Genomic DNA, 144,179 nt, shown 5'->3' with positions numbered 1-144,179 from the left:
TAGAGATCCTCTCTGTAGTACCCTGTCCAGCTGTATCTGATGTTGACTGTCCCCATAGAGATCTTAAAATGATTAGATATAGTGATTCTATATGTAATTCTATGGTTGTCTGTCACTCTCCCCGGTAGTACCCTGTCCAGCTGTATCTGATGTTGTCTGTCTCCCTCCCCGGTAATACCCTGTCCAGCTGTATCTGATGTTGACTGTCCCCATAGAGATCTTAAAATGATTAGATATAGTGATTCTATATGTAATTCTATGGTTGTCTGTCTCCCTCCCCGGTAGTACCCTGTCCAGCTGTAGAGATCTTAAAATGATTGTTGTCTGTAATTCTATGGTTGTCTGTCTCCCCCGGTAGTACCCTGTCCAGCTGTATCTGATGTTGACTGTCCCCATAGAGATCTTAAAATGATTAGATATAGTGATTCTATATGTAATTCTATGGTTGTCTGTCTCTGTCTCCCCCGGTAGTACCCTGTCCAGCTGTATCCATGTTGCTGTATCTTAAAATGATTAGATATAGTGTTGTCTGTCTGTCTCCTCCCCCGGTAGTACCCTGTCCAGCTGTATCTGATGTTGACTGTCCCCATAGAGATCTTAAAAATGATTAGATATAGTGATTCTATATGTAATTTTATGGTTGTCTGTCTCCTCCCCGGTAGTACCCTGTCCAGCTGTATCTGATGTTGACTGTCCCCATAGAGATCTTAAAAATGATTAGATATAGTGATTCTGTATCTATGTAATAGAGATCTTAAAATGATTAGATATTGATTCTGTCTCCTCCCCGGTAGTACCCTGTCCAGCTGTATCTGATGTTGACTGTCCCCATAGAGATCTTAAAATGATTAGATATAGTGATTCTATATGTAATTCTATGGTTGTCTGTCTCCCTCCCCGGTAGTACCCTGTCCAGCTGTATCTGATGTTGACTGTCCCCATAGAGATCTTAAAATGATTAGATATAGTGATTCTATATGTAATTCTATGGTTGTCTGTCTCCCTCTCTGCAGTACCCTGTCCAGCTGTATCTGATGTTGACTGTCCCCATAGAGATCTTAAAATGATTAGATATAGTGATTCTATATGTAATTCTATGGTTGTCTGTCTCCCTCTCTGCAGTACCCTGTCCAGCTGTATATGATGTTGACTGTCCCCATAGAGATCTTAAAATGATTAGATATAGTGATTCTATATGTAATTCTATGGTTGTCTGTCTCCCTCTCTGCAGTACCCTGTCCAGCTGTATGCACGCGGTGGTGGCTCTGCTCTATCCCTTCTCCTGGCAGCACACCTTCATCCCCGTCCTGCCTGCCTCCATGGTGGACATCGTCTGCTGCCCCACGCCCTTCCTGGTGGGGCTCCTGTCCAGCTCACTGCCCAAACTCAAAGACCTGCCTGTGGAAGAGGTTGGTACTTCATTTTCTCCATCTCTCTCTCTCAGGCTTTTCATCTTTATCTCCCACTGTCTTGCTTTTCTTAGACCAGGTTTAATGTATTGGCTCTATTAATTTCCTCCTCATTCTGCACCTCTGATTTTGTTAGCTTGAGGCTACAGATTAGAGGCTATTCCACTGTCACATTCCATCTCTCTGTTAGACACTGGGCTAGGGAGTGGCCTTCCTGTTACTGGTCAGCAGTATAACGCCCACAACAACCTACAGTATATTACACAGTCAATTACCCTGCTTGTTTTCATTAAACATTTACCCAATGAGGGACTTATATTTCTGAAGAGAATTGCGTAGGTATGTTGATCCTCTTGGCTGATTGGTGCAGCCATGGGACAGATTCAGAAGCATCCGGATATACAGTAACTGGGACATCTCACGAGACAGCTATCATGGTGCTCCTCCCAACCTCCCTCAGAGACCCAGGACCACCCCTGGGTCCAGGATGAAACCACACTCTCTGGATGACTGTCACAGGCTTCTTTGAAAGAATGCTGGACCTTCCAGTGATTCAGAGCAATTTTACCCTCAAACGTTTTTTTTAACGTTTATTCATTTAAGCATTCATACCAGAAATCGTTCTAAATCAGCCTCATGTTAAATTCACAGTCACATATTGAGCAATAGCATTCTGTTTTTGAAAGATCGGGTCAGACTTGAATTCTCTCAGAGCGCTGAGTGTAATATGACCCGTTTCCTCTGTTTTGCTGCCATGGACACTGTAGGCTCCCAGTATTCAGTATTGGAATTCAAGCCATGAGCTTCCTAGTATTGAGCTGTCAGAGTCCACACACAGTGTGAGGCCTGCTATAGCTATAATTGCCTGTTCAGTGCTGTCCAGCAGTCTCGCTGTGGTCAAAGCCTGACAGGACGTTGACCTGCAGCAGTTTTGTCACCAATTACAGAGGGAGGAGGGAAAGAAGACGTGTCTGCTTCTCTGCTCTCCCAGCTGGACAGTTCTGCTCTGTTCTGCGGCATTCTTGGAACGGAGCGCTGATTTGCCAAGGCAGTGTGGAAAGAGGGGTAAATCACTTGAATCCGTCCTTGTTAAAGTAGCAACAACTCCTCCAGCCTCAACGTGCTGTAGTGTGGCTGACCCTGACCTAAACCCCCCAGTGAATGTGGCCTTGGCAGTTGGCAGCTGCTGCAGCCTGCAGGGCCCATGCCAGGGCAGCCTCAGCCCTCAGCTCTGGGGTCCTGGCCCCAGTAGGGAGGGAGAGAGGGAGGTTCTGGCTCTCAATAAAAGCCTGGCAGGAGAAGCCATCAGGCCTCGTAAAGTCCAGCTCTCTGCTATAACACAGTTAGTCCGAGTCAGCAGCATCTGCCCTCAGCCCATGGTATGAGTGAAAAGACCATCTTACCCTGTCTGTCATATTTAACACAAGGCTTTTAATGGCCTGGCAACAGTATCTGTTGTCTGTTTACATTTGTCTTGATGTTGCTGATCGACTCAATTCAAATTCCCTAAGTATCTTTCGCTGCTTTTAAAGATCTCGTTTTAACACTGGTATAACACTTCCAACTTCTGGAAGAGCTCGTCTTTCTCTTGATGGAGAGTTTGATTTATTTGTAGAGGGCATTGGTATTCACTTTAAGCCACTGTATGCACATGGAAGAAGCCTGGATTTGATTGAAGATTCCTAAATGTGATTGACCACCTTGATTCTGTCTAATGTAGCAACATTTTAAATAGTTTTCTTTTTTTTACATTGGATAAAGGTAGAGCCTCTGCGGTAGAAAATGGTATATCATACACTGCAGTTGTGGAACAATGGGAAAGTAATTCTGCTTTGAAAGTTGATAAACTTGTAACCCCACTTTTGAGAAAATGGCCCTTGAATGTTTTGGTACACCTACTGGAGAGCTCTCCTTTGTCTATACCCATTCAGCATTGTTCACACCCTCTTCTTAATCCTTAACCGCACTCATCTCTTTAAGGATTCACATGTGAGACCATGTGCTAAACAGAGTGACTAGGTTAGTGAACAACCAAAGATTTCATGACTAAAAGTGATAAAAGTAGTAGCCTACACACAAAAATGACTTCCAGGTAAAAATACACTTTATGTAGTCCTTGGCCTATATCCTAATCTGACTTTGGTGCAGGTCATGTTGTTCTTCTGGTAAACACACACATGTACAGGATACAGAAAGTGTAAACGATTCAGTGAAATGGTTACTTGCATAGTAGCAATATCAAAAACAGAGAGTGTCCAGATAAAAATATTTTAGAATTATTAGATGACACTTACCCGACACACTTGTCTAAATTGATGGGTCATGTGAAGGAAATGCTATAACCACCCCCCAGCCACATCTAGCTAAGTGGATGGGTCACTATTGTCTAGAAATACAATAGATGGCCGCAATCACCCCCAGACACACCTGGCTAGCTTGATGGGTCATGTAATCATCTGGTGAAGTTTGTTTGTTTGTTTGTTTAGACATGTAGCTATCTAGCTCAACAATGAACCGGAATAATCCCAACTCATACTACTACCAATACAAACATTCTCATAGCCTTAGTATGAATCTGCAGCTAGCTTAAGTTAACCAACTAGGTTCAATGTTAGCTAGCTAACATTAGGCTATAACTAATAATGCAAATGGTTTTGTGATTCAAATAATATTACTATACCTATCATACATGTAACGTTAGATAGCGAGCCAGCAAGCTAACTCTCGCTAGCTAGCGAACAGTATGCTTTAACTTGCAATGAAAACTAATTTATGACAAAATTAGAAATGTATAATATCTGAAGATGTAGCTATACTCTTACCTGTATACATGGATGAACGCTTCACGTCAGACTGGAACCATTTAACTCTGTTTTGTTTGTAGGTACATATTGTTTGGCCAGTATTGTGTCAAGTCACTCCGGTTGACACGGTGAACTACTTTCGGCCTGTGTAGAAAGTAGCCCATCACTTTTCCCAACTGATCTGTTGATAGCTCCCGCTAAATTCAGTGCATCAATGTTGTTGAGAAAAGTAGCATAACTTTTGCAGTTCTCGATGGCTAACCTTATATATTTCAAAAACGGTGAGGTAGAAAGGACTATCAACACATGCTGAACAGCTCAAGTTATAGACAGAAGCATGCTACACGTCAGACCAAACCAAACTCATCTCTCGGCATAGACTGTAAACTCTCCTTCCAGACTCATATCAAACATCTCCAATCGAAAATCAAATCAAGAGTCGGCTTTCTATTTCGCAACAAAGCCTCCTTCACTCACGCCGCCAAACTTACCCTAGTAAAACTGACTATCCTACCGATCCTCGACTTCGGCGATGTCATCTACAAAATTGCTTCCAACACTCTACTCAGCAAACTGGATGCAGTTTATCACAGTGCCATCCATTTTGTCACTAAAGCACCTTATACCACCCACCACTGCGACTTGTATGCTCTAGTCGGCTGACCCTCGCTACATATTCGTCGCCAGACCCACTGTCTCCAGGTCATCTACAAGTCCATGCTAGGTAAAGCTCCGCCTTATCTCAGTTCACTGGTCACGATAGCAACACCCATCCGTAGCACGCGCTCCAGCAGGTGTATCTCACTGATCATCCCTAAAGCCAACACCTCATTTCGCCGCCTTTCGTTCCAGTTCTCTGCTGCCTGTGACTGGAACGAATTGCAAAAATCGCTGAAGTTGGAGACTTTTATCTCCCTCACCAACTTCAAACATCTGCTATCTGAGCAGCTAACCGATCGCTGCAGCTGTACATAGTCTATCGGTAAATAGCCCACCCATTTTTACCTACCTCATCCCCATACTGTTTTTATTTATTTACTTTTCTGCTCTTTTGCACACCAATATCTCTACCTGTACATGACCATCTGATCATTTATCACTCCAGTGTTAATCTGCAAAATTGTAATTATTCGCCTACCTCCTCATGCCTTTTGCACACAATGTATATAGACTCCCCTTTTTTTTCTACTGTGTTATTGACTTGTTAATTGTTTACTCCATGTGTAACTCTGTGTTGTCTGTTCACACTGCTATGCTTTATCTTGGCCAGGTCGCAGTTGCAAATGAGAACTTGTTCTCAACTAGCCTACCTGGTTAAATAAAGGTGAAATAAAACAAATAAATAAATAAAATAAATGTACAGCCCATCCATTATCTCAGCCAATCATGGCTAGCAGGATGGCTCCTGTCTTTTTCCGTGGCTAAACCAACTAGGCTTGTAATTTAACCATTTTATTTGTATTTACATATGGAATACAAGTTTGTTATGAAGGCACATGAAAGTGCACATGTTCCAGAAGGCATTTCTGACAATAAACTAATTTTGATAAATAATGAATGTTTATGTTCAAATGCCTCTCCTGTCAAGTAGTGACGTGCGACATACGTTTCCTGAAATGTTTATTTTGCAGGCTTTGATGGTGGACCTGGGAACTGACCGCTTCCTCAGACAGGTTGGTCTCAAATCTCCAGTACCTCACCGTAACAAAGACCAGAACGTTTATTGTAATATAACATGGACTAATCTTTTGATATTCTTGTTTATTGTCGCTAATTTAATTGTTATTCGTGTGTATAGATGGATGATGAGGCCTCGCTGTTGCCACGGAAACTCCAGTCTGCTCTTGAGCTAACTCTGGAGCAGAGGAACGACATCATCAATCAAGACTCTGACAGCGAGTCAGACGAAGGTGAACGAGGGACACATCATCACTCTCTACTAAACCAGATGTTACGAGTGTAAATTAGGACAACAGAGCACTGGCCATGTTTCAACCCTGTGAACAAGAACATGTACAGCACATGTCTGGGAGAAATATACTGTCTGTGGAGTGATGAGAACTCCTGGAATGGGTGATTCACCTCACTGAATTGGTTACTTGTGTTCAGAATGTTGTGTTTGTTTAATGTTACGTATAAATACACAATATCAGATAACTCTTGTGTCATTCCCACAAATGTTATAGGCCCTACTTGATTTTCAAGCACAATTCTCAAGCATGTAGTTTGTATTGCTTCTTTCTAGATGTATTGAACATGTATTAAGTGTGTTTCAGTTTCAGCATCATAATACTAACCTATCCTGTTTCGTCTGTTTCTGTAGAGTGTAACTCCTTGAACAGCCTGGTGTCGGAGGCCTTCATCCGTTTCTTTCTGGAAACCATCGGCCACTACTCCCTGTTCCTCACCCAGAGCGAGCGAGGAGAACGCAGTTTCCAGCGCGAGGCCTTCCGCAAGTCTGTGGCCTCCAAGAGCATCCGTCGCTTCCTGGGGGTCTTCATGGAGTCCCAGATGTTTGCTGGGTTCATCCAAGACCGGGAGCTGCGGAAATGCCGGGCCAAAGGTGGAGCAAACCTACAATGACCCTGTTAATCCACCCTACACAACAATCTGTAATATTATGGTCCTGTCTACTTGTTAAGAGATAATAACGTTATGTGTGTCCTGTCCTCTTAAAATGGATTCATTGTAGTTTATCATAATACAAATAATATGTAAACTGTAAATGCTCTTTAGAGGTAGGCTCTGCCACCCCTCACTTTTCTGCCAAAGTAGTCCAAAATCCCTAAAGGGATCTTCTCAAACCTGTGCTGGTACGGCCCTCTGGTTGACTGCGGTTCCAGCTGGGTATTTAGTGCCATCTCCTGGCCACATAGTGAAGGGTATTTCACCCCATACCAAAACATGCTTTCTCTGATATACTGCACTGTAACATTACCCCACAATATAACATTAATAATGTTAATAATTATCAGTGGTGGAAAAAGTACCCAATTGTCATACTTGAGTAAAAGTATAGATACCTTAATAGAAAGTTACTCAAGTAAAAGTAAAAGTCACCCAGTAAAATACTACTTGAGTAAAAGTCTAAAAGTATTTGGTTCAAATGTAAATGTATCAAAAGTAAATGTAATTGCTAAAATATACTTAAGTATCAAAAGTAAAAGTATAAATCATTTTAAATTCCTTCTATTAAGCAAAGCAGGCGGCACCATTTTCTTGTTTTTAAAATGTATGGATAGCCCTGGGCACACTCAGACATAATTGACAAAAGATGCATTTGTGCTTAGTGAGTCCGCCAGATCAGATGCAGAAGGGATGACCATGTGTTGTCTTGATAAGTGTGTGAATTTGACTATGTTCCTGTCCTGCTGCTAAGCATTCAAAATGTAACAAGTACTTTTGGATGTCAGGTAAAATGTATGGATTAAAAAGTACATTATTTTCTTTAGGAATGTAATGAAGTATAGGTAGTCAAAAATATAAATAGTAAAGTACAGATACCCCAAAAAACTACGTAAGTGGTACTGTAAAGTATTTTTACTTAAGTACTTTACACCACTAGTAATTACCTCATGTTATTCTGTCATTGTGTTGTGTTTCTGTCAGGACTCTTTGAGCAGAGGGTGGAGCAGTACCTGGAAGAGCTACCAGACACAGAGCAGAGTGGAGTGAACAAGTTCCTCAAAGGGCTAGGTGAGTTCTCAAATCAAATAGAATCTGCACTTAAAACAAATATTTCCCCTCAACAGACCTTATCTGTCCACTTTACCACTGGGACAAATTGTAACCTGACTTAAAATGTAGGATGATACAAAGTTTTGTTCTAAAAGAAGCCTATTCACATTTGACCATGATGTAGTAATGAGCACCAAGTTGTCCAGGGTTCCCCAACTGGTGGAATTTGAAATTTTTAGATTTTTAATTGTTGGACATAAAAGACTGTAAAAACACCAGCAAATCAGCTACAAGTGATTTTAATTTTGGAAATATATTCCAAAGTATTCCCATGCATAATAAAGAGATATATGTTATCGTATACAAATGTATGCAAGGTTCAAAATGATTATGTTTTAGTCAAATATTATATATGTTTGGGCTTTTTGCGGTCAATTTGCAGTCTACAAATGATTTGTAATTATGTTCCGGCCACCTAACCACCCGCTCAAGAAAAAATCAGCCGCAGCTGAATGTAGTTGATGATCCCTGATGTAGTCTAAAACCGCGATTCCATCTGAGGCACTACATCATTTCCCTGACAATCACAGAGATCACATTCACAGTAAACACTGCAGATGTCAGCTCAATTGGAAAATGTCACTGAAGTGTGTTAAAGGTTTACATGACGTGAACAGTTTTTACTTGCATTTTGTTTGTGTCTTTTAGGAAGTAAAATGAAGTTTCTTCACAAAAAGAACTGAGGAAACCTGCTACTTAATAACCAAATACCCGAGCATGAAAGCTTGTTCTACTGCAAACAGAAGATCTGATACACCCAAAACCCTGTATTTTATTGACTTATTCACTTGTTTGTCTATCAAAAACATCAATGACATGTCAATATGTTGTACATATTTCACTGTAAACTGGCTGTGATACCCTCCAATGTAGCTTGATTGTTAGGTGTCTGGTACCTTAATTATGAGGCTAGTTACAGTAGGACGGTACAGAGTGAATGTGCCTTTGTTTCTGATTAACCACTGACATTAAAGTGTAAGTGAGAAGAACATGATCAGACTGAGTGAATGCAAGCTGATGTATGGTGGATGTACAGTTACTATGTTTTGTTTCGTAGTTTAGATCATCGTTGTCCTGTCTTTTTGCTGAATGAGAGCTGTAAATTCCACACCTGGTTGGGAGGATTTGTACATGCATTAACACATGAAGAAAATGATTGTAAATGTTTAAAACATGCATTGCTTTGTAAAATTCAGTAATTAAACACAAAAGACTTCAAATGATTGGATTCTTTGAACTTTTTTTATGTGTTACTGTTCTGAAGAAACAGAACTTCATCAGCACTTATAGGAAGTGAGGTCGGTGAACAAGGTCATTGTTCCTCTTTAGGTGGAAACCGGGTGGCTCTGTACAGACAGGGAGGTTGGATCACACATTTTAAAGAAGTCAAACACTAAAAACAGATTTGATTGCTGCAAGATGACAGTAAGCTTCCAAGTCAGCAGAGCTGATAAAAGCATGGCAGTGACAGCCACTGGAGTGATGTGTGAGGACATAATTAGGTTATTGGCAGCATGTGGTAGCTATGTGTGCCTTTTGGGATTCCAACCCACCAACTACACAGTTGGGATGCTGGGGGGGACTTGTCATTGAGTTGTCAGACATGACATCTAGTGATTTTAGACATTTTGGCAATGAATGGAACAACAATCTGGAATTGAATAATGTGTGTAACTTGTCAATTTCGGGTGCCTATAAATGCATTGCTGGGTCATATTTATAATGAGAGTAATATTATATTAGTCAATACTAGCCCAGAACATGTGTACAGAGATGAAACTGTCACTGAGTGTGTATTTGGGTAATTGACTGGTGTACAGGAAGGCCATTCAGTGAATAAGATCATGTTTATGTTCTAGATCTATCCGACCAAGACAACCGGGGAACAGAGGGTGTCAGGATGAGACAATAGTCTCAGGACTAACAGGTTAGGTATACAGTACATTCGGTAAGTTTTCAGACCCCATTACTTTTTCCACAATTTGTTATGTTAAAACCTTCCCAAAATGTATCAAATATATATTTTCCTCATCAATCTACACACAATACCCCATAATGACAAAGCAACAAAAAGATTTTAGACATTTTTGAAAATATATTAAAAATTAAAAACAAAAATACCGTATTCAGACCCTTTGCTATGAGACTTGAAATTGAGCCTCAGGTGCATCTTGTTTCCATTGGTCATCTTTGAAATGTTTCTACAACTTGATTGGAGTCCACTTGTGGTAAATTCAATTGATTGGACATGATTTGGAAAGGCACACGCCTGTCTCTGTAAGGTCCCACAGTTTACAGTGCATGTCAGAGCAAAAACTAAGCCATGAGGTCGAAGGTATTGTTCGTAGAGCTACAAGACAGGATTGTGTCGAGGCACAGATCTGGGGAAGGGTACCAAAACATTTCTGCAGCTTTGAAGGTTCCCAAGAACACAGTGGCCTCCATTATTCTTAGCTGGTCGCCCGTCAGAGAGGTGACCAAGAACCCAATGTTCACTCTGACAGAGCTCTAGAGTTCCTCTGTGTAGATGGTAGAACCTTCCAGAAGAACAACCATCTCTGCAACACTCCACCAATCAGGCCTTTACGGTAGAGTGGCCAGATGGAAGCCACTCCTCAGTAAAAGGCACATGACAACCCGCTTGGAGTTTGCCAAAAGGCACCTAAAGCCCCCCCAAACCATGAGAAAAAAGATTATTCGGTCAGATGAAACCAAGACTGAACTCTTTGGCCTGAATGTCAAGTGTCACGTCTGGAGGAAACCTGGCACCATCCCTACGGTGATGCATGGTGGTGGCAGCATCATGCTGTGGGGATGTTTTTCAGCGGCAGGGACTGGGAGACTAGTCAGGATCAACGCAAAGATGAACAGAGCAAAGTACAGAGATATCCTTGATGAAAACCTGCTCCAGAGCGCTCAGGGACTCAGAATGGGGCAAAGGTTCACCTTCCAAAAGGACAATGACCCTATGCACACAACCAAGACAATGCAGGAGTGGCTTCGGGACAAGTTTCTGAATGTCCTTGAGTGGCCTAGCCAGAGCCTGAACTTGAACCCGATTGAACATCTCTGGAGAGACATGAAAATAGCTGTGCAGCCCATCCAACCTAACAGAGCACAACTGTATTTTTGTAGAGTCAAACCCAAGGAGGCTGTAATCGCTGATAAAGGTGCTTCAACAAAGTACTGAGTAAAGGGTCTGAATACTTTTTAAAATCTTTAATACATTTGCAAAAAATTTCAAAAACTGTTTTTCCTTTGTCATTATGTGGTATTGTGTGAATATTGATCAGGGGGGAAAAAACAATTTAATTCATTTTAGAATAGGCTGTAACGTAACAAAATGTGGAAAAAGTCAAGGGGTCTGAATACTTTCCAAATGCACTATACACTATCTAAACCAGTGGTTATTAAAATCCATCTGGGTTAGTGTGATACACTAGTGTGATACACTAACAGTCAGACAAGAACGGGGGAAGTATACACATACTTTCATTGGCTTCTGCATTAAAAGGTATTGCATCACCATTGGATCTGTGATGGTGCATATAATCTGTCAGATGTTCTGTGTTGAGCTGTGGGATGGCAGAGCAAAGACGGTCATCTGAAAAATACCAGAAAAAACGATTGGGATGCAGTTATACATTAGACCAAAATAAGGGTATCCCTCACCATACGCCCATGCCCGTGGCTGACGTGCCCGATGCCTTCTAGTTTCGGTATTTTTGGTGGGCTAGGATGAATAACGGGTTGGGTAAGTTAAATATTATTAAAACAATAGCTTACCTGTACTGTCCTATCGTGATACTGTCCTGCATTGGTATTATGCTTGCACTAAGTTACCAGGTATGCACAACTGGCTTTTACGGTGGAACATTAAACATATCGACAGCATATTTTAAGCTTGAATAGATAGGAGAAATAGGCTAGTCATAATGTTACCGCAATAAAATGAATGTGAAATGTATGTGTTTGGGAAGATATTTTTTCAAAAATGCATTATGACAATAAGATTCACCGAAGATCAAATGTGTTCATTTGATTTCAGATGGGAAGTACCGTATTTCCCGAAGAAATAAACGCGTGTAAGTCTCACGATCAAACACGAGACTTTGTAACTCCAAAATATTTGAGCTGGACAAACGAGCGACAGCCAATGGATCGAGAGGGGACAGCCTGCCGTATACGGTGATGATCAGGTTAAGGTCAAATCCACAAGCTTTGGTCATACTTGACTTGTGACAGCCCTTCACTATCGTAGGGTAGGCTTAGGTGAGCATATTCTGTATCGCAGTGAATATACCAGTAGCCTACAGTCCAATTCAAATTCGTAAACATGGTCATAATAATAATGTAGCCCGTCCTAGTACACTACGTGCGTACTGACACTGAAAGCAATTGTCATCACATAACGGTAGTTAATATTGTCTGACTGAACCTTGTGGACGCACTGCCAAAGCGAAAGTTATTGCGTTTGAGGTATGTTATGAGCAACTATTGTGTTTTGTATCTTAAAAACGATATTGTAATGCATGATCTATTGGACAGCAATACATGCGTAAATAATCGAATGGATTTAGGTGCGGCTCTGTTGACTATTGAGTAGCTCAAATTATGCGCATCCTCTGATACTGTATGTGAGCCAAGATTTCAGCAATGTCATTTAAACAACAAATCGATACCAGTTAGGTTACCATTCTATTTTGATTACGACAGGGAATGCGTCAGTATAATTAGACTAGATTATGTTACACAATCTATCTGTCTAATTTTAAAGTAATTGATTCACCTGCTCCTTGTCTGTCATGATGAAAATCAGATATTTGCACGTATCCTACTGTAATGATAGCCCAGCCATGTATCATAACTTGTTTTACTTTTAACAACTTGATATTTTATGGCTGAAACAACAGAAACCACGTTTGCATTCATTGATCAGGCTCAGTACACATTTGATATACATCATGACAATGACAGGTTATCAGTGAGTGACATTAACCTCTGTTAAGTGTCAGTGTGGCCGATCTGTATAAAATAGAGCAATAATACAATAATTTCCCTACACATTGATTCCATATTGGGAGGTTTAAAAGATAAGTATGCAATTTCATAAAAAGAGAAATGCCTTGCCATTCATACCTGCAAATCCACATATTATAGCTCTTATTGCCATCAGAAACATGAACAAGCTGGGAAGTGTGTAGTCCCCCGAGCATACAGTGCCTCCCGAATGGCACAGAGGTCTAAGGTACTGCATCGCAGTGCAAGAGGCACCACAACAGACCCGCGTTCGATCTCGGGCTGTATTACAACCGGCCGTGATCGGGTGTCCCATAGGGCGGCGCACAATTGGCCCAGCGCTGTCCGGGTTAGGGGAGAGTTTAGACCGGGGGAGGCTTTAAAAGTAGGCCGTCATTGTAAATAAGAATTTGGTCTTAACTGACTTGCCTAGTTAAATAAAGGTTAAATAAAACAAAAATAATAATAATTCCAGGGAGGTGTTAGTGAAACACAGGGAGGTGTTGCACTGCTATAAAGCTGTTATTGACAGACAGCCAGGGAGTGGTGCTCACATTCCTTCTCTTCAGGAAACATAGCAGCTCTCAGAGAGCCCCCTCAGCACTCATCATCACTCAATAGAAAAGACCCAATACATGGATGGTGCATCAGGATTAGGGGTCATAATGTAAAGAAAAGTAGCCTAAACACATTCAGATACATACAGTGCCTTCAGAAAGTGTTTACACTCCTTGACTTTTTCCTAATTGTTTTGTGTTACAGCCTGAATTGAAAATTGATTATATTTAGATTTGTTTGTCAGTAGCCTACACATAATACCCTATAATGTCAAAGTGGAATTATGGTTTTAGACATTTTTACAAATTAATAAAAAATGAAAAGATGAAATGCATTGAGTCAATAAGTATTCAAACCCTTTGTTATGGCAAACCTAAATAGGTTCAGGAGAAAAGATGTGTTTAATAAGTCACATAATAAGTTGCATGATTTCTTAATGACTACCTCATCTTTGTACCCCAATACATACAATTATCTGTAAGGTCCCTCAGTCGAGCAGTGAATTTCAAACACAGATTCAACCACAAAGACCAGGGAGGTTTTCCAATGCCTCGCAAAAAGGGCACCTATTGGAAGATGGGTATTAAAACTAAACAGACATTAAATATCCCTTTGAGCATGGTGAAGATATGAATTACACTTTGGATGGTGTATCAACACACTTAGTCACTACAATAATACAGGCGTCCTTAATAACTCAGTTGCTGGAGAGGAAGGAAACCGCTCAGGGATTTCACCATGATGTCAATGGTGACTTTAAAACAGTTACAGAGTTTAATGGCTACGATAAGAGAAAACTGAGGATGGATCAACAACATTGATTCAGGACATAAAGTTAATTGCATTCCCAAATGTTTTGCAGTATTACTTTAGTGCCTTGTTGCAAACAGGATGCATGTTTTTGAATATTATTATTCTGTAAAGGCTTCCTTCGTTTCACTCTGTAATTTAGGTTAGTATTGTGGAGTAACTACAAAATGTTATGTTTGGGGCAAATCCAATATAACACATTACTGAGTACCACTGTCCATATTTCAAGCATAGTGGTGGCTGCATAACGTTACAGGTATGCTTGTAATTGTTAAGGACTGGGGATACAAAAGAAATAGACCAAAAGGCAAAATCCTAGAGGAAAACCTGGTTCAATCTGCTTTACACCAGACACTGGGAGATTACTTCACCTTTCAGCAGGATAATAACCTAAAACACAAGGCTACACTGGAGTTGCTTACCAAGAAGACAGTGAATGTTCTTAAGTGGCCAAGTTACAGTTTTGACTGAAATCTACTTGAAAGTCTTTGGCAACACCTGAAAATGGTTGTCTGGCAATGATCAACAACCAGTTTGACAGAGCTTAAATAATTTTTAAAAGAGTAATGGGAAAATATTGCCCAATCCAGTTGTGGAAAACTCTTAGAGACTTACCCAGAAAGTCTCACAGCTGTAATCACTGCTAAATGTGCTTCTACAAAGTATTGACTCAGGGGTGTGAATACTTATGTAAATGAGACATTTATGTATTTCATTTTCAATACATTTGCAAAAAAATCTAAAAACATGTTTTCACTTTGTCATTATGGGGTGTTGTGTGTAGATGGATGAGAGAAAAAAATCTATTTAATCCATTTTGAATTCAGACAGTAACACAACAAAATGTGAAATAAGTCAAGGGGTATGAATACTCTCTGAAGGCACTGTTTCACTGTGTACATGGATTCACTATGCCTGATTTTGAACAGAGGACCACAAGAGTACCTTCAGTGAGGAGAGTGCTCAAATGATTTCAATTATGCATATATTTTATGATTTTTTTATAAGCTATTATCATTAATTCAATACGGATACATCTGTACCACAAGGCAGATTCCAAGGAAGAGTATTGAACACATTTTTCTCCTGTAGGCCATGTAATGAGTTATGGACTTAAATACACTTTAAATGGGTTGCTGTGAATTTGACAGTAGCGTACAGGCAGCTCAGAGGCAAGTAAAGTTCTGTATTTCATATAACAGTATTATACTGTAATATACAGAATCATAGCAAGTAATGTGTAATGACACACAGTACAATACCGTAAAATCTACTGTAAAAAGAATACTGTAAAAAAGTAAATGCTACCGTAATCGAAAAATAATGAATGAATGGATGAATGAAATGAATTGAGGGAGGGGTTTGTATTTCACAGTATTATACAGTAATTACAAGAGATTGCAAACAGGTTGGCTGCTAGGTAAAGTGTTTACACATTACATTATATTCATGACTATTTTGTGTTTTATATCACTTACACTTCTAGAGGCCTTAACAAAGGCTTCCAAACTGGCAGCGACTACAGGGCCAAACAGACCAAAAGGACATGGCAAAATGCTCAACCATTTAAGGTTTTGGACTTGCTGCCACTCCAATCTGTCCTCTATACAAATTGATGGGGCACTATAAGGAGTTAAATTAGTACCCTTCTCACTCATGGTTGCAACCAATATAGCCTATGACAAGGCATGCCTCAAAATACATTACAACACCAAAAGTATGTGGACGGAGGGCGAACAATAATAATTTGATGAATCCATTTAACTGATGTGAATGCATAATTTTGATATCAGTGATGATGATGCAGTATTCATCTCTCAGTGTTCATATGAAAGCCTATTGTTAGTACATAATGAGAAGGTATTTATCTACAGTTGAAGTCAGAAGTTTACATACACCTTAGGCAAATATATTTAAGCTCAGTTTTTCACAATTCCTGACATTTAATCTTAGTAAAAATTCTCTGTCTTAGGTCAGTTAGGATCACCACTTTATTTTAAGAATGTGAAATGTCAGAATAATACTAGAGAGAATTATTTATTTCAGTCTTTATTTCTTTCATCACATTCCCAGTGGGTCAGAAGTTTACATACACTCAATTATTATTTGGTAGCATTACCTTTTAAATTGTTTAACTTGGGTCAAACGTATCGGGTAGCCTTCCACAAGCTTCCCACAATAAATTGGGCGAATTGTGGCCCATTCCTCCTGACAGAGCTGGTGTAAGTGAGTCAGGTTTGTAGGCCTCCTTGCTCGCATATGCTTTTTCAGTTCTGCCCACACATTTTCTATAGGATTGAGGTCAGGGCTTTATGATGGCCACTCCAATACCTTGACTTTGTTGTCCTTAAGCCATTTTGCCACAACTTTGGAAGAATGCTTGGGGCCATTGTCCATTTGGAAGACCCATTTGCGAGCAAGCTATAACTTCCCGACTGATGTCTTGAGATGTTGCTTCAATATATCCACATAATTTTCCTCCTCATGATGCCATCTATTTTGTGAAGTGCACCAGTCCCTCCTGCAGCAAAGCACTTCCACACCATGATGCTGCCATCCCTGTGCTTCACGGTTCGGCTTGCAAGCTTCCCCAGTTTTCCTCCAAACATAATGATGGTCATTATAGCCATACAGTTCAAAAAAAATGTAAAGTTTTTTTTTTTTTTTACCCCTTTTTCTCCCCAATTTCGTGGTATCCAATTGTTAGTAGCTACTATCTTGTCTCATCGCTACAACTGCCGTACGGGCTCGGGAGAGACGAAGGTCGAAAGTCATGCGTCCTCCGATACACAACCCAGCCAAACAGTTCTATTTTTGTTTCATCAGACCAGAGGACACTTCTCCAAAAAGTATGATCTTTGTCCCCATGTGCAGTTGCAAACTGTAGTCTGGCTTTTTATGGTGGTTTTGGAGCAGTGGCTTCTTCCTTGCTGAGCAGCCTTTCAGGTTATGTCGATATAGGACTCGTTTTTCTGTGAATATAGATACTTTTGTACCTGTTTCCTCCACATCTTCACAAGGTCCTTTGCTATTCTGGGATTGATTTGCACTTTTCGCACCAACGTACGTTCATCTCTGGGAGACAGAACGTGTCTCCTTCCATGAGCCGTATGATGGCTGCGTGGTCCCATGGTGTTTAAACTTGCGTACTATTGTTTGTACAGATGAACGTGGTACCTTCAGACTTTTTGAAATTGCTCCCAAGGATGATCTAGACTTGTGGAGGTCTACAATGTTTTTTTCTGAGGTCTCGTCTGATTTCTTATGATTTATTTTGATTTTCCCATGATGTCAAGCAAAGAGGCACTGAGTTTGAAGGTAGGCCTTGAAATACATCCACATGGACACCTCCAATTGACTCAAATGATGTCAATTAGCCTATCATATGCTTCTAAAGCCATGACGTACTTTTCTGGAATTTTTCAAGCTGTTTAAAGGCACAGTCAACTTAGTGTATGTAAACTTCTGACCTACTGGAATTGTGATACAGTGAGTTATAAGTGAAATAGTCTGTAAATTGTTGGAAAAATTACTTGTGTCATGCACAAGGTAGATGTCCTAACCGACTTGCCAAAACTATAGTTTGTTAACAAGAAATTTGTGGAGTGGTTAAAAAACGAGTTTGAATGACTCCAACCTAAGTGAATGTAAACTTCTGACTTCAACGGTATATATACCTTGTACCACAGCAGGCTGGTGGCGCCTTAATTGTGGACGACAGGCTCATGGATTAAGTGGAATGGTATCAAATACATCAAACACATGTTTTCCATGTGTTTGATGCCATTACATTCACTCCGTTCCAGCCATCATTATGAGCCGTCCTCCCCTCATCCGCCTCCATTGATATATACACTACATGACCAAAAGTATATGGACACCTGCTCGTCGAACATCTCATTCCAAAATCATGGGCATTAATATGGAGTTGGTCCACCCTTTTCTGCTATAACTGCCTCCACTCTTCTGGGAAGGCTTTACACTAGATGTTGGAAAATTGCTGTGGGGTCTTGCTTCCATTCAGCCACAAGAGCCTTAGTGAGGTCAAGCATTGATGTTGGGTGATTAGGCCTGGCTCGCATTCAGCATTCCAATTCATCCCAAAGGTGTTCGATAGTCAAGTTTTTCCACACCGATCCAGACAAACCATTTCTGTATGGACCTCACTTTGTGCACAGGGGCATTGTCATGCTTAAACAAGAAAGGGCCTTCCCAAACTGTTGCCACAAAGTTGGAAGCAAAGAATCGTCTAGAACCTCATTGTATGCTGTAGCGTTAAGATTTCCTTTTCCTGGAAATAAGGGGCCTAGCCCGAACCATAAAAAACAGCCCCAGACACTCCTCCTCCACCAAACTTTACATTTGGCACTATGCATTCAGGCAGGTAGCGTTCTCCTGGCATCCGCCAAACCCGGACTGCCAGATGGTGAATCGTGATTCATCACTTCAGAGAATGCGTTTCCACTGCTCCAGAGTCCAATTGTGTCGAGCTTTACACCACTCCAGCCGGCATTGCGCATGTTGATCTTAGGCTTGTGTGTGGCTGCTTGTCCATGGAAACCCATTTCATGAAGCTCCCTACAAACAGTTATTATGCTGACATTGCTTCCAGAGGCAGTTTGTAACTCGGTAGTGAGTGTTGCAATCGAGGACAGATGATTTTTATGCGCTGCTCGCTTCAGCATCAGCTGTCCCGTTCTGTGAGCTTATGTGGCCTACCACTTCGCGGCTGTGCCATTGTTGCTCCTAGACCTTTCCAATTCACAAAAACAGCCCTTACAGTTGACCGGGGCAGCTCTAACAGGGCAGAAATTTGACGAACTGACTTGTTGGAAAGGTGGCATCCTATGACAGTGCCACGTTTGAAGTCACTGAGCTCTTCAGTAAGGCCATTCTACTGCCAATGTTTGTCTATGGAGATTGCATGGCGGTGTGCTCAATTTTATACACCTCACAGCAAAGTGTGTGGCTGAAATAGCCAAATCCACTAATTTGAAGGGGAGTCCACATACTTTTGTATATATAGTGTATGTTAATGAGCCAGAAACAACAATACCATTCACCCACTAGTGGTCAAAAGGTTTTTGGTGCTCCAAAGATATGGTGCTGTTTTCTGTGGGGTGCAATTACAGTACCATTAGAAATACAGCAGTTCTTTCCCCGCCCACAACATATTCCCACAATGCACCATAATTTACAGTATGCTGCAGTAAAATGTTTCAGAGTATTGATAATACCCAAAATGACCTTATAATTTACAGTTTTCCATTACAGTGTACAGTACAGGGAGTGGTTGATGAGTTTGGCAGAGAAGTTATGAATATTTACAGTCACTATGTAGATAATTGTCTGATCAGGGAATTGACATTGGAGTGGTTATTCACTTGGATCCTATCACCTCAGTGTTAATGGATGTTACATAGGTGTGCTTTCAGGGGAGACATCACCAGTGAAGTTTCTATTATTGTGACATCTCTAGAGATGTCATGCTTTCAGGCTGCCTTTTATCCAGTACCAACCTCACTTAGCAGGGCAGGAGAGCTGTCCCTCACAGAGAGGTATAGTGCTAACACCTTTCTGGTTTAAAAGCAAAATGGGGAGTATGAAAGGGAAGGAGGGGGGTTTAAAAAGCAGGAGAGCTGAGTGAACAAGAGGCGGGGTCCGCTAGGTTTGACTAATTGTGTTTTAAAGTGGGTCTTTGAGCACACAATGGGGAATGGGATGGGGTTTTTAGCTCCCCTGTGAAGCACCAGAGGATGAGAAAGTTGTCAGATTTATAGGTCAGACTGCAGGGGTTGGTGTTATGCAGACTCAGAGCAGCAGCAATGATGGTGTTTTGATCTTGATTTCACATAGTGAGGGTGTCTTATTACTCTTTGCCACAACTCTTTCAGCATTACAGCAATGGGAGGAGTCATATTCCCCTTCTAATAGTGTCACGTTTTGCTGATACATTTTAAGACAGTTACAACATGATCCTCCTCTCTAGTGCTGTATATGGATTGTCTTTCCAGCCATGAAGTTAGTTTTGTTTCCTTGCAGTGTGCCATTCCTTCTCTTCTGCAATACTGTGATAAAGATAAAGCAGGAGTGTTTCCTACTCCCGTCTGGTGCTCATCAGAGCCTGACCCGGTTATGGTGTGCTACGTGAGCATGTGTAGCTCCAGAGGGACCTGTCCCCTCCTTGTGCTGATACAGGGATGTAGAAGGAGGTCACCAGCAGCCCACCACAACCCAGCCCACCACAGCCCATCCCATCCCAGGCTGCTCCACTCCCGTTTGCAGTGCTTACTATTCCCTCTAACATTGTAGGTCATTCGGCCTCTCCTTCCATTTTGGGAAGGGCTTCCGGGGATATTTCGTCCTAGAAAAAAAATAATTATCGTATCTCCCTAATTCCCAATTATTATGCACAGGCTTATTTAAGAAAAAGGATTATGTTTTTTTGTGTGATAGAGAGGATGGATTTGAATTTGACACTCCTCCCCTTCTGTTCTGTTAGGAGTCCTACACACAGATGAACCAGGCGAGGAGAGGAGAGGAGAGCTCAGCACGCAGGCTGTCATGTAAGCCGTATTCTCTGGGGCCACCTCTCGGTGCACGCTGCTTCCTGCCGCAGGTAAAAGCGTCAGTGTGAGTGCTGCTGTGCTGTGTGTGAGCGTCAGACTGTGCTGTCCTCTCCCTCCCACAGCGAGAGCAGCTCTGCTGGGTACCAGCTCCACCGTTCACCAGAGGACACATTACCCCACTGCTGACATGGAGAAGGTAAGGCGTTCAACGTTCTATTAACATTCCTATGACACGGCTGACATTACCTCAACTCTCTTTTTTCCCCACAAGCAGATTTTCTATTCTACTATTGTTTGTGCCTCTGTGTGTAGAGGCAATTGCAGAAATAGAATGAATGTATATGCGTGGACGTATTATTTGCTGTCTTAGCCCGAGGGTATTCAGACTCTCTCAAGTCTTTGATGTGCTTCAGTGTATTTCTAACGAAGTGAATATGAATATTTTTCCAAATAACTCTGAGGAGATAATGTTAACTGTTAACTGTAATGTGATGAGGAGGAAGAGATACACAACACGTTTTAAAAGAAGAAAGGATCATCCTGTGGAATTGGCATGACTTCAGTATGACCTGTTTTGTTATATTGTTGCAGCTGTATTTTGATATGGGATTTCAGTACATTTGATTTGAATGTGCACTTCATTCTGTGCTACTAGTTGTCTTTAAGCTGCATTAAAAGGGAAATGAATCAGCTGGTTGAGCAGCTTGTGTCTGTGACTCTCAACATGGCTTCATTTTGAGGAACTTGATCGAATGCATCTGACATTCTCTGGGAATAGCTCAGAATGTGTGAGCATCGACACAAGTAACCGCTCTGAGGAGTGTGATTTAGCCCAAAGTACAGAGGGAGGTAACACTAATACTTCTGACATATGTCACCCCATCTTTATATCAGACGACCTTGTTGTTGTGTGTGTGTGCTTGTCTGCGTGCGTGCTTGGTGTGTGTCAATATATGACTGGTCTTCTCTTGTCTGTGGCAGCGTTGCGCAGAGTGCCCAGAGCCCAGGCTAGCCCAGAGCCTGTGTACATTCTGCAACAAGTGGCTGTGCTACCAGTGTACAGACATGCACCAGCACCAGAAAGCCACCCCTCAGTGCTCAGAACTGCACCAACACCAGAAGCCCACTACCCAATGTGTCGACCTGCACCAGAGGGACCAGATGGCCCCCAGCTCCCTGCCTCCACCCGAACCAGGCAAGCATTTCTCTGTCCCAGACAGGTTCCCCCATCCCTCACGGCCTCTCCAGTCTCCACATCCGAGTGTCTCTGGCCGGTTGGGTGGAGATGGGCTTCGTTTCCCCGGGGTCGTCATCAGACCTCTTTGTGTTTCTTTGTTTCAACTTTTCCCATGTCTGTTTGTTAATCATGTCTCAGTAGGAATGATTGTGATGAATTATTGCATGCAGCCTGTAATGGTTGGTGGTACAGTAATGGTTCCTGCAGACCCTTATGTATTACAATTCCTTTTATCACGTGGCCCACATTCAGAAAGTGAACTCTGAGAATGATACTATTTTTGTAGCAACAGTGTTATATATTTTGTGGATGCTGAAAAGTATGTTTCTAGGGCTCTACTCTTGGATGCTAAAAGGCGAAGTCATACTGTAACTCTGTGATCACATCTCACCTCTATTGCCACCTCTAAGTGTTGCTGTCTTAGTGTGTCAGTGTTTTGTTTTTGTGTTTTGGTGAGAACATCAGTTTGAAGTGTTGCGGGTGAGAAAGCGTAGCTCTGCAGGCAGGATGTGGTCACTCAGCACTTAGCACCGGGGCTGTGCTATGCAGTGTACAGTAGGCCTTGTGGAGAGCATTGTGCAAAAGGCACTGCTCATTGGAGTGGTGTGTCCAGCAGAGTGCAGTAGGGTTGTGTTCAGCGGATAGCTATGTTCAGCTGAGACTTTAGTCAGGCTCTCTGGGCCTGTGTGCAGCAGTTTGCAGTATGAACTGTGATGTGATTGTTATGTTATAGGGTTGAGTTGAGCGCTTTACTGTTCTGTTGAGTCAGTGTTTAGTTGACTGTACTAACTAGGGCCATGCTTAGCTGTGTGTGTGTGTGTGTGTGTGTGTGTGTGTGTGTGTGTGTGTGTGTGTGTGTGTGTGTGTGTGTGTGTGTGTGTGTGTGTGTGTGTGTGTGTGTGTGTGTGTGTGTGTGTAGCAGCAGTTCTGTGTATTGTTGGGGGCTGTGTTTACTCATCGTGACACTGTGGTCTCTATCATGTTGTGATCTGTTTCCTGCCCCTTCTGGTGTGTGCGTTTGTGTGTGTGTGCGTTTGTGTGTGTGTGTGTGTTTGTGTGTGTGTACGCGTGTGTGTCTGTGACTGTGGGAAAACCTTCTGCATCACCCCAGAGTATAGACATAGGACCAACTTTAATGTGTACAGTGGATAGCCATCTGAACATCATGTTAACCCCTCATAACAATGCTTAGGCCTGCTCCGAGTGCAGTGCACACAGTTTCATGACACAATCATTACCCAAGAGGGGAAATCAACACCAGCATCAGGATACAACAATTTGTTGTTATTGTTCTCAAAAGTCAATTAAAGGCTTCAGCCAATTTGGGTCCAGTTTGGAAGTAAATAAACTAATGCCACTTGGTGATTGCTTGGACTCTGTTCCAAATGATATCCTATTATTACAATAGTGCACTACTTTTGGCCAGAGCCCTATAGGGAACAGGTGCTAATTGGGATACAACCTTAGTGTGAGGAAGTGATAACTTTGGGCAGGAAGTCTCATATATACTGCATAAGAATCAGATTTCCAGCTATTTATACAGATAATTTGCATATAGTAGAAACTCTCATTACATTGCAAATCAAATGACTAATGCTGCATTTATTTTGAAAACATGGCCGTTTATGCTTGCACACATGAAAGTCATTTGTTCTCTAGCAGCATTTGTTACTGTCTACATCCTGCGGTGTGAAGGTTTTGTTTGATTCTTCAAAAGCCAACCGAACTAAGTTATTAATCTAGATTGGCACTGGTCTTTAATTTCTCCGATCAAAGACCTTCTCTCTCTGCCCTATTTTCCATCTGTCTACCCATTATATTTAAGCCCAGAAATATTTACTAGATTTAAAGGATGCCATATTTTCCTAACCTAAAATAGTTTTGGAATGATGATGATAGTGAATGACTCATGTAATGCATGTTAACTTGAGGCCAATATCAGATTCAATATATTTTCCAACTCTAAAATAGAGTAGAGTGAGATTGCAGATAACATTTGAAACTAAATTAAACAAAACACAACAGGAAACATTCAGCAAAATAGTAGTTTGTCTTGTAGATTGATTTAAAAATAGAATAAAACGTCGATGCACATAAACTGTGTGCTGCCAGACATGAATGTTATGCAGTTGCCCTTTAGTAGGCCGCGTTTGTTTACATGATGTGTCCTTGAACATTTGTTTGCATGATATATCTTTGTGCATTTAGCGAATAAATGTACAGCACCAATTCCTCCCAATACCTTTAGCTGTATGTGTGAATTGCTTGTTTAGTCCTTCTCTGTGGTAATGCTATGCTTCTCTCCCCCCTCCCCCTCTCTGCCCGGCAGGCCCTGGCTCGTGTGGCCGCCCCCTCCTCATGTGCCACTCTCACAGGCAAGAGCCCTTGGAGCTTTTCTGCGAGTCCTGTGACCTCATGTGCTGCAGCAGCTGTCACCTGTCCGCCCACAAGAACCACAGGTCAGTCCTTAGACACGGCACAAGGGCATTACAGTGAGGGGCTAACAGCAGGTTAAAAACCTCCTGCATTGTGTCTGGTGCATATCTTCAACCTACCTAATTCTAATTCAGTCCATATGATACATTGCCCTGTTGCCTGTGATTTTGCAGCGCATTAGTGGTCCCAATAGTCCCTAACGTCATACAGTAACTATCCCTCAAGGAGATGCTTGAAATGAAAGGGTGTAAAGTGGTGAGGTTAAGTGGTGTTTCTATTGTATTATTTGACCCACTGTGATATCTGTTTGTCCTCAGGCTGGTGCACATTGGAAAGGCCCTGCAGGACCAACAGTGGCAGTTTGAGAGCCTGATGGCTCAGGTTGAGGAGAGGAGGTCTGCAGTGGAGAGCACAGCCAAACAGATAGAGGACAGGTAAGCTCCACTTGTACAATACATTACTGACAGATGTGTAGAATGATCAGGAGTATACACTGATCTCATAAAGCAAGTGTAAAGCCAACAGCTGGTGGTCTCAGAAACCTGGCTCAAATTTACCAGAGCAATGTTGACGACATGCATATGTCCTCTCAAAGATCATATACAATACACTCTCCAACTCTGAATGAAATACCCATCTAACATATGTAAAGCATCCAAGTGCAATAAAGCACGTATACACCACAATCCATCAACTGTTTTGGTTTCTCTGTCAGTAATCAGAATGTCACTTTCTCTGTGTTCCTCTCAGGCTGCACGGTGTAAAGGTCACGCAGAGGAAGGCTGAGAACCAGATTAAAATGGCAAAGATGATTATGATGAATGAGCTGAACAAACGGGCCAACCTATTAATAGAGCAACTGGAGGTAATGACTCTCTCTCTCCCCTCAGTCTCAATGTTTCCAGGGGCATTCATCTCCAGTGTCTAGCTGACCATGAAGTACATGTTCCTAATCAGGAGCGCTCCCAACATGATCTATTCAGTTCTGACCGCTCGCAATGGAGAGGCAATAATGATCTGTCAAAAAAGCAGGGATCTTAGGAATGACATCCGGCGAAAAACAAGCCATTGATTAGCCCCTCTCTTTCCATCTGTAATTCACTCTCTCCGTGCCAGCAATTACACGTGAGCATGTTTCTGTCTGCCTCTGTGTGTGTGTGTGTGTGTGTGTGTGTGTGTGTGTGTGTGTGTGTGTGTGTGTGTAGAAGATCTCGGAGGACTTCCAGCGGCGTCTGGAGGACCAGCTGCAGGGGGCGATAGAGATGTGCAGCCAGCTGGACCACGTGCAGAACTTCATCAGCTGGGCAACGGCCCACCACCTCAAGAACCCACTGCTCCTCAGCAGGGAGCTGGTAGGTCTGAAGGGACAGAAGAGTGGGCTTGCGGGTCAAACACAAGGCCATTTTTTTTGCCGCTTGTAAAATGCAAGGCCATTTTCTAGTCTCATTTACAAACAGAGAAATACATTTTCTTTGGAGTTGATTATGGAAAAAGTTAATTTGGGCTTTTACATTACACCTGTCCTCCTTTAGATTTCTCTCCAGATGCAGCGCCTGCTTGAACCCCCACTACACTCAGACGCCTGGCTCCCTGTGAAGATCAAGTTCAACTGGGATGCCAGCTACTGGACTAAGCAGATCTCAACCTTGGGTAAACTAAGGCTTAAAGGACTTGGCTGCAGTAGCTTGGCTGCAGTGGTTGTAAACTAGTTGTATGTAATTATTGAAAGTGTTGCATTTAATGCCGTCCTACTGGAGACCTGGCCTTATTCCTAAACTACAAGTATCTCTGTTGTTCTAGGTCAGCTCACTGCCGAGGGGGGAAATCGCTCCTACTCTGAGGGCGTGGCCTTCCCCAGCATCCTGAGGCCCCAGCCTATCACCTGCTTGTCCCTGCCATCTGTGTGCCATGGAGGGCGGGAGCAGAGCTGTGCCTTCCAGGCCTGCTGTCAGTCCCAGATGTGCTGCCTCCACTGCATACACCCACAGCCAGCTGTGCAGCTGGACAAGACCCAGCGGGAACCCAACTCCTACTCCGCCAGGTGTGCCCAGTCCACCCTCAGCTCTCCCTCCCTGGCCCTGCACCAGAGTCAGCTGCTGAGGTGCTGGGGCCCTGACAGTCCTCCAGGTCCACCAGCTGTGGTGCCCTCCTCCATGCAGTGTCCCCAACAGCAAGAGCATCTCGCAGCTGCTGACCCAGGCTTGCTCAGCTCCAGCTCCAACAGTAGAGGTCTTGGACTCCAGCTCCCAGCCACAGCCCTCTACCAGCCTCAGATTCAGCCACTTCCTGAAACTCATGCACAGCCAGCCACAGATGGGGCCAGGGAAGGCCAGGGCCAGCAGGCCAGCAGAGAGAGAGAGCAGACTCCTGGGCAGCCAGCTGTGAACAGAGAGGTGTTGACAGAGCAGATCCAGGAGGGGAGCAGGGAGAAGACACATGTACAGACAGGGGTGGACAGAGAGGTGCTGACAGACGGGATCCAGCAGGAACTGCAGCAGCAACAGCAGCAGCTCCTGTCTCCCCTAGTGGCCGAACTGACAGTGGAGCAGCAGGAGGAAGAGCAGCAGGAGGCCAGGACTACACATCCATCCAGAGACTGCAGAGATGGCAGGGTGAGTTGACCAAAACAACCATATCAACATAGTAAAGCTGTCCATGTTTGCTCAGCGATAGTGCACTTTTGGCCCACGTTGGAGTTCCCCCATTGTTGTCTGTTGACCAGAGAGTTATATAGGTCCCACAGCCTAATTTGTCTTTCACTCTGTTAACTCCCCAGTTGTCACACTTGTCCCTCCTCATTCTCTATGGCCTTATAGACCTCACCACACACTCTGAGCTGAGAGGTGTCAAAACACACGGTCTTGCTCACAAACACCTCTCAGACTAACAGTAGCACACATGCCTCAGCCCTGCCTCGCTTCTGGCCAAGCACACATACACGCACACACAAACCACAGGTCACACACCTGTCCTGAGGAGAATAGTGCAAGGTACAGCCATTGTTTCACTTCGGTTGTGCATTATGGCAGAATAAAAAGCCAATGGGTTGAGGGAAGGCTGGATACAGTAAATTAGTTTCATGGTGTTATAATTGAAGCTCAAAGTACATTGTACCGCAGGGAGCTTCGCATTATTGCAAGTCTTAAACCCAGGCTGACAGCAGTATTTCCTGTCTCAATATCTACATACAGCGGATATTGAAAAAATTCTGGCAATAACTTTGTTTACACCAAATTATCAGTCACAATGGTTGACAGCTGCCCTGAAAACAGATGGTGCTACAGAAACCTGACTGGCTTCCATTTGAAGAAGGGACTATGCTTAAGAAAGAGGCACACTAAACACAATCAAAGCACCAGCTATGCTGAAATATATAAAAATACTTAAGTGCAGCATTGCAGTAAAGCTAAAAAAAGATTCTACTGTTTATTATTAGTACCCTTGGTACCAGGGATTGAGCAACCGAATGATCACCGATCAAAAATGTTCCTCCTGCATGATTACAACAACAGAGGCACATGATTTCCGCCTTGCCAAGACACAGTGAGTGAAAGTGAGAAGAAAAAGCGCTTGGGCACAGCCACATACGTACTTAACCTGGTAATAATGAGACACTTGGGGAATTGGTGGAGCTGGGAGGTTGATTTCAGTTCTGGGTACACTTCTCTCAGATACATCCCTGTCTTCTGTCTCGCTCCCTCTTCCTCTAGAAGAGGATTATAGCTTTTTTCTCCACATTTAGACTCCTTCACACCTCTCCTCGGGGCGCGGATCAGGTAAGTGTTTTAACCGAGTGGTAATTATGAGCACATGCTCTGTGTCAGCTGGTCTAAATCTCCATGGTGTGTGGCGCGCTGTGAGAAATAAGACAGAGAAAAAAAGGGAGGGAAGGAGAGGTGAGAGGAAGAGGAGGGGTGAGAGGAAGAGGAGGGGTGCTGAGACACAGGCTGGTGCTCGAGCTTTGTCAGGCGTATGGCTGCATTAGCACAGGGACACAGTTGCTGGGAGCTTTTTGGAAAACTCACATTAGTGAAATGATGATGAGAGGGGGAGACCAATGGAGGAGAGACAGAAAGAGAGTCTAATCTGTGATGTGCTAATGCTGCCTATTCAAAGGAGCCTAGCTAACGCTCTTCTGATGGTGGATTTACATACGATAATTGGTGTTGTAACTAAGCCCTTCATTATCAGTAGAATAACGGTGTTGTGAGCAGTTGTGTGGGCCATCTCTCGCTGAAATGAATGGGCTTTGCAGCGATTGCCTTATTTTTAATCAGACAGGCAGAGCACACAGAATGGATTCTGAGTGGCGTCCTTCGTGCGTGTGATACTGAAGGTTGTTCTGCCACACACCTCCCACCACCGCACTGTCTCTCTGTTGCTATGACATGAATAGATGCACCTGTGTTGTATGATGCTCAGTCAGCAACAGTAGAGTGTGCTGATGCGGTCTGCCTTCGTGTTTCTGTGTTCTGACAGAGATCCACTTCACTGGAGATGTCTGTGACGACCCATGGGTTCAGTGTTGATGCTCAGAGCAGCAGGCCCAGCACACTGTGTGGGAGGAAGAGTCGATCCCAGAGCATCCCACCAGAACTGGCAGGCCCCTCCAGCAGCCCCTCCACAGACAGGCCCCCGGGGGCCACCCACAGCCTAGCAACAGCAGCCGTGGAACGGGGACGCATGGCAGACCAGGTAACCTATTAATAAACAGAGACCTGCAGCCATAGAGATCCTATAATTAATGTAATTCTATACAAAGAAAAGAACATTGTAAAAGAAAACAATATTCCAAATACTGTATCTATTACAATGTGTCAGTTATTTTAAGGCGCAGTCTCAGCAGTTTTGGATTTGATTTTAAACGGATACATATGAATGTGGTAGAAAGGTTTGGCTCTCAGACTTAAAACCTTGTTCTTGTTTCACACATGACAATGTCAATTCTTTGCAGAGGGTAAAAGACATTACCAAAAAAACAGAACTGATGCAGCAATGAGTCCATTTGCTTTTTTTTTGCAAACAAATTGGACAAAGTTGCTAGTGTTGCTGTTTAAAGGTACATTTATCTGATGACAGATGTATTCTTTTAATTGCATTCCAACCAAATTTACTTTTTGGGTCAATCAGATTCCAGGTTTACGCGGCAAAGCCTTGTCTTGTTTTTGTCTCTGCAGTTGACTTTGTAGCATGATATAGTACAATACCCATAATGTTTTGTAACGATATTTGGTTTATCTTACTAAACACATTCTTAAAGCTAACACTAAGGTGTCCCTCCTCCTTATTCTTACAGACTTTGGATGTAAAATATGGTTGGTGTCATTGCTTGATATAGTAGTTGATGTTGATTATGACTGATTCCCCCCCTCATTAGGGTTTCATGGATCTCAGGCGGAGGAGGCTGTCTTCTGATGGAGTGATACGATCTGTGGCCTCCTTGGAGAGATCCTTAGCCACTCCTCCCTCCAGAGGCCAGCCCAACCTACGCCTATCGCCTTTGACCATCTACAAGACAGAGCCTGGTACTGAGCCACTTAACTTCCAAATATTATACATTTATCATTTATTTATTATTATACAATATACATTTCTCAGAGGATTTATTTATTTATGTATACACTGTACACTGCAATTCAGATCTTGCTGGCAATATTGTACACCATGGCAATAATAAACATCTCTCTCTCTCTAGCTCTATATATATATAGATATAGATATATAGATATAGATATATAGATATATAGATATATATATTTATAACTGTCGATAAATATGTTCTGATTATGTAGTAACAATATGCTCTCATATGAACACATGCCCACTGAGAGATGTATACAGTATCATCATCACTATTATCCAAATTCTGCTTTCACATTAGTTAAATGGATTCATCAAATGATTATTATTTCTCCTGTTTACCAGAATATGTTTATGCATATGATGAGACTGGGCATGACGTCAAAGGAAAATGCAGAATACCAAGAAAGACTCCAGACAACAGGTACGTTCTATTAAAGCATCATTAAAAAATGGTCAAAAATGGAAAAGCTACAGTTATGTTGCTTCACCACTTCCCTCTTCATACATCAGTGACAGAGAGGTTCAGAAGGAACCTGGGAGTTCCAGTTCCAAGGTTCCAGTGGTGTGTTTGGAAAGGCTGAAGATCCTGGTGTCTCGGATCCCACCACAGGGGCGGCGACAGAGTGACCCTCTGCCAGACACTGCAACAGAAAGGACCGGTCCTGTTCCACAGAGAGGATGGAAGGACAAGATGACTGAGGTAGGCTCCACTAAAACACTGTGAACTCTCTTCTCTTCCAGAAAGCCTATGATGTCAGATTATATTAATTTCATAACCACAATAAACATTATGTCTGAACTAGTTTTGTCCACCAGCTGGTTCTTATAAGCGGCAGCAATTAGCCCGGAGAAGAGGCTAGGTCTGAACTAAATTGCAATGTGTTTCAGATTAGGGTATAATACTACTGGCATGTTCTAAATGTCAAACTCTGTACTTTCTCTACAGGGAATATCAAAAGAAGCCAAGGTCGCAACGGTCAGCCCGTCTCTGGATAAACAATACTCAGAGAGACACATTATCAATCAATCTCTCCCACCTCCAGTAATGAATGATTGGCCTGAGCATGGAAGACACAGTCCTCACAAAGAGCTCACACTGCAAGTACCCGCCACTGATCTTGTATCACCTCCACCTTTCTCTGCACCTGACCTTGACTCTGACTCAGATCCCAGGTCAATCTCAGAAATAGTTTCTGACCCGGAACTGGACTCGGACCCACAACCAGAATCAGATCCCCAGCAAGAGTCTGATCCACCAGCTGAGTCTGCATCAGAGGCTGATCTGGAATCAGTTGCTGATGAGGAATCTCCTGATGAGGCTGCTACAGAATCAGAACCTAGTGTGGAATCAGAACCTAGAGTGGAATCAGAAGGTAGTGAAGAATCAGAGAATGGTTTAGAATCAGAGAATGGTGAAGACCTGGATGCTGATGCGGAATCAGAGGCTCATATGGAATCAGACCTCCAACCTGACCCTGGTTCAGACCCCCGTTTTCCATCTGAAACACGTCCGGGATTAGATTCAGACCTGGAATCAGACAATGCACAACCCCCTGAATCACAAGGGTCTGTAGAATCTGGACCAGATCTCGAATCGGAGCCAGACTCAGCCACTGACCCAGCCTCTATCACTCCTGACCCAGCCTCTCTAAGTCCTGAACCAGGAGTGGAGTCCCCTCCAGCCCAGAGGTCCCTGCATGCAGACCCTGGCCCACAGATGCATTGTGAAGGAGATGAGCAGGTCCTGCCTGGGGCAGTGACCATGGAGATGCAGATGCATTGTGAAGGAGCCGAGCAGGTCCTGCCTGGGGCAGAGACCATGGAGATAGAGAGTGAAGACTTCTGTGCCGTGTGTCTGATCGGAGGAGACCTTCTATGCTGTGACCGCTGTCCCAAAGTCTTCCACCTGTCCTGCCATGTGCCTGCTCTCCTCAGCTTCCCCACGTAAGTCATCTAATCACCATAAGCCATAGACTGTGTCCCAAATGGCATCCGATTCCCTATATAATGCATTACTTTTGACCAGGGCTCATAGGGCTCATTGGGCTCATAGGGCTCTGGTCAAAAGTAATGCACTATACAGAGAATAGGGGGCCATTTGGGACACCTCACTTCTCTCATCCATCAGTCTTGTCTACACTACTGCTCTGTGGTTGAGGATAACCAATGTCTGCCTCTGTGTCCTCTCCTACTTCAGGGGTGACTGGGTGTGTACCTTCTGCAGAGATATCCAACAGCCAGAGGTGGAGTATGACTGTGAGAACCAGAAGCTGGCTACAGAATGTTCAGGAAAGCCATTGCCTCATGGGCTCTCTACTTGTGACCAGAGAGTAAGTATTATTCTTCATTATGAAAATTTGAATCAACTTACACTGGACAACATTTACTGGTAATGACCCGTCAGTAGTGTCAAGGAGGGCCCAATGTCTTCTGTAAGTGGGGTTTCACACCTACTAGTTACAGTAAATTTTATTTATCGTAAGAAATCAATGTTGTCCCCCCTCTGTAGAAATGTGAGAGGTTGACTCTGTTGATCTGCAGCAACATGCTAAGTGCTCCCTTCCATGAGCCGGTCAGTCCACTGGTAAGTGATCCCAATCTTATTCTTAATCAGCATGTTAGTATTCACAATACCCCGCAAAAACACAGTGATCTGGTTTCATAAAACATGTTTTGAAACCTAGGCTCGCCACTACTACCAGATAATCAAAAGGCCCATGGATCTGTCTGTGATCAGGGCCAAACTCAGCAAGAGGAGCACTCACCCCTACTATTCACCTGAGGAGTTTGTGGCTGATGTCTCCCTCATGTTCAGGAACTGTGCAAAGTTCAATTATGTAAGTGATATAGATTAATAATAATATTTTAGTGATAGAGGTTAAACTGTATATATTGACCACTGTTTCAGTGCTATATTGCAAATGCATATTTTATTGTATCATTTACATGATTAAATGTCTCACAATGCAATTGTAAGTACTGGTCTGGGTCACAGTAGTAAAACCTGAGATGAGCTGTGTTTCATTTCTGGTTTCTCTGTCTGTCTTCCAGCCGGACTCAGAGGTGGCCCAGGCAGGTCGCAGCCTGGAGATGTTTTTCAGCTCCAGACTCAGGGAGGTGTTCCCAGACAGGGCCTTCCCTGCAGCCGAGGATGACTCCGACAGCGATGAGTATGATGAGGTGTACAGAGCAGCTGAGGGAGGCTTCCCCTGGCCAGAGAAGAGAGAGCAGTGCCACAGGAAGAGGAAGAGGAGGCACTCTCTCAGCTGGAGGAAGCATAACTTCTAGTTGTAGGCAGTGGAGCAGAGCATATCACTGGCTATTTTGAAGGACAGTATGACATGATATTGCACTGGACGTTTCCATCCAAGAGAGGAAGCTGAGTTTTTATGAAGGGATTGTATGTACATATTTACATTTTGAGAATTGTACTTCTTCATTATAAAGGTTATCTGCTCTTAATTTGGCCTGGTATTTGTGTCAAATATTATTGTATAACTATAATCTGACATACATCTTTATACTTATTATGCCTTTATAAACTGCGTTTCTGGTATTTGTTTTTGTTTCAGATATATTTGGAGATTCTACCTATATATGTAGATTCTCCATCATATATACAGCAAAACATATAAGGTCAGTATTAATAAATGGTAAACATATTTATAAATGTTAAACTCTACATTATCTTGTTTTATATATTAATATTGAGTGTTTTTAGTGGCTAAATGATTGCAGGCAATTAGTAAATATAGACTATTAATGTTAATATTTCTGTCTTGCATTTTATATTTATATATATGTATCTCTGTCCTCTCTGTCCGTTCTATACTGTACTTAAAGTACAGTATAGAACGTTATATACACCTACCTTTTTATACTGTAATGATTTGAGTGACTGACAGAGGGCGCCCTTTCTTCAGCAGCAATGACTGAGCACAAAGGAAAAGGTTAAGTTCATATTGAACCAAGGGGGTATTCAAAGAAGATTAAGATAAATATAAAAATGAACATACCTTTAGTTGAAATTGCCACAATAGTATTGCAAGGCACGTATGCTTTAGATTTGCATTTCTAAATCGTAATGAAATTATACTTCATTAGTATAATGCCAGTATTAGTAATGATTATTTCTCAGGCTTAATGGGAGTGGGAGGTATTTGATCCAGTGTGAATAAGTAGAAAGACCTAGCGAAGTTAAGAGTGACTTAAGAGGAATGTTATGTTATTTCAACTTTCTGTAGTTTCTATGTAGAATGTACATGTTAGTTTTTCATTTATGTAAAATGGCTGCTGCAATACGGTAGAGCTGGCTGTATTTTTTTTAAGGTTGCTGCAAAATAATAGCTTAAATTAACTGTCGGATCAAGCTAAGTTTGCAATTTGAATAAACAAACGGACTTAAAACAATTGTAGGTATTTTTTCTCGGTAGTATTTCATTTGGACTTTTCAATATGGAAGATCTCCGCTTCCATCTCTAATATTGAATCCTAAAAGCTACAAAGACCCTCTTAGAGTTAGCTGGTATCAAGAAATGTCCATTTAATAAAGAATAGTTGAAAAGAAAAGTGCTCTATTTGAAACGGTCCTTGCTATTCTTCTACGTTTCCTTTTGATTCCTCATTTCTATTCTGTCTGAAGTTATTTTATGGGGTTATGGAAATAATAAATGTCTATCTTTAAAAGGCATGTTTGGTATCAACATAGTCTTCTTGCTAGTTACTACCTAAAATATATGTAATAAGCTTAAAGGTATGCTGAGTTATTTCTGGAGTTTCTGGGGGATTTGACAGAATGGGGTTGTGATTAGTTGCCGACAGTCAAGTGTCAGTCAAGTGTCCCACCTCTTCTCCATATGGGTGGTGTTGCTGTGGACTTGACAAGATGCAGGATGCGTTGCCAGAGCATCAGTGGGTATTAGTGCAGAAGACTTCTCAGGATTGTGAGTTTGTTCAAATATTTAATTTACATGAAGACATGAAGGAAAAGAATCTCCTAAAATAAGCACATTTATGTTGATGTAAGCTATTTCACAACTTCTTTCATCTTCCTTTATCTACAGCAGCTTGTCATATCCAAGAAAGATAAACCTTCCTTACTAAATATTTCATGGAGATAAAAAGTGTTTAAAAGTTGCTGTGTCAGCCTACCATGCAAACTTTCCTCAAAGCCCTGATTCTCTGTTTGTCCAAGACTTTTCCTACCTAAAAGTATTTTCTCTTAATGAGTTAGAACATTATGCGTTGCCTGAAACCCTTCAAATCATTCACTTTGAGTGTAATCTTCCATTAAAGGTGATTCACAGGGTCCTTTTGGTTGCTTATGGTTGAGGGCAGTGAATGATGTATGATAAATCCCGTCTCCCTTTGAAAACCACCGGCTAGCCCCGACCAATTCTCTAATTCAATTATCCTCGAAAGTCTTGATTGAAACATCATGCAGACATTAAAGCATTCCACACTGAAATGTTTCACTAAAGGCACAAGAATAACAGAGCAGCCTGGTGTATTTGTAGTGGATGCAGGGCCAGCTCTAGCCTTTTGGGGGTCCTAAGCAAAATATGGTTGGTTTTACAACAAATTTCCTGAAATTCTACACATTTTGCCATGACTTAAACCATGTTAATATGATATCTGAGTGAGAGTGACTAACAAAATCAATTGAGGCCCCCTGGGCATGTGCCATGTGTGCCCTGTCGGTAATTCGACCATGATTATGATAAGATATACTAAATTAGTCCATGCAAGATGAAAATGAGTCTTCTGCTTTTATCCAACCTGAAATTACAAGAGAAAAACAGCTGATGCACAACCAAATTCTGAAATTGCACCTAATGTTTTCTACTATTCTAACTCTCAACAGTAAGTTGAAACCCCGACTGAGTTCCTATAATTATTTATATTTTATTTCAAATATGTGGATTGGGGGTCCCCTAGCGGTCGTGGGGCCTTAAGCGGTTGCTTATGTCGCTAGTTATGCTTATATCTAGTGCCGGCCCTGGCTGGACTGTAATGAGTCTGATTCTGTGAGTGGTGAGCAGTGAGAAGCGATGCTGTCTTGACTGTGGGCTAGCTAGCAGCAGACTGGTGGGTCTTCGCATCACAGAGAGGGGAGTGGTCTTTTGGACAGCTCAGACATTTCCATCATTGACCGTAACTCATTGCAATCATGGCAGCCTATTAATAATGATAGGATCATCTTCATGTGGGAGAGTCTGGAAAATACTTTAGCAGAGTTGTGAGCCATGGATGTCACAAGAAGAAACGAGATGATAAAACACACTGTAGTCTTGGCAAAACAATATCATATTATATTAACCACCATCATTAAGTATTAACTAAAGAATACGATCTATGCTCCTTTCATACTCTCTCTAACCATACGTTTGATTTTTTTAATCAAGGAAAAGCATGATGGATTTATTGGATTTGCATGTACAATGAAATACCTTTTTGTTGGACAGTCAATCCATGTAGTTAGGCCAAAGAGGCGTCTTTCAAAAGTTAAGAAATCCTAAGCCCCAAATTCGAATGAAAAATGCAAACTAGAAATTGAATTTCAGCAAGGTACAAACTGAGGAGCATTTAAAATGTGCCAACTTTAGCACCTAGAGGCAGACCACCAGCAGAGATGAATTTGTATCAAAAGACCTCTCACATATATTCCTGTGAAAAGATTTACTGGATCAAGAGTGAATTCCTTGCCCCTCCAAGCAGTTACAGTTCTCCTTTGATGAAAGGAACCAAGCTGGGTTACTTGTTCCATCCCAAGAGATGATATCATCTTTCCTTCCTGAGAGAAACACACATTTGCTCTTAGTAAATCTTATTATTCTAGTGAATCCTGCCCCATCACCCCACGGATGCGTTCCAAATGGCATCCTATTTCCTACATAGTGTACTACTTTTGACCAGAGCCATACGAGCCATGGTCAAAAGAAGTGCATTATACAGGGAATTGGGTGCCATTTGGGATGCACACTCTCATTCCAATAGACTCATTCTGGTTCATCTCTACAGACAGTATCCTGATGAGTCTTCAATCAGATCAGAGTGCTGTCTGGGAGAATTCCCTCAATACCTGCAGGATTAAGACGCTGATTGTCTGCCTGCTGTCCTGACAATGCTGGAGGGAGATGCTGCTCCCAGGAGGTTCTCATGAAGACAGACATGATGTAATCACTCTGCCTGCAGCGTGTAAACCTCTCTTTATTCTGGAAATGCTGCTCTGCTGCTGGCCCCTGTCTCATGTCAAGAGCACACCACTTCTTTCCTAACATTACCAATAAAGGATAACATTTTTGTGGGTAAATATAATGTGATTACTACTCAACTTTAGGGGAATGGTGTTGTTCATAAAAGTTCCAATCCTATATGAACTACTTCCTTACTTTATTTGGTATTGTGATGCCTGTTTTTGATTAGCCACACATATGGGAGCATGGATTTATTTTAATAGGAAAATTGTCAATCAGTGGTAAGTGTTTTGTATGTAGTGAAGTCAAATGTTATTGTTGAATAACAATAGTTCGACCGATGCATTCGGGGTATTAGTCCAAAGTGGCAGTTTGAGATCAGTTCATGGCTGTTTCTTGAGAGAAGATGGTATGAACAGCGATTGTCTGTCTGACAACATGAGGGATTTCTGGCTGTAGGTTAAAAATCTCCTATGACTGTGGGTTGATACACTTCCACAAGTCCAGAGCCATTAGGGTATGGTAGGGCCCAAACTGCAGTCTAGGCACTGGATCTGAAAGACAGAAATAATACACTAAATACTGTTTTTGAGGGACTGTCGTCTTCATTTGCGTGTTTTCAAGAGTACCACTCTCTGGTTGTTATCTCATGAGAGCTCTTACAGTATATAGAAACATGGCCTACTAAGTGACAAGGGCATTGTTGTTACCTGTTTTTACTCCATCCACCATTACAGCCGTTTTGTTCTGTCTTGTATTCTACCTGATTCTACCTGATCCTCCTCTAATAAAGGTAGTTGCGTAACACAGCATCTTCCAGTCTAGCTGTTTATTGTCACTCTCACACCATAAAGTGCTGGCTTCATTGATTGTCATAATGTGATGTAGTCTGCATTGAATTTGCCCAATGTGTCTTTTTTCTGTACAGTGTTCAGTCTTGTCTCCCTGCTGTGCTTCCCTCAGTGAAGCTTATTGATTTGATTCTACTCATGGAACAATCAGGCAACAATGTGCTGCATCATTTTTGGTCCTGGGCACATTTTAAGCCTTTTATTCCTGGGGTCTGCGACCTTTCAGGTAACAGACGTAAAATGAAACATAACAGGGTAATTATGCGACACCCCTGTGAACTTTAGTCAACAATGACAGTGGTAGACATGGGGAAAAACAGCCAGTGTAAAAAAATACAAAGAAATGAAAGGACTTTTTGACTAGTGAAGCAGTCCATGAAATTGAAGTTTGAAGAATTGAATGACTTTCTTTGTTCTTTTTGAACTGTGGGGGGGAAAAGGGAAAGTGGATTGTTGTACCTCCCTTTCAAAGGTACTGAACCCGGCAATCAAACCATGCCTCATACGTTGGACATATGTTGGCATTTAATGCTTAGCTTATGTGTTAGCCATGGTAATTGGGAGGTATCAGCGGCATTAACTGTTTCTGGTCTCCCTAAAGCCCTGTCTATCCCCACAGCACTGCAGATGTTCAGCAGCTTACATAGTGTGTACCCAGAGGCCAAGGACAAACCCTAGATAGGTGGGACTATAGACTGGTACAGTGAATGTGAAAGAGCCATTTAGAAAGCATCAAGGTTTTGTCTTTTTAGATATATATAAATATATTACCATTATCTGCCATGTCCTGAGGGGGGAAAACAATAAATGAAAGAAAGTAATCAAATTATCTAGAAAACATTAACTTTGTTAAGTTATATTGAGTGCCATTTCTCCCCCTGGCTACTATTAATGTTTTAACTGGAAAGGAGCAAGAGAGATTCTTAAGGTATTCAGTGTTGTGGTGACCTCTGTGTAATCCAACTTGGCACTCTCCTCATTGGGTGGGAGGGGACATGAAACACTATGTATGTTTTCCTTTTTTCCACAGGCATCTGTTGTGGCTGAGCAGTTCTTACAAGCACAGTTGTAATCCTGATACTGCCTAGCATACATGACAGCAGAAAGAAAGAGAGCTTAACTAGTCTTTCTCAGCAGCTCACCTCCAGTCTGCAGACATGAATGACATCAAGTTGGCTCTGCTGGGCAGCGAGGGAGCAGGGAAATCAGGTAAATGCCTGAATGAATAATGTATGTGTTTGCATCATTAAGTATTTCTTTAACTGTCTGGTTTCTTGTGTTTGACTGTAGAGGCTTGCAAGGTCTCCCAGACGAACAGAACAATTGAACTGCTTATTTCTATGCTTTGCATACGAACGTGTAATTTCCCTCACTGTAAACAGTGTAACATTCTACAGTGTAGCCGTGACCAGAGGGAAATGATCACCTAGACAGATCGATAGAGATCGCTGCATGAGCTCCAAGCACAATGTTTTTAGATCATAACTCTAGAAGAGGAATGAAGTTGCTAGATTTACGTAAGGTTTTGGAGAGAGGAAATTTAGATTGATGGTTGGAACATGCATCTAATTGATGAGGAATACTTTTTCTTGTAAGGCAGGGGAAAGTGCGATCCCTCAGGCTAACTGGAACATGTTCAACCAAGGTCTCTTGAGAGAGAGAGAAATGATACTGTGGTAGAAACTAATAAAAGTAGATGCAGGAGAAAGCCCACTGCACATGGAGGGGAGAGTGGAGGAGAAGTGCAGAATAGGAAAACAACATGACTGAACAGCCATGTTTTAGCTTACCAAACAACTATTCAGGGTTCCACTACCAAGACCAAAGTATACAAGCCTAAATTCAACTATTTGTTGTTTATGTTCTTGTTTCCTGTATATTAATACGCCTGTCTTACCCATGTCACATTTCTCCCTCTCCAGCTGTTCTGGTAAGGTTCCTGACTAAACGTTTCATTGGAGAGTATGCCTCCAACGCCAGTGAGTACACAGATTTCTCACCCATATTTAAAGTAGGGTAGTAATGTTTTTACAATGTCATATAGATATGCTCTCATGACATTAAAATGCAATCTGTTGTATTCACAGTTACAGTCTGTTGCTACTGGCTGTTCACCAATGTCATCAACTTAGGAAGTAAACCGTTGTATTACTTTATTACCCCTGGGAGTCTGACATGAATTGAAACACACATATTGCACAGTACAAGATCCACCAGGAAGTTCAGTAAAGTTCACACAGGCATTTTAATTGTGAGTGAATTTTAAGTAATCATTTACTGATTTGACTATTCAAATGATTCTTCAAGTTCACATATAGTATGTGTTAACGCATGTTTTGGTTTAATGTGATATGCTTGGCCGAGGGTAACTTATAATTTCTGAATGAAGTCATTGGCATGTTGACATGTTCCCATTAGTCATCGCTTGTTTAACATGCTGGAAGATGGCTGCATTTGATGTTACAGTTTACACAGGGGTATATGACTTCAGACCTTTCCCTAAAATGAATGAACTCAGTCTACTTCACCAGAACAATCATGGCCTGGATGTTTGAGGCTTACAGTAATCATTATTTCATAGGAGAAGTCTGTACATTACTATTTACATCAGATTTGAACTATTGCAGGTTTCCTATTACAATAAGTATGCTTTGAACTTGTGTTACAGACTCCTTATACCGTAAAAGACTCTCCATCGAAGGAAGACTGTTACACTTGGAAGTATTTGATCTGTGTTCACAGGTATCTGATCTGTTCCCTGCATATATTCATGTGTTTTTAGCTAATGCCTAACATAGTAGTATTTAATGGTATGGGAAATAGATTGTATGTTGTGTTCTGATGTGATTTATGATATTCCCCTGTAGCTCAGAACACACTGTACACAATGATCAGCCCTTGGAAAGCAGAGATAGGCAGCACTAGAACATGTTGACTGCTTATGCAGCCGCATACGGTACCCGTTATTCCCAAATGTTGGGTTTTATTATGACCCCCCCCCCCCCACCCTGCATGCACGTGCCGCGTCTATTTCTATGGGCACAAGCACTGTTCATGACAAACTGTTCACACCTCTAATATTGGTGGAGAGAATGTTGCAGGTTTAAAGCTTATTTCCAACCACTCCACACATTTTGTCATGGGGTGCAAAGAAAATTAAACAGTTTTAAAGCAAATTTTCTTGCAATTCTATACAATTTGCCATGTCTAATGTGTATTCGTGATATTTGAATGAGAAAACAATTACAACAATATCTATGGGTTAAAAAAACCAAATAAAATAATGTTAGCTGACATGGGCTAGTTGATCTGGACATTTCTGACAAGTTATAAATATCTCTCTAAGGTATGCAATGACTGACATGACAAGAGGAACTGATGATGCACTACCCAATATCGAAATGGCACCTTGTGCAGTCTACTATTACAACTTTCAAGAGTAAGTTTAGAGCCGGACTGAGTTCCCCCTGCCGACCCGGGGCGCGCCCCACAGTTTGGGAACTACTGCTGTACAGTACATGCCTTTCTCTGGTCTATTTCCTGTATTATGGAACAAAAAAAGTCATGCACTGTCGACATGCCTTTGACTTGCCCCCAATCCCTCTTTCCCCAAAACATGTGTACTGTAAATATTGTATTATAAATTGTGCCTTCCTTTATAATACATATGTTCAGATGTTTATTCTGTTCTACTGAACCATTTATTTTATGTTCGTATTCTTATCTTTTGTTTCTCATTGTTGAGAAGGAACCTGTAAGTAAGCATTTCGTTGGATGGTGTATACCATTTGTATCCCGTACATACGACTAATACAACTTGAAACTATAATTTCCAAGTGTCAGTGTTATCCAGGCTCCTTTGGACATCCCTACCCTAAACCCTAACCTTAACCCCTACCCATAACCATAACCTTTACAAATGTCAACTTCAATGGTGTAGGGGATGTCAGATATCATGGACCAATTTGTAAGCTCCTGTGGCAAGTCTTGTTCAAGTTGACAAGATGGCGCCGACAGACACGGTTGCCCCGTTTTTAGGTCAAAGACAACTTTGTATAAGCATTTCACCGCACCTGCCATAACACCTGCAAGTCTGTGTACGTGACCAATAAACGTTGATATGATTTAAACACAAGCTTGTACTCAACAGCTTCATCTCCCACTACTTGTCTCATATTCCATAGTTCTCTGAGGGGTGAGGCTACCTAATAAAATGGACCTCTATTAAATAGTTTAATGGTTTTGCACAGTTACCCTATTTCCTGTAAAGACCAACGCTGGAGATGAGAAGCAGGTACAGGGAGACAACATTTAATCAGGAACAGACAGGTAACACAACAGGACCAGCGTCAGCACACGGGTAAACAACGACAAACGACAATTAATGCTGAAGCCGGGAACAGAGCGGGGAACCAGACAGATATAGGGGAGGTAATGACGGAGGTGATTGAGTCCAGGTGAGTCCAATAATCGCTGATGCGCGTGATGGGGGGGAAGGCAGGTGTGCGTAATGCTGGGGAGCCTTTTCCCATGTAAAATAGGCTTTGAGTGACCAAAAGATCATTCATAATATTTTTTCCATTAGTTTTCATAAGTCAGGTAAGATTTGTGAGGATGTGTTTGTGATCTGTTGTCCACCCCCTGTCCCCTGCCCTGTCAGAGTGGAGAGAGCAAATGTATCCTGGAAGAGCCGGTGGAGTGGGCCGATGGATTTATCGTGGTGTACAACATCAGCGACGGAATGTCCTTCCTCAACGCCCAAAATATCCTATGTTAGATCAAAGAAGCCCGTGGAGAGAGCTGCAAGGGGTGAGTGACTGTGACCTGCGACCCAGGGCCTGATGCCTACCGGAGGGAAGGGATTGGGCTTTGATGAATTAATGATTCCTATTCCTGGACAGACATTTATGCTAACAGGGGGGCACACACCAGTTAAAGTGGCAGATTCCAACATGATTTTAACATTGTTGTACCATAGAGAGAATAGAAGTCGAAGTGAACACAAAAGGCAGCTGTCTGTGATAGAAGTGTAGGCTTTTCCTTCTTGATAAACATGTTTTCTAGGATTTACAACCTCATTGCTCGACTTAGTTAATTATATGAGTAAATTATTTCTCATGTTCAATTGAATTTGCCCAGAATGGCTTGTATCCAATTTTCTCAGAGGCGTTAATTAAAACATGATTAAATACTAGAGAAACTATTGGGATTCCACTGGACATTTGTTACAGGACTTTAAGTGAAAGTAGGTTGCAGCCAGTCGACGGACACTGTGTGGAAGAGTGAGCTGGGACAGCTTGAGATGATAAAGACTCACATATGGCTCACAAAATTACATGGGTGGTCAGGCCTAATTTGTGTAGTGGGATTTTACTTCAGCTGGGTCCTGATGGTTTGACACTCCATGAAATAGATGTGAAGCAGAAGTCACCCTCACTGTATATCAAAAGAGCACTTTGGGTGAGGGTCTGTCTGCATTATATAAACTCTCTGAAACTTCACTGAAGCCACCACTTGACCTACTTGTTTCGTTTTCCTTTGATACTGTGGGCTGCTTCAATAAACATTTCAATAGTTTATACAGCCTTACTAATTCAGATGAATGTGATGAACGTCAGATGAAATTCATGATGAGTCAGAAGAAACACATATTTTGATTAAGTTTATGATCATTTTAAGGAGGGAGGTTTTTTGACCCTGGTGTGCCTGTTTTGGACAGAGATGGACAAGATGGACATCCCAATCTGCCTGGTGGGGAACAAGCAGGACCTGTGCCACGCCCGTCAGGTGTTTGAGGAGGAGGGCCGTGCCTTGGCTCAGGAGCAGAGGACTACCTGGAGATATCCAACCTCTTCACCAAGCTCATCCGCCACGTCATGGATCACCTGAAGTACCGGGCCGAGCTCCACCGCTACAGTGGCTCTAAGTCCATAGCCAAGCTCATCAACAATGTCTTCGGCAAGAGGAGGAAATCTGTCTGAAGGTGGGGGTGCTCATGTGGACGTTGATGGGATGTTTGATTGGGATGACTTGTGTTTATATATTGTGGACGCCTGGGTTGTTGATTCTGATGAACACTTATTGTGATAGGGACAGCGACAGCTCTGGAAGTTTGAATGACATACGTCATAGTCCAGACTTTACAGTGGTGGAAAAAGTACTCAAATGTCATACTTGAGTAGAAGTGCAGATGTCTTAATAGAAAAGTAAAAGTGAAAGTCACCCAGTAAAATACTACTTGAGTAAAAGTCTAAAAGTATTTGGTTTTAAACATACTTAAGTATCAAAAGTAAAAGTATTAATAATTAAAAATGCCTTATATTATGCAAACCAGATGGCACAATTGGTATACTTTTATTTATTTACGGATAGCCAGAGGCACACTCCAACACTCAGACATTAATTTACAAATGAAGCATTTGTGTTTAGTTGGTCCGCCAGATCAGAGGCAGTAGAGATGACAAGGATGTACTCTTGATAAGTGTGTGAATTGGACCATTTTCCTGTCAAAATGTGACAAGTACTTTTGGGTATCAGAGAAAATGTATGAAGTAAAAAGTACATTATTTTCTTTAGGAATGTAGTAAATGTAAAGGAAAAAGTTGTGAAAAATATAAATAGTGAAGTGCAGATACCCACAAAAACTACTTAAGTAGTACTTTAAAGTATTTTTACTTAAGTACTTTACACCATTGAGACTTTATCTGTAGCCCCTGTTTACTGTTGATTGTGTAACATCTACGCATTTAGCAATGACTGACCCTATTTAGTGTCATGTTTGTCATGTAATCAAATAATTGTTCTCTTTTTTCAAGAAGTCACTTTGCCATTCTGATCTTCTTACATTTGTATTTTTCCCTCTTGATATTCTAAATCCCATGTTGCCAGTAGAGTATCTTTGAACGCTCAAGTTCCTTTCCTAATTCCAAACTATTTCAAGGAAAATTACTTCCCAAAAGTAGTTTTATGGATCAAAGAGCACAACATATTTGAGTTTGCATCAAGGAATGTGCGCCAATGTCTTAACGTACATTCCACCTCTCTGAGGGGGCAGTAATAAGGTGAGAATTATGGGTAAAGTGGCTCACTAACAACATCTTATGGCATATGACTTCACATAAATCCTATTGAATTTCTGCTGTGGCAGTATTACATGGGCTGTTTCTAATTTTAAGCTGTAACAATGGGTAAAATTGCTTTTCCGTGGACAGGAACGTAAGCAGCTAGTATATTCATTCCCTACATAGTAGTAAAGGAATGTGCAGCTATTTGTTTTGCATGTACATATTCTGTTGATTTCCTGTATTCAATGTGTTTGCTGATGTATTACAACTTTGGATAGTACAAGCAAATGTCTGTGATTGTGTTTTGCATAAAAACAAACGTTCTGGCCTGCTCGCCCCCTACCACTGAGGAAGTACAGTTCCCGCTCAGCCCAGTCAAAACTGTTCGCTGCTCTGGCCCCCCAATGGTGGAACAAACTCCCTCACGACGCCAGGACAGCGGAGTCAATCACCACCTTCCGGAGACACCTGAAACCCCACCTCTTTAAGGAATACCTAGGATAGGATAAAGTAATCCTTCTCACCCCCCTTAAAAGATTTAGATGCACTATTGTAAAGTGGCTGCTCCACTGGATGTCATAAGGTGAATGCACCAATTTGTAAGTCGCTCTGGATAAGAGCGTCTGCTAAATGACTTAAATGTAAATGTAATGTAAATGTTCCCTCTCATTCTTGATTCTAGTTGAAAATTACCCACTGGGCACAGATGTCAATTCAACGTTTATTCCACGTTGGTTCAACGTGATTCAACCAGTGTGTACCCAGTGGGTGATTATGCCTGGTGTGGACCAACTTGCAATAAAAGAGCTATTTTGGGGTATGAGTATTGTGTGAATTATTCAATTAACTAAATAATGTCCCATTTGTATTATGTGGTTTAAAGTTAATGATTCAGCTACACTCCAATAGTTTGTTCTGGTGAAACACCTTGCTTTTTTTCATCCAATAATTTTGTTGAATAGTGCTTTGAATGTGAATCGAATGCAAAACAACCCACAATTAGCATACCAGTCATTGCTTTGGAATCTCATTAGAACTATGTGCCGATTGTTGGTAGGATAATGTGTATACAACCCAGCTCAGACCTGCAAGGCTTAATTGCTGTGCTTGGATTTCAGGGTACTGTTTGCGTGTGATCAGCTATCTCATCTAGTGATTATTATCTTTCCAAAAAGAAGAAACATTGATTTAACTCAGCTTGTAATGTCTTTAAATGTCGGTCTTTAGCATGTCTGTCCAAAATGTTATCCCTCAGTTTGACATGCTTTTTTAGTTTGGCTCAGTTCTTAATAAGGAATTTAATATCACAATAATGTTTTGTCTTTTCCATTCTGTTGTATTTAGAAAATGTGGTCATACGTTGAGAGACAATACAATTGCAAAAGTATATTATACAAGCATCACTCTTTCAAATGTGCAACCATAATTAATGTTTACAATGGACAGTCCCAGAACTGGCAAGATGTCCAAATAGTGGAAGCTATTAAAGTGGGGGACTCAAAGGAGCTCTGGAATCTAGTAACACTTACAATGTGTTTGATGATCTTGCCTTTACTTTTAAGATTCATTAAAAGTTGTTGTCATGCTACAGTAACAGGGATTGCATTTAGTCAAAAATAATGTTGCTGTCATGCTCATAAACTGCCAACTTGGCAGTTAGGTAGGTCTAAAAATGTGTACTAAAAGGAGATCCAAATACCACTGCTTATCACATTTAAACTGTATTGTTCCCTCCTATTTTGATAATTGGAAATATGAATTTTTGAATTTTACAGAAATGGAATTGTAACATTAGGCACAAAATGATAAGAAACATATTGACGGCAATCATTTTTTATATCACTTTTCTCCACTAGATGGAGACTAATCACCATGCAGGCAGATAGGCCACCCTGTGAAGTTTGCATACGTAAACAATAGTGCTATTCAGTTTGACTTACCATAGTCAGACTTATTCTTATCTTCATGAAATGTGTGAAAATAAATAGGTTTACTATTCAAAACGTTCCAATGTATGACAATTTGTATACCGTAACAGCAATACATGAATTATCTTTTTTCTATAAGAATATACATTTCCTTTAGTAGAGCATTCAAATTAAGTGTTGCTGTTGGTAGAGAATATTATATGACGCCAGATTTTCACTGCGCTTTTTTGTCCCTGTTTAGTATCCGTAGTACACTACCTTTCGCATCGCACAAGAAAAGTTAAGGAAAGTGGCTCTTGCGATGTCACTTGATTCCTGGTTGCTAAAGAGACTGTAACGTTGGATGAATACAATAACGGATCTCACCGTTACCCCCAACAAACAAATATAAGGTAAAGGCATGTGAATAGATTAATAGGATTTAAATGAGTTAGTTATGTTTCAATGAAAAGTAGGTCGTTTGCATACTTTTCGCTGTTGCCATGGCAACACACGCAAAAGCAGCAGTGTGTTTTGTTTTGACTAGCCTCTGCAGTTTTTTCGCTAATGACTAACATTAGGTAATCTTCATTAATAATGTGTAATTATGTAGCTATATATTACGTTTTGTGGCGGTGGCTACATATAATTTAATTAATTCGAGATTAACGTTAATCTAGTTCAGGGATGGGCAACTCCAGTCCTTGGGGACCGGAGTGTCGGTGTCACACTTTTTCCTAGCAAATAGAGCTGATTAGACTAATTACATTCTAAACTGAAGATCATGATTAGTTAATTATTGGAGTCAGGTGTGTTAGCAGGTGCTGGGACGAATGTGTGACACCAATCCGTCCCCCGAGGACTGGATTTGCTGATGTAGTTAATGATTATTTTGAGGAGTCCTGTAAATTAGCTTGCTTATTACTAACGTTAGCTCTATTTCTTCAGTGAACTAACTGTATGTGGAAAAAAAGTTACCTAACTAATAGGCCTAAAACTATTTTCCCAACATATTATATTGTAGGTAAGTAGTCTTTGGTGTAAAGTATTTAAGTAAAAATACTTTAAAATACTACTTATCGTTTTTTGTTATCTGTACTTTACTATTTATATTTTTGACTACTTTTACTTGACTACATTCCTAAAGAAAATAATGTACTTTTTAATCCATGCATTTTCCCTGACACACAAAAGTACTCATTACATTACTAGCTATCTGACTTCATTTGCAGACAGAAAGCTGTTAAAAGGAATCCTTCAAACTCCATTCAATCAGTGCATTGAATGTTTTTAAACATCACACACATTAAAACACTACTATGCAGGTTTCATGCCAGATAATTATATTTAGCAGGAAGGGGTCATAGAAGGTTAATTGCTGCTTGTATGAGGTTGAAATAATTATGTGTTTCAAGCAGCTGGGTATTGGCTCCTCCTGCAATAATGCCTTTCTTGGTTAAGAATGTAATGTTCTTGTTTCATGGCTTCCTCTAATGACACGTTTGAATAGGCTAGGCCCATATAATTAGAACAGTAATTTAATAAGATCTCTATGGCTAGGCCTATCAGTCTAAGATAAACTGCAGTGGGCCGAAAAGCGTGAAGTTGATCGATCCCCGAGGGAGGTGCTGATTTCTTTTTTTTTTTTTTATCTGACAGTGAAACAGTCTTATGACTATAAAATGTGTTGGCACCTTAAATTCTTGCAGAAATGTTTGATGAAGACTGAAATAAGATCAATATCTGTTTTGAGTGCACTTGAAATATGCAGCATGCAATGTGAATTGTCTTGATCGTATGAAGAGGTAACTCCGTTGATCGCTTAGCCAATTTATTGAAAGCTAGTCAATGTTAGTCTGACTAGCCTAGCCAGCTATTGTAAATGTCAATTTGCCTGCTTAGGAAGCTGGTGTTTCACGAGCTATCTGTCGGTGAATTCCCATTTTGAATCATGTTTTGGCATGGTTATATGTCTCATTTCAAGTAACTATCTGCAGGCGTAGGCCTTCACACTTGTACGGGTTGAAAATGGCACATTTGGACACTGATATAAGTGGCTAAATTGGAACGCAGTGGCTGTACTGTAATATGCTATGCATTACTTCATAGCTTTGCATGGGTTTTGACTTACAACCGTTCTGTCTTGAGCACCACGCGCGACAAGAATTTGCCCCTATCCCTCCCACTAATTGGGCAACTTTTGCAAATGTTTTATTGTCTGAGTGAGGAAAATGCTGTAAATTACAAGGACTCTATTTACTTTGAGACGTTGAGGATTATAATAAATACAGCTTTGATGTCATACAAGCAAGCCAAACACCCGCAAGTCCAAATGTGCAGTTCTTGTTTCCATATCATTAAACTCATGTCATATACAGTGTCAATTTTTATGATCACCATGTTTGATGTACAGTTAGAAGATGACATGGTGTTATACAGTTGAAGTCGGAAGTTTAAACACCTTTGCAAAATACATTTAAACTCAGTTTCACAATTCCTGACATTTAATCCTCGTAAAAAGTCCCTGTCTTAGGTCACTTAGGATCACCTCTTTATTTTAAGAATGTGAAATATCAGAATAATTGTAGATAGAATTATTTATTTCAGCTTTTATTTCTTTCATCACATTCCCAGTGAGTCAGAAGTTTACATACTCAATTAGTATTTGGTAGCATTGCCTTTAAGTTGTTTAACTTGGGTCAAATGTTTCAGGTAACCTTCCACAAGCTTCCCACAATAAATTGGGTAAATGTTGGCCCATTCCTCCTGACAAAGCTGGTGTAACGGAGTCAGGTTTGTAGGCCTCCTTGCTCACACATGCTTTTTCAGTTCTGCCCACACATTTTCTATAGGATTGAGGTCAGGGCTTTGTGATGGCATTCCAATACCTTGACTTTGTTGTCCTTAAGCCATTTTGCCACAACTTTGCAGCATGCAAAGTTTCCAAAGTTGTGGCAAAATGGCTTAAGGACAACAAAGTCAAGGTATTGGAATGGCCATCACAAAGCCCTGACCTCAATCCTATAGAAAATGTATGCTTGGGGTCATTGTCCATTTGGAAGACCAATTTGAGACCAAGCTTTAACTTCCTAACTGATGTCTTGAGATGTTGCTAATATATCCACATAATTTTCCTTCCTCACGATTCAATCGATTTTGTGAAGTGCACCAGTCCCTCCTGCAGCAAAACATCCCCACAACATGCTGCCACCCCCGTGCTTCACGGTTAGGATGGTGTTCTTCGGCTTGCAAGCCTCCCCCTTTTCCCTCCAAACATAACGATGGTCATTATGGCCAAACAGTTCTATTTTTGTTTCATCAGACCAGAGGACATTTCTCAAAAAAGTATGTCCCCATGTACAGTTGCAAACTTAAGTCTGGCTTTTTTATGGCGGATTTGGTGCAGTGGATTCTTCCTAGCTGAGCGGCCTTTCAGGTTATGTCGATATAGAACTCATTTTACTGTGGATATATATACATTTGTACCTGTTTCCTCCAGCATCTTCACAAGGTCCTTTGCTGTTGTTCTGGGATTGATTTGCACTTTTCGCACCAAAGTACGTTCATCTCTAGGAGACAGATTGCGTCTCATTCCTGAGCTGTAAGACAGCTGTGTGGTCCCATGGTGTTTATACTTGCGTACTATTGTTTGTACAGATGAACGTGGTACCTTCAGGCATTTGGAAATTGCTCCCAAGGATGAACCAGACTTGTGGAGGTCTACAATTTGTTTTTTGAGGTCTTGGCTGATTTCTTTTGATTTTCCCATGATCTCAAGCAAAGGAGCACTGAGTTTGAAGGTAGGCCTTGAAATACATTCACAGGTGCACCTCCAATTGACTCAAATTATGTCAATTAGCCTATCAGAAGCTTCTAAAGCATTGACATCATTTTCTGGAATTTTCCAAGCTGTTTAAAGGCACAGTCAACTTAGTGTATATTAACTTCTGACCCACTGGAATTGAGATACAGTGAAATAATATCTGTAAACAATTGTTGGAAAAATGACGTGTGTCATGCACAAAGTAGATGTCCTAACCGACTTGCCAAAACTATAGTTTGTTAACAAAACATTTGTGGAGTGGTTGAAAAACTAGTTTTAATGACTCCAACCTAAGTGTATGTAAACTTCCGACTTCAACTGTACCTTGGCTTGTCTTGAACAGAAAAAGCCTATATTTGTTGTATTGTGAAAAAAGTTTACAGCGGCTCACACATCTAAATGCACTTACGACTCCATTCTATGTGCACCAAAATTACCATGTGCTTCTCTGAATTGCCTTGAGAAAGCATAAAGCGTAAATCATAGTCTACTGATGCTGAGGCGCTATAGTCCAGTGCTCTTTGTGACATAGCTACACGGCTCTGAGACCACCACCGCTGGAAATGCACAGCCTGATCGAGCACCTCCCTCCCCACAATTCTCACTCTATTCATTTGAATGTGTTGACAGTTAGAGAAATAGCTTGAGCTGCACTGAGAAGTCTAAAAGTATGAAAGCCAATGGTCCAATATTCTAGGACACTGCTGTGCATACACGTATGCATTTTGGACAATGATAATCACAACACTGTAAGGTCATATTTTGTCATTTTGCTAGTCATGTTGGCGACACGCTTTCAAATGATGCCCACCCGACCCAGGTTGCAATTTATAATGGACCCTTTTTGGGTTGCGTAAACAACTAATTGTGTGAAGGTGAGGATGCAGGGCTGTGTTACAAACAAAACAACTAAATGTGAGCTTGCTCTAGTTCCTCATCGCCACAGCTGGAAGAGCTCAAAATTGCACCTTTATAGTTGAACACTCTTCTTTGAGTCATAAAAGTTCATTGAAATTACTTAGGGACTATGCACACTTTGGAGAGCTGTGTGGCAACATATAGATGTTGCACCTAACCCAACTTTTCCAAGAATATTCTTATGTTACTGAATGTATCCAGAGTATTTTCAGATTTTGTTATAAACAAATGTGGCAAAAAGTACAGTAAATGTAAAATGCACATAAAATCCAGTTTTATGTTTGGATTCAGTCTTGTCAGGTGAACTGTTGTGTCAGTTCTTTTAATCATCATTTTTTCCCATAATCTCCAAACTGTTCCCTTTTCATTGCTACAATGGTTATGCATATGCTTTCCATGTTTCTTCTGTAAGAAACATTTAAATTTAGCCTTATCCATAGAGGCCAAATCTCATGAGTGTAAGGGTTAAAGAAACATTCAGTCATATCATTTGCATAAAGCCCAAAAGGTATAGATAGAAATGTGTGTGTGTCATGCTCCATATTAGCCAACATGGCATATCCTACACATAGCCTTGCAATACAACACATATACCTTGCAATACAATCTTCTCTAAAAACAGCTGGGCAAAATGTATACAACGTGCTCTGCAATAAGATGACCAGAGTTTGATTCTAAATCAGATGAGTTCTCAAATGTCAGCAGCTGCCCAATACCATGGTCGGCACGCATAATGTTGAATGCATTTTAATATAAGATGTGGAGAATGATAAAGAGACTGCAGGATTATAGAAAAAGCAGTTGGGAAATGAATGTTTGAGTTTCAAATGCTAAATGTCCAGCGAATTTTAATAGATTTAGGTGGTTTAAATGATTACTTTCTTACTAAACTTCAAAGTTGATGGTGCCAAATTCTTGCCAATCCATTATTCTACTACTAAATATGCATGTTTGCCATAGTGCACCTGCCATGCCTATACATTAGAACAAAGAACATCACATTTAGTGTTTCACCATTTTGAATAAAGAGACAAAATACCGAAGATGTCTCAGGCAGTCTCAGGCAGTATTTGAGGTATCTGTCATCAACACATGCTTCAGTGTCCCCCCCCCCCCCTCTCTAGGAGCACTTGTGTGCCCTGGCCTCATAGGTGTATCGAAAGGACACCACCCTGGTCACCAATGTAGATCACCGATGTAGAGAGAAGTGCCTTAGCGGAATGCAATCTCAAGATTGTGTAGTCCAGAGACGATAACTGTACCATCTACGGCAAAAGTGACGGGGACAATAGAATTCTCATCACTGCATATTACAATAGTAAAACATGATCTGTTTTTCACCTCGTCAAACTGATTCTATATTGAATGCAGTATTTGAGATGCTCTAACAAGCATGTGTATCTGTAGTTGCTTCTCTTCAACTCTAAAAATCAATAGACTGTAAGATAAAACCCACAAAGAAAAGACAACAGACAAATGCATATGGGGTCTCAATGTCTAATAGTGATGGCAGGGCTAGTTCAAACTGCAGCAGGATGGTTCTCCTCACAGGTGAATGAATCAGCTGAGCCCATGCTTGGTGAATAGCACTTGGTTGATCTCTGGGACCAGGACAAAGGAGAGGAGAACTGAATAGATCATGGGAGACATGAATGAATCAAAGAAATCATCACAGCAGAGGATTGTAGGTTAGGACCTAGAAAATAACACCCTGACAGTCAATTTATTTTATTACAATAACTGGGCTACTAGGGTAAGGATAGAGATATGACAACAAGACTACTAGGGTAATGATAGAGAAATGACAATAACTAGGCTACTAGGGTAATGATAGAGAAATGACAATAACAAGGCTACTAGGGTAATGATAGAGAAATGACAATAACTAGGCTACTAGGGTAAGGATAGAGAAATGACAATAACTAGGGTAAGGATAGAGAAATGACAATAACTAGGGTAAGGATAGAGAAATGACAATAACTAGGGTAAGGATAGAGAAATGACAATAACTAGGGTAAGGATAGAGAAATGACAATAACTAGGGTAAGGATAGAGAAATGACAATAACTAGGGTAAGGATAGAGAAATGACAATAACAAGGCTACTAGGGTAATGATAGAGAAATGACAATAACTAGGCTACTAGGGTAAGGATAGAGAAATGACAATAACTAGGCTACTAGGGTAAGGATAGAGAAATGACAATAACAAGGCTACTAGAGTAATGATAGAGAAATGACAATAACTAGGGTAAGGATAGAGAAATGACAATAACTAGGCTACTAGGGTAATGATAGAGAAATGACAATAACTAGGCTACTAGGGTAATGATAGAGAAATGACAATAACTAGGCTACTAGGGTAATGATAGAGAAATGACAATAACAAGGCTACTAGGGTAAGGATAGAGAAATGACAATAACAAGGCTACTAGGGTAAGGATAGAGAAATGACAATTACTAGGGTAAGGATAGAGAAATGACAATAACTAGGCTACTAGGGTAATGATAGAGAAATGACAATAACTAGGCTACTAGGGTAAGGATAGAGAAATGACAATAACTAGGGTAAGGATAGAGAAATGACAATAACAAGGCTACTAGGGTAATGATAGAGAAATGACAATAACTAGGCTACTAGGGTAATGATAGAGAAATGACAATAACTAGGCTACTAGGGTAATGATAGAGAAATGACAATAACAAGGCTACTAGGGTAAGGATAGAGAAATGACAATAACAAGGCTACTAGGGTAAGGATAGAGAAATGACAATTACTAGGGTAAGGATAGAGAAATGACAATAACTAGGCTACTAGGGTAATGATAGAGAAATGACAATAACTAGGCTACTAGGGTAAGGATAGAGAAATGACAATAACAAGGCTACTAGGGTAAGGATAGAGAAATGACAATAACAAGGCTACTAGGGTAAGGATAGAGAAATGACAATAACTAGGCTACTAGGGTAAGGATAGAGAAATGACAATAACTAGGGTAAGGATAGAGAAATGACAATAACAAGGCTACTAGGGTAAGGATAGAGAAATGACAATAACTAGGCTACTAGGGTAATTACATTTACATTTAAGTCATTTAGCAGACGCTCTTATCCAGAGCGACTTACAAATTGGTGCTTTCACCTTATGACATCCAGTGGAACAGCCACTTTACAATAGTGCATCTAGGTCTTTTAAGGGGGGGGAGAAGGATTACTTTATCCTATCCTAGGTATTCCTTAAAGAGGTGGGGTTTCAGGTGTCTCCGGAAGGTGGTGATTGACTCCGCTGTCCTGGCGTCGTGAGGGAGTTTGTTCCACCATTGGGGGCCAGAGCAGCGAACAGTTTTGACTGGGCTGAGCGGGAACTGTACTTCCTCAGTGGTAGGGAGGCGAGCAGGCCAGAGGTGGATGAACGCAGTGCCCTTGTTTGGGTGTAGGGCCTGATCAGAGCCTGGAGGTAGTGAGGTGCCGTTCCCCTCACAGCTAATGATAGGCAAGCACCATGGTCTTGTAGCGGATGCGAGCTTCAACTGGAAGCCAGTGGAAGAGCGGAGGAGCGGGGTGACGTGAGAGAACTTGGGAAGGTTGAACACCAGACGGGCTGCGGCGTTCTGGATGAGTTGTAGGGGTTTAATGGCACAGGCAGGGAGCCCAGCCAACAGCTAGTTGCAGTAATCCAGACGGGAGATGACAAGTGCCTGGATTAGGACCTGCGCCGCTTCCTGTGTGAGGCAGGGTCGTACTCTGCGGATGTTGTAGAGCATGAACCTACAGGAACGGGCCACCGCCTTGATGTTATTTGAGAACGACAGGGTGTTGTCCAGGATCACGCCAAGGTTCTTAGCGCTCTGGGACGAGGACACAATGGAGTTGTCAACCGTGATGGCGAGATCATGGAACGGGCAGTCCTCCCCGGGAGGAAGAGCAGCTCCGTCTTGCCGAGGTTCAGCTTGAGGTGATGATCCGTCATCCACACTGATATGTCTGCCAGACATGCAGAGATGCGATTCGCCACCTGGTGTCAGAAGGGGGAAAGGAGAAAATTAATTGTGTGTCGTCTGCATAGCAATGATAGGAGAGACCATGTGAGGTTATGACAGAGCCAAGTGACTTGGTGTATAGCGAGAATAGGAGAGGGCCTAGAACAGAGCCCTGGGGGACACCAGTGGTGAGAGCACGTGGTGAGGAGACGGATTCTCGCCACGCCACCTGGTAGGAGCGACCTGTCAGGTAGGACGCAATCCAAGCGTGGGCGCGCCGGAGATGCCCAACTCGGAGAGGGTGGAGAGGAGGATCTGATGGTTCACAGTATCGAAGGCAGCCGATAGGTCTAGAAGGATGAGAGCAGAGGAGAGAGAGTTAGCTTTAGCAGTGCGGAGCGCCTCCGTGATACAGAGAAGAGCAGTCTCAGTTGAATGACTAGTCTTGAAACCTGACTGATTTGGATCAAGAAGGTCATTCTGAGAGAGATAGCGGGAGAGCTGGCCAAGGACGGCACGTTCAAGAGTTTTGGAGAGAAAAGAAAGAAGGGATACTGGTCTGTAGTTGTTGACATCGGAGGGATCGAGTGTAGGTTTTTTCAGAAGGGGTGCAACTCTCGCTCTCTTGAAGACGGGAGGGACGTAAGCCAGCGGTCAGGGATGAGTTGATGAGCGAGGTGAGGTAAGGGAGAAGGTCACCGGAGATGGTCTGGAGAAGAGAGGAGGGGATAGGGTCAAGCGGGCAGGTTGTTGGGCGGCCGGCCGTCACAAGACGCGAGATGTCATCTGGAGAGAGAGGGAGAAAGAGGTCAGAGCACAGGGTAGGGCAGTGTGAGCAGAACCAGCGGTGTCGTTTGACTTAGCAAACGAGGATCGGATGTCGTCGACCTTCTTTTCAAAATGGTTGACGAAGTCATCTGCAGAGAGGAGGAGGGGGGAGGGAGAGGAGGATTCAAGAGGGAGGAGAAGGTGGCAAAGAGCTTCCTAGGGTTAGAGGCAGATGCTTGGAATTTAGAGTGGTAGAAAGTGGCTTTAGCAGCAGAGAGAGAAGAGGAAAATGTAGAGAGGAGGGAGTGAAAGGATGTCAGGTCCGCAGGGAGGAGATGACAGTTTTCCTCCATTTCCGCTCGGCTGCCCGGAGCCCTGTTCTGTGAGCTCGCAATGAGTCGTCGAGCCACGGAGCGGGAGGGGAGGACCGAGCCGGCCTGGAGGATAGGGGACATAGAGAGTCAAAGGATGCAGAAAGGGAGGAGAGGAGGGTTGAGGAGGCAGAATCAGGAGATAGGTTGGAGAAGGTTTGAGCAGAGGGAAGAGATGATAGGATGGAAGAGGAGAGAGTAGCGGGGGAGAGAGAGCGAAAGGTTGGGGGTAAGGATAGAGATACCATCCAGTAGGGGCAGTGTGGGAAGTGTTGGATGAGAGCGAGAGGGAAAAGGATACAAGGTAGTGGTCGGAGACTTGGAGGGAGTTGCAATGAGGTTAGTGGAGGAACAGCATCTAGTAAAGATGAGGTCGAGCGTATTGCCTGCCTTGTGAGTAGGGGGGAAGGTGAGAGGGTGAGGTCAAAAGAGGAGAGGAGTGGAAAGAAGGAGGCAGAGAGGAATGAGTCAAAGGTAGACGTGGGGAGGTTAAAGTCGCCCAGAACTGTGAGAGGTGAGCCGTCCTCAGGAAAGGAGCTTATCAAGGCATCAAGCTCATTGATGAACTCTCCGAGGGAACCTGGAGGGCGATAAATGATAAGGATGTTAAGCTTGAAAGGGCTGGTAACTGTGACAGCATGGAATTCAAAGGAGGCGATAGACAGATGGGTAAGGAGAAAGAGAGAATGACCACTTGGGAGAGATGAGGATCCCGGTGCCACCACCCCGCTGACCAGAAGCTCTCGGGGTGTGCGAGAGCACGTGGGCGGACGAAGAGAGAGCAGTAGGAGTAGCGGTGTTGTCTGTGGTGATCCATGTTTCCGTCAGAGCCAAGAAGTCGAGGACTGGAGGGAGGCATAGGCTGAGATGAACTCTGCCTTGTTGGCCGCAGATCGGCAGTTCCAGAGGCTACCGGAGACCTGGAACTCCACGTGGGTCGTGCGCGCTGGGACCACCAGATTAGGGTGGCTGCGGCCATGCGGTGTGGAGCGTTTGTATGGTCTGTGCAGAGAGGAGAGAACAGGGATAGACAGACACATAGTTGACAGGCTAGAGAAGAGGCTACGCTAATGCAGAGGAGATTGGAATGACAAGTGGACTACACGTCTCGAATGTTCAGAAAGTTAAGCTTACGTAGCAAGAATCTAATTGACTAAAATGATTAAAATGATAGAGTACTGCTGGGGTAGGCTAGCTGCGTTGTTGACACTACCTAATCAAGTCGTACCGTTGAGTGTGAAGTTTCTACAATGCTGCTTATCGGGAGCTAGCTGGCTAGCTAGTAGTGTTGGTTACGTTACGTTGCGTTAGGAGAACGACAATAGCTGGCTAGCTAACCTAGAAAATCGCTCTAGACTACACAATTATCTTTGAAACAAAGACGGCTATGTAGCTAGCTATGTAGCTAGCTACGATCAAACAAATCACACCGTTGGGACTGTAATGAAATGAAATGAAAAAGTGATACTACCTGTGGAGCGATAGCGGAATGCGAAAGTTCTATTCAGTAGACGTTGGCTGGCTATTGGCTAGCTAGGAGTGTCTCCTACGTTAAGGACGACAAAATAGCTGGCTAGCTAACCTCGGTGAATTAAGATAATCACTCTAAGACTACACACTCTAAACTACACAATTATCTTGGATACGAAGACAGCAAAGACAACTATGTAGCTATCTAACTACTACACTAATCAAGTCGTTCGGTTGAGTGTGATAGTTACTACAGTGCTACGGTAGCCGGTGAACGTATGCTAGCTGGCTAGCTGCTAGGCAGATAGGAGGGCGACGAAATACGATAACGCAATTATCACTCTAAGACTCCACACTCTAAGCTACACAATTATCTTGGATAATTAGACAGCAAAGACAACTATGTAGCTAGCTAACACTACACTAATCAAGTCGTTCAGTTGAGTGTGATAGTTACTACAGTGCTACGGTAGCCGGTGAACGTATGCTAGCTGGCTAGCTGCTAGGCAGATAGGAGGGCGACGAAATACGATAATAACGCAATTATCACTCTAAGACTCCACACTCTAAGCTACACAATTATCTTGGATACGATGACAGCAAAGACAACTATGTAGCTAGCTATGTAGCTAGCTAACACTACACTAATCAAGACGTTCAGTTGAGTGTGATAGTTACTACAGTGCTACGGTAGACGGTGAACGTGTTGGACAGATAGGAGACGAGAAATGAAATAACGATAATTACGCAATTATCTTTGATACAACGACGACTATGTAGCTAGCTAAGAGGAAATTGCTAAGACTAGACAAATCAGACCGTTGTACTATAATGAAATGTAATGAAAAAGTTATACAACCTGCAGACCGAAGCGCGGATGCGACCAGATCGCTCCAACCCGGAAGTCGATTAATGATAGAGAAATGACAATAACTAGGCTACTAGGGTAATGATAGAGAAATGACAATAACTAGGCTACTAGGGTAATGATAGAGAAATGACAATAACTAGGCTACTAGGGTAATGATAGAGAAATGACAATAACAAGGCTACTAGGGTAAGGATAGAGAAATGACAATAACAAGGCTACTAGGGTAAGGATAGAGAAATGACAATTACTAGGGTAAGGATAGAGAAATGACAATAACTAGGCTACTAGGGTAATGATAGAGAAATGACAATAACTAGGCTACTAGGGTAAGGATAGAGAAATGACAATAACTAGGGTAAGGATAGAGAAATGACAATAACAAGGCTACTAGGGTAATGATAGAGAAATGACAATAACTAGGCTACTAGGGTAAGGATAGAGAAATGACAATAACTAGGCTACTAGGGTAAGGATAGAGAAATGACAATAACAAGGCTACTAGGGTAAGGATAGAGAAATGACAATAACTAGGCTACTAGGGGTAGAGAAAAGGATAGAGAAATGACAATAACTAGGGGTAAGGATAGAGAAATGACAATAACAAGGCTACTAGGGTAAGGATAGAGAAATGACAATAACTAGGCTACTAGGGTAATGATAGAGAAATGACAATAACTAGGCTACTAGGGATAAGAAATGACAATAACAAGGCTACTAGGGTAAGGATAGAGAAATGACAATAACAAGGCTACTAGGTAATGATAGAGAAATGACAATATGACAATAACTAGGCTACTAGGGTAAGGATAGAGAAATGACAATAATAACTAGGCTACTAGGGTAAGGATAGAGAAATGACAATAACTAGGCTACTAGGGTAAGGATAGAGAAATGACAATAACTAGGCTACTAGGGTAAGGATAGAGAAATGACAATAACTAGGCTACTAGGGTAAGGATAGAGAAATGACAATAACTAGGCTACTAGGGTAAGGATAGAGAAATGACAATAACTAGGCTACTAGGGTAAGGATAGAGAAATGACAATAACTAGGCTACTAGGGTAATGATAGAGAAATGACAATAACTAGGCTACTAGGGTAAGGATAGAGAAATGACAATAACTAGGCTACTAGGGTAAGGATAGAGAAATGACAATAACTAGGCTACTAGGGTAATGATAGAGAAATGACAATAACTAGGCTACTAGGTAAGGATAGAGAAATGACAATAACTAGGCTACTAGGGTAAGGATAGAGAAATGACAATAACTAGGCTACTAGGGTAAGGATAGAGAAATGACAATAACTAGGCTACTAGGGTAAGGATAGAGAAATGACAATAACTAGGCTACTAGGGTAAGGATAGAGAAATGACAATAACTAGGCTACTAGGGTAAGGATAGAGAAATGACAATAACTAAGCTACTAGGGTAAGGATAGAGAAATGACAATAACTAGGCTACTAGGGTAATGATAGAGAAATGACAATAACTAGGCTACTAGGGTAAAGGATAGAGAAATGACAATAACTAGGCTACTAGGGTAAGGATAGAGAAATGACAATAACTAGGCTACTAGGGTAAGGATAGAGAAATGACAATAACTAGGCTACTAGGTAAGGATAGAGAAATGACAATAACTAGGCTACTAGGGTAAGGATAGAGAAATGACAATAACTAGGCTACTAGGGTAAGGATAGAGAAATGACAATAACTAGGCTACTAGGGTAAGGATAGAGAAATGACAATAACTAGGCTACTAGGGTAAGGATAGAGAAATGACAATAACTAGGCTACTAGATAGAGAAATGACAATAACTAGGCTACTAGAGAAATGACAATAACTAGGCTACTAGGGTAATGATAGAGAAATGACAATAACAAGGCTACTAGGGTAAGGATAGAGAAATGACAATAACTAGGCTACTAGGGTAAGGATAGAGAAATGACAATAACTAGGGTAAGGATAGAGAAATGACAATAACTAGGGTAAGGATAGAGAAATGACAATAACTAGGCTACTAGGGTAAGGATAGAGAAATGACAATAACAAGGCTACTAGGGTAATGATAGAGAAATGACAATAACTAGGCTACTAGGGTAAGGATAGAGAAATGACAATAACTAGGCTACTAGGGTAAGGATAGAGAAATGACAATACCAAGGCTACTAGGGTAATGATAGAGAAATGACAATAACTAGGGTAAGGATAGAGAAATGACAATAACTAGGCTACTAGGGTAATGATAGAGAAATGACAATAACTAGGCTACTAGGGTAATGATAGAGAAATGACAATAACTAGGCTACTAGGGTAATGATAGAGAAATGACAATAACAAGGCTACTAGGGTAAGGATAGAGAAATGACAATAACAAGGCTACTAGGGTAAGGATAGAGAAATGACAATTACTAGGGTAAGGATAGAGAAATGACAATAACTAGGCTACTAGGGTAATGATAGAGAAATGACAATTACTAGGGTAAGGATAGAGAAATGACAATAACTAGGCTACTAGGGTAATGATAGAGAAATGACAATAACTAGGCTACTAGGGTAAGGATAGAGAAATGACAATAACTAGGGTAAGGATAGAGAAATGACAATAACAAGGCTACTAGGGTAAGGATAGAGAAATGACAATAACTAGGCTACTAGGGTAAGGATAGAGAAATGACAATAACAAGGCTACTAGGGTAATGATAGAGAAATGACAATAACTAGGCTACTAGGGTAAGGATAGAGAAATGACAATAACTAGGCTACTAGGGTAAGGATAGAGAAATGACAATAACAAGGCTACTAGGGTAATGATAGAGAAATGACAATAACTAGGGTAAGGATAGAGAAATGACAATAACTAGGCTACTAGGGTAATGATAGAGAAATGACAATAACTAGGCTACTAGGGTAATGATAGAGAAATGACAATAACTAGGCTACTAGGGTAATGATAGAGAAATGACAATAACAAGGCTACTAGGGTAAGGATAGAGAAATGACAATAACAAGGCTACTAGGGTAAGGATAGAGAAATGACAATTACTAGGGTAAGGATAGAGAAATGACAATAACTAGGCTACTAGGGTAATGATAGAGAAATGACAATAACTAGGCTACTAGGGTAAGGATAGAGAAATGACAATAACAAGGCTACTAGGGTAAGGATAGAGAAATGACAATAACAAGGCTACTAGGGTAAGGATAGAGAAATGACAATAACTAGGCTACTAGGGTAATGATAGAGAAATGACAATAACTAGACTACTAGGGTAAGGATAGAGAAATGACAATAACTAGGCTACTAGGGTAAGGATAGAGAAATGACAATAACTAGGCTACTAGGTTAATGATAGAGAAATGACAATAACTAGGCTACTAGGGTAAGGATAGAGAAATGACAATAACTAGGCTACTAGGGTAAGGATAGAGAAATGACAATAACTAGGCTACTAGGGTAAGGATAGAGAAATGACAATAACTAGGCTACTAGGGTAAGGATAGAGAAATGACAATAACTAGGCTACTAGGGTAAGGATAGAGAAATGACAATAACAAGGCTACTAGGGTAAGGATAGAGAAATGACAATAACTAAGCTACTAGGGTAAGGATAGAGAAATGACAATAACTAAGCTACTAGGGTAAGGATAGAGAAATGACAATAACTAGGCTACTAGGGTAATGATAGAGAAATGACAATAACTAGACTACTAGGGTAAGGATAGAGAAATGACAATAACTAGGCTACTAGGGTAAGGATAGAGATAACAAGAGAAATGACAATAACTAGGCTACTAGGTTAATGATAGAGAAATGACAATAACTAGGCTACTAGGGTAAGGATAGAGAAATGACAATAACTAGGCTACTAGGGTAAGGATAGAGAAATGACAATAACTAGGCTACTAGGGTAAGGATAGAGAAATGACAATAACTAGGCTACTAGGGTAAGGATAGAGAAATGACAATAACTAGGCTACTAGGGTAAGGATAGAGAAATGACAATAACTAGGCTACTAGGGTAAGGATAGAGAAATGACAATAACTAGGCTACTAGGGTAAGGATAGAGAAATGACAATAACTAGGCTACTAGGGTAATGATAGAGAAATGACAATAACAAGGCTACTAGGGTAAGGATAGAGAAATGACAATAACTAGGCTACTAGGGTAAGGATAGAGAAATGACAATAACTAGGGTAAGGATAGAGAAATGACAATAACTAGGCTACTAGGGTAAGGATAGAGAAATGACAATAACTAGGGTAAGGATAGAGAAATGACAATAACTAGGGTAAGGATAGAGAAATGACAATAACTAGGCTACTAGGGTAATGATAGAGAAATGACAATAACTAGGCTACTAGGGTAAGGATAGAGAAATGACAATAACTAGGCTACTAGGGTAAGGATAGAGAAATGACAATAACAAGGCTACTAGGGTAATGATAGAGAAATGACAATAACTAGGGTAAGGATAGAGAAATGACAATAACTAGGCTACTAGGGTAATGATAGAGAAATGACAATAATAGGCTACTAGGCTACTAGGGTAACTGATAATGATAGAGAAATGACAATAACTAGGCTACTAGGGTAATGATAGAGAAATGACAATAACAAGGCTACTAGGGTAAGGATAGAGAAATGACAATTACTAGGGTAAGGATAGAGAAATGACAATAACTAGGCTACTAGGGTAATGATAGAGAAATGACAATAACTAGGCTACTAGGGTAAGGATAGAGAAATGACAATAACTAGGCTACTAGGGTAAGGATAGAGAAATGACAATAACTAGGCTACTAGGGTAAGGATAGAGAAATGACAATAACAAGGCTACTAGGGTAAGGATAGAGAAATGACAATAACTAAGCTACTAGGGTAAGGATAGAGAAATGACAATAACTAAGCTACTAGGGTAAGGATAGAGAAATGACAATAACTAGGCTACTAGGGTAATGATAGAGAAATGACAATAACTAGACTACTAGGGTAAGGATAGAGAAATGACAATAACTAGGCTACTAGGGTAAGGATAGAGAAATGACAATAACTAGGCTACTAGGTTAATGATAGAGAAATGACAATAACTAGGCTACTAGGGTAAGGATAGAGAAATGACAATAACTAGGCTACTAGGGTAAGGATAGAGAAATGACAATAACTAGGCTACTAGGGTAAGGATAGAGAAATGACAATAACTAGGCTACTAGGGTAAGGATAGAGAAATGACAATAACTAATCTACTAGGGTAAGGATAGAGAAATGACAATAACTAGGCTACTAGGGTAAGGATAGAGAAATGACAATAACTAGGCTACTAGGGTAAGGATAGAGAAATGACAATAACTAGGCTACTAGGGTAAGGATAGAGAAATGACAATAACTAGGCTACTAGGGTAAGGATAGAGAAATGACAATAACTAGGCTACTAGGGTAAGGATAGAGAAATGACAATAACTAGGCTACTAGGTAAGGATAGAGAAATGACAATAACTAGGGTAAGGATAGAGAAATGACAATAACTAGGGTAAGGATAGAGAAATGACAATAACTAGGGTAAGGATAGAGAAATGACAATAACAAGGCTACTAGGGTAATGATAGAGAAATGACAATAACTAGGCTACTAGGGTAAGGATAGAGAAATGACAATAACTAGGCTACTAGGGTAAGGATAGAGAAATGACAATAACAAGGCTACTAGGGTAATGATAGAGAAATGACAATAACTAGGCTACTAGGTAAGGATAGAGAAATGACAATAACTGGCTACTAGGGTAATGATAGAGAAATGACAATAACTAGGCTACTAGGGTAATGATAGAGAAATGACAATAACTAGGCTACTAGGGTAATGATAGAGAAATGACAATAACAAGGCTACTAGGGTAAGGATAGAGAAATGACAATAACAAGGCTACTAGGGTAAGGATAGAGAAATGACAATTACTAGGGTAAGGATAGAGAAATGACAATAACTAGGCTACTAGGGTAATGATAGAGAAATGACAATAACTAGGCTACTAGGGTAAGGATAGAGAAATGACAATAAAGGCTAGGGTAAGGATAGAGAAATGACAATAACTAGGCTACTAGGGTAAGGATAGAGAAATGACAATAACTAGGCTACTAGGGTAAGGATAGAGAAATGACAATAACTAGGCTACTAGGGTAAGGATAGAGAAATGACAATAACTAGGCTACTAGGGTAAGGATAGAGAAATGACAATAACAAGGCTACTAGGGTAATGATAGAGAAATGACAATAACTAGGCTACTAGGGTAAGGATAGAGAAATGACAATAACTAGGCTACTAGGGTAAGGATAGAGAAATGACAATAACAAGGCTACTAGGGTAATGATAGAGAAATGACAATAACTAGGCTACTAGGGTAAGGATAGAGAAATGACAATAACTAGGCTACTAGGGTAAGGATAGAGAAATGACAATAACAAGGCTACTAGGGTAATGATAGAGAAATGACAATAACTAGGCTACTAGGGTAATGATAGAGAAATGACAATAACTAGGCTACTAGGGTAAGGATAGAGAAATGACAATAACTAGGGTAAGGATAGAGAAATGACAATAACAAGGCTACTAGGGTAATGATAGAGAAATGACAATAACTAGGCTACTAGGTAATGATAGAGAAATGACAATAACTAGGCTACTAGGGTAAGGATAGAGAAATGACAATAACTAGGCTACTAGGGTAAGGATAGAGAAATGACAATAACAAGGCTACTAGGGTAAGGATAGAGAAATGACACAATAACTAGGCTACTAGGGTAAGGATAGAGAAATGACAATAACAAGGCTACTAGGGTAATGATAGAGAAATGACAATAACTAGGCTACTAGGGTAAGGATAGAGAAATGACAATAACTAGGCTACTAGGGTAAGGATAGAGAAATGACAATAACAAGGCTACTAGGGTAATGATAGAGAAATGACAATAACTAGGCTACTAGGGTAAGGATAGAGAAATGACAATAACTAGGCTACTAGGGTAAGGATAGAGAAATGACAATAACAAGGCTACTAGGGTAATGATAGAGAAATGACAATAACTAGGCTACTAGGGTAATGATAGAGAAATGACAATAACTAGGCTACTAGGGTAATGATAGAGAAATGACAATAACAAGGCTACTAGGGTAAGGATAGAGAAATGACAATAACAAGGCTACTAGGGTAAGGATAGAGAAATGACAATTACTAGGGTAAGGATAGAGAAATGACAATAACTAGGCTACTAGGGTAATGATAGAGAAATGACAATAACTAGGCTACTAGGGTAAGGATAGAGAAATGACAATAACAAGGCTACTAGGGTAAGGATAGAGAAATGACAATAACAAGGCTACTAGGGTAAGGATAGAGAAATGACAATAACTAGGCTACTAGGGTAAGGATAGAGAAATGACAATAACTAGGGTAAGGATAGAGAAATGACAATAACAAGGCTACTAGGGTAAGGATAGAGAAATGACAATAACTAGGCTACTAGGGTAATGATAGAGAAATGACAATAACTAGGCTACTAGGGTAATGATAGAGAAATGACAATAACTAGGGTAAGGATAGAGAAATGACAATAACAAGGCTACTAGGGTAAGGATAGAGAAATGACAATAACTAGGCTACTAGGGTAATGATAGAGAAATGACAATAACTAGACTACTAGGGTAAGGATAGAGAAATGACAATAACTAGGCTACTAGGGTAAGGATAGAGAAATGACAATAACTAGGCTACTAGGTTAATGATAGAGAAATGACAATAACTAGGCTACTAGGGTAAGGATAGAGAAATGACAATAACTAGGCTACTAGGGTAAGGATAGAGAAATGACAATAACTAGGCTACTAGGGTAAGGATAGAGAAATGACAATAACTAGGCTACTAGGGTAAGGATAGAGAAATGACAATAACTAGGCTACTAGGGTAAGGATAGAGAAATGACAATAACAAGGCTACTAGGGTAAGGATAGAGAAATGACAATAACTAAGCTACTAGGGTAAGGATAGAGAAATGACAATAACTAGGGTAAGGATAGAGAAATGACAATAACAAGGCTACTAGGGTAAGGATAGAGAAATGACAATAACTAGGCTACTAGGGTAATGATAGAGAAATGACAATAACTAGGCTACTAGGTAAGGATAGAGAAATGACAATAACTAGGCTACTAGGGTAAGGATAGAGAAATGACAATAACTAGGCTACTAGGGTAAGGATAGAGAAATGACAATAACTAGGCTACTAGGGTAAGGATAGAGAAATGACAATAACAAGGCTACTAGGGTAAGGATAGAGAAATGACAATAACTAGGCTACTAGGGTAAGGATAGAGAAATGACAATAACTAAGCTACTAGGGTAAGGATAGAGAAATGACAATAACTAGGCTACTAGGGTAATGATAGAGAAATGACAATAACTAGACTACTAGGGTAAGGATAGAGAAATGACAATAACTAGGCTACTAGGGTAAGGATAGAGAAATGACAATAACTAGGCTACTAGGTTAATGATAGAGAAATGACAATAACTAGGCTACTAGGGTAAGGATAGAGAAATGACAATAACTAGGCTACTAGGGTAAGGATAGAGAAATGACAATAACTAGGCTACTAGGGTAAGGATAGAGAAATGACAATAACTAGGCTACTAGGGTAAGGATAGAGAAATGACAATAACTAGGCTACTAGGGTAAGGATAGAGAAATGACAATAACTAGCTACTAGGGTAAGGATAGAGAAATGACAATAACTAGGCTACTAGGGTAAGGATAGAGAAATGACAATAACTAGGCTACTAGGGTAATGATAGAGAAATGACAATAACTAGGCTACTAGGGTAAGGATAGAGAAATGACAATAACTAGGCTACTAGGGTAAGGATAGAGAAATGACAATAACTAGGTAAGGGATAGAGAAATGACAATAACTAGGCTACTAGGATGATAGAGAAATGACAATAAAGGCTAGGGTAAGGATAGAGAAATGACAATAACTAGGGTAAGGATAGAGAAATGACAATAACAAGGCTACTAGGGTAAGGATAGAGAAATGACAATAACTAGGCTACTAGGGTAAGGATAGAGAAATGACAATAACTAGGCTACTAGGGTAAGGATAGAGAAATGACAATAACAAGGCTACTAGGGTAATGATAGAGAAATGACAATAATAGGCTACTAGGGTAAGGATAGAGAAATGACAATAACTAGGCTACTAGGGTAATGATAGAGAAATGACAATAACAAGGCTACTAGGGTAATGATAGAGAAATGACAATAACTAGGCTACTAGGGTAATGATAGAGAAATGACAATAACAAGGCTACTAGGGTAAGGATAGAGAAATGACAATAACTAGGCTACTAGGGTAAGGATAGAGAAATGACAATAACTAGGCTACTAGGGTAAGGATAGAGAAATGACAATAACTAGGCTACTAGGGTAAGGATAGAGAAATGACAATAACTAGGCTACTAGGGTAAGGATAGAGAAATGACAATAACTAGGCTACTAGGGTAAGGATAGAGAAATGACAATAACAAGGCTACTAGGGTAAGGATAGAGAAATGACAATAACTAGGCTACTAGGGTAAGGATAGAGAAATGACAATAACAAGGCTACTAGGGTAATGATAGAGAAATGACAATAACTAGGCTACTAGGGTAAGGATAGAGAAATGACAATAACTAGGCTACTAGGGTAAGGATAGAGAAATGACAATAACAAGGCTACTAGGGTAATGATAGAGAAATGACAATAACTAGGCTACTAGGGTAATGATAGAGAAATGACAATAACTAGGCTACTAGGGTAATGATAGAGAAATGACAATAACAAGGCTACTAGGGTAAGGATAGAGAAATGACAATAACAAGGCTACTAGGGTAAGGATAGAGAAATGACAATTACTAGGGTAAGGATAGAGAAATGACAATAACTAGGCTACTAGGGTAATGATAGAGAAATGACAATAACTAGGCTACTAGGGTAAGGATAAAGAAATGACAATAACAAGGCTACTAGGGTAAGGATAGAGAAATGACAATAACAAGGCTACTAGGGTAAGGATAGAGAAATGACAATAACTAGGCTACTAGGGTAAGGATAGAGAAATGACAATAACTAGGCTACTAGGGTAAGAAATGATAGAGAAATGACAATAACAAGGCTACTAGGGTAAGGATAGAGAAATGACAATAACTAGGCTACTAGGGTAATGATAGAGAAATGACAATAACTAGGCTACTAGGGTAATGATAGAGAGAAATGACAATAAATAGGCTACTAGGGTAAGGATAGAGAAATGACAATAACAAGGCTACTAGGGTAAGGATAGAGAAATGACAATAACTAGGCTACTAGGGTAATGATAGAGAAATGACAATAACTAGGCTACTAGGGTAAGGATAGAGAAATGACAATAACTAGGCTACTAGGGTAAGGATAGAGAAATGACAATAACTAGGCTACTAGGGTAAGGATAGAGAAATGACAATAACTAGGCTACTAGGGTAAGGATAGAGAAATGACAATAACTAGGCTACTAGGGTAAGGATAGAGAAATGACAATAACTAGGCTACTAGGTAAGGATAGAGAAATGACAATAACTAGGCTACTAGATAGAGAAATGACAATAACTAGGCTACTAGGGTAAGGATAGAGAAATGACAATAACAAGGCTACTAGGGTAAGGATAGAGAAATGACAATAACTAGGCTACTAGGGTAAGGATAGAGAAATGACAATAACTAGGCTACTAGGGTAAGGATAGAGAAATGACAATAACTAGGCTACTAGGGTAAGGATAGAGAAATGACAATAACTAGGCTACTAGGGTAAGGATAGAGAAATGACAATAACTAGGCTACTAGGTAATGATAGAGAAATGACAATAACTAGGCTACTAGGTAAGGATAGAGAAATGACAATAACTAGGCTACTAGGGTAAGGATAGAGAAATGACAATAACTAGGCTACTAGGGTAAGGATAGAGAAATGACAATAACTAGGCTACTAGGGTAAGGATAGAGAAATGACAATAACTAGGCTACTAGGGTAAGGATAGAGAAATGACAATAACTAGGCTACTAGGGTAAGGATAGAGAAATGACAATAACTAGGCTACTAGGGTAAGGATAGAGAAATGACAATAACTAGGCTACTAGGGTAAGGATAGAGAAATGACAATAACTAGGCTACTAGAGGTAAGGATAGAGAAATGACAATAACTAGGCTACTAGGGTAATGATAGAGAAATGACAATAACAAGGCTACTAGGGTAAGGATAGAGAAATGACAATAACTAGGCTACTAGGGTAAGGATAGAGAAATGACAATAACAAGGCTACTAGGGTAAGGATAGAGAAATGACAATAACTAGGCTACTAGGGTAAGGATAGAGAAATGACAATAACTAGGCTACTAGGGTAAGGATAGAGAAATGACAATAACTAGGCTACTAGGGTAAGGATAGAGAAATGACAATAACTAGGCTACTAGGGTAAGGATAGAGAAATGACAATAACTAGGCTACTAGGGTAAGGATAGAGAAATGACAATAACAAGGCTACTAGGGTAAGGATAGAGAAATGACAATAACTAGGCTACTAGGGTAAGGATAGAGAAATGACAATAACTAGGCTACTAGGGTAAGGATAGAGAAATGACAATAACTAGGCTACTAGGTAAGGATAGAGAAATGACAATAACTAGGCTACTAGGGTAAGGATAGAGAAATGACAATAACTAGGCTACTAGGGTAAGGATAGAGAAATGACAATAACAAGGCTACTAGGGTAAGGATAGAGAAATGACAATAACTAGGCTACTAGGGTAAGGATAGAGAAATGACAATAACTAGGCTACTAGGGTAAGGATAGAGAAATGACAATAACTAGGCTACTAGGGTAAGGATAGAGAAATGACAACAAGGCTACTAGGGTAAGGATAGAGAAATGACAATAACTAGGCTACTAGGGTAAGGATAGAGAAATGACAATAACTAGGCTACTAGGGTAAGGATAGAGAAATGACAATAACTAGGCTACTAGGGTAAGGATAGAGAAATGACAATAACTAGGCTACTAGGGTAAGGATAGAGAAATGACAATAACTAGGCTACTAGGGTAAGGATAGAGAAATTACAATAACTAGGCTACTAGGGTAAGGATAGAGAAATTACAATAACAAGGCTACTAGGGTAAGGATGGAGAAATGACAATAACTAGGCTACTAGGGTAAGGATAGAGAAATGACAATAACTAGGCTACTAGGGTAAGGATCGAGAAATGACAATAACTAGGCTACTAGGGTAAGGATAGAGAAATGACAATAACTAGGCTACTAGGGTAAGGATAGAGAAATGACAATAACTAGGCTACTAGGGTAAGGATAGAGAAATGACAATAACTAGGCTACTAGGGTAAGGATAGAGAAATGACAATAACTAGGCTACTAGGGTAAGGATAGAGAAATGACAATAACTAGGCTACTAGGTAAGGATAGAGAAATGACAATAACTAGGCTACTAGGGTAAGGATAGAGAAATGACAATAACTAGGCTACTAGGGTAAGGATAGAGAAATGACAATAACTAGGCTACTAGGGTAAGGATAGAGAAATGACAATAACTAGGCTACTAGGGTAAGGATAGAGAAATGACAATAACTAGGCTACTAGGGTAAGGATAGAGAAATGACAATAACTAGGCTACTAGGGTAAGGATAGAGAAATGACAATAACTAATGCTACTAGGGTAAGGATAGAGAAATGACAATAACTAGGCTACTAGGGTAAGGATAGAGAAATGACAATAACAAGGCTACTAGGGTAAGGATAGAGAAATGACAATAACAAGGCTACTAGGGTAAGGATAGAGAAATGACAATAACTAGGCTACTAGGGTAAGGATAGGGAGAAATGACAATAACTAGGCTACTAGGGTAAGGATAGAGAAATGACAATAACTAGGCTACTAGGGTAAGGATAGAGAAATGACAATAACTAGGCTACTAGGGTAAGGATAGAGAAATGACAATAACTAGGCTACTAGGGTAAGGATAGAGAAATGACAATAACTAGGCTACTAGGGTAAGGATAGAGAAATGACAATAACTAGGCTACTAGGGTAAGGATAGAGAAATGACAATAACTAGGCTACTAGGGTAAGGATAGAGAAATGACAATAACTAGGCTACTAGGGTAAGGATAGAGAAATGACAATAACTAGGCTACTAGGGTAAGGATAGAGAAATGACAATAACTAGGCTACTAGGGTAAGGATAGAGAAATGACAATAACAAGGCTACTAGGGTAAGGATAGAGAAATGACAATAACTAGGCTACTAGGGTAAGGATAGAGAAATGACAATAACTAGGCTACTAGGGTAAGGATAGAGAAATTACAATAACAAGGCTACTAGGGTAAGGATGGAGAAATGACAATAATAGGCTACAAGAAATACTAGGGGTAAGGATAGAGAAATGACAATAACTAGGCTACTAGGGTAAGGATAGAGAAATGACAATAACAAGGCTACTAGGGTAAGGATCGAGAAATGACAATAACTAGGCTACTAGGGTAAGGATAGAGAAATGACAATAACTAGGCTACTAGGGTAAGGATAGAGAAATGACAATAACAAGGCTACTAGGGTAAGGATAGAGAAATGACAATAACTAGGCTACTAGGGTAAGGATAGAGAAATGACAATAACTAGGCTACTAGGGTAAGGATAGAGAAATGACAATAACTAGGCTACTAGGGTAAGGATAGAGAAATGACAATAACTAGGCTACTAGGGTAAGGATAGAGAAATGACAATAACTAGGCTACTAGGGTAAGGATAGAGAAATGACAATAACTAGGCTACTAGGGTAAGGATAGAGAAATGACAATAACTAGGCTACTAGGGTAAGGATAGAGAAATGACAACTGGGCTACTAGGGTAAGGATCGAGAAATGACAATAACTAGGCTACTAGGGTAAGGATAGAGAAATGACAATAACTAGGCTACTAGGGTAAGGATAGAGAAATGACAATAACTAGGCTACTAGGGTAAGGATAGAGAAATGACAATAACAAGGCTACTAGGGTAAGGATAGAGAAATGACAATAACTAAGCTACTAGGGTAAGGATAGAGAAATTACAATAACTAGGCTACTAGGGTAAGGATAGAGAAATTACAATAACAAGGCTACTAGGGTAAGGATGGAGAAATGACAATAACAAGGCTACTAGGGTAAGGATAGAGAAATGACAATAACTAGGCTACTAGGGTAAGGATAGAGAAATGACAATAACAAGGCTACTAGGGTAAGGATAGAGAAATTACAATAACTAGGCTACTAGGTAAGGATAGAGAAATTACAATAACAAGGCTACTAGGGTAAGGATAGAGAAATGACAATAACAAGGCTACTAGGGTAAGGATAGAGAAATGACAATAACAAGGCTACTAGGGTAATGATAGAGAAATGACAATAACTAGGCTACTAGGGTAAGGATAGAGAAATGACAATAACTAGGCTACTAGGGTAAGGATAGAGAAATGACAATAACTAGGCTACTAGGGTAAGGATAGAGAAATGACAATAACTAGGCTACTTGGGTAAGGATAGAGAAATGACAATAACTAGGCTACTAGGGTAAGGATAGAGAAATGACAATAACTAGGCTACTAGGGTAAGGATAGAGAAATGACAATAACTAGGCTACTAGGGTAAGGATAGAGAAATGACAATAACTAGGCTACTAGGGTAAGGATAGAGAAATGACAATAACAAGGCTACTAGGGTAAGGATAGAGAAATTACAATAACTAGGCTACTAGGGTAATGATAGAGAAATGACAATAACAAGGCTACTAGGGTAAGGATAGAGAAATGACAATAACTAGGCTACTAGGGTAAGGATAGAGAAATGACAATAACTAGGCTACTAGGGTAAGGATAGAGAAATGACAATAACTAGGCTACTAGGGTAAGGATAGAGAAATGACAACTGGGCTACTAGGGTAAGGATCGAGAAATGACAATAACTAGGCTACTAGGGTAAGGATAGAGAAATGACAATAACTAGGCTACTAGGGTAAGGATAGAGAAATGACAATAACAAGGCTACTAGGGTAAGGATAGAGAAATGACAATAACAAGGCTACTAGGGTAAGGATAGAGAAATGACAATAACTAGGCTACTAGGGTAAGGATAGAGAAATGACAATAACAAGGCTACTAGGGTAAGGATAGAGAAATTACAATAACTAGGCTACTAGGGTAAGGATAGAGAAATTACAATAACAAGGCTACTAGGGTAAGGATAGAGAAATTACAATAACAAGGCTACTAGGGTAAGGATAGAGAAATTACAATAACAAGGCTACTAGGGTAAGGATAGAGAAATGACAATAACAAGGCTACTAGGGTAAGGATAGAGAAATGACAATAACTAGGCTACTAGGGTAAGGATAGATAAATGACAATAACTAGGCTACTAGGGTAATGATAGAGAAATGACAATAACTAGGCTACTAGGGTAAGGATAGATAAATGACAATAACTAGGCTACTAGGGTAAGGATAGAGAAATGACAATAACTAGGCTACTAGGGTAAGGATAGAGAAATGACAACTGGGCTACTAGGGTAAGGATAGAGAAATGACAATAACAAGGCTACTAGGGTAAGGATAGAGAAATGACAATAACTAGGCTACTAGGGTAAGGATAGAGAAATGACAATAACAAGGCTACTAGGGTAAGGATAGAGAAATGACAATAACTAAGCTACTAGGGTAAGGATAGAGAAATTACAATAACTAGGCTACTAGGGTAAGGATAGAGAAATTACAATAACAAGGCTACTAGGGTAAGGATGGAGAAATGACAATAACAAGGCTACTAGGGTAATGATAGAGAAATGACAATAACTAGGCTACTAGGGTAAGGATAGAGAAATGACAATAACAAGGCTACTAGGGTAAGGATAGAGAAATTACAATAACTAGGCTACTAGGGTAAGGATAGAGAAATTACAATAACAAGGCTACTAGGGTAAGGATAGAGAAATGACAATAACAAGGCTACTAGGGTAATGATAGAGAAATGACAATAACTAGGCTACTAGGGTAAGGATAGAGAAATGACAATGACAAGGCTACTAGGGTAATGATAGAGAAATGACAATAACTAGGCTACTAGGGTAAGGATAGAGAAATGACAATAACTAGGCTACTAGGGTAAGGATAGAGAAATGACAATAACTAGGCTACTAGGGTAAGGATAGAGAAATGACAATAACTAGGCTACTAGGGTAAGGATAGAGAAATGACAATAACTAGGCTACTAGGGTAAGGATAGAGAAATGACAATAACTAGGCTACTAGGGTAAGGATAGAGAAATGACAATAACTAGGCTACTAGGGTAAGGATAGAGAAATGACAATAACTAGGCTACTAGGGTAAGGATAGAGAAATTACAATAACAAGGCTACTAGGGTAAGGATAGAGAAATTACAATAACTAGGCTACTAGGGAAATGATAGAGAAATGACAATAACAAGGCTACTAGGGTAAGGATAGAGAAATGACAATAACTAGGCTACTAGGGTAAGGATAGAGAAATGACAATAACTAGGCTACTAGGGTAAGGATAGAGAAATGACAATAACTAGGCTACTAGGGTAAGGATAGAGAAATGACAACTGGGCTACTAGGGTAAGGATCGAGAAATGACAATAACTAGGCTACTAGGGTAAGGATAGAGAAATGACAATAACTAGGCTACTAGGGTAAGGATAGAGAAATGACAATAACAAGGCTACTAGGGTAAGGATAGAGAAATGACAATAACAAGGCTACTAGGGTAAGGATAGAGAAATGACAATAACTAGGCTACTAGGGTAAGGATAGAGAAATGACAATAACAAGGCTACTAGGGTAAGGATAGAGAAATTACAATAACTAGGCTACTAGGGTAAGGATAGAGAAATGACAATAACAAGGCTACTAGGGTAAGGATAGAGAAATTACAATAACAAGGCTACTAGGGTAAGGATAGAGAAATTACAATAACAAGGCTACTAGGGTAAGGATAGAGAAATGACAATAACAAGGCTACTAGGGTAATGATAGAGAAATGACAATAACTAGGCTACTAGGGTAAGGATAGAGAAATGACAATAACAAGGCTACTAGGGTAAGGATAGAGAAATTACAATAACTAGGCTACTAGGGTAAGGATAGAGAAATTACAATAACAAGGCTACTAGGGTAAGGATAGAGAAATGACAATAACAAGGCTACTAGGGTAAGGATAGAGAAATGACAATAACTAGGCTACTAGGGTAAGGATAGAGAAATGACAATAACCATGCTACTAGGGTAAGGATAGAGGCAGGGTGCTCTGCATCCTATTCCCACTAGGCCTATTGACAGGGATAATGTAGTCTCAAAATCCCAACCCTTGGCAACACGGTGACTAGGGTCTGGTTTCCATGATGGACTCTTTTGGCATAGAGGAACTACGTCACTGCCTACGTCTATAAGGGTAGAACAAATATCTGTGGACTCTCCCAATAGGGAGAGGCAGACATGCCAGAACGCTGCAGATGTTGATGCACACTAGCCACTTGTGAAATGCACTCCATAAAAAACATCCGTGATATCCATCTTGCTAGCTTCTAATTTGTTTTTTGTTGAAGTGGATAAAGGAGTGACGTAGGCAGTGACGTAGTTCCTCTGTCAAAAAAGTCCATCCTTGAAACCAGACCCAAGTCAAGTCTCTGCTCGGGTTTACAAGCATTTCTTTTGTCAGCATGAATGCCTTGATAACTGTATTAGCTTTACAATACTTGTCCTATAGATTTTTGTAGTCTTAAATTATTACTAATAATGATAGCTAAAGCACCCTGTCTCAGAATGGCATGCTAGTGATAAAGCTACAGTATCTGCTGCTGCCAGCGAGCAACATGTCTGCTTATTTTAGCTAGCTAGCTACATTGCTAAGTCTACTGCGTTCTAAGTAAAGTTGGGAGTTATTTTACATTGATGGTATCATGTTTCTATAACTAAATAGATTATATTAAAAAGACTTGATAGCAGTTTGCCGGGCAGAGATCTCTGAGCTGTCACCAGCTGTGTTTATGTATCTTAGGTACAGAGAACATGATTGGCAGACGTGATCAGCAGAGATGGTACCTGGATAGTAAGAGTTTTGATTGATTGATTTACTGTTTAGTACTTGGCAGCGTTTGCCTGTCCAGCTAGCAAACATACAAGTATGTATTTTGAAAACAATTGCAAGAATTAACATTGCCAGCAAACGGAAATGTGTTCATATGAAATATGCAAAATATTTAAAAAACATCTCCTCCCTCACCAGAAAGTGATCATCTCCAAAACTAAAGCAGATCCGATTTTTCGGCCCACCGCCTACAGAGGATAGTGCTGTCCAGAGTCATACTGTATATAGAGAGTTGGGCCAATGCATGCGATCTCTGTCTGAACGTTCAGCAAGCGCCACTTTCTCCTCCATAGCCGCTGTTAAGTGACAATTGAAACGTCCGCATTGTGTTGTTCATTTCTAATAGTTTTTAAAACCAATGAAGATGTGCAGTGAAAGCATACTGTGTATGCAATTTGTTGACACCGCAACACAGTACAGACTTCCCGGATGCTAATCAATAAAAATGTCAGTTAAATTCACTGCTCTATTTGACTTGTTTACAGCGGGTCATGACGTAGGGAATTGTCAGAGTCTCTCTCGTATTGGTACGTCTTCAATTTTCAGAATAAAGGTGCTAACATGGCGTCCGTTCCAAAACCTGTCCCAACTCTCTTAATATATGGCACTGGTGCTGTCCATAGGGTAAATACATTTGAATTCAATTACATACCCTTTTATTTAAAGGGGAGATCAAGCTGATCCTAACTGTTATATGGCTATTTCTATTTTGCCCTGTTCATCAAAAGTGTTGGAAAAACTTGTCAATAATCAACTGACTGGCTTTCTTGATGTCTATAGTATTCTCTCGGGTATGCAATCTGATTTCCGCTCAGGTTATGGATGTTTCACTGCAACCTTAAAGGTCCTCAATGATGTCACCATTGCCCTTGATTCTAAGCAATATTGTGCTGCTATTTTTATTGACTTGGACAAAGCTTTTAATACGGTAGACCATTCCATTCTTGTGGGCCGGCTAAGGAGTATTGGTGTCTGAGGGGTCTTTGGGCTGGTTTGCTAACTACCTCTCTCAAAGAGGGCTGTGTAAAGAAGTTAGAAAATCTGCCGTCTCAGCCACTGCCTGTCACCAAGGGAGTACCCCAAGGCTCAATCCTAGGTCACACGCTCTTCTCAATTTACATCAACAACAGCTCAGGCAGTAGGAAGCTCTCATCCATTTATATGCAGATGATAGTCTTATACTCAGCTGGCCCCTCCCCGGATTTTGTGTTAAATGCTCTACAACAAAGCTTTCTTAGTGTCCATCAAGCTTTCTCTACCCTTAACCCTATTCTGAACACCTCCAAAACAAAGGTCATGTGGTTTGGTAAGAAGAATGCCCCTCTTCCCACAAAAGTATTACCTCTGAGGGTTTAGAGCTTGAGGCCTTATACAAGTACTTGGGAGTATGGCTCAGCACATATCAAAGCTGCAGGCTTAAAGTTATATCTAGACTTGGTTTCCTCTATCATAATAGCTCCTCTTTCACCCCAGTTGCCAAACTAACCTCGATTCAGATGACCAACCTACCCATGCTAGATTACAGAGACATAATTTACAGATCGGCAGGTAAGGGTGCTCTCGAGCGGCTAGATGTTCTTTACCAATAGGCCATCAGATTTGCCACCAATGCTCCTTATAGGGCACATCACTGCACCTTATACTCCTCTGTAAACTGGTCATCTCTGTATACCCGTCGCAAGACCCACTGGTTGATGCTTATTTATAAAACCCTCTTAGGCCTCACTCCCCCTATCTGAGATATCTACTGCAGCCCTTATCCTCCACATACAACACCCATTCTGCCAGTCACATTCTGTTAAAGGTCCCCAAAGTACAAACACATCCCTGGGTCGCTCCACTATTCAGTTCGCTGCAGCTAGCGACAAACACTCAAACTGGACAGTTTTATCTCTAACATTCAAAGACTCAATCATGGACACTCTTACTGACAGTTGTGGCTGCTTTGTGTGATGTGCTGCTGTCTCTACCTACTTGCCCTTTGTGTTGTTGTCTGTGCCCAATAATGTTCCTATCATGTTTTGTGCTGCTACCATGTTGTGTTGCTACCATGCTGTGTTGTCATGTGTTGCTGCCTTGTTATGTTATCTTAGGTCTCTCTTTATGTAGTGTTGTGTATTCTCTTGTTGTGATGTGTGTTTTGTCCTATATTTATATTGTCTTTAAAAAAATTAAAAAATCCATCCCTGCAGGAGGCTTTTTGCCTTTTGGTAGACCGTCATTGTAAATAAGAATTTATTCTTAACTGACTTGCGTAGTTAAATAAAGGTTAGATAAACATTTTAAAATGCTATGAGACATCCATGTCTTTATTATTATTTTTTTCACCTTTATTTAACCAGGTAGGCCAGTTGAACAAGTTCTCATTTACAACTGCGACCTGGCCAAGATAAAGCAAAGCAGTGCGACAAAAAACAGCAACACAGAGTTACACATGGGATTAACAAAAGTACATTCAATAACAATAGGAACAATTAATCTCTGGAAAGATAAACAGTTGAGATTAGACATAATTTAAAAGCTTATAAACAGGGATGTCAAACTATTTTATAACTTCTGGTAAAAAAAAATCTTAAATAAAATAAATGTTATCTTTTTATTGTCAATTATCTAAAAACATATATATATGTTGTAGCTAAGCCCCTATTTTACATCATCTAAGGTTTTGGTGTTGTGCCCGCCATCGGTTGAGACACAACTTGCTCTTGAATACAGGGTGGGTGTAATGTTTTGGCTGATAAATGTACTAAAATGGGAATACATTTGAAATTTCAACTCTCAGATGGTACCACAAAGATTGTTGGCGGTCCAAACATCACAATGTTGTCTTGAATGGGAATATGTTTAAAATTTTACTGTCAATCGTACATAGGACACCTATTGAAATCCTATAGATTTAGAATAGAAATGACCATTTAAGTTGACATTCGACAGTGGGTGGACCGGCAGTCATGTTTGTGATTTAGTAATTGAAGTTAAAATTTAAATGACTTTTAATTTCACTGGTGTACCAAATTGCAATGGTATGAAGGATTAGGTCCAGTCTATGAATTCTATTTCTAAGATTGAAATGACACCCACCCTGTATTCAAGAGCATATTGTGTTTCAACCAATGGCAGGCACAACACAATCAACTCAGATGATATGAAGTAGGGTCTAAGCGAATACATGCAAATATACAACAACAAAAAATTGGAGTTTATGCAGTTTTAGGTAATTGACGTTAAATGCTTAAACATTACATGATTTTTATTAAACCTTACTTCTTGAAAAAAAAATAGTTTGAGAACGCTGTTTGTAAGCTTTTAAATGCCGTTGATCTTTCAAGTAATGAAGACATGGATGTCTCATGGTATGGTGGGGTATACAAAATGGGTAAACTTTGAGCACCTTTTTATCTCCTGAATTCGGGTCAAAAAAGTAACTTTCTGACCACTTTCATGGGCAAACAGTACGGAAAGTTTTGTTTAAATCAAAAGGGATGCTGTCAAATAGTGATTGAATTCAAATGGATTTACCCCATATTGTTTTGATATAGGGGATCTTGAGATATGTCAAGGAATTGCTTCCTGATATAGCCTGGATACCCTACACTGTGGTAAACCGTTGGGTTGAGCGTGAAGAGATTGATACAGAGACAAGGAGGGTATAGTCCGCAAAAACAACTTTACTAAGACAGAAAATAAACATAAAAGAAAATCACTTAGGTTTGGCTCGGTCCTTCTTCTCCACTTCTGCTTGCTGTCGGCCTCTCCCCGTTCTCTCTCGTGGTGTGCGACAGTGCTCCTTTTATTTGGCCTCCACGACTGGTTGGCATTTTCCCCTAATTACCTCCACTTGGAGTTGTCCGTGTCAGGGTGCCCAGCTCCTGTATTCCTAGCAGAGGGAGCCAACGTCACCTCACGTACCTCCCCTCTATTACCATCCCCCGGGGTAGACCTCCTGGAATACCACAACACATACAGTGATAATGATAGACCTGGATGGCGTTGTCCGATGATTTGCTGTGACTACAAAACAGTCCAATATAACAACTTAAGTCCAGTAGAGGACTGTCTGTGACACAGTACACCACATAGCCTAGTTCTTCTAATGTATGGTTTAATGAAATGCACCATCATGATATCAGACACCCTTTGATAAGATCACCATCCTTGCAGGTGAGTACAGTAGGGCAAAACAGTATTTAGTCAGCCACCAATTGTGCAAGTTCTCCCACTTAAAAAGATGAGAGAGGCCTGTACATTTTCATCATAGGTACACTTCAACTATGACAGACAAAATGAGAAAAGAAAATCCAGAAAATCACATTGTAGGATTTTTAATTAATTTATTTGCAAATTATGGTGGAAAATAAGTATTTGGTCACCTACAAACAAGCAAGATTTCTGGCTCTCACAGACCTGTAACTTCTTCTTTAAGAGGCTCTTCTGTCCTCCACTCGTTACCTGTATTAATGGCACCTGTTTGAACTTGTTATTAGTATAAAAGACACCTGTCCACAACCTCAAACAGTCACACTACAAACTCCACTATGGCCAAGACCAAAGAGCTGTCAAAGGACACCAGAAACAAAATTGTAGACCTGCACCAGGCTGGGAAGACTGAATCTGCAATAGGTAAGCAGCTTGGTTTGAAGAAATCAACTGTGGGAGCAAATATTAGGAAATGGAAGACTTACAAGACCACTGATAATCTCCCTCGATCTGGGGCTCCACGCAAGATCTCACCCCGTGGGGTCAAAATTATCACAAGAACGGTGAGCAAAAATCCCAGAACCACACGGGGGGGATCTAGTGAATGACCTGCAGAGAGCTGGGACCAAAGTAACAAAGCCTACCATCAGTAACACACTACGCCGCCAGGGACTCAAATCCTGCAGTGCCAGACATGTCCCCCTACTTAAGCCAGTACATGTCCAGGCCCATCTGAAGTTTGCTAGAGAGCATTTGGATGATCCAGAAGAAGATTGGGAGAATGTCATATGGTCAGATGAAACCAAAATATAACTTTTTGGTAAAAACTCAACTCGTCGTGTTTGGAGGACAAAGAATGCGGAGTTGCATCCAAAGAGCACCATACCTACTGTGAAGCATGGGGGTGGAAACATCATGCTTTGGGGCTGTTTTTCTGCAAAGGGACCAGGACGACTGATCCGTGTAAAGGAAAGAATGAAGGGGCCATGTATCGTGAGATTTTGAGTGAAAACCTCCTTCCATCAGCAAGGGCATTGAAGATGAAATGTGGCTGGGTCTTTCAGCATGACAATGATCTCAAACACACCGCCCGGGCAACGAAGCAGTGGCTTCGTAAGAAGCATTTCAAGGTCCTGGAGTGGCCTAGCCAGTCTCCAGATCTCAACCCCATAGAAAATCTTTGGAGGGAGTTGAAAGTCCGTGTTGCACAGCAACAGCCCCAAAACATCACTGCTCTAGAGGAGATCTGCATGGAGGAATGGGCCAAAATACCAGCAACAGTGTGTGAAAACCTTGTGAAGACTTACAGAAAACGTTTGACCTCTGTCATTGCCAACAAAGGGTATATAACAAAGTATTGAGATAAACTTTTGTTATTGACCAAATACTTATTTTCCACCATAATTTGCAAATAAATTCATTAAAAATCCTACAATGTGATTTTCTGGATTTTTTTCCCTCATTTTGTCTGTCATAGTTGAAGTGTACCTATGATGAAAATTACAGGCCTCTCTCATCTTTTTAAGTGGGAGAACTTGCACAATTGGTATCTGACTAAATACTTTTTTGCCCCACTGTATATCCCCCCGAAGTCTTCAGAAAGCTAACGAATTCATTTCCACGTTGTCCTTTGATTCCTATTGCATGGATAGTTTGAGTGCTTCTGGCATCTTTTCTTGCTTAAAAATTATGAATGACTGAAGTTTAAACTTGGTTATTAAGCCTAGTTGGTGTTTTGCTAAGATTATTTTGCAGTGTTTACATTTGAGATGTTTCTCTTTGAGATGTCATTTGAGAATCTGTGGAATATATCCTTTTCAAGATGCCTTCTTTGATTCCTATTGCTTGGGCTAGTGTTATACAGAAGTTAGCCAATATTGTGATTAAACCATTAAGAATTGCTTTTGAATTTGTTGAGCGTTATCTCCTAGCGACACGTAGAGTCCTCTGTGCATGCGAGGCAAATGGATTTTTAGGTTCCCCCGAGTAAAGCATGTGCCACTGGTCTCTGGACACGTACAGTTGTTTGTCACTGGCCTATACAATGGCAAAGCGGAATAATTTTTTTTTTTTTTATGTTTACAAATTAATAAAAAATGGAAAGCTGAAATATTTTGTGTCAATAAGTATTCAACCCCTTTTGTTATGGTAAGCCTAAATTATTTAAGTCACATAATAAGTTGCATGGACTCTCTCTGTGTGCAATAATACTCATTCTAAAATCCTGTTGAGCACTGTCTCATCTCTGTACCCCACACATACAATTATCTGTAAGGTCCTTCAGTCGAGCAGGGAATTTCAAACACAGATTCAACCACAAAGACCAGGCAGGTTTTCCAATGCCTTTCAAAGAATGGGCACCAATTGGTAGATTTAAAAAAAAAAACATTTATTAAAAAAAGCAGACCTTGAATATCCCTTTGAGCATGGTAAAGTTATTAATTACACTTTGGCTGGTGTATCAATACACCCAGTCACTACAAAGATACAGGCAACCTTCCTAACTCCGTTGCCGGAGAGGAAGGAAACCGCCCAGGGATTTCACCTTGAGGCCAATGGTGACTTTAAAACAGTTACAGACAATGTGCAAATCAAATTTGGGGCTGGTCTCTAAATAATGAAAATTCAACCATTCTCCTATTTGTTTAAAATGTAGTGGTAAATCTGTTTTACAGTGATAAATATTAAAATGAATGCTTCCAAATGAAACGGACACCCCCACCTCTCTGTCATGGTTTAAACCAATGTATTTCTGTGCTTGGCACTGTCCACTCAGTACTGCTGTATTTCGGCCTTGAGTTCCCTTACGCATAGATTTTCCTTGGTGCCTCCTAATTTTCACCATTTGTTTTCCAATGCGTCCTTGATTTAATAAATGACCTATGCCTTTATTCCAATGCATAAGATATTTTATCAGTCAGCTGTTTAGAGCGCTCATTGTGTTGTTTTTCAGGTCTGCGCGGGTACTGGTGTTCTCTGTACCATCTGTGGCCAAAACTATTTATTTAGCTTTTATTATTTTCTATCAATATTAGTTTTCTTTCCTGGAACAGCTGATGGTCGACAATATCACTGGCCTACAGTATCACTAGCCTACAATATCACTAGCCTACAATATCACTAGCCTACAATATCACTGGCCTACAATATCACTGGCCTACAATATCACTGGCCTACAATATCACTGGCCTACAATATCACTGGCCTACAATATCACTGGCCTACAATATCACTGGCCTACAATATCACTAGCCTACAATATCACTAGCCTACAGCTAGACACCAATGTGCATCCAATCTAGCCAACAAAAAGGCTGGCTATACGTTAATGACAGTAGGCCTGTAAGGTGACTCGGTTAGAAGAGTTCAGTTAGAAGCATTCGATTTTGCAAGGGCATAGACCTATAACTGTCTTCACAGTGAAACATAATGAAATGTTACATAGGCATACTTAGAGTGCATTTTCAGAGATCTCCAAGATTCATGATTCTATACAGGCTTCAATGTTCTAATTCAATTGTTTTAAATGCTTAATGACAAATAACACTGTCATTAATGTAAGGAAAGAAAGGTGGTGTTTTATGTCACACAATCTGTGAAGACTCCAATCATTAACTGGGGCTCCCGAGTGGCACAGTGGTCTAGGGCACTGCTTCTCAGTGCTAGAGGCATCACTCAAGACACCCTGGTTCAAATCCAGGCTGTATCACAACCGGCCGTGATTGGGAGTCCCATAGGGTGGTGCATAATTGGCCTAGCGTCGTGCGGGTTTGGCCGGTGTAGGCCGTCATTGTAAATAAGAATTTGTTCTTAACCTTTTATAAGTCAGTTAATTATTTTTTTAAACATTTAAATCATGAACATGTTTTGATTCAACTCATGTATTATATTGAATGTAGGCTACCTGAGTATATTCATGTGTGTAAAATGACCTTGGCATAGAGGGTAGGCTACCAGCAGGGGTATGGTCCTCGTGGAGGGTAAATGTAAGTAAACATTGTTTACCCACACTTTTCAGAAAAATGCATTGTAGAGGCAGTATAACTTAAAAAAAAAAAAATTATACCTTGACCGGCAGTCAGTTTACCCACATTCTTTTTACCACTACATCACTGGCTACCGGTAGGCCTCTTTTGAATTTCATGGTAATACACATTGTAACATATTCTAGTAAATTGTGTGTGTTAGGGTGACCATCCCGTTTTCCCCAGGACAGTTTCAGGCCCCATTTCAGGTGTCCCAACTTTTCAGGCTACAAAAAAGGTCAATTTGCCAGCAAGACGCATCAATTAATGTAGGCCTAATCAATGGTAATCACTGAATGTCATTAGGCACACTGTTTGGTGTTTTGTAACAGATGTCTATTTCCATTCATCAAATGGCACAAGTATACATGCAGTTTTAATGCTGGAATTATTTTGGAGTGGACAAACATTCACAGGCAGCCTACTTTTTGAAGTTATTTGTTTGACAATCAGATTAAAATACCATGACTGGTTGTGTTCATGACACATTTAAAAGATAATTCATTTTTACAGTTTAAGTGACGTCTTTATTATTAGGCCCATACTATTTTTTGGAGACCCCCGGAATGTCATGATGTAATTCACACTGGTTACAGAGCTTAATGCCTGTGATAGGAGAGAACTGAGGATGGATCAACAACATTGTACAGTAGTTACTCCACAATACTAACGCAATTGACAGAGTGAAAAGAATGAAGCCTTTACAGAAAAATAAATATTCCAATACATGCATCCTGTTTGCAATAAGGCACTGAAGTAATACTGTTAAAATGTGGAAAAGCAATTCACTTTTTTTCCTGAATACAAAGTGTTATGTTTCAGGCAAATCCAATCCAATACATTACTCAATACCACTCTCCATATTTTCAAGCATAGTGGTGGCTGTATCATGTTATGGGTATGCTTGTAATCGTTAAGGACTGAATGAGTTTTTCAGGATACAAAATAAACGGAATGGAGCTAAGCACAGGCAAAATCCTAGAGGAAAACCTGGTTCAGTCAGCTTTCCACTAGACACTGGTAGATTAATTCACCTTTCAGCAGGACAATAACCTAAAACAAAAGGACAAATCTACACTGGAGTTGTTTACCAAGAAGACAGTGAATGTTTCTGAGTGTCCCGGTTTTAGTTTTCACTTAAATCTGCTTTAAAATCTATGGCAAGACTTGAAAATGTCTGTCTAGCAATGATCAACAACCAATTTGACAGAGCTCGAAGAATGTTGAAAAGAATAATGTTTAAATATAGTACAATCCAGGTGTGCAACGTTCTTAGACTTACCCAGAAAGACTCACAGCAGACTTACTCAGACTCACAGCTCTAATCGCTGCCAAAGGTAATTCTAACATGAATTGACTCAGGGATGTATATACTGTTTTTAGGTAAATAAGATATTTAATTTTCAATAAATTAGCTAAAATTTCTAAAAACATGTTTTCACTTTCATTATGGGGTGTTGTGTGTAGATGGGTGAAAGAATCTATTGAAAATCTATTGAATCAATTTTGAATTCCGCCTGTAACACAACAAAATGTGGAATAAGTCAAAGGGTGTAAATAGTTTCTGAAGGCACTGTATCAGACATGACCTGAGAAGACAGAAGGAATTAATGGAGGGCCCACTAAGTGGCTTGTTTACGGGGTGCTACATACTTATGGCTGCAGAGGGGAGGAACTAAAGGTACCTTACATTTCTTTCAAGTGCCCATCAATTGAAGCTGTCAGGTAATTCAGTATGATGTATACGATTTTAAGCAGATATTGGATGTCTGAATGTTCAGCTTGGCAAAGGCAGGTCCATGGTTCTTTCAGTTCAGACTGATTGCTCCTCCAGTCACAGTTCTCAACAATAAACACACTCGACACTCAGCACAGATACTGTACTGCACAAAGGCATAGTTTTTTAGAGGAAGTCAAATTGTAACCAAGGAGAGCTTGTGGCCTAGTCAAGACTATTCTTTTTTTATTAACCTAAAATGTCCTTAGTTTGACAGTCTCATGGCATTATTTATTTGTATTTTTATTTAACTAGGCAAGTCAGATAAGAACAAATTCTTATTTTCAATGATGGCCTAGGAACAGCGGGTTAACTGCCTGTTCAGGGGCAGAACGACAGATTTGTACCTTGTCAGCTCGGGGGTTTGAACTTGCAACCTTCCGGTTACTAGTCCAATGCTCTAACCACTAGGCTACCCTGCCGCATTGACAAAGAACATGTGATTTTGCTCATCAATCAGTTAAATCTGTCTATATAATGTTATTCATCCCGTAATTTAGTGAACTAGACTGCCTCAGTATTGTCATTCTAGACATGCAAAGCCTTCCCTCATCAGGTAATGTAATTCCATGCTTCATTAGTACTGTGAAGTTTATCATTTGTCATCAAAGCCAGCTGTCAATAAATAATTAAGTTGCAGATGAGAAGAATGAAATATTTTGGCTGAAGGAAGGAAGATTGCTGTCTACATTTTAATTGCATACACACATTCTGTGTGTGTGTGTCCAAGGTTTTAATTAGCTGTGGTGTGGCTACAAAGCAGCACCTGTTCATAGTCTGCCTACTTTTTGAGCTCTACTTTCACCTTCAACAAACATCATTATTTAGCATATTTACACCTATAGAAGAAAACATTTAGGCTAATGATTATATAGCAAATGGGCAGACAGTTCAGGCACTACTCCCCTTTCATCCGAATGAAAAAGATTAGGAGCCTAACTGCAAACCTGGCATTTCTTGTTTATTACAGTGTAATAGTTGTGGAAGAATCACAACTATAGATTTGATTTAGGCCTTTCTGTTGCCACACAGACCATGAAAGTGAGATGGCAGTGCACGTCGAAGAAAGAGATGGAGGGGTGGAGAGTGAGATAGAGGAGACCTCTATTATCTTTGTGTGTCCAGGCATCATTCCAATGTCACATTTTAATTTGCATTCCAAGCTGAAACACTGCATCTCCCTTGCAGTCAAGGGAAACAATGTGCATTTCCATCCACAAACAATCAGTAAATAAACTCTAATGGGGTTCTGACAGTTATGTTTGAGAGGATTGAAAAAGCAGAGAGATCGATTGATGACATTCTATCTGCCATAATTACTTTCTACTGAGATCTGGTGAGCATGAGGAAGCATATGGTTCCTGTCTGGTAGGATAGCCTACGTGTTAATATATTCTACTGTATCTCTGTGTGTGAACCAAGCCTATGATGATGCTGTTTTAGAAGGTTGTGGAGACCAACCTCTATTCAGTCTGTTAGGCTAGTACACTAGTCAAATCAAATCAAATGTATTTATATAGCCCTTTGTACATCAGCTGATATCTCAAAGTGCTGTACAGAAACCCATCCTAAAACCCCAAACAGCAAGAGATGCAGGTGTAGAAGCACGTAAAAGGGTACACACAACGCAGGATATCAATCACATCGGAAATGATGTAAGAAGTTTGTTTCCCTCATTCAAAACCCCATTTCTAATAGGCTAACATGTAATATGTGCTCTTTGCAATTGCATCTTTATTACTCCTGTTTACATGTATATTACCATAAGTATTTATATATTCCTACTACCAGTCACTTTTTATGTATAATCCCACCTCAACCATTCTAGTACACCTGCACATTGAAAAAGGTACTTGCAGTGACCAGTGTATATACTTGCATTCTCGTGTTTCTTTAACACATCGTAGTTCTTGTGTGATTTAAATTTGTACATTTTATTATCTATAATATTATTATCACTGCATTGTTGGGAAAGAGCTCTCAAGGTAAGAATTTCACTGTACTGTTTTACACCTGTTGTATCCTGTGTACGTGGCAAATAAACTTAGAAACATGAAACTTATTTGACTTGTAAAATAAATCAGTGATGATTAAATGTGTATTATAACAGTATAAGCCTACTTTGTGTTCAGGTCTGACGGGCTGTGAGAAGCAGTAAACATGGAACACTTTGAGGCTGCTCCAGGTTGGTATGTACAGTCTGCGTTGCCTTGTTGTCACTCACATACATGCTAGGTCTTTGCAATACATGGCACTTTTGCTGGCGTTGATTCATTGAAGGAAGAAAGCTGCCAACGCAAAAATGTAGTTTGTCTAACCCATCCTTTTTTGCCTCTAAATATGTCATTTGGGGCTTCATAAGTGCCAATAACTGTTTTAGTGAGCTGTTGATTAGTTTTGAGTGCAGTCGTGCCTCTTCTGTCTATACGATTCGTCATGCTAATTCACATTTTAATTAATGTCCGTCAAGCCCTATGGTTAAAGCAATATTCACAGGCTTGACTACCCCATTAGAGGCTTTAGTACTGAGTAATACATGTATATGGTTTGTTCAGATTCTCAATTCCACAGCAAGCACAGTAATTCTGATATTTTGGAAATGCTTACAATCAAATGCTATTATATTTGGGCCTATCTTTTATTGAGCCGTTATGGCAGCTCTTACTGATAGATCTAACGCATGTTCTCAATTTAGCCAGTCTGTACTGTACATTATGTTCAATCAGTCTGAAAGCTGACATATCACTCATGTAAGGTTTCTTTTAGAATCCATTACAGTAATATCCTTCTCATGAGACTATTAGCAGATCACTCAAACATGATTGGGAGATTGGCTAAACCAAGAATGTGATATTACTGTAAGGCCCCTCTGGCTTAAAGCAATCCAAGACCTGTGGATCTGTAGTGACCCATTTTAAGGTCAGACGTCTCCCTGACCTGACCCTGATATCTCATTTCCTCCCCACTGGGCGGGCTGTCAGGTGGGCACACCCTCCCTAAGGCACCTGCAGCGCAAGACGCCGGTCCTTCCCTGTGATACACTCATCACATGCCTCCCTCTCCCACAAATGAGCTGTGATTGAGGTGATTTGGATTTCCAGAGGCTGTCACAATGGTTTTGACTAGCAAATAGACGGGTGGTAATGGGAGAGACAGGCCTGTTATGAGAGCCCTGTCAGGGATAAGATAATGCCTCAGAGTGAAGAGGTTAAAGACACCGCTTCCCTGTTAATAATTAATTGGTGTCCATGTGGCGGATCCACTCCAACGCTCCCAGTCACTTGATAATTGCTTTACATTTCATTTGGCTTTGGAGAGCATTTTTCAAGCGAAGTAAATTGTGCTTAGTGTTAATAATATGAACCTGTCTTCAGACACCGGTTTGGTCAGAAACCAATGGTGACGAGACAAAGGTAGGCAAAGTGTGCCAATTTGAATGCTGGAGATGGTGTCTACATTTCTAAGTAGTTTATCTTAAACACTAATTTACACTGTCGTTTGACAGGGGGAAATATATCTATGGTTCTGTGATTTAACAAAGAAGATAATTGTTACCATTATCAAAAGTTAATTTTGGGAATAATACATTTTTACAGTTGTATCATAGTGTGACTAATTAGGGGATTCATACTAATATTACTTTTACCTGGGATGGATTAAAAGAGTTGGCCTATTGTACACCACAGTAACTCACTTCTAGAATGTATTAGAATGCTATCATTTGAAATGAAAAGTGTGAATAGGCATCTTATTGTGTACTATGAGGGGGAAATGGAATGAACCCTTTACTTTTCTCAATGTCAAGTGTCTCACCTAAGCATTTCCCAACTTTAATCCTCTTAATAAAAAAAAGCTGCCAGGTGCTCTTTAGCAGTTTGGGGTTCTGTGCTGCGGCAGCTTGCTCTGGTCTAAACAGTGGGGGAGAAAGAATCTGAGTTACCTTAAGTAGCAGAGCTGTCACCACAGTGACAGTGTCAGGCCTCCTACTGAGGCGCCCTCCAACTGACTGGCTCCTAAGGTCATGTGAGTTAAACTGCCCAGGTGTATCTGTGTGCTCCGGTGTGCAATTAAGTGCTAGACAAAAGAGAACCAGCAGACGTCACGTCAGACTCAGGCCCCAGAGGACAGGAGTTGCCCATCCCTGACCTATATAGTGATTAGGGCTGGCACAATTACTGCATAACCAACAGTTATGGATGAAGATTGTCATTTAAAATAAAATAACCGTTTACGTTTATTTGATACTTTTTTTGTGTGGCACAAACAGCTGATTGAAGACGGGGCTGCCGGGCATTCGTGCGGTTGAGTCGGTTTCTGTGGTAACGTGGATTCTTAACAATGTGATGAAACTTTGTTGCTCCTTGCTGAAACAAGCAAAGAGTTGTAGCAAACAAGTCTTTGGTTGCCTAGGCAATGCCCCCCTCCCTGCAGCACGGAAACACATGCAGTCAGGAGCCGAGGTGAACCCTATTAGAACGGTGACCACTGTCATTTGGCTGACCAATAACCGTCACCCAAAATTCCATGATTGTCACAGTCCTAAAAATGATGTTAAACAACAGTTCAACAATCATATTTCACTGCTGAAATAATCCTGTAAAAATGTACATTGTTGTATGATTGTTAGCTGTAGTGTGATTAGACTGTATGCCTGGATGCACCCAGAAGGGGTCATCTCAGTCTGCCTTCCGTTCCTTCCCTGAGTTGTAGTGTGTGTGTGTGTGTGTGTGTGTGTGTGTGTGTGTGTGTATGTGTGTGTGTGTGTGTGTGTGTGTGTATGTATGTGTGTGTGTGCGCTTCACCCAGCTATAAAGCTCCTCATCTGTAGATGACAGCAGCAGATGTTTGTGGAGCTGGCATGAAAATGGCTTCTCAGTGGAACACTGCCCGTGTGAGCAGTGCAGAGAGGAAGGTGCCCCACACCCGTATGGAGGATGAGGCTGACCTCCAGGTAGGTAGAGACCACATCCATGTTTATTCCCAGTGTCCCCCCCCACCGCCCTGGGGGCACTAGTACCACCCTCTACCCCTCCCCAGCTGACCTCTATACTGCCTCCATCTGCACCAGTTTGCTCCGGATTCCACCCCCTCTCTCGGGGCTTCGGATGCTCTCTTTGCCAAATCTGCAGCAGGCAGTGCTCAGCCTTGCATGCGCAGAGATAATGATCAAGTTAATTAGACCTGAGATTGAATGAACTGCGGCAGCAACTTAATCATTTGTAACTTGATTAGAAATACTATATTCTGCAACTCCAGAGACTGGCAAACTTTCCTTATTTGAGTGCTTGAAAATTAAGGTCCACTTTAGGATTCAGGTCTTGAGATAATGTTGCAATAGAAGCAGGGAAATAAACCCGAGCTCGTATACTCAAACAAGCCCATAAGCCGAGGGTAAATTTCCTTGTGAATGGTTTTACTGAGTTGACAGAGCAGATGTGAGTTGCCTTTCTGTTAATGGTTCCTCTGTTATCCCCATAGCAAATATACTCATTTGGGAGGAAATTAGGTCAAGGTAGCTTTGGTGTCGTCTGTGAAGCCACCCACAATGAGACAAGGAAGAAATGGGCTATTAAGAAGGTGAACAAAGAGAAGGTGAGTGCATTAGTTTTTCCCATGGGCCGTGGTGAAAAGAGACACTCTAAAGTCAGTCTAAAGTCAGTCTAATGGCTACTAGAACAGCCCCACACCTCCAGTGCACTCACTCAGCTTCTTCCCTCCATGCAGGCTGGAAGTTCAGGTGTCAAACTGTTGGAACGGGAAGTGAGCATCCTGAAACGTGTGAACCATGCACACATAATACATCTGGAGGAAGTCTTTGAAACACAAAAGGTAAGGGATGCTTTCTCAGAAGTAATGGAGTCAATATCTCAGTAGTGTGCGTGCAGACGATTGCGTAAGCACCATGAATGAGAGCGAGGCTGGTCAGATCTATTTGTGGGGGCCATTATCAGTCTGTGTGCTGTGCTTTGTGTCCAGAGGATGTATCTGGTTACTGAGCTGTGTGAGGGAGGGGAGCTGAAGGAGCTCCTTCAGAAGAACACACGCTTCACAGAGGAGGAGACCAGGCACATCATCAACAGCCTGGCTGAGGCCATCGTCTACCTGCATAAGAAGGGTAATATGACTGACTAAAGTTATAGGTTTCACATCGTTACAAGGCTCTACATTTGAACATTTTACACGGTGAAACTTTATTTCAAGAAACAATAAAGGAAGGGTAAGAGGCAGAATATCAGACTATGCCTTCTTTGACCTTTATGAAACATAACTAACTAATCTAGGTGCACTGATTAAATCATTCCAACATTAATACAAACAGTACAGACAATGTGTTGTATGAGTAAATTGTGTGCAGGGACAATGTTCAAATTGGTGATATCACGGTCTCATCGTACTCAAATTAGTCAAATTGCTTTGGCCTCATTGACGTGTGATAATCAGGGAGATGATACCACGTTATGGCTCCCAGTCATTATAGAACCTGGCTTATTCTAATAATGAGATAATAATGAACAACTGCCAGGCAAAAATGGTAGCCCTTTTAATTGAGTCTGAGGGGTTTATTTGAAGATGCTGTTTTTCCCCCTGCTGATGGTGAAATCTCTAGTTAGAGGTAATTTAGGACGTTGCTTGGCAATGAGACGCCATTACATGGGGCTAATGACTCATTTACAACGAGCTGGGGAGGAATACAGATTAATAGGTGTGTTTTCACACTAAGAGTCCCTCTGCGCTGTTGTACCGCACTTCTATGGCGACTAATGATACCAGTGGGGATGTGATGCTAAAGGTTAGCAGTGACTGTCACAGGTAGTGGCCTTAAAGGGCAATTCTACCACTTTTCAACCACATTTTCATTTGTCTCCAGCTCAATAGCAGTGTGTACATAATGAAAACGGTGCACCACTACGTTTTGTAGAAAGAAATATAAATGCGCTGTTTTCAGATATGTAGACACTGGTTTGGTGCTGGAGATGATGAATATGAGGTAAAAAAGTGGAGGAATTGTCCTTTTAACCATATATAAGCAGCATGCACATTCATTACTTCTTGAACAGTAAATATGACAAATTGTTTAGTAAAGACATTGATATGATACATTTATTTTGCACAGAACGATTTGGTCCCATGGAATATTACTATGAATTTTGTGAACCATTTGTTCATTGTACTATTAGTTCTTCACAATGCTGTTGTTACTATATACATATAGAGGTTCATCCACTGTTGTACACCCCAGAGTCTTTTTATTCAGTCCATATCTTCCTGACCTCAATCTACATGAACATTAGAGCAGAGGAAACAATATATTAGAGGTCAGCATGCTCCGCCCCTCTCACAAAATCCCTTTAACCGAGCTGAACTTTAAGACTCCAGGGGAGAGAACTTCTCAAGAACTAATATGTGTGCAGAGACACTTTATTTCCCATCCCATCAAGTCAATCTAGCAGCAGCATCTAATCTAACCTTTATAACTCTCTCAAACGTCTCCGAATCCTCTGCTCCATTCTGCACATCTCCTTTAATGACCACTGATACTTTGTGGCTCACCATTTTTAAAAGGAGGTTGATATCTAGAGATTTGTCATAGGGATTGCTTGAATTTAGCAAGACGCTCATGGTTTTCCTGAGGATAAAGTAGCTGTTTTTGTCACAATCTCTGGGACTTCAGCTGGGGCAGAACCCCTCTCTTTCTCAGTGAATCAAACTCATTCCCAGTGGAATGCTCGATGACATCCATGTACACTCGTAAAACTTCTATTAGATCAAATATGCCACATACAGCAAAAAAGCCATTCAATTTTTTGTCACCAAATTTGACACTAATTGCAAAAAATGTATATCTCCCTCACTAACTTTAAGCATCAGCTGTAAGAGCAGCTTATCGATCACTGCACCTGTACACAGCCCATCTATAAATAGCCCACCCAACTACTTCATCCCCATATTGTTATTCATTTATTTTTGCTCCTTTGCACCCCAGTATCTCTACTTGCACATTCATCTTCTGCACATCTATCACTCCAGTGTTTAATTGCTAAATTGTAATTATTTCGCCACTATGGCCTATTTATTGCCTTTACCTCCCTAATCTTACTGCATTTGCACTGTATATAGATTTTTCTATTGCGTTATTGACTGTATGTTTGTTTATCCCATGTGTAACTCTGTGTTGTTTGTGTCGCACTGCTTTGCTTTATCTTGGCCAGGTCGCAGTTGTAAATGAGAACTTGTTCTCAACTGGCCTACCTGGTTAAATAAAGGTGAAATTTAAAAATGTGACCTCCATACAAAAACTCCTTACTTTGTGAGCAATTTTTCATATATATATTTTTAAACGCCACCTGTTGGAGAAGACAGATTTTGGGTCCACTTATCCCTCTCGCTTCGCCTCTTCCTCTCTGGCATGACTCACACATTTCAGTTAATTACTATAGCTCCCGCCTTGAGCCAATCAGTGTCATTTTGTAAATGTCGGATCTCTACGGTAAGACACATCATTCACCAAAGTTTCGTCAAAATTGTTCAGTACTGTCTGAGATGGTGTACGGACGGACTGAGACAGATCCACCGTCCCTTCCCCCGATTTCATTGTGGGGGACAATTACTCATTGTAGATTTAATTGCTTTTAACCATCATACTTGTCCTCTCTGCTAAAGGCCTTTTGAAAGCCATTATGGTTGGTTCTTCTCATAGTAAAGGTGTTTCTTTTTTGTATTTCAGACATAGTTCACCGGGACCTGAAACTGGAGAACATTCTAGTGAAGAGTTACCATGGTGATGATAATGACATGATCAATATCAAGGTGAGACGGTGACACAAACTGGAAGACTTTCACTGCCGTTTCTCATCCAGCCAGTCTCTGCAGGGACTTAAGGACAGGCTCCTCATGTGTTTTTGTTTTTTCCCCACTCTCCCCCTAAATGGTTTTAAATGCTACCTCATTATGACAGACCCCCTTTTGGTTCCCCTTTATATCACGCCGTACAGAAGGGTGAATCAAGAGCATCTTTTAAGACAAATTACCGCCTGGGCCCAGCATGTTGTGTGAATTGACGGAGCACAGGCTAAAGCAGATACCTGGAGCGCGGGCTCAAACAAGGCAGGGCGGCAGCATAAATCACACACACACACTGCTGAAAGACAGAGTTGTTCTGGCACGGTATAAAAGGCTTTTATCTGTAAGGAGGAGGTCATCTCTCCTGGATATTTTCTCCTGCTGTATTTCTCATTAACTTAATCATTATGATACACCCCTCACTATTGTCATTGGTTGCACTAATTGCACTGTTTGTCTACATAACCTGGTTCAAGTATTCATGACATTACCCTGAAGAAGGCAAAGTGATGCCAAACGTTGGTAAATACCCAATACTGGGAGTTTATAGATTGAGTGTGCAACTTTCGTTATTTTGATAGTTAGTTTACAGTATTTCTCCTGCCTGCCATTATATACTACATGAGACCATACAGCATGTACAACTCGTATTTGTTATTCATCTAACATAGAGAGACCCAGTTATTGCTGCTCTTCAAGTAAACCTTGTTTTGTCTGATAAATAACACCAACAAGAAAGGATTTGATATGAGATGGATACATGCTGTAGGCCTGCGTGTGTATCAGTGTCTGCTGTCGGCCCTCTCTCCTCCCAGGTGACAGACTTTGGGTTGTCAGTGAAGAAGGGGGGTGTTGGCAGTGAAAACATGCTGAAAGCCACCTGTGGGACTCCTATCTACATGGGTAAGACTGACACACTCAACTCCTACACACAAAGATCACATCATATTAGAGTAGTCCTGTTAAAACCGGTCCTCTCCTCTCTGTTTCAGCTCCTGAGGTGATCAATGCTCATGAGTACAGTCAGCAGTGTGATGTGTGGAGTATTGGGGTCATCATGTACATGCTGTAAGCAATGCACCCACCCATCCCTCCTTTATCACTTCCTGTCTTTCTGGTCTGTCTGTGTCTCTCCCTCTCACTGTAGCAGCTTTTCCTATACTATGTGCAGTTCGCCCAGTGACCAATCAACTAGTAGTATAGTTTTCGAGGCCTGTGTCACTGACAGGGCTGTGTGACTGACAGGGCTGTCTCCCCATAGGCTGTGTGACTGACAGGACTGTCTCCCCATATGCTGTGTGACTGACAGGACTGTCTCCCCGTAGGCTGTGTGACTGACAGGACTGTCTCCCCGTAGGCTGTGTGACTGAAAGGACTGCCTCCCCGTAGGCTGTGTGACTGAAAGGACTGCCTCCCCGTAGGCTGTGTGACTGACAGGACTGCCTCCCCGTAGCCTTTGTGACTGACAGGACTGCCTCCCCGTAGCCTTTGTGACTGACAGGACTGTCTCCTCGTAGCCTGTGTGACTGACAGGTCTGCCTCCCCGTAGGCTGTGTGACTGACAGGACTGCCTCCCCGTAGCCTTTGTGACTGACAGGTCTGCCTCCCCGTAGGCTGTGTGACTGACAGGACTGCCTCCCCGTAGCCTTTGTGACTGACAGGACTGTCTCCTCGTAGCCTGTGTGACTGACAGGTCTGCCTCCCCGTAGGCTGTGTGACTGACAGGTCTGCCTCCCCGTAGGCTGTGTGACTGACAGGACTGCCTCCCCGTAGCCTTTGTGACTGACAGGACTGCCTCCCCGTAGCCTTTGTGACTGACAGGACTGCCTCCTCGTAGCCTGTGTGACTGACAGGTCTGCCTCCCCGTAGGCTGTGTGACTGACAGGACTGCCTCCCCGTAGCCTTTGTGACTGACAGGACTGCCTCCCCGTAGCCTTTGTGACTGACAGGACTGCCTCCCTGTAGGCTGTGTGGGGAACCTCCATTCATCGCCACCTCTGAGGAAAGACTCTTTGAGATGATCAAGAAGGGAGAACTCCACTTTGTCGGACCCATCTGGGACTCTATCAGTGATGCAGGTGACATACAGTAGTACTGCTTTTCAACCTCTCTGACTTCTATTTGTAACATCTCTAAGGACACATGGTACTTGACCACATCCAGGTTGAGCTGATTGGTCCTTCTTACAATGGTTATTATTACATGACTTTAACATAGCGTACTGACTGTCACATTTTTATCTCACCAGCCAAAAAAGTGTTGAGTTGCCTCCTGAAAGTTGATCCCGCCCATCGCATCACAGCCAATGAGCTGCTGGATAACCCCTGGATCACGGTAAGGGGCTGATCCACCCAGCTACATTTCACATTAACACTAATGAGTACAGGAAGGACTCTCTGGTATTGCTGCATGATGGGGTTGGGAATTGGTATCTCACAGCCTGGTTTATGGGGTTTATTGCAATGTGGTGATATTAACCCTTTAGAGGGTATCTAACATTAGGTAGTGGTACTGTGTCTTACAGGGTGACACCAACACTTTGGCCACACCTACCAACGTGCTGGAGATGATGCGTCTGTTCCGGGATGACCCGGAGGAGGAGGAGAGAGAGGAGGAGAGCGAGGTGGTCAGTGATGTGCTGAACGAGCTCTCTCTCAGCTGCTCCCAGGACAGCCTGACTCTGGAGCCCAGGGCAACGCTGGAGGGCGGGGCAGGATCAGAGCATACAGTAACACTGGAACCTAGGGTTAGGCCTGAGAACAGGTCAGGGATGGAGGATGGGGCCAGGCTGGAGGACCAGGTAAGGCCAGAGCCCAGGGTGGCCTCAGCATGCAGGAACATTGCTGAGCTCAGCTATGAGGGAGACACAGACAGTAGCAGCAGCAAACCCACCACCCCCACCAAACAGGTACTGTAGTATGCAAAGTTACCTCATATACTGTACACACAACTCAGTCACGCCATGAGACTCATCATGACCTGCCACTTCATAGGTGTTAGGTTCAAAATAACATATTTCACTAAACCCACCATGTCTCAAGCTCTGGTTTAAAATTAGCCTTCTTGGCAAGTGAGCTGTTTCAGTTACACACTGGTATACGATCGTTCATTTCCCTTCCACTTCCACCTCAATTAGCTTATGAGGTAATGATCTTGTTTTTGACTAAAGACTAGCTCTCTGTTGCGTAGCTATACTTAAAGCATGGGAGTTATCACCCAGCGGTTCAGGCGCTCTACAATATTTAGGGTTGTTCAACACCCCCCTCCCCCAACATCTCTGTAATCCACTGTAGAGACAGAAGAAGAAGAAGGTTGCTTCCTCATCGTCCAATGGACTGAAAACCAACAGCTCTGCTATGAAGGTCTGCAACTCCCTCAGTCCCCCCACTTCACAGGTCAGTCGTTTAGCAGTCTGTCTGCAAAGTCCTCTTCTCACAACACTGGGAAATAGGCTACCATTAGATATTTGTTTTTTGACAGTTTCGACAATCGTTTTTTTTCTGATATTGATGCAATAAAGATCATTACAACTTTTCATTGTGCAAAAATGGTTTGAATTTGTCACACAGCTTGGAAGGTATAAGATCTGATTCAAAATGGGTTGATTTGTTAATGAAAAATGCTTTTAGATTTAAAGGCCCTCACCAGCGGGCAATGCCACCCCTATTTCGACGTAATTCCTATCTTGTAGCGCAAATTGTTGTTTTAGGTTCCACCTCCGAAGAATAACACAGGCTGCTAATACATATTGATGAACTGGGGGTGGGAACATTTCCACGTGGAGTGGAGAAAAACAACAAGCAGGGTGCTGATGGCTGTCAGTGTAGCTAGCTAGCATGCTAACTTTATCTAGCTAGCTAATGTTATTTGTTGTTCAAAAGATTAGCCAGCTAGGCTATGGTTGGTTCTGGAGCTGGATTTGTCATAAGTATGTAGGGCAGGGATGGGCAACTTTGAGGGTATGGACCACAAAAAAATCTGAACTCATGAGGGGCCGCAGTTGCTCACGGGTTTGCGTACTCGCATCCATAAAGCAAGTTTGCTTAAATTAAGCACATTTTGCCATGGAGCAGAGAGAAGATTTTTCAATTTTATAATTCATTTTATGCAATTCTACTGATTTTGCCATGGGGCGGAGAGAAAGATTAGCTATTTTACGGATAATTTCCTGCTATTGTACAAATTTTGCCGTAGGGTGGAAAGAAATGTTTGCAGTTTTTAATATGATATCTAAGTGAGACTGCTGGATGCTAAGCTAACTTAGCAATCATGTTTTTTGTGTGATTTTTTTTTTTTCTGACATGGGCTAATTGACTGACTATCACTAGCTAGGTTTCCATCCAATTGGAGACAGATTTTCATGTGAATATTCTAGAATCCGTATAAAGATAATGTGCACATTTTACCAGCGGTGGTATGTTTCCATCAAATGGACTTGTTTCAGATAAATGATGACATAGTGCTCACAAAATATACATTTTCATAAAAGTTTTTATGTACCGAATAAAAATCGAAAGTTTGACGTGTTTCCATCTGATTTCCAACTCTACCAATACTTTTGTCACAAAAACTGTTGCGTTAAATAGCAAATGTGCCTACTCTGGGCTTGGCACCTGCGCTCAAGCCAACAGCTCACAGTTACAGTGTGGGGAGGCTGTGCGAGTTGTCTAGATTTCATTTATTAGGATCCCCATTAGCTACTGCACATTCAGCAGCTACTCTTCCTGGGGTCCACATAAAAATTAAATGCATGACAAAGTACAGAACAGTAATAGAGAAGAACAATACAAGATATTAATAAATAAAATATGACTTATATATAGTAAAGACACCAAGAGACAACTAAAATACTATCTAGTATATAAAATAATAGTGTCTAGTCTACATGATGAGATTATTATGGATAATTGATCATCATATAGCCTAATAAACTGCAAGGTTTCCCCGAGTCGTAATGGGAGGACTACACACACCATATCATCGGGTGAATCCAAATTGACTTCGATATGATGGTTATATCAATATTTGTGCATATGGGCCGCCATTTCTTGAATAATCAATTTTACCAAAACAAAAAGATCCCATCAGGTCGAACGAACAAATTATCTGTCAGCATTTATAAAATTGCACTGAATCCTCCTGTTTTCATCACAGCTTTATTTTTATCTCTCCAAATTTGATCTTGTCTCATTGTTGCAACTCCCCAACGGGGTCGGAAAAGCGAAGGTCGAGTCATGCGTCCTCCAAAACATGACCCGCCAAACCACGCTTCTTAACACCTGCTTGCTTGACCCGGAAACTAGCTGTACCAATGTGACTGAAGTCAGCCTGCAGGTGCCCGGCCCACCAAAGGAGACGCTAGAGCGCGATGAGACAAGTAGAACCCCAGTAGTGATGCCACAACATTGCAATGCAGTGCCTTGGACCGCTGTGCCACTCAGGAGGCGCATAATGATTTATTTCTATACAATATGACTTAACTCGCATAAAAACTGTGGATGGAAACGTGGTTACTGACTAACATAACAAGAAAAATAATCTGCTGATGCACAACCACATTGCAAAATTGTACCTTGTGTATTCTACCGTTCCAAGGGCCTTCAAACCGCGGGCCGCCAGTTGCTCATCCCTGATGTAGGGATAGTTTGCCACAGATGGATAGGGGAAACAAGTTACTTTGACTTTGTCATCTATTGTTATCTCCAGTTTTGGCGTCTTCCATAAATGATCTATTATATTTCTCAGCTCAGTCGGAACTCGCAAACTTTGCAGGTGTTTATGATTAATAAACAATGCCATGCTGGTGGGTGGTACCATTCAACTAAAACCCAGCCCTGAAACGAAATATTGGCTAAGAAGAATGTGCATGTCATTTCATTTGTGTGGGTGTTTTAATGCTTTTTGGCCATCATGTTGGTGCTGTTGATATTCACTCACCACTAGATGGTGACAGATTTACCTAGAAGGTGAGCCGAGCTAGTGACAGATCCAGTAGATTTTGTTCTGTAGAGGTGAACCTGTTGTGTTGGCCTTGTGTGAGATGAATGTGAGTATCTTATCTTTGCAGTCCCATACAGGTGGCAAACTCTCCAGGCAGTCGAGTGCAAATCGTCTCAGCCCACAGGACAAGAGCGAGACCCACCCAACCTCTTCCCCAGTGGGGCCAGCTCCCAAACCAGCGGCCGGTCCAGGGAAGGCAGAGGCCCACAAATCCCCCTACACCCCCTCTGGCTCTAGGCCTGGGAGCCGCTCCCCACGACCACCTCTCTGCAGCAGGCATAAGAAGAGCTCCTAGGCACCAGCAGCAGAGTCCCCATCCCCACGGGCGCGGCGTGCCAAAGGAGAGGACCCCAGTCAGAGGTGTACCCTTGGGGGTGGCAGGCCTGCTAGACACATGACCTGTTGGTATTCATCTATCCACTGTGTGACACACACCAGCCCTGGACTGAATGAATAGACTCTCACACACCCACTGTGATGTTGTTTTAGAATGGCCAGTAGACAGATGCTGAAGATAGGTTTGTCAGTAGCATCAGCTTGAATGCATTCAGAGGGTAAACCAGCATGCTGTGGAATCAGGAGAGCAAATAATTGACCTAGCAATGATTTCACAGTAAAGCACCTGATTCCTGTTGTTCAAACTATCCCTGTTGTGTCCCCATTGACCTATCTAAGGCTACCTGTTGTTTCTGTTATGCTTAGTTACATACTTTGTCTGCATTTTCCATATCAAACTCACTGACAGTCTGAGTCGTTTCAAAATACAATCATTAACAAGTAGATGGGGAAACTCAAAGGGAGTGTTCATCTCTCTTATTTAATCCGTTGGGTTTAATTCAGGATTTATTAGTGGTTCACTGGGTTGTGTAGCTGCTAGTATACTTTTACAGTACATAGAAAACAACACTATTTCATTCAGTATCCTAACGGGCATATTTGATATGTAAGATCTTCAAAGTGCTTTGTTTTTCCCCACAAATGTCATTAACATAAAACTAGTCCAACATTCATTAGTAGTCAGTGGCGACCAGGGGCGCAAGCTTGTCTGCTGTTTATTCTTTTCATTGAGCTGTTCTTAGGATGATTTAAGGATGATTGCCAAGCATCATGAGAAGAAACTAATGTACAGAAACTCCATTATTTTGTGTTCAATAAACATAATCAGAAATGTGATTTATTTTTTTGTGATTTTGTGATAACTTTTCCGTTATTCTGTTTTGATCGCTCACTTTTTCTAAAATAAAATAAAAATGCAGTTGACCCTCTTGGTGTCAATACAGACCGCCAGTGGCACACAGGCTGGTTACGCACCATCAAAACGCAGGGGATTGGGACTGAGGGCAACCATGGCTCTAATCTCGTTTGCGAGGCCATTGAAAGCAGCAGGAGCTACTTTGAGGGCTCTGCCATTCAAGCACAGGTCTTTCTGCTGTAGAGAGAATAATCCCCAGCATAGATACAACATTAAAGTAGTCAAGCAGAACCCACAGAGGCTGTATTTCAAATCCATCCATTTGCATCTTGAAGTGAATGTGTGCAGACAGTAGAGCACGGATTGAGCAGAGGCTTTCTCTCTCTGTGTGTGTGTGGTGGTTGGATTAGCTCTTTTGATGTGAAGCACATGGCACATTTTTCCTTTTGGGTGATTGGTTCACGGCCTTTAAACTGTGTAAATAGCTCCCTTTTATCAAAGGCTGCCCGTGCTTTGTCCAGGTAGGCATGCTTGCCTTTCCTGGCCTGGTGGATGGAGCCTAGTTTTGATACACAACTTTCAAAATAAAATAAAAATACTTTATGGGAGCACAGAGTGAATGACAAATTAAATATATTTTATAGTATTCACTGAGTATACCAAACATTAAGAACACCTTCCTAATGTTGGGTTCGAGGGGCATGGACTCCATAAGGTGTCGAAAGCGTTCCACAGGTATGCTGGCCCATGTTGACTCCAATGCTTCCCACAGTTGTTAAATTGGCTGGATGTTCTTTGGGTGGTGGACCATTCTTTATACACACAGGAAACTGTTGAGGGTGAAAAACCCTGCAGCGTTGCAGTTCTTGACACAAACCTACTACAATACCCCATTCAAAGGCATTTAAATATTTTATCTTGCCCATTCACCCTCTGAATGGCACACATACACAATCCATGTCTCAAGGCTTAAAAATAATTGAACCTATACCTGAAGTGTATTTAACAAGTGACATCAAGGGATCATAGCTTTCATCTGGTCAGTGTGTCTTGGAAAGAGCAGGTGTCCTTAATGTGTTGTATACTCAGTCTATATTATCAATAAAAATGAAGGGCAAAAGGAAATGGGAAAACACCAAACTGTAATATTGTGGGATTACATTTGCAATTTACTTGATACTACTTATGTAAGCACCATATGGAGCCATAGTGGATTCCAGAGTTAATTTCTAGAATTGACATGTGGATGCTGGCTAGAATGGCCTGCTATCTGGTTTCATGTGTGAATACAGCCGTATACGTGTGTGATTGATTGAGCCATTAAATAATTATGATGGTGTATGTAAGTTGTCAGTGATGAATAACTGCATGTTTGCTGTGATGTCTCGATGATTCATTTAAGGGAAATAGCATGTTGAGAGGGACGTTTCCGCCCAGCATAATCCACTGATCTGAGAAAAAAAGCATTGAAGATAACAATGATTCATTCAGTTTGTAAACCCCTCCTCCCTTTAGACCTGTGAACTGAATTTGCATAAGGTCTGTTTAGACAACCTCCTGTATGGCTAATGCGTTGTCAGAGGCAGAGATGGGATTTCAGCATATGGTCCTCATTTTCTTGTGCCAGACTTTTAATTCATTATAGAGGGGAAAAAATCTCCAAATTGAATTGTGCAAGTGGAATGTGACCTGCAGTAAGTGTGTGCAACTACAGACCTCCGGGAAGAAGACATTTAAAGAGATTGAATGTCTTCATATGCAGCTAGGTCATATGCTTTGACATTCACAGTATTGTCCATTTATGTATTAAAAAAGCAAACAGATGCCCGACAGTTTTTTTTCTTGATGCACCAAACTTCTATCAGATTTTGCAGAAGTACAGAGAGGGAGAAGGAGAGTGCACAGAACAGGGCGGTATGGGGGCTAGGTTAGGGGCGTGAGTTTGCGACAAGGCATGGAGGCAAAGGAAATTAGAAATTCGGCGGGATGGAACCAGGGATGCGCCCTCTGCCCCCGTCTCCAGTGGTGCTCCTGACAGATGGGAGCAGGGGGAGGGTGCGAGCAGCCTCCCGAGTGGAGGGATTAAAACCTGCAGCCCCTTTTGCAGCCTGGAGAGAGTGTGTCACTGTGGAAGGGTGGGGTGAGGAGATGGCACCTGTGGTGAGACTCTTGGGGGGTGCAGGACCGCTAATGTCAAAGGAGGAGAGGATGCATCCCTCCCCTGCCCCCCCCCCCTGCTAGAACCCCTTTTATTCACTGCCAGGCAGAGATGAGGGTAGAGGGGGGGTGGGGGCTGCATCTCAATAACCTTAATAGAGCTCCCTTTAATTAATCAGCTCATCTGCAGAGACCCGATACCTGCAGCTGAGCCCCACATCCACTCCCCAACACAACATCCTCCCTCACACCATCTGTGTGTGTGAGTCCTCCCTTGCTGTGTTACAATGCAACCATTTTACCAAAACAAACATATTCAAAATGACAAAGGAGGAGGGGAAACCATGATGTCACAGCAGTGGGTTGGATTTCTAAAGAAGAAAGGCGTAAAAACCACACCTCAAGGAAACATTTGAGACAGATGGCAATTTCAAAGCAAGCCTCATCAATCTTTGTTGACACTATTCCTTTTTTAAACTACTCTTATTTGGGATATTTGCAATTATAATACATACGCTCATTTGAATATCAAATTAATTAGTGAACACACTAGAGTAAATGCCTTTTTTATAAGTCCTTGTTAAAAGTGAAAAATTCTCGACAACGGTTGGTTGGCGAATTAATTTACAGTGATATCTAATCCCAAGTTACAGCACATAAAAGGCATTACTATACATATTTTAATGGGGAGGTGGTTGTTTTCCAAACAATTTTCTGCTAGAGTACATTTTTAATTTATTCATATTTAATTTATTGGTCTCTGCCTATCCACTCAGTAAAACTAATCAACAGCATGTATGGGCCCCTCTTAAAGTCACAGCTCTCTCTGGCAGCCAGTCTCTGATCAGGATAAACCCTTCATTTCAAAAGTTCTTTCCATTTCTGCAAAGAGCAGGCTGCATTCAGTCAACCAGGATGATACCATCTCCAAGGAGACTGTTCGATTCTCACAGACAACCTTTTAATAATTGAAAAAAAAGTCAGAAAATGAAAAATGTGCCCAGCCTTGAATGATCCGAAATATTTCAATTTCTGCGGGTACTGACCATCGCCACCGCTGTGGGAATGTCATCGGCGAAGGACAGAGCCTCTGCCTCTCCTCAAACTCCTCTGCCCTTGAGTTGGCTTTTCTACGGTGCTTTGGCAATCATTTAACACAGTGTGACTGCGGTCTTATCACCTCCACTGTACGCTCCAAATACCTATCGACCCATTGACACACGGCGAAGAGGGACCTGCACAACCTTACACATGGAAATGATTTCAATGAATTACCATTCCCCCTAGAGGTGGCAGAGCGGAGGTGAGACAAAGGACCCAAACAAGGAGCATTTCTCTGGCGTAATGTGCACCGTGTGTAATGAGCGGCGGAAAGGTCATTTGACACATTTCTGCAAGTATGAATCAATTTATTTGGAGCACGTAATTCTGTAGTCACCTCGGCGGCATGGTGGTTTGGCAATGCATTGAGAGGGTGTATTACTAAAGTGGGTCTTCAGTTTCCTCCCTGTAGCCCCGGCTGACCGCAGGAGTGCCTGGAAAGCAGGGAGATAGCAGGGAGATAGCAGGGAGATAGTGAAATGGAGTGTGCCAGATGCAATCAGTCATAACATAGGAAAATCGCCTCCATCACCTTCAGTGTAATTGGAACATTCATTACAGTCCAGTAAAAACACAAGGCACCATTAGATGTTCGCTTTAGGAGTGGATTCCTGGAGAATGAGAGACTTTCGGGGTCTCGATACGGGGTCACAGTCAAGTAAATAATAGGAATTGTTCCAGCGAGGCTCAGAAAACCACTAGGCCCCTGATTACGCACCAAAACACAACTTGGCACAGCAGAGGGGAAGAAATTCAATTATCGGACAGAAAATAAGATGCCCCTTGTGCCCCTCAGTACAACAAGAACAACAATCAGAACAGTCTCCTATCCAATATCTCACTTGGAGATTCACACGTGGTCATTCTTGTTGATGTCATGTGTCTTCTATATTTGTCAAGTACCTGACAGTATTTTCTCAAAAGTTGGTAGAATTGGTAGATTTCGGTCACTGTACTGTAGGATGCAGCTAATGGGACTTCTTTATTGATTGCTTCTGTCACATCATTTTTCAGAGGTCTATTCTGTAAAAAACACTGATATTATTTGCAAACCCGGTAACGTACAGGGTATGGATTATGTGTGCAATGTTTAACATGTATCTTTATTTTAAGTAGCCACCTCTGACCTCATGGCCCTAGTGTCAACTGTGAGGATGAACATTCTACTGGGTACCAGGGGGACCGAGCCCTAACCACAGCCTTGTCCCCAATGCTACAGTTTGGAGCCATTGTAGTATTTTGTTATTGCATGTTTTATGTTGTACTTGTTTGTAATGTTTTCCAACTGGTCTAGAGGGAAATGTGTCACTGTAAAACCATGCTGAAAATAAAACTAAAACATTTGGTCGATCAAAGGAAGAATATTTAATATGTTTAGGTTTGAAAATTGACTTATTATTTATGTTCTGAGGGCTGTTTTTAGGAAACTTTGTTGTAAACAAAACAGGCAGAAGAAGAATAGAGTGTAAATAAGAGTGTATAAAGGAATTCTACTCAGAGTAAGCCTGAAGTCACTTCCAGATATCATCATTTTACATTCTCTTTGTGAGGTATAAACACCCTAACAACAAATCTACCCGTTTATAGTATCTCTAGCCAACTCTCACTAATGACTGTTTTTGGGGGGTAAAATTCATCTGCATTAAATATGAATAAAAAGGCATGATGAAATAATTAGGCAATGCCTTTCATGTAACATACACACACTATGAAGGGCTTGTGACTTATTTGAACTAAAAAACCTTTGCTCTGTCCAAATTGACCCTCAATTCCAAAAGTATGTGTAATTACCATAGCAATTAAGAGCACTGAATGACTACTAAAGCATTTGGGTTAAACAAATATTTATATTCCCCCACAAAAAAATGTGCTAAAAAGTGGGTGGAAATGTATGATTCTTCGAGGAGCTGGTATGTATCTAGTGTAGTTATGTAGCTAGTGGTGCAGGTGCACCATACAGTAAGATCCTCCTGGTCCTTCCCTGAGCTGATTCATTTCCTCTGGGATGACTGAAGCTAGGGCTCAGCCACAAGAAATATGGCCTGCTGTGCTCTACCCCAGTCCTCTCTCTATATACCCCAGCCCCTCTCTCTCTACTTCATTCCTCTCTCTCGCTATACCCCATCTCTCTCTCTCTGCCCCATCCCTCCCTCTCTCTCTACCCCAGTCATCTCACTCTCTACCCCAGGCCCCTCTCTCTACCCCAAACCTCTCTTTACACCCCAGTCCTCTCTACCCCAGTCCTCTCTCTCTACCCCAGTCCTCTCTTTATACCCCAGCACTCTCTCTCTACCCCATCCCTCTCTCTCTACCCCATCCCCCTCTCTACCCCAGTCCTCTCTTTATACCACAGTCCTCTCTCTCTACCCCATCTCTCTCTCTAGCCCAGTCCTCTCTTTATATCCCAGTCCTCTCTTTATACCCCAGCCCTCTCACTCTACCCCAGTCCTCTCTTTATACCCCAGCACTCTCTCTCTACCCCAGTCCTCTCTCTCTAACTCATCCCTCTCTCTCTACCCCAGCCCTCCCTCTCTCTCTACCCCAAACCTCTCTTTACACGCCAGTCCTCCCTCTCTACCCCATCCCTCTCTCTAGCCCAGTCCTCTCTTTCTACCCCAGTCCTCTCTCTACCCCAGTCCTCTCTTTATACCCCAGTCCTCTTTCTCTCTACCCCAGTACTCTCTTTATACCCCAGTCCTCTCTTTATACCCCAGTCCTCTCTCTCTACCCCAGTCCTCTCTTTATACCACAGTCCTCTCTTTATACCCCAGTCCTCTCTCAATACCCCAGTCCTCTCTCTCTAGCCCAGTCCTATCTCTCTACCCCATCCCTCTCTCTATAAACCAGTCCTCTCTCTCTACACCAGTCATTTCTCTCTACCCCAGTCCCCTCTTTCTATCCCAGCCCCCCTCTCTCTACCCCAGTCAGCTCTCTCGCTATCTACCCCAAACCTATCTTTACACCCCAGTCCTCTCTCCCTACCCCATCCCTCTCTCTAGCCCAGTCCTATCTTCATACCCCAGTCCCCCCTCTCTACCCCAGTCCTCTCTTTATACCCCAGTCCTCTCTCTCTACCCCAGTCCTCTCTCTCTACCCCATCCCTCTGTCTCTACCCCATCCCTCTCTCTCTACCCCATCCCTCTCTCTCTACCCCATCCCTCTCTCTAGCCCAGTCCTCTCTCTCTAGCCCAGTCCTCTCTATATACCCCAGCCCTCACTCTCTACCCCATCCCTCTCTCTAGCCCAGTCCTCTCTTTATACCCCAGTCCTCTCTCTCTACCCCAGTCCTTTATCTCTACCCCAGTCCTCTCTCTCTACCCCAGCCCTCCCTCTCTCTCTACCCCAGTCATCTCTCTCGCTCTCTACCCCAAACCTCTCTTTACACCCCAGACCTCTCTCTCTAGCCCAGTCCTCTCTTTATACCACAGTCCCCTCTCTCTACCCCAGTCCTCTCTTTATACCCCAGTCCTCTCTCTCTACCCCATCCCTCTCTCTCTACCCCATCCCTCTCTCTAGCCCAGTCCTCTCTTTATACCCCAGTCCTCTCTTTATACCCCAGTCCTCTTTCTCTCTACCCCAGTACTCTCTTTATACCCCAGTCCTCTCTTTATACCCCAGCCCTCTCTCTCTACCCCAGTCCTCTCTTTATACCCCAGCACTCTCTCTACCCCAGCCCTCTCTCTCTACCCATCCCTCTCTCTAGCCCAGTCTTCTCTCTCTAGCCCAGCCCTCTCTCTCTACCCCAGTCCTCTCTTTATACCCCAGTCCTCTCTCTCTACCCCAGTCCTCTCTTTATACCCCAGTCCTCTCTCAATACCCCAGTCCTCTCTCTAGCCCAGTCCTCTCTTTATACCCCAGTCCTCTCTCTCTACCCCAGTCCTTTATCTATACCCCAGTCCTCTCTCTCTACCCCAGCCCTCCCTCTCTCTCTACCCCAGTCATCTCTCTCGCTCTCTACCCCAAACCTCTCTTTACACCCCAGACCTCTCTCTCTAGCCCAGTCCTCTCTCTCTACCCCATCCCTCTCTCTAGCCCAGTCCTCTCTTTATACCACAGTCCCCTCTCTCTAACCCAGTCCTCTCTTTATACCCCAGTCCTCTCTCTCTACCCCATCCCTCTCTCTCTACCCCATCCCTCTCTCTAGCCCAGTCCTCTCTTTATACCCCAGTCCTCTCTTTATACCCCAGTCCTCTCTCTCTACCCCAGCCCTCCCTCTCTCTCTACCCCTAACCTCTCTTTACACGCCAGTCCTCCCTCTCTACCCCATCCCTCTCTCTAGCCCAGTCCTCTCTTTATACCCCAGTCCTCTCTCTCTACCCCAGTCCTCTCTTTCTACCCCAGTCCTCTCTCTACCCCAGTCCTCTCTTTATACCCCAGTCCTCTTTCTCTCAACCCCAGTACTCTCTTTATACCCCAGTCCTCTCTTTATACCCCAGCACTCTCTCTACCCCAGCCCTCTCTCTCTACCCCATCCCTCTCTCTAGCCCAGTCTTCTCTCTCTAGCCCAGCCCTCTCTCTCTACCCAGTCCTCTCTTTATACCCCAGTCCTCTCTTTATACCCCAGCCCTCTCTCTCTACCCCAGTCCTCTCTTTATACCCCAGCACTCTCTTTACCCCAGCCCTCTCTCTCTACCCCATCCCTCTCTCTAGCCCAGACCTCTCTCTCTAGCCCAGTCCTCTCTCTCTACCCCATCCCTCTCTCTAGCCCAGGCCTCTCTTTATACCACAGTCCCCTCTCTCTACCCCAGTCCTCTCTTTATACCCCAGTCCTCTCTCTCTACCCCATCCCTCTCTCTCTACCCCATCCCTCTCTCTAGCCCAGTCCTCTCTTTATACCCCAGTCCTCTCTTTATACCCCAGTCCTCTCTGTCTACCCCAGTCCTCTCTCTATACCCCAGCCCTCTCTCTCTACCCCATCCCTCTCTCTAGCCCAGTCCTCTCTTTATACCCCAGTCCTCTCTCTCTACCCCAGTCCTTTCTCTCTACCCCAGTCGTCTCTGTCTACCCCAGCCCTCCCTCTCTCTCTACCCCAGTCATCTCTCTCGCTCTCTACCCCAAACCTCTCTTTACACCCCAGACCTCTCTCTCTAGCCAAGTCCTCTCTCTCTACCCCATCCCTCTCTCTAGCCCAGGCCTCTCTTTATACCACAGTCCCCTCTCTCTACCCCAGTCCTCTCTTTATACCCCAGTCCTCTCTCTCTACCCCATCCCTCTCTCTCTACCCCATCCCTCTCTCTAGCCCAGTCCTCTCTTTATACCCCAGTCCTCTCTGTCTACCCCAGTCCTCTCTCTATACCCCAGCCCTCTCTCTCTACCCCATCCCTCTCTCTAGCCCAGTCCTCTCTTTATACCCCAGTCCTCTCTTTATACCCCAGTCCTCTCTGTCTACCCCAGTCCTCTCTCTCTACCTCATCCCTCTCTCTCTACCCCAGCCCTCCCTCTCTCTCTACCACAAACCTCTCTTTACACGCCAGTCCTCCCTCTCTACCCCATCCCTCTCTCTAGCCCAGTCCTCTCTGTATACCCCAGTCCTCTCTCTCTACCCCAATCCTCTCTCTCTACCCCAGTCCTCTCTTTCTACCCCAGTCTTCTCTCTACCCCAGTCCTCTCTTTATACCCCAGTTCTCTCTCTCTCTACCCCAGTACTCTCTTTATACCCCAGTCCTCTCTTTATTACCCAGTCCTCTCTCTCTACCCCAGTCCTCTCTTTATACCCCAGCACTCTCTCTACCCCAGCCCTCTCTCTCTACCCCATCCCTCTCTCTAGCCCAGTCTTCTCTCTCTAGCCCAGCACTCTCTCTCTACCCCAGTCCTCTCTTTATACCCCAGTCCTCTCTCTCTACCCCAGTCCTCTCTTTATACCCCAGTCCTCTCTTTATACCCCAGTCCTCTCTCATTTACATTACATTTAAGTCATTTAGCAGACGCTCTTATCCAGAGCGACTTACAAATTGGTGCATTCACCTTATGACATCCAGTGGAACAGTAGTACATCTAAATCTTTTAAGGGGGGTGAGAGGGATTACTTTATCCTATCCTAGGTATTCCTTAAAGAGGTGGGGTTTCAGGTGTCTCCGGAAGGTGGTGATTGACTCCGCTGTCCTGGCGTCGTGAGGGAGTTTGTTCCACCATTGGGGGGCCAGAGCAGCGAACAGTTTTGACTGGGCTGAGCGGGAACTGTACTTCCTCAGTGGTAGGGAGGCGAGCAGGCCAGAGGTGGATGAACGCAGTGCCCTTGTTTGGGTGTAGGGCCTGATCAGAGCCTGGAGGTACTGAGGTGCCGTTCCCCTCACAGCTCCGTAGGCAAGCACCATGGTCTTGTAGCGGATGCGAGCTTCAACTGGAAGCCAGTGGAGAGAGCGGAGGAGCGGGGTGACGTGAGAGAACTTGGGAAGGTTGAACACCAGACGGGCTGCGGCGTTCTGGATGAGTTGTAGGGGTTTAATGGCTCTCTCTAGCCCAGTCCTCTCTCTCTACCCCATCCCTCTCTCTAGCCCAGTCCTCTCTTTATACACCAGTCCTCTCTCTCTACCCCAGTCATTTCTCCCTACCCCAGTCCTCTCTTTCTACCCCAGCCCAACCCTCTCTCTACCCCAGTCAGCTCTCTCGCTCTCTACCCCAAACCTATCTTTACACCCCAGTCCTCTCTCTCTAGCCCAGTCCTCTCTTTATACACCAGTCCTCTCTCTCTACCCCAGTCATTTCTCTCTACCCCAGTCCTCTCTTTCTACCCCAGCCCCCCCTCTCTCTACCCCAGTCAGCTCTCTCGCTCTCTACCCCAAACCTCTCTTTACACCCCAGACCTCTCTCTCTAGCCCAGTCCTCTCTCTCTACCCCATCCCTCTCTTTAGCCCAGTCCTATCTTTATACCACGGTCCCCTCTCTCTACCCCAGTCCTCTCTTTATACCCCAGTCCTCTCTCTCTACCCCATCCCTCTCTCTCTACCCCATCCCTCTCTCTAGCCCAGTCCTCTCTTTATACCCCAGTCCTCTCTTTATACCCCAGTCCTCTCTCGATACCCCATCCCTCTCTCTAGCCCAGTCCTCTCTTTATACCCCAGTCCTCACTTTATACCCCAGTCCTCTCTGTTTACCCCAGTCCTCTCTCTCTACCCCAGCCCTCTCTCTCTACCCCATCCCTCTCTCTCTACCCCAGTCGTCTCTCTCGCTCTCTACCCCAGCCCTCTCTCTGTACCCCAGGCCTCTCTCTCTCTACCCCAGCCCTCTCTCTCTACACCAGGCCTCTCTCTCTACCCCAGCCCTCTCTTTATACCCAAGCCCTCTCTCTCTACCCAATCCCTCTCCCTCTACCCCATCCCTCTCTCTAGCCCAGTCCTCTCTTTATACCCCAGTCCTCTCTTTATACCCCAGTCCTCTCTCTATACCCCAGTCCTCTCTCTATACCCCAGCCCTCTCTCTCTACCCCATCCCTCTCTCTAGCCCAGTCCTCTCTTTATACCCCAGTCCTCTCTTTATACCCCAGTACTCTCTGTCTACCCCTGTCCTCTCTCTCTACCCCAGCCCTCTCTCTCTACCCCATCCCTCTCTCTCTACCCCAGTCATCTCTCTCGCTCTCTACCCCAGCCCTCTCTCTGTACCCCAGGCCTCTCTCTCTACCCCATCCCTCTCTCTAGCCCAGTCCTCTCTTTATACCCCAGTGCTCTCTCTCTACCCCAGTCCCCTCTCTCTACCCCATCCCTCTCTCTCTACCCCATCCCTCTCTCTAGCCCAGTCCTCTCTTTATACCCCAGCCCTCTCTCTCTACCCCATCCCTCTCTCTAGCTCAGTCCTCTCTTTATACCCCAGTGCTCTCTCTCTACCCCAGTCCTCTCTCTCTACCCCATCCCTCTCGCTCTACCCCATCCCTCTCTCTAGCCCAGTCCTCTCTTTATACCCCAGTCCTCTCTTTATACCCCTGTCCTCTCTCTATACCCCAGTCCTCTCTCTAGCCCAGTCCTCTCTTTATACCCCAGTCCTCTCTTTATACCCCAGTCCTCTCTGTCTACCCCAGTCCTCTCTCTCTACCCCATCCCTCTCTCTAGCCCAGTCCTCTCTTTATACCCCAGTCCTCTCTTTATACCCCAGCCCTCTCTCTCTACCCCAGTCCTCTCTCTGTACCCCAGCCCTCTCTCTCTACCCCAGCCCTCTCTTTATACCCCAGTGCTCTCTCTCTACCCCAGTCCTCTCTCTCTACCCCAGCCCTCTCTCTCTACCCCATCCCTCCCTCTAGTCCAGTCCTCTCTTTATACCCCAGTCCTCTCTCTCTACCCCAGTCCTCTCTCTATACCCCAGCCCTCTCTCTGTACCCCAGGCCTCTCTCTCTCTACCCCAGCCCTCTCTCTCTACCCCAGGCCTCTCTCTCTACCCCAGCCCTCTCTTTATACCCCAGCCCTCTCTCTCTACCCCAGTCCTCTCTCTGTACCCCAGCCCTCTCTCTCTACCCCAGCCCTCTCTTTATACCCCAGTGCTCTCTCTCTACCCCAGTCCTCTCTCTCTACCCCAGCCCTCTCTCTCTACCCCATCCCTCCCTCTAGTCCAGTCCTCTCTCTCTACCCCAGTCCTCTCTCTATACCCCAGCCCTCTCTCTACCCCAGCCCTCTCTTTATACCCCAGTCCTCTCTCTCTACCCCATCCCTCTCTTTAGCCCAGTCCTCTCTTTATACCACGGTCCCCTCTCTCTACCCCAGTCTCTCTTTATGCCCCAGTCCTCTCTCTCTACCCCATCCCTCTCCCTCTACCCCATCCCTCTCTCTAGCCCAGGCCTCTCTCTATACCCCAGTCCTCTCTTATACCCCAGTCCTCCTTTATACCCCAGTCCTCTCTGTCTACCCCAGCCCTCTCTCTCTACCCCATCCCTCTCTCTCTACCCCAGTCATCTCTCTCGCTCTCTACCCCAGCCCTCTCTCTGTACCCCAGGCCTCTCTCTCTACCCCATCCCTCTCTCTAGCCCAGTCCTCTCTTTATACCCCAGGCCTCTCTCTCTACCCCATCCCTCTCTCTAGCCCAGTCCTCTCTTTATACCCCAGTGCTCTCTCTCTACCCCAGTCCTCTCTCTCTACCCCATCCCTCTCTCTCTACCCCAGCCCTCTCTCTAGCCCAGTCCTCTCTTTATACCCCAGCCCTCTCTCTCTACCCCAGTCCTCTCTCTCTAGCCCGGTCCTCTCTCTACACCCCAGCTCTCACTCTCTACCCCATCCCTCTCTCTAGCCCAGTCCTCTCTTTATACCCCATCCCTCTCTCTCTACCCCAGTCCTTTCTCTCTCCCCCAGTCCTCTCTCTCTACCCCAGCCCTCCCTCTCTCTCTACCCCAGTCATCTCTCTCGCTCTCTACCCCAAACCTCTCTTTACACCCCAGAACTCTCTCTCTAGCCCAGTCCTCTCTCTCTACCCCATCCCTCTCTTTAGCCCAGTCCTCTCTTTATACCACGGTCCCCTCTCTCTACCCCAGTCCTCTCTTTATACCCCAGTCCTCTCTCTCTACCCCATCCCTCTCTCTAGCCCAGTCCTCTCTCTATACCCCAGTCCTCTCTTTATACCCCAGTCCTCTCTTTATACCCCAGTCCTCTCTGTCTACCCCAGTCCTCTCTCTCTACCCCAGCCCTCTCTCTCTACCCCATCCCTCTCTCTCTACCCCAGTCATCTCTCTCGCACTCTACCCCAGCCCTCTCTCTGTACCCCAGGCCTCTCTCTCTACCCCATCCCTCTCTCTAGCCCAGTCCTCTCTTTATACCCTAGTGCTCTCTCTCTACCCCAGTCCTCTCTCTCTACCCCATCCCTCTCTCTCTACCCCATCCCTCTCTCTAGCCCAGTCCTCTCTTTATACCCCAGCCCTCTCTCTCTACCCCATCCCTCTCTCTAGCCCAGTCCTCTCTTTATACCCCAGTGCTCTCTCTCTACCCCAGTCCTCTCTCTCTACCCCATCCCTCTCTCTCTACCCCATCCCTCTCTCTAGCCCAGTCCTCTCTTTATACCCCAGTCCTCTCTCTATACCTCAGTCCTCTCTCTATACCCCAGCACTCTCTCTCAACCCCATCCCTCTCTCTAGCCCAGTCCTCTCTTTATACCCCAGTCCTCTCTTTATACCCCAGTCCTCTCTTTATACCCCAGTTCTCTCTGTCTACCCCAGTGCTCTCTCTCTACCCCAGCCCTCTCTCTCTACCCCAGTCATCTCTCTCGCTCTCTACCCCAGCCCTCTCTCTCTACCCCAGGCCTCTCTCTCTACCCCAGACCTCTCTCTCTACCCCAGTCCTCTCTTTATACCCCAGCCCTCTCTCTCTACCCCATCCCTCTCTCTCTACCCTATCCCTCTCTCTAGCCCAGTCCTCTCTTTATACCCCAGTCCTCTCTTTATACCCCAGCCCTCTCTCTCTACCCCAGTCCTCTCTCTGTACCCCAGCCCTCTCTCTCTACCCCATCCCTCCCTCTAGTCCAGTCCTCTCTTTATACCCCAGTCCTCTCTCTCTACCCCAGTCCTCTCTCTATACCCCAGCCCTCTCTCTACCCCAGCCCTCTCTTTATACCCCAGTCTCTCTTTATACCCCAGTCCTCTCTCTCTACCCCATCCCTCTCTTTAGCCCAGTCCTCTCTTTATACCACGGTCCCCTCTCTCTACCCCAGTCCTCTCTTTATACCCCAGTCCTCTCTCTCTACCCCATCCCTCTCCCTCTACCCCATCCCTCTCTCTAGCCCAGTCCTCTCTCTATACCCCAGTCCTCTCTTTATACCCCAGTCCTCTCTTTATACCCCAGTCCTCTCTGTCTACCCCAGTCCTCTCTCTCTACCCCAGCCCTCTCTCTCTACCCCATCCCTCTCTCTCTACCCCAGTCATCTCTCTCGCTCTCTACCCCAGCCCCTCTCTCTGTACCCCAGGCCTCTCTCTCTACCCCATCCCTCTCTCTAGCCCAGTCCTCTCTTTATACCCCAGGCCTCTCTCTCTACCCCATCCCTCTCTCTAGCCCAGTCCTCTCTTTATACCCCAGTGCTCTCTCTCTACCCCAGTCCTCTCTCTCTACCCCATCCCTCTCTCTCTACCCCATCCCCTCTCTCTAGCCCAGTCCTCTCTTTATACCCCAGCCCTCTCTCTCTACCCCAGTCCTCTCTCTCTAGCCCAGTCCTCTCTCTACACCCCAGCTCTCACTCTCTACCCCATCCCTCGCTCTAGCCCAGTCCTCTCTTTATACCCCATCCCTCTCTCTCTACCCCAGTCCTTTCTCTCTCCCCCAGTCCTCTCTCTCTACCCCAGCCCTCCCTCTCTCTCTACCCCAGTCCTCTCTCTCTACCCCAGCCCTCTCTCTCTACCCCATCCCTCTCTCTCTACCCCAGTCATCTCTCTCGCACTCTACCCCAGCCCTCTCTCTGTACCCCAGGCCTCTCTCTCTACCCCATCCCTCTCTCTAGCCCAGTCCTCTCTTTATACCCTAGTGCTCTCTCTCTACCCCAGTCCTCTCTCTCTACCCCATCCCTCTCTCTCTACCCCATCCTCTCTCTAGCCCAGTCCTCTCTTTATACCCCAGCCCTCTCTCTCTACCCCATCCCTCTCTCTAGCCCAGTCCTCTCTTTATACCCCAGTGCTCTCTCTCTACCCCAGTCCTCTCTCTCTACCCCATCCCTCTCTCTCTACCCCATCCCTCTCTCTAGCCCAGTCCTCTCTTTATACCCCAGTCCTCTCTCTATACCTCAGTCCTCTCTCTATACCCCAGCACTCTCTCTCTACCCCATCCCTCTCTCTAGCCCAGTCCTCTCTTAATACCCCAGTCCTCTCTTTATACCCCAGTCCTCTCTTTATACCCCAGTTCTCTCTGTCTACCCCAGTGCTCTCTCTCTACCCCAGCCCTCTCTCTCTACCCCAGTCATATCTCTCGCTCTCTACCCCAGCCTCTCTCTCTACCCCAGGCCTCTCTCTCTACCCCAGACCTCTCTCTCTCTACCCCAGTCCTCTCTTTATACCCCAGCCCTCTCTCTCTACCCCATCCCCTCTCTCTCTACCCTATCCCTCTCTCTAGCCCAGTCCTCTCTTTATACCCCAGTCCTCTCTTTATACCCCAGCCCTCTCTCTCTACCCCAGTCCTCTCTCTGTACCCCAGCCCTCTCTCTCTACCCCATCCCTCCCTCTAGTCCAGTCCTCTCTTTATACCCCAGTCCTCTCTCTCTACCCCAGTCCTCTCTCTATACCCCAGCCCTCTCTCTACCCCAGCCCTCTCTTTATACCCCAGTCCTCTCTTTATACCCCAGTCCTCTCTCTCTACCCCATCACTCTCTTTAGCCCAGTCCTCTCTTTATACCACGGTCCCCTCTCTCTACCCCAGTCCTCTCTTTATACCCCAGTCCTCTCTCTCTACCCCATCCCTCTCCCTCTACCCCATCCCTCTCTCTAGCCCAGTCCTCTCTCTATACCCCAGTCCTCTCTTTATACCCCAGTCCTCTCTTTATACCCCAGTCCTCTCTGTCTACCCCAGTCCTCTCTCTCTACCCCAGCCCTCTCTCTCTACCCCATCCCTCTCTCTCTACCCCAGTCATCTCTCTCGCTCTCTACCCCAGCCCTCTCTCTGTACCCCAGGCCTCTCTCTCTACCCCATCCCTCTCTCTAGCCCAGTCCTCTCTTTATACCCCAGGCCTCTCTCTCTACCCCATCCCTCTCTCTAGCCCAGTCCTCTCTTTATACCCCAGTGCTCTCTCTCTACCCCAGTCCTCTCTCTCTACCCCATCCCTCTCTCTAGCCCAGTCCTCTCTTTATACCCCAGCCCTCTCTCTCTACCCCAGTCCTCTCTCTCTAGCCCAGTCCTCTCTCTACACCCCAGCTCTCACTCTCTACCCCATCCCTCGCTCTAGCCCAGTCCTCTCTTTATACCCCATCCCTCTCTCTCTACCCCAGTCCTTTCTCTCTCCCCCAGTCCTCTCTCTCTACCCCAGCCCTCCCTCTCTCTCTACCCCAGTCATCTCTCTCGCTCTCTACCCCAAACCTCTCTTTACACCCCAGAACTCTCTCTCTAGCCCAGTCCTCTCTCTCTACCCCATCCCTCTCTTTAGCCCAGTCCTCTCTTTATACCACGGTCCCCTCTCTCTACCCCAGTCCTCTTTATACCCCAGTCTCTCTCTACCCCATCCCTCTCCCTCTACCCCATCCCTCTCTCTAGCCCAGTCCTCTCTCTATAACCCAGTCCTCTCTTTATACCCCAGTCCTCTCTTTATACCCCAGTCCTCTCTGTCTACCCCAGCCCTCTCTCTCTACCCCATCCCTCTCTCTCTACCCCAGTCATCTCTCTCGCTCTCTACCCCAGCCCTCTCTCTGTACCCCAGGCCTCTCTCTCTACCCCATCCCTCTCTCTAGCCCAGTCCTCTCTTTATACCCCAGTGCTCTCTCTCTACCCCAGTCCTCTCTCTCTACCCCATCCCTCTCTCTCTACCCCATCCCTCTCTCTAGCCCAGTCCTCTCTTTATACCCCAGCCCTCTCTCTCTACCCCATCCCTCTCTCTAGCCCAGTCCTCTCTTTATACCCCAGTGCTCTCTCTCTACCCCATCCCTCTCTCTCTACCCCATCCCTCTCTCTAGCCCAGTCCTCTCTTTATACCCCAGTCCTCTCTCTATACCCCAGTCCTCTCTCTATACCCCAGCCCTCTCTCTCTACCCCATCCCTCTCTCTAGCCCAGTCCTCTCTTTATACCCCAGTCCTCTCTTTATACCCCAGTCCTCTCTGTCTACCCCAGTGCTCTCTCTCTACCCCAGCCCTCTCTCTCTACCCCATCCCTCTCTCTCTACCCCAGTCATCTCTCTCACTCTCTACCCCAGCCCTCTCTCTGTACCCCAGGCCTCTCTCTCTCTACCCCAGCCCTCTCTCTCTACCCCAGGCCTCTCTCTCTACCCCAGCCCTCTCTCTCTACCCCATCCCTCTCCCTCTACCCCATCCCTCTCTCTAGCGCAGTCCTCTCTTTATACCCCAGTCCTCTCTTTATACCCCAGCCCTCTCTCTCTACCCCAGTCCTCTCTCTGTACCCCAGCCCTCTCTCTCTACCCCAGCCCTCTCTTTATACCCCAGTGCTCTCTCTCTACCCCAGTCCTCTCTCTCTACCCCAGCCCTCTCTCTCTACCCCATCCCTCCCTCTAGTCCAGTCCTCTCTTTATACCCCAGTCCTCTCTCTCTACCCCAGTCCTCTCTCTATACCCCAGCCCTCTCTCTACCCCAGCCCTCTCTTTATACCCCAGTCCTCTCTTTATACCCCAGTCTTCTCTCTCTACCCCAGCCCTCTCTCTCTACCCCAGTCCTCTCTTTATACCCCAGTCCTCTCTGTCTACCCCAGTACTCTCTCTCTACCCCAGCCCTCTCTCTCTACCCCATCCCTCTCTTTATACCCCAGTCATCTCTCTCTACCCCAGTCCTCTCTCTATACCCCAGCCCTCTCTCTACCCCAGCCCTCTCTTTATACCCCAGTCCTCTCTTTATACCCCAGTCCTCTCTCTCTACCCCAGTCCTCTCTCTATACCCCAGCCCTCTGTCTACCCCAGTCCTCTCTCTCTACCCCAGCCCTCTCTCTCTACCCCATCCCTCTCTCTCTACCCCAGTCATCTCTCTCGCTCTCTACCCCAGCCCTCTCTCTGTACCCCAGGCCTCTCTCTCTCTACCCCAGTCATCTCTCTCGCTCTCTACCCCAGCCCTCTCTCTCTACCCCAGGCCTCTCTCTCTACCCCAGACCTCTCTCTACCCCAGTCCTCTCTTTATACCCCAGTCCTCTCTCTCTACCCCAGCCCTCTCTCTCTACCCCAGCCCTCTCTCTCTACCCCAGCCCTCTCTTTATACCCCATCCCTCTCTTTATACCCCAGTTCTCTCTTTATACCCCAGTCCTCTCTCTCTCTACCCCAGTACTCTCTTTATACCCCAGTCCTCTCTCTCTACCCCAGTCCTCTCTTTATACCCCAGGACTCTCTCTACCCCAGCCCTTTCTCTCTACCCCATCCCTCTCTCTAGCCCAGTCCTCTCTCTCTAGCCCAGCCCTCTCTTCATACCCCAGTCCTCTCTCTCTCTACCCCAGTCCTCTCTTTATACCCCAGGACTCTCTCTACCCCAGCCCTTTCTCTCTACCCCATCCCTCTCTCTACCCCAGTCCTCTCTCTCTACCCCAGTCCTCTCTTCATACCCCAGTCCTCTCTCTCTCTACCCCAGCCCTCTCTCTCTACCCCAGCCCTCTCTCTCTACCCCAGCCCTCTCTTTATACCCCATCCCTCTCTTTATACCCCAGCCCTCTCTCTCTACCCCAGTCCTCTCTCTCTACCCCATCCCTCTCTCTAGCCCAGCCCTCTCTCTCTACCCCAGCCCTCTCTTTATACCCCATCCCTCTCTCTCTACCCCCCGTCATCTCTTTATCCCCCATACCTCATTGTCTACCCCAGTCCTCTCTCTATTTACCCCATCCTTCTCTCTCTCTCTACTTCTGGTCACAACTTGCAGACTTGTTTACGTGTTGCTGTGCGTTTTGTTGCTAACCTTACTTTGCTACCTGACAACTTTACGGTTTTTACATTTAATTAATGTTTATATTTTTAGTTTTTCCCTCACTCAACTTTTTTTTGCATTTTGTTGCTAACCTTACTTTGCTACCTGACAACTGTATGATTTTTACTTTTTAATTACTGTTTATATTTTTAGTTTTTCCCTCACTCAACTTTTTTTCATTCAACTTTTTAACTCCAGACGCTTTATCTGGACATGGTTCGTCAGGACGTCCACCAGCCGAAGCTAAGTAGTAACATTAACATGATGCCTTCTAATTGCAGTCGCTGTACTCATAATATACAGGAGAACGATCGCCTTACGGCGAGGATAGCTGTGCTACAAGCCCAGCTTCAGACAGCAATCGTTAGGCAAGGGTAATTTCAGTGTAGGAAAGGATGAAACGGCGTCTGTGCCACCAGTGAGTACAGATAGTAGTATCAATCCCCTCGCACGGTCCCCGCAGCCAGACAACTTTCTCACGGCTTCTGGAGGGAAATGCTGTAGGAATGCTACACCGGTGTCGCTCATTCAGCCGACAGAAACTTTCAACCGGTTCTCTCCATTAAGCAGCGAGTTGGAGTCAGAGGCCGAGCCTTCTCTGGTCTCCACTCCTCCCGTTACAGGGTCTGAGATGCCGAAGCCTCCCACCATTAGCTCTGACAAATTGAAAACCCTAGTCAATGGCGACTTCATTACCCGCAGTATTAGACTTAAAACTAATCATCCAGCGATCATACACTGTTTACCGGGGGGCAGGGCTACCGACGTTAAGGCTAATCTGAAGATGGTGCTGGCTAAAGCTAAAACTGGCGAGTGTAGAGTATAGAGATATTGTTATCCACGTCGGCACCAACGATAGTAGGATGAAACAGTCAGCGGTCAACAAGCGCAACATAGCTTCAGCGTGTAAATCAGCTGGAAAGATGTGTCGGCATCGAGTAATTGTCTATGTCCCCCTTCCAGTTAGGGGGAGTGATGAGCTCTACAGCAGAGTCTCACAACTCAATCGCTGGTTGAAAACTGTTTTTTGCCCCTCCCAAAAGATAGAATTTGTAGATAATTGGCACTCCTTCTGGGACTCACCCACAAACAGGACCAAGCCTGGCCTGCTGAGGAGTGACGGACTCCATCCTAGCTGGAGGGGTTCTCTCATCTTATCTACCAACATAGACAGGGCTCTAACTTCTCTAGCTCCACAATGAAATGGGGTGCAGGCCAGGCAGCAGGCTGTTAGCCAGCCTGCCAGCTTAGTGGAGTCTGCCACTTGCACAGTCATTGTAGTCAGCTCAGCTATCCCCATTGAGACCGTGTCTGTCCCTTGATCTAGGTTGGGCAAAACTAAACATGAGGGTGTTCGCCTTAGCAATCTCACTAGAATAAAGACCTCCTCCATTCCTGCCATTATTGAAAGAGATTGTGATACCTCACATCTCAAAATAGGGCTACTTAATGTTACTTCCCTCACTTCCAAGGCAGTTATAGTCAATGAACGAATCACTGATCATAATCTTGATGTGATTGGCCTGACTGAAACATGGCTTAAGCCTGATGAATTTACTGTGTTAAATGAGGCCTCACCTCCTGGTTACACTAGTGACCATATCCCCCCCGCGCATCCTTCAAAGGCGGAGATGTTGCTAACAATTACGATAGCAAATTTCAATTTACAAAAAACCCCCAGACGTTTTCATCTTTTGAGCTTCTAGTCATGAAATCTATGCAGCCTACTCAATCACTTTTTATAGCCACTGTTTACAGGCCTCCTGGGTCATATACAGCGTTCCTCACTGAGTTCCCTGAATTCCTATCGGACCTTGTAGTCATAGCAGATAATATTCAAATTCTTGGTGACTTTAATATTCACATGGAAAAGTCCACAGACCCACTCCAAAAGGCTTTCGGAGCCATCATCGACTCAGTGGGTTTTGTCCAACATGTCTCCGGACCTACTCACTGCCACAGTCATACTCTGGACCTAGTTTTGTCCCATGGAATAAATGTTGTGGATCTTAATGTTTTTCCTCATAATCCTGGACTATCAGACCACCATTTTATTATGTTTGCAATCGCAACAAACAATCTGCTCAGACCCCAACCAAGGATCATCAAAAGTTATGCTATAAATTCTCAGACAACCCAAAGATTCCTTGATGCCCTTTGACTCCTTCTGCCTACCCAAGGACGTCAGAGGACAAAAATCAGTTAACCACCTAACTGAGGAACTCAAATGAACCTTGCGCAATACCCTAGATGCAGTCACACCCCTAAAAACTAAAAACATTTGTCATAAGAAACAAGCTCCCTGGTATTCAGAAAATACCCGAGCTCTGAAGCAAGCTTCCAGAAAATTGGAACGGAAATGGCGCCACACCAAACTGGAAATCTTCCGACTAGCTTGGAAAGACAGTACCGTGCAGTATCGAAGAGCCCTTACTGCTGCTCGATCATCCTATTTTTCCAACTTAATTGAGGAAAATAAGAACAATCCAAAATTAATTTTTTATACTGTCGCAAAGCTAACTAAAAAGCAGCATTCCCCAAGAGAGGATGGCTTTCACTTCAGCAGTAATAAATTCATAAACTTCTTTGAGGAAAAGATTATAATCATTAGAAAGCTAATTATGGACTCCTCATTATATCTGCGTATTCCTCCAAAGCTCAGTTGTCCTGAGTCTGCACAACTCTGCCAGGACGTAGGATCAAGGGAGTACTATATTTTAGTACTATATCTCTTGACACAATGACAAGATAGTAGCTAATAACAATTGGATACCACGAATTTGGGGAGAAAAAGGGGGTAAAAAAAAAATGAAAATAAAAATGTTGGTGTTCCTCAAGGTTCCGTTTTAGGACCACTATTGTTTTCACTATATTTTACCTCCTGGGGATGTCATTTGAAAACATAATGGCAACTTTCACTGCTATGCGGATGACACACAGCTGTACATTTCGTGAAACACGGTGAAGCCCCAAAATTGCCCTCGTTGGAAGCCTGTGTTTCAGACAAGGAAGTGGATGGCTGCAAACTTTCTACTTTTAAACTCGGACAAAACAGAGATGCTTGTTCTAGGTCCCAAGAAACAAAGAGATCTTCTGTTGAATCTGACAATTAATCTTGATGGTTGTACAGCCGTCTCAAATGAAACTGTGAAGGACCTCTGCGTTACTCTGGACCCTGATCTCTCTTTTGACTAACATATCAAGACTGTTTCAAGGACAGCTTTTTTCCATCTATGTAACATTGCAAAAATCAGAAATGTTCTGTCCAAAAATGATGCAGAAAAATCTCAACCTTCAAGTCTTTACTGAAGACTCATCTCTTCAGTAGGTCCTATGATTGAGTGTAGTCTGGCCCAGGAGTGGGAAGGTGAACGGAAAGGCACTGGAGCAACGAACCGCCCTTGCTGTCTCTGCCTGGCCGGTTCCCCTCTCTCCACTGGGATTCTCTGCCTCTAACCCTATTACAGGGTCCGAGTTACTGGCTTACTGGTGCTCTTTCATGCTGTCCCTAGGAGGAGTGCATCACTTGAGTGGGTTGAGTCACTGACATGGTCTTCCTGTCTGTTTCTGCCTGTTTGGCCCTGCCCAGGGTGTATCATCGGATGGGGCCACAGTGTCTCCTGACCCCTCCTGTCTTAGCCTCCAGTATTTATGCTGCAGTAATTTATGTGTCGGGGGGATAGGGTCAGTCTGTTATATCTGGAGTATTTCTCCTGTCTTATCCGGTGTCCTGTGTGAATTTAAGTATGCTCTCTCTAATTATCTCTTTCTTTCTTTCTTTTCTCTCTCTCTCTCTCTCTCTCTCTCTCTCTCTCTCTCTCTCTCTCTTGGAGGACCTGAACCCTAGGACCATGCCTCAGGACTACCTGGCATGATGACTCCTTGCTGTCCCCAGTCCACCTGGCCATGCTGCTGCTCCAGTTTCAACTGTTCTGCCTGCACCTGTCCCAGACCTGCTGTTTTCAACTCTCTAGAGACAACAGGAGCGGTAGAGATACTCTCAATGATCGGCTATGAAAAGCCAACTGACATTTACTCCTGAGGTGCTGACCTGTTGCACCCTCGACAACTACTGTGATTATTATTATTTGACCATGCTGGTCATTTATGAACATTTGAACATCTTGGCCATGTTCTGTTATAATCTCCACCCGGCACAGCCAGAAGAGGACTGGCCACCCCTCATAGCCTGGTTCCTCTCTAGGTTTCTTCCTAGGTTTTGTCCTTCCTAGGGAGTTTTTCCTAGCCACCGTGCTTCTGCATCTGCATTGCTTGCTGTTTGGGGTTTTAGGCTGGGTTTCTGTACAGCACTTTTAGATTTCAGCTGATGTAAAAAGGGCTTTATAAATACATTTGATTTGATTTGATTCCTCTCTCTATTCCCTATCTCTCCGTCTACCCCAGCCCTCTCTTTATACCCCATCCCTCACTCTCTACCCCAGTCCTCTCTCTATATACCCCATCCCTCTCTCGCTCTACAGCATTCCTCTTTCTCTCTATTCCCTATCTCTCCCTCTACCCCAGCCCTCTCTTTATACCCATCCCTCTCTCTCTCTACAGCATTCCTCTTTCTCTCTATTCCGTATCTCTCCCTCTACCCCAGGCCTCTCTTTATACCCCATCCATCTCTCTCTACCCCAGCTCTCTCTTTATTCCCCAACCCCCACTCTCTGTACTTCAGTCCTCTCTCTCTCTCTACCCCAGTCCTCTCTGTATACCCCAGTCCTCTCTCTCTACCCAAGCCCTCCCTCTCTCTGCCCCAGCCCCTCTCTCTCTCTCTCTCTCTCTCTCTCTCTCTCTCTCTCTCTCTACCCCAGCCCTCCCTCTCTCTACCCCAGCCCCCTCTCTCTGCCCCAGCCCTCTCTCTCTCTCTCTCTCTCTATCTACCCCAGCTCTCTCTCCATACCCCAGTCTTCTCTCTACCCCAGTCCCCTCTCTCTCTACCCCAGCCCTCGCTCTATCACCTTCTACCCCAGCCCTCTCTATCTCTCTCTACCCCAGTCCTCTCTCTTCCCCGGTCCCTCTCTACCTCAGCCCTCTCTCTCTCTCTCTCTCTCTCTCTCTCTCTCCCAGCCCCCTCTCTCTCTACCCCGGTCCTCTCTCTACCCCAGCCCTCTCTCTCTCTCTCTCTCTCTCTCTCTCTCTATCTACCCCAGCTCTCTCTCCATACCCCAGTCTTCTCTCTACCCCAGTCCCCTCTCTCTCTCTACCCCAGCCCTCGCTCTATCACTTTCTACCCCAGCCCTCCTCTCTCTCTCTACCCCAGTCCTCTCTCTTCCCGGTCCTCTCTCTACCTCAGCCCTCTTTCTCTCTCTATCTCTCTCTACCCCAGCCCCTCTCTCTCTACCCCGGTCCTCTCTCTACCCCAGCCCTCTCTCTCTCTCTCCCTCTCTCTCTCTCTCTCTCTCTCTCTCTACCCCAGCCCCTCTCTCTACCCCGGTCCTATCTCTCCCCCCCCTCTCTCTCTCTCTCTACCCCAGCCCTCTATCTCTCTCTACCCTAGCCCTCTCTCTCTCCACCCCAGTCCTCTCTCTACCCCTGTCCTCTCTCTACCCCTGTCCTCTCTCTCTCTCGACCCCGGCCCTCTCACACCACTCAGCGGCCAGTGTGATTGGACTTCTCACTCTCTGCTGCTCCACATTATTGGCCATTATCCCGCAGTGGTCCATGTGTAGGGTGGCACTGGTGTGGTGATGGAGGCGACAGGAAGGATCTCTACTGCAATAACGTATTATTAGCTTTTTCACAGCTCCCCTGGGCTGGATTTACACTGGATATCCACAGACCTCTGAGGGCAGCCCACTGTCACAACAGCACTATCCACCACCCGAGCAATGTCCAGATACACACCCACACTGATACAAGCACACGCACACACCAAATCAGACGGAACATTGTGACTTTTTATTCACAGATTCTCATGCCTCTTTCCAATTAGCCCTAGCAGTGCTGAAGTGCTGGTGTGGAATGGTATTATTGTATACCCTCTATTGTTCAGAAACCATCAAACACATTTTCTCCTGTCATTACTTTATGTTCGTAAGCTGCTCTTCGGGAGAATAGAATAGAACAAGTATCACCATGCAGAGCACACTGTTACCTGCTGTGCACGACAATGCATCACATCACGTGTACATTGGATTGGAAACAGAGTGGCACTTCTAGCATTAGAGCTATTTTCTGTCAATGCGCTTGCCCTTCGTAATGTTAACCATGTCCCATGTGACTGCTGCCATGTGTCCCTGTCCTGTTTAGAAAACAGTCACAACTTCCTTGACCAGGCTCAATTAACGAGACATTTTGCTGACATGCAGATTGCCTCTACTCAATCTTTTTATGTAAAACATTGATATGCCAGTCACTTATGGATGGATGAACTTTGGGAGAATCAATAGTATTGATGAATCATAGATCATACAAGCCAACAAGACTGGCATTATTACAATGAATTCATTGCACGGGGAAAGTCAACATTCAACTGTAATCATAATCAGACAAAGTGAGTTATGCACAATCAATAGCACAGCTATTATAATAGAGCTTGTCTTTGTGGTGTAGGCACATTCAAACAGACTGCACTGTGTGTGTGTGTTTGTGTGTGTGTGTGTGTGTGTGTGTGTGTGTGTGTGTGTGTGTGTGTGTGTGTGTGTGTGTGTGTGTGTGTGTGTGTGAGTTTAGTCTTGCATCTTTACATTCATTTATCATATAACACAGCGCCACATTGCACACAAACTCAGACGGCTTATGCATTACTATGACTGATAGGTCGATCAACATGAAAAGAGAGTGCATCACTCTTGCAGAAATGTCCCATAGCATACAATAGCTGGGTGACAGTCTACCATAAAATAGTGTGAACTAGCCTTTTAAACTACAGGGTATTTCAGCCCTGCAGGTAGAGAGAAAGATACTCTTGTCCTCTCATTGTCAGAGACAGTAATCACCCAGGATGTAAGGGTAACATTCTAACAGCACAACAAGGACCATTCTGAACCCTGATGGAACTTCTCTACACCTCCATGAGTATGAAAGACAAAAAAGCACCCTGCAGAAGCATTACAATATTGGAACCTTTGGCAGTGCCACATTTTGTAGTGAAACATATTGGAAGGGGATTGTCAGGAGAGGAGCACAATATCGCTGTGAAATCCGAGGAGACAATGGCATTTGATTGTGTCCTTTGCTGAACCCTGGGATATTGGCTGGATTGCAGTTTTTTTTACCTGAGCAGCAGTGGCTACTCTGTCTCTGCTTCACTATCTGTTGGCGCTCCTCTGGAATGGCACAAGGCAAAATCAATAACCACAATGATTAGAGAGAGACTTTTCTGGACAGAGTTGTGTTTTTTCTTTGAGGAATTATTGATAAGATATTACCCCTGTTGCCAAAGATAATTCAAACAGAATAATACAGCACAAAATATAAAAGGTGCTGGAACAACTGAAATATAGGTGACACTGCACTGAAACTCCAATGCTATGAATTAAATCATTCAAATATTTACACCATAAATCAGCATTCGTGTAGCCTGTACTTCCTATGAACTACACTCAAACAGTGTTATGCTTGAATCTGCTCATGGTAAAGAAATGTATGTCAAAGAAAAAATGGGAAATGAAATCCTTCAATTCTGACAAAGCCCCACATTCCCGAGAGCCCCTCAGAGCCCCTAGGGTGACAGATGAGGCCTGGTTCAGTGCGTGTGAGCACAGCACTCAGACAGTCATTTGTAGGCATGTTGGGGGTCGAGGGCACAAAGAGACAGAGATTATCTCCATATGAGGATGAGCACAAACAGTAAACCTCTAATTCAGTCCGGTTATGTCACTGCTGACATGAACCAAGAGTATTGGACGAAGAGAAGGAGAAAGCAAAAGAAAGGGAGAGATGGACAGAGGGAAAGTGAGAGACACGAAGAGATGAGAGATGGATAGAGGGAAAGTGAGAGACATGAAGAGATGAGAGATGGACAGAGGGAAAGTGAGAGACATGAAGAGATGAGAGATGGACAGAGGGAAAGTGAGAGACATGAAGAGATGAGAGATGGACAGAGGGAAAGTGAGAGACACGAAGAGATGAGAGATGGACAGAGGGAAAGTGAGAGACATGAAGAGATGAGAGATGGACAGAGGGAAAGTGAGAGACATGAAGAGATGAGAGATGGACAGAGGGAAAGTGAGAGACATGAAGAGATGAGAGATGGACAGAGGGAAAGTGAGAGACATGAAGAGATGAGAGATGGGCAGAGGGAAAGTGAGAGACACGAAGAGATGAGAGATGGATAGAGGGAAAGTGAGAGACATGAAGAGATGAGAGATGGACAGAGGGAAAGTGAGAGACACGAAGAGATGAGAGATGGACAGAGGGAAAGTGAGAGACATGAAGAGATGAGAGATGGACAGAGGGAAAGTGAGAGACATGAAGAGATGAGAGATGGACAGAGGGAAAGTGAGAGACATGAAGAGATGAGAGATGGACAGAGGGAAAGTGAGAGACATGAAGAGATGAGAGATGGACAGAGGGAAAGTGAGAGACATGAAGAGATGAGAGATGGACAGAGGGAAAGTGAGAGACACGAAGAGATGAGAGATGGATAGACACTCCCCCTACTTATTGAACCCCACTGCCTCTGGTCTGCCAGTCAGACCAGTGAATGTCATCGGCTTTTACCATCTGTCATCTATTAGGCCAGCTGACCTAAGGACAGACATGGATCCACCCCGTCCCTGGTCTGTTCCACTCACTTCCATATGTACTGTATGGTGCTTCTCAAGCCCACCAGATCAGCTGGCAGCTCATCACTCTCTTCACCATGTGGTTTCCTCTCTCTCTCTCTCTCTCCCCAGTGGTGTGTCTTAGCAGGGATGGGCACTCAGGCCTACGCCAGCCAGCCATTGAAAGACTGACTGGTAACCCCATCATCACTCCATCCGCATATACAGTATGATGTCAAGCCCTAAAATAGAACACAGGACTAATTATGGAGATGAAAAACATTATGCAACTGTGAAGTATGGGGAAGGTTTTGACATTTTCCCTCTCCAGTTTGAAATGCAATTAGAGGCGAAAGATCAAACATTCTAACAGATCTACTTTCAGACATTTACATTTGTAAGTTTAGCAACCGACGTGATCATTTGAATACCAGCAGTCACTTTAACTCATTACAGATAATAGTCCTATCGCATGAGTTGTTCTCAGAGTGCTTTGAACTGAAGGAAGTGACACCCTCCTCCTCTCTTCAGCTCTAACTGAGCCAACAGTGAAACAGCTCAAATGTCTCCGCTAACTTGTAATACACGTGTGTTTGTGTATTTTACAGTTCAAATTCCAGGTTTTTCCAAGTTCCAAGTTTTTTATCTTGATGTGAGGTAAATGTGAGCTAAATCTTCTATGCAACTATAGTTAAAAAATGCTTGTTTGCTTTACACTTTATGGGTTTTAGGAGAAAACGCTGTGATGCTTAGAAGCGGTTTGGCTTTCTTCTTCTCCACCCTGTGCAGCTGAGTGTTGGCACTGTCTCTGTGCACAACCATAAGATCCCAGTTTGATCATTCGCCTAAAATCGCTCCACTCAAAAGAGAGATTTAAGGCCACTTTCATCATGAAAGGCCCTTATAAGATGAGCAGAATATACCTGCATCAAAGGTTTTCCTTTTGGTGAGCATGCTGTACAAAACTGGGCCAATTTGTGCGATGATGCACACAAACTCACCATCTTGCGCAAGAAAAATAGTCTGCTCCAAACCTGTCTGATTTCCCCCTCCCTGGCTTTCATGTGATTTCAAGTTGGAGTGAAAATATCATCCTAACTTGCTCTTCCCCCATGAAATCCATGGCAGCCTTTGTAATAAAAAGTGTTGCACTTTGAATCATTCAGTCTAATAAATTCCTTCAGAATGAGATGGCCTCTGTTATCTTCATTTTGGCCTTGTTAGGGCCCATTCTCCACCATGGGGCCGGATGTGTGAGTGACTGGAGTCAGACACTGTAATTTGTGCCCAGTGAGAAAGAAAAACAATGAAAACCTCGGGTCTAGGTGAAAACAGTGTACAAGGGCGTTGGCCTCACTTTGAAACTGGTAGAAATGACAAAGCCAGCAGGTAAAGCCATTACCGTGAGAAGTGTCATTATGCTAAGCCTGAGCAACATGGTCCAGACTACACACCCTGACACTCTCTCCATTCAGTTACATTTGAGTCATTTCGCAGGCGCTCTTATCCAGATCAACTTACAGGACCAATTAGGGTTAAGTGCCTTGCTCAAGGGCGCATCCACAGATTTGTTTTTACCTAGTTGGCTCTGGGATTTAAACCAGCAAACTTTTGGTTACTGACCCAACACTCTTAACCACTAGGCTCCCTGCCACCATTCCTTTCCTACCCTCTCTCCTCTTGCTTTTCCTCTCTCCTTCTCACTCTATGCATCTTACTCCTCTCATCCCCTCCTCTGACATATTTCTCCATACGACTGCTCAGGCTGTTTGGAGGCCTGTGTTGTTAATTTCTCTCCACTGTTCAGCAGTGCAGTACAGTGTGATTTTAGAGGCCTACCTCCCCCCCTTCCTTCACTGTAATGGAATGCACATTTCCTTTGGTGTGAAAGTGGGTACTAATTAATAGCTCAACCTGGGTCCTGTCCTGTCCTCCACTCTGCTGTCTTTCATTGAATGCTCTTTGTTGATTAGACATAATTGAGGCGACTCAGAGAGACACAGGGCCAGCTCTCAGTACCTTCCTCCAGCGCAGTCGGCACAGATGAAAAAGCCCGTCTAGGCGCCCGATGTGGGGGGTCAGCACAAATCAGATCCCAGGCTTTCTTGTGTCTGGTAGCCGACACTTTCAAATGTTAATGGGGGGTCTGAAAATGCTAATTGTCCCTAATTCATGTAAATAGGTTTTCTAATGGAGGAATTAAGCATTTTAAATACGCAATTGGAGGCAATCAGTCCTTTCATTTGGTGTGGCGGCACAGGTGTAGTGGATTGAAATTAATCTTTCACACAGGGCTGGCTCATTTGTCACTTGGCTGTGACCAGGCAGGGATGACAGAGAGACAGGGACTCAGAGTGGGTTTTGTGTGACCAGGCAGGGATGACAGAGAGACAGGGACTCAGAGTGGGCTGTGTGTGACCAGGCAGGGATGACAGAGAGACGGGGTCTCAGAGTGGGCTGTGTGTGAGCAGGCAGGGATGACAGAGAGACAGGGACTCAGAGTGGGCTGTGTGTGAGCAGGCAGGGATGACAGAGAGACGGGGACTCAGAGTGGGCTGTGTGTGAGCAGGGTGGGATGACAGAGAGACGGGGACTCAGAGTGGGCTGTGTGTGACCAGACAGGTACGACAGAGAGACGGGGTCTCAGAGTGGGCTGTGTGTGAGCAGGCAGGGATGACAGAGAGACGGGGACTCAGAGTGGGTTTTGTGTGACCAGGCAGGGATGACAGAGAGACAGGGACTCAGAGTGGGCTGTGTGTGACCAGGCAGGGATGACAGAGAGACGGGGTCTCAGAGTGGGCTGTGTGTGAGCAGGCAGGGATGACAGAGAGACAGGGACTCAGAGTGGGCTGTGTGTGAGCAGGCAGGGATGACAGAGAGACGGGGACTCAGAGTGGGCTGTGTGTGAGCAGGGTGGGATGACAGAGAGACGGGGACTCAGAGTGGGCTGTGTGTGACCAGACAGGTACGACAGAGAGACGGGGTCTCAGAGTGGGCTGTGTGTGAGCAGGCAGGGATGACAGAGAGACGGGGACTCAGAGTATTTATTAATTTTTTATTTCACCTTTATTTAACCAGGTAGGCCAGTTGAAAACAAGTTCTCATTTACAACTGCGACCTGGCCAAGATAAAGCAAAGCAGTGCGACAAAAAACAATAACACAGAGATACACATAGGATAAACAAAAGTACAGTCAATAACACTATAGAAAAATCTATATACAGTGGGGCAAAAAAGTATTTAGTCAGCCTCCAATTGTGCAAGTTCTCCCACTTAAAAAGATGAGAGAGGCCTGTAATTTTCATCATAGGTACACTTCAGCTATGACAGACAAAATGAGAAAAAAATCCAGCAAATCACATTGTAGGATTTTTTATGAATTTATTTGCAAATTATGGTGGAAAATAAGTATTTGGTCAATAACAAAAGTTTATCTCAATACTTTGTTATATACCCTTTGTTGGCAATGACAGAGGTCAAACATTTTCTGTAAGTCTTCACAAGGTTTTCACACACTGTTGCTGGTATTTTGGCCCATTCCTCCATGCAGATCTCCTCTAAAGCAGTGATGTTTTGGGGCTGTTGCTGGGCAACACGGACTTTCAATTCCCTCCAAAGATTTTCTATGGGGTTGAGATCTGGAGACTGATCTGGAGACTGGTTAGGCCACTGAAAGACCCAGCCACGTTTCATCTTCAATGCCCTTGCTGATGGAAGGAGGTTTTCACTCAAAATCTCACGATACATGGCCCCATTCATTCTTTCCTTTACACGGATCAGTCGTCCTGGTCCCTTTGCAGAAAAACAGCCCCAAAGCATGATGTTTCCACCCCCATGCTTCACAGTAGGTATGGTGTTCTTTGGATGCAACTTAGCATTCTTTGTCCTCCAAACACGACGAGTTGAGTTTTTACCAAAAATATCTATTTTGGTTTCATCTGACCATATGACATTCTCCCAATCTTCTTTTGGATCATCCAAATACTCTCTAGCAAACTTCAGACGGGCCTGGACATGTACTGGCTTAAGCAGGGGGACACGTCTGGCACTGCAGGATTTGAGTCCCTGGCAGCGTAGTGTGTTACTGATGGTAGGCTTTGTTACTTTGGTCCCAGCTCTCTGCAGGTCATTCACTAGGTCCCCCCGTGTGGTTCTGGGATTTTTGCTCACCGTTCTTGTGATCATTTTGACCCCACGGTGTGAGATCTTGCGTGGAGCCCCAGATCGAGGGAGATTATCAGTGGTCTTGTATATCTTCCATTTCCTAATAATTGCTCCCACGGTTGATTTCTTCAAACCAAGCTGCTTACCTATTGCAGATTCAGTCTTCCCAGCCTGGTGCAGGTCTACAATTTTGTTTCTGGTGTCCTTTGACAGCTCTTTGGTCTTGGTCATAGTGGAGTTTGGAGTGTGACTGTTTGAGGTTGTGGACAGGTGTCTTTTATACTGATAACAAGTTCAAACAGGTGCCATTAATACAGGTAACGAGTGGAGGTCAGAGGAGCCTCTTAAAGAAGTTACAGGTCTGTGAGAGCCAGAAATCTTGCTTGTAGGTGACCAAATACTTATTTTTCATCATAATTTGCAAATAAATTCATAAATCTTTAAATGATTTTCAATTTTTTTCCACCATATGTCTGTCATAGTTGAAGTGTACCTATAATGAAAATTACAGGCCTCATCTTTTTAAGTGGGAGAACTTGCACAATTGGTGGCTGACTAAATACTTTTTTGCCCCACTGTACGTTGATTGACATAGTCAAAAGCCTTGGCCAGGTCGATGAAGACGGCTGCACAGTACTGTCTTTTATCGATGGCTGTTTTGATATTGTTTAGTACCTTGAGCGTTGCCGAGGTTCACCCCTGACCAGCTCGTATACCGGATTGCACAGCAGAAAAGGTACGGTGGGATTATAAATGGTCAATGATATGCTTGATAACTTGGCTTTCGAAGACTTTAGAAAGGCAGGGCAGGATGGATATAGGTCTGTGTTACGCACGCCTCTATGAAGAGGGAACGCAACACCCTGCTACAACTAAACTCTCCGTGAAGTGAAAAAGGTATGGACTGTAGGTGCGAGTAAGAATGACAACAGGCAGAATGTGGTATCGTTTACAAGGACTTTATTCCTTTACACGGTAATATGGGGAAAAGGGGCTGGACGGAACCAAAGCAAAGAAAGTAAATTCTCTAACCAGAAAGAAGTGTCCACACTCAAAAGGAAACTCGACCAGGTAACACAAACCTGTCTTAAAAAATGCATCCCAAGGCCTCCCGGGTGGCGCAGTGGTCTAGGGCACTGCATCGCAGTGCTAGCTCTGCCAGCAGAGACTCTGGGTTTGAGCCCAGGCTCTGTCACAGCCGACCGGGAGTGCCATGGGGCGACGCACAATTGGCCCTGTGGCGGGCCGGGCGCAGTGCATGCTAACCAGGTCGCCAGGTGCACAGTGTTTCCCCAGACACATTGGTGCGGCTGGCTTCCGGGTTGGACGTGCGCTGTGTTAAGAAGCAGTATGGCTTGGTTGGGTTGTGTTTCAGAGGACGCATGGCTTTCGACCTTCGTCTCACCCGAGCCTGTACGGGAGTTGTAGCGATGAGAAAAGATAGTAACTACTAACAATTGGATACCACGAAATTGGGGAGAAAGGGGGGTTCAAAAAATAAATAATAATCCCCCAAAATTAAATGCACCCCTCCTTCCCGTTCAGATAATGCACTAAAACCACTGATAATGTGCTGATTGAGATGTTAGGATTGGGTTAGAGGAGAACTGTCTTGCTAATAACAGTAATATTTCATCACGGTCTATAGTCTTACATCCTTGACTGAGTACATAGTCTACCATATTAAATTACTAGAGTGGCTATGTTAATAGGTATAATCATGATTTTACTTACTTACAAGTCCCTAACCAACAATGGAGTTCAAGAAATAGTGTTAAGAAAACATTTACCAAATAATGAGGCAAAATGAAGGGGGTACCGAGTCAATGTGTAGGGGTACAGGTTAGTCAAGGTAATTTGTATGTGTAGGTAGAGGTAAAGTGACTATGCATAGATAATAAACAGAGAGTAGTAGCAGTGTAAAAGCAAAGGGGGGGTCCAATGTGATTAATTGTTCAGCAGTCTTATCGCTATATATGTCCTGGATGGCAGGAAGCTTGGCCCCAGTGATGTACGCTCCAGCAGGTGTATCTCACTGATCATCCCTAAAGCCAAAACCTCATTTGGCCGCCTTTCCTTCCAGTTCTCTGCTGCCAGCGACTGGAACGAATTGCAAAAATCTCTGAAGTTGGAGACTTTTATCTCCCTCACCAACTTTAAACATCTGCTATCTGAGCAGCTAACCGATCGCTGCAGCTGTACTTCACTATTGTAAAGTGGCTGTTCCACTGGATGTCATAAGGTGAAAGCACCAATTTGTAAGTCGCTCTGGATAAGAGCGTCTGCTAAATGACTTAAATGTAATGTAAATGTAAATCTCAAAGCCCCCCCCTCTCCTATCTTACCTGCCTACCCACTACTTACCTAATTTAGCACCACCTGGTGCCCTAACCAAAATACAGGGGGTGGTCCGCCCAGGTCTTACCTAGTGTGCCTAGACAGCGAATATGCTACGGGTATATGTATGCCCGCGGGCCTCTTGCCTAAACACTCCCAAGGTGCCTTCCCCTTTCCCCCTGGGAACAAATGAAACAGAATATTAAACAATTTCACAAACAAACTAAGAAACAAAGGACATCAAATAAGCTCTATCTTAGCAACAAACTCACAAAACATACCAACTCTCAGCAATGAACTCCCAGCAAAATCAACCTCTATCAAAATATCTCTGCAATGACCTCCCAGAAAATCTCTCTAGCAAAATCTCTGCAATGACCTCCCAGCAAATCTCTCTACAAAAAGATCTCCCTCCTGAACAGAACACTGGCTTTTATATAGCGTCAGAATGAATGGGTAATTGGAGACAGCTGAGTCTTGACGAGGGGGCGGGGTCAGCTCTCCAATTAGCCATGGAGTCGACCAATCAGCTGCTTGAGGGATTTCAGGAAGCCATTTCCTGAAATAAACACATGCAAATATACAAACTACAATACATAAACTGGGGAACGTAACAGTCTGTAACAGTTTGGGTCTAGAGTGTCACCCCCTTTGAAGAGGGGGATGATCGCGGCAGCTTTCCAATCTTTAGAAACCTCGGAACAATACGAAAGAGAGGTTAAACAGACTAGTAATAGGTGTTGCAACAATGGCAGCGGATAATTTTAGAAAGAGACGGTCCAGATTGTCTAGCCCAGCTGATTTGTATGTGTCCAGGTTTTGCAGCTATTTCAGAACATCTTCTATCTGGATTTGGGTGAAGGAGAAGCTGGGAGGCTTGGGAAAGTAGTTGCGGGGGGTGCGGAGCTGTTGGCCGGGAAGAAAGCATGGCCAGCCGTAGAGAAATTATTTTTGAAATGTATCGGCAGTGACAGTGTTTCCTAGCCTCAGGGTAGTGGGCAGCTGGGAGGAGGTGCTCTTATTCTCCATGGACTTTACAGTGTCCCAGAACGTTTTGGAGTTAGATCTACAGGATGCAAATTTCTGTTTGAAAAAGCTAGCCTTTGCTTTCCTGACTTCCCTGAAAAGTTGCATATCGCGGGGACTATTCGATGCTATTGCAGTCTGCCAAAGGATGTTTTTGTGCTGGTTGAGGGCCGTCAGGTCTGGAGTGAACCAAGGGCTATATCTGTTATTTTTTCTACATTTTTTAAAAGGGGCATGCTTATTTAAGGTGAGGAAATTACTTTTAAAGAACAACCAGGCATCCTCTACTGACGGGATGAGGTCAATATCCTTCCAGGATACCCAGGCCATGCCGATTAGAAAGGTCTGTTTTAGGGAGCGTTTGACAGTGTTGAGGGATGGTCGTTTGATCGGGACCCATAACGGATGCAGGCAATGAGGCAGTAATCGCTGATATCCTGATTGAAAACAGCAGAGGTGTATTTGGAGGGCAAGTTGGTCAGGATGATATCTATGAGGGTGCCCATGTTTACAGATTTAGGGTTGTACCTGGTGGGTTCCTTGATCATTTGTGTGTGATTGAGGGCATTTAGCTTAGATTGTAGGATGGCCTGGGTGTTAAGCATATCCCAGTTTAGGTCAGCTAACAGAACAAACTTTGAAGATAGATGGGGGGAAATCAATTCACATATGGTGTCCAGGGCACAGCTGGGAGCTGAGGGGGGGGGGGGGGTCTATGACAGGCGGCAACAGTGAGAGACTTATTTCTGGAGAGACAAAAAAAAAATACTAGAAGCTCGAACTGTTTGGGCATAGACCTGAAAAGTATGACAGAACTTTGCAGGCTATCTCTGCAGTAGATTGCAACTCCTCCCACTTTGGCAGTTCTATCTTGACAGAAAATGTTGTAGTTGGGGATGGAAATCTCAGAATATTTGGTGGCCTTACTAAGCCATGATTCAGACATGGCAAGGACATCAGGATTGGCAGAGTGTGCTAAAGCAGTGAGTAAAACAAACTTAGGGAGGAGGCTTCTGATGTTAACATGCATGAAACCAAGGCTTTTACGGTTACAGAGGTCAACAAATGAGAGCGCCTGGGGACACACAGGGCCTGGGTTAACCTCTACATCACCCGAGGAACAGAGGAGGAGCAGGATGAGGGTACGGCTAAAGGCTATCAAAACTGGTCGCGTCTAGTGCATTTGGGGACAGAAAATAAAAGGAGCAGATTTCTGGGCATGGTAGAATAGATTCAGGGCACAATGTACAGACAGGGGCACAGTGGAGGTAAACCTAGGCATTGAGTGACGATAAGAGATGTTGCATCTCTGGAGGCACTAGTTATGCCCTCACCCCATGTGTGGGAGGTGGGACAAAAGAGGTATCTGAGGCATGTTGAGTTGGGCTGGGGGCTCAGCAGTAAAATAAAACAATGATAACTACTCTAAACAACAGTATACAAGGCATATTGACATTAGAGAGAGACATACAGCGAGGCATAAAGCAATCACAGGTGTTGATTGGGAGAGCTAGCTAAGACAACGGGTAAGACAGCAACAGCTAATCAGCTAAGACAACAACAACAGGTATAATGGCGATGAATGGGCAGAGAGAGTCAGCTAACTACACACAGGGCCTCAATTCGAGGCTGGGGCAGACAGATAAACAATATTAACAAAATGGAGTACCGTGATTAATGACCAGTCCAGCAGGCATCAGCTATGTAACCAGAGGATCATAGGGTCCAGTGAACAGTAATAGCTGAAACAGGGAAGTCGTTACTATGCTAGCAAGCGGGAGACACAGCGTTCATAAACTTAGCAGGCCGGGGTTAGCAGAAGCGTCTTCACCGATGTCCGACAGAGCTTACAGCAGGAATCCGCCGATGTAGTGGCTTTTAGTCGTGTTAGTGAAGAGTCCGGGAGGCATCAGCTGTGTAGCCGAGTGATCATAGGGTCCACTAAGCAGGCCAGGAGATGGGCCTGGCTCAAAGGGTAGCTTCGGGACTGGGCCACTCGGTAGCAGCTAGCTAGCTGCGATGATCTGGAGTACTGGTCCAGTAATTAAGTAATGGTGGAGAAAAGCAGTCCGATATGCTCAGGGTTTATATCGCGCTGTGCAGACTGGCAGGTATTATCCAGGGTAAAGACGGCTGGTGTCTAAGCTAGAGGTAAAGGCCGCTAGCAGTGGCTAACAATGACTAAATAGCTAGGAGCTAATTAGCTGGTTAGCATCTGATGGCTAGCTCCCGATGGAGGTTCTAGCTATAAGGTCTAAAAAGAACAGATCTGTATCACATTGGGTGAGGCGGGTTGCCGGAAGGTATATTTAATAAAAAAATGGAAAAAGAGATTGAAATGTATTGAAATATATACAACAACAAAAAATAAAAATGACAAAATTGACATGGGACAATGACAAACACGTCTGCACTGCTACGTCCTCTTGGATTCAAGAGTGGGATGTGTGTGAGCATTCATGCTCAGAAAAGCCTCTGGATAACCTCTCATTGTAAGTAAGGTATGTATGGAAAGGTATGAATAGGACGATTAACCAGTATGTTCTCAAAACTACTTATCTTCAATAAATGTTATGTCCATGATGCTGATGTCATGCAGGTGTCAGGCTTTAGGTTAATAGGTAGAGTGTCCATGGATGGGCATAGACCAGACCTAAAATTGTGTTGGTAACACTGGTCTTCACTCATGGTCCTGAGGAATGGACAGCATCTCGCGCTGAAATGTCCACTCAAGACAATAACAAATATTCCACACATTAAAACAATGATTAATTTATACCTATAACTACTGTAAATAACGTAACATCACAGTATAGCTCATTGTGTTGTGATGGGACTGGAAAGGAGAAGAGGGCACACAGACAAACACTCACTATCACCCATAGATGCCACAGAGACTAACAAGGGGAATGGTCTGGGAATAGAATCCTCCTGACTTATTACTCTGATCATCTCAAACAGACAACAGAGCACGAGGTCATGTTCCACCATGTAGTAACGCGGTGTAGAAACAAGGCCAGAGAGCGACAGACACAGCACAGACATGGCGTAGGGGGTATGAATCAAACGTGGGAGAATTACTTATTAGTCAATATGAGGCGGATACTGTGGCTTTTAGGGTACTGTGAGAGATAGGGGGGGGCAGCCCTCACTAATGAATGAGACAAGAAAAACCTTGTTTAAAAGGACAAATCAGATCAGAAGATTTCCAACCCATTAGGCGCTACTCACCGGGAATGATAATAATGATAAAAGACGGTCAGGCCTCTGGACTTCTGATAGAAAACAGTGTTGTCTTGGGAGAAAAGCTTTTCCTGGAGGCGAATCAAAGAACAGTTCATTTTCACTCTGACCTTCAGGGCTCCGGGCAGCCAGACAAGGGCACAAACAGATTGAGAATTAATTGGTGCAATTAGCATTTTGTGATTATAAGGACTCCAGATCAATACGCTATGCAAATAGCAGTATTGATGTGCTGCAGAAACCTTGTTAATTGTGTTTGGCGAACAAACAGGCCCCTGTGTTACTATTCCATAATGGAACAGGAGGCACGGCCGGGCTCAAACTGCTGACCACTTTAGATGCATGAGGACGTACAGCACTCTTCTCTTCTCTCCCCACACCCTCCATTCCACCCCCAACCCTCCACTCCTCTCCACCCTCCATTCCACCCCCAACCCTACACTCCTCTCCACCCTCCATTCCACCCCCAACCCTACACTCCTCTCCACTCCTCTCAAGACACTTAAGGAAAGTTTCAGAGTTTGATAGTCTTGTTTGCCTTTAAGTTGTCCATTTAGTGGGCCTTTGAAGAGGCCCTGCTTGAAGAGAAGAGTGTGGATGCAGCTGCTTCTCTGTTGCTGTGATCTCTCCAGTAGCCTGCTCTCATTTCAGGTTGTGGCAGATTACACAAATGGCCCTCTCCCTCGTTTCTTTGACTGTTTGTTTCAGTACAGGGGAGCAGGGATGGCCATGCGAAACACAATTGAAACGCTCAACGCAGACAGCCATTCTAATGAATTAGTTTCAGCTTTATTGCTATGGACTGGATTTTCCACTCTCGTTATTAAACCGAGTTGAAAATGCACTTTCATTTCAGATAAGTACCAGTAATCCTGTTTGCGGTGCGCAGTAGATGAAGTTAAATATAATTTAAGCAGAAACGGAAACTGGTGGAACAATGTAATCACTGAAAGTGAGATTGAAGTGATGCTATTATTATTATCATTATTATTATTTTCATTATTAGAGCTTACTGCAGTGTAGAGAGCAGGGATGGGGATGGCAGGTAGCATCGGTGAGGGGAAGAGAAAACCCACTCTACCCAATAGCTATCAGAGAGATCCAATAAATCATAGCTCACTCAGCACCAGGCTTTTTCATATTGCCCATCTCACTGTTTGTCCCTGTGACAATGGCTTGCAAATGACATTCTAGGGCTTACTGCCTGCAGCCTACTGGAAATCCACACACCCACAAAGAGCTGTGCACATTGCAGAAAGTAAAGTACCATAGTAAAGTGCTACTGTTAATTACATGGGGTTAATAAGACGAGGGAGCAGTTAGCATGGCCTTAGCGGTACAGTGTAGTCGTAGCATTAGCCATGGCCGTGGCGTAATGCTCGCTTTTGTCTACCCACATAGGAGTGCTGCCCCACGTTTGCTAAGGACTCTGGGAACAAAAAGAGAACTCCCCGGTGACAGTATGGCAGAGTCGTGATAAAAAGGTGCAAATATTAATCCTGCACTGCTTTATTTTAGTCACGGCGTTTAACAAATAGAAATTATGAATATTAAAAGAGAATTACAGAGCAGTGTTGAATAATTTAACACTCCACCCCATTCATTAGGATGGAAAATTAGGTTCTCAACACAAAGATTACAGGTAATTTCATAAAATGGAACAATTGACATGTTATTAGCCATTTGTTAGCATGCTAATTGCCCTTAATTCTTTTCATTTCTGGGCTGTGCTCATTGAAAGCATTAGCATTAATCCCCTGGTGATGAAGTTAGTGTTAGGAATGGGAAGCACTCGAAGCAAGTACAGGTAGGGGAAGAGAGTGGACACGACATTTCACACCCATGTTTATTAGACCATTTTACAACAGGGAATTATCTCAATAATAATGCAGCTAGTCTTACTATTGGTGTACTGTGGGTTCTTTTATGACAGATATGCAGATATATGTTAATGCGTTTCCTATACAGGTGAATATGCCTCCTATGCAGTCCTTTTCTCTGTGGCATAATTGATCTAAATACTGTATCTAGCAAGTACATTGGACACAAAAGTAGCCTAGTACAGGACCAACTTATACATAGGCCTATCATCTGCATGACAAATAGCAAATTCTTGCCCATAGTACTTTCCTCCTTATCTATTTGACAGTAAAGATACACAAATCGCATAACAAATGGGATCATTTGAAAGTAATGGGATCATTTGAAATATGTGCCCGGTATCATTGGTCATGATTGGACGCAGAGTGTTTCACACACCT

At 43.1% G+C, this 144,179-nt stretch overlaps 3 protein-coding genes and 1 pseudogene across 6 annotated transcripts in view; all 4 read left to right on the top strand.

The window, feature by feature from the left end:
- LOC115112449 (DENN domain-containing protein 2B-like) overlaps positions 1-9,174 on the top strand; it is an 82,935-nt gene extending 73,761 nt beyond the window's left edge. For both annotated transcript variants that reach the window (XM_065012021.1, XM_065012020.1), the window contains exons 15-20: positions 1,232-1,409; positions 5,845-5,886; positions 6,012-6,123; positions 6,537-6,776; positions 7,823-7,909; positions 8,600-9,174. In XM_065012021.1, the coding sequence (XP_064868093.1) occupies positions 1,232-1,409; positions 5,845-5,886; positions 6,012-6,123; positions 6,537-6,776; positions 7,823-7,909; positions 8,600-8,634 (694 nt within the window). In that variant the 3' untranslated portion in view covers positions 8,635-9,174. The remainder of the gene's footprint in view (positions 1-1,231; positions 1,410-5,844; positions 5,887-6,011; positions 6,124-6,536; positions 6,777-7,822; positions 7,910-8,599) is intronic.
- An 11,299-nt stretch (positions 9,175-20,473) lies between these two features.
- Positions 20,474-34,853, top strand: LOC115113726 (tripartite motif-containing protein 66-like). The gene is made up of 18 exons (XM_065011169.1): positions 20,474-20,615; positions 20,910-21,103; positions 21,889-22,102; positions 24,474-24,603; positions 24,898-25,014; positions 25,331-25,445; positions 25,786-25,932; positions 26,113-26,230; positions 26,381-27,192; positions 29,060-29,275; positions 29,958-30,105; positions 30,506-30,584; positions 30,674-30,863; positions 31,110-32,107; positions 32,361-32,493; positions 32,673-32,747; positions 32,848-33,000; positions 33,215-34,853. The coding sequence occupies exons 1-18, from the start codon at positions 20,474-20,476 to the stop codon at positions 33,449-33,451; spliced, it is 4,218 nt and encodes a 1,405-aa protein (XP_064867241.1). The 3' UTR covers positions 33,452-34,853.
- A 4,396-nt stretch (positions 34,854-39,249) lies between these two features.
- On the top strand, positions 39,250-45,609 carry LOC115113730 (ras-related and estrogen-regulated growth inhibitor-like protein; annotated as a pseudogene).
- Positions 45,610-47,460: 1,851 nt separating this feature from the next.
- On the top strand, positions 47,461-103,671 carry LOC115125881 (serine/threonine-protein kinase 33-like). Of its 3 annotated transcripts, none has more exons than XM_065012018.1 (14): positions 47,461-47,594; positions 89,790-89,842; positions 92,464-92,608; positions 93,136-93,249; positions 93,382-93,486; positions 93,634-93,772; positions 96,383-96,465; positions 97,314-97,401; positions 97,491-97,566; positions 98,464-98,576; positions 98,747-98,832; positions 99,023-99,406; positions 99,792-99,893; positions 102,576-103,671. In XM_065012018.1, exons 3-14 carry the CDS (start codon positions 92,486-92,488, stop codon positions 102,894-102,896), a joined length of 1,734 nt encoding a protein of 577 aa, XP_064868090.1. In that variant the 5' UTR covers positions 47,461-47,594; positions 89,790-89,842; positions 92,464-92,485; the 3' UTR covers positions 102,897-103,671. The 3 variants fall into 3 exon arrangements, with proteins under 3 accessions (XP_064868090.1, XP_064868089.1, XP_064868091.1); XM_065012017.1 differs by having other exon boundaries at positions 89,790-89,846; XM_065012019.1 differs by having other exon boundaries at positions 89,790-89,846; positions 102,566-102,889.
- The last annotated feature ends 40,508 nt before the right edge of the window (positions 103,672-144,179 follow it).

This window comes from Oncorhynchus nerka, linkage group LG27 (assembly GCF_034236695.1).
Source record: "Oncorhynchus nerka isolate Pitt River linkage group LG27, Oner_Uvic_2.0, whole genome shotgun sequence".
In the NCBI taxonomy this organism is placed as follows: domain Eukaryota; kingdom Metazoa; phylum Chordata; class Actinopteri; order Salmoniformes; family Salmonidae; genus Oncorhynchus; species Oncorhynchus nerka.
Note: the sequence above shows the minus strand (reverse complement) of the source record. Positions and strands in the feature narration are given on the sequence as shown.

Bases quoted from the DNA above. Each gene is read 5' to 3' on its own strand.
- LOC115113726 (XM_065011169.1), top strand. From the start codon at position 20,474: ATGGTGTGCTACGTGAGCATGTGTAGCTCCAGAGGGACCTGTCCCCTC. The intron at 25,933-26,112 runs GTAGGTCTGAAG...GTCCTCCTTTAG, and splicing joins TGCTCCTCAGCAGGGAGCTG to ATTTCTCTCCAGATGCAGCG. The intron at 26,231-26,380 runs GTAAACTAAGGC...CTGTTGTTCTAG, and splicing joins TAAGCAGATCTCAACCTTGG to GTCAGCTCACTGCCGAGGGG.
- LOC115125881 (XM_065012018.1), top strand. From the start codon at position 92,486: ATGACAGCAGCAGATGTTTGTGGAGCTGGCATGAAAATGGCTTCTCAG. The intron at 96,466-97,313 runs GTGAGACGGTGA...CTCTCCTCCCAG, and splicing joins ATGACATGATCAATATCAAG to GTGACAGACTTTGGGTTGTC. The intron at 99,894-102,575 runs GTCAGTCGTTTA...AGTCCCATACAG, and splicing joins TCAGTCCCCCCACTTCACAG to GTGGCAAACTCTCCAGGCAG.